General features: G+C 39.7%; 1 protein-coding gene across 5 annotated transcripts; it reads left to right on the top strand.

Annotated features, from left to right (window-relative positions):
• Positions 1 to 55,859: 55,859 nt before the first annotated feature.
• SLC16A9 (solute carrier family 16 member 9) lies at positions 55,860 to 112,487 on the top strand. Of its 5 annotated transcripts, none has more exons than XM_053207031.1 (6): positions 55,860 to 55,997; positions 83,233 to 83,465; positions 94,402 to 94,545; positions 106,390 to 106,485; positions 109,027 to 109,944; positions 110,346 to 112,487. In XM_053207031.1, the coding sequence occupies exons 2-6, from the start codon at positions 83,270 to 83,272 to the stop codon at positions 110,522 to 110,524; spliced, it is 1,533 nt and encodes a 510-aa protein (XP_053063006.1). In that variant the 5' UTR covers positions 55,860 to 55,997; positions 83,233 to 83,269; the 3' UTR covers positions 110,525 to 112,487. The 5 variants fall into 5 exon arrangements, with proteins under 5 accessions (XP_053063006.1, XP_053063005.1, XP_026917846.1 ...); XM_053207030.1 differs by lacking the exon at positions 55,860 to 55,997 and adding an exon at positions 56,001 to 56,021; XM_027062045.2 differs by lacking the exon at positions 55,860 to 55,997 and adding an exon at positions 56,586 to 56,725.
• The last annotated feature ends 10,842 nt before the right edge of the window (positions 112,488 to 123,329 follow it).

The following is a 123,329-nucleotide window of genomic DNA, read 5'->3' as shown; positions in this document are numbered from 1 at the left end:
GGGGGCCAGTACACTACAGGTGTCCTGTGAGTTCAAGTCTGGCCCAACTCTGGTTTTCTCAGCTTTGGATTCCTCACCTATAAAAGAGGAATGGGAATGGGGTCAGTAGGATCCAATGAACATGTTAAAACTTTAGAGAGTACAAGGTTCTTTGTATCGCAACTTCATGACAGTTTGCAAGTCTGGGAGTGTTGTGCTCTTGGGGAACAGCACAGCAGACTACCACAGCATTTGAAGAGATGAGGGTCAGAGAAGACTTCCAGAGGAACCGGTCTTTAGGCACATTCTTGAAGAACAGGTGGGAATGAAATGGAGTGTTTGGAATAGAGGAAACAACATGTGGGGAAACCTGGAGTAAGAGCATCCATCCACGTGGTGTTGGTTTGGGTTCCTTGAAAACAAAGTCAAGGACTTGGGTGTAGGAAGCTTGCTTGGGGATGATTCCAGGGCGTGGAATGAGAGTTCAGAGAAAGTTAAGACCAGCGAAGGGTGTGTTGATGAGCCTGTTGGCCTTATAGGAAACAAGTTCAACCCCAGGGGTCTGAGGCATAATTTAGAATGTGCCTCAGAGTTATCCCACCAGAGAGCAGGAATGTCGGGACTTGGAGTTACCAACTCCTTTTGCCTGTTGACTAAAGGCATCCTGGAGAGAATGACCCCCACATTGAACTTTCTAGGTTGTGCATGAGACTTTCTCAAAAGCCTGAGGCAGCAAAGCAAGAAAGACAAGGTGAATAACTTCTTGGTGAAATCAGGTGGGCTGAGAGGATATGAGGTCTTGCATTGGTGGCCTCAGTGCTCAATACCTCACACAAGCATTTGGTTTAGCCTGGAGTATTGATGAAAAAAAAATTTTTCCCCCAGGAGTTGAAAATGCAGTGTGTTTTATTTCCCACTTTTTCCCCTCCAGCTTTATTGAGAAATAATCAACATATAACATTGTGTAAGTTTAAGAAGTACTATGCAATGATTTGATATGTGTATATATTATAAAATGATTACCACAATAAGGCTAGTTAGCCTATCCATCACCTCACATAGTTAAAATTTATGAAAACTTGAAATACTTTTTAACTTAAAATGAGGGAACTTTTTGTTTAAAAAGTTTTATTTAAAAGTCCAGATTCCTAATTTCTCTTGAAAAAATAAGATCACAGCAGGGCCTCATCTCTCCATTGCACAATCAGATTGGGCTGAGCATTAGCTGTACCAGAAAGCAGGGAATGCCAGTCCCTCTTCAGAGCCTCTGGGGTCCCTCTGCCCATCATACAAGTTATTACTGTGGGGTCCCCACAGTCTTCTGAGTTTGTATACCCCTGGCATAAGGTATTTGAGGAATTCAAGTTTGATGTGGCTAAAGGCTATGTCTGTGCAGAAGAAAGAAGGGCAAGGAGTGGGTGAGTGGGAGGTGGACACGGAAGCCCAGTTTGGAAGGAGGCCGACACCGGAAGTTCCTGGCACAAGTCCAACGGATAATGATAAAGTGGTCTGAAGACACCCAGTGGGCTGTGGTGAATCAATCCTTCTTGTGAGGCCCATCGGGAAGTCTGGCCAAGATTGGAGCTAGGATTAAAGTGTTCCTGGATTCTCTTAGCTGTGATACTATCTGAATTGTCCCTTGCTCTCTCTAAATTCAGTACACAGCATGGTCTTAGCAGGCTGAGAAGAGGGTGTGCCCAGGGGTCTAGAATTCTAGCAATGAGTCAGACAGGGCTGTATTGATAAGTGTTTAACATTCTGCTGTCTCAAAACTAAGCCCTTCTTTATATTGCTTGCCAATTTTTGTGGTGTAAATACTCCCCACCAATGTGCTTTCATGCCACCAAGGGGAAAATCACTGAACTTGGAGAGAAGCATGCAGTAGCACACCATTTATGTGGTATTTTCAGCACAGAGATGTTAGTTGTAAATAACCTTAAAAGCATACTAATAGTGAAACGTAGCAAAACAATTAGGATATAAGATATTTTCGGTATTTATTAACTGCTTCAATACAGTCTTTTAAATTATAAATTTGTATACTTTAATTTTTAATAGTGTCTATGTTTAACAGCCAGCTGGCAGAATTCCTGGAAATGTGACAGTCGGCTCTTGTGAGCCTGTTGAGGCAGCTGTAGGGCACCTCTGGCTGGGAGCATGGAGGGATGGGGATAGGGGGCAATCAGAGGAGGCTCCAGCCTCTGCTGTGTGTGTGTCCTATTGCAAAGGCAGTGGTGACAGTGGGGAAAGTCATTTATTTGGGGGACCCCAAATGCCAAGCCCAGCTGCAGGCTTGAGAGCAGGCCGGGGTCTGGACTCAGAGGACAAAAGATGGGTGAGAGTCCCTCAGGAGTCTCAAGGCTGTGAGGCAGCTGCTCTTGTGGGAAGCATCCCACGTGTCAAGTACAAGACTGTTGCTTAGACCCAGCATACTCACCTCAGGAGCCTGAACACATGGGTTCTAAGGCACCACGGGTCTTTTCCACTCAACTCTGCCTTTACCTTCCCTCCCCACCACCCTATCCTGCAGCCAAGACAGGAGGCCAGGACTTTATTCCGCAGAAGCAGACGCATCATGAGGGGGGCTGAGGAGCCCTGCAGGGTGCTCATTTTCCCCTGACTTGTTGGAAGCCAGTCTAGACTAGACAGGCTGCCCTGTATAGTGTTCCCTTTTGTTGGACTATAAACTAAGACACATGTTTAATGAACTTGGGGTGAATCAAGCCGTTAAGTGGCAAGGCCAAGTCATCTGGCTTTAAGACATGTGATCTCTTGATGGAAAAGAAATGTGGGGACAAAGTGGACATATGATTGTGAGGCAGGCCTCACAGACAAGGGATTCTAGAGCCATGGTCATTGGCAGCTGCTACAAAATTTTTGGGAAGTTGTCTAGAGTATAGTAGCAAAACAGGTTGGGGGTGGTTCAGACTGGAAAGAAGGAAAACCTGTGAACTTTATTTACCAAGGCCTCTGACCTATGTGTATGCATATGTGCAAGAGACCAAGGTGCCTGAATCAAAGGGGAAATGAACACTCCCTGGTTAGTTGGTATGAAAGGTGTGCTGTTAATTTCTTTTCCAGCTATAATAATGGTATTTTGGCTATTGCCTTTTTTTTTCCTTCAGGTTTTTATCCTTGTCAGTGGCTATTTCCCTGAGAACTTGGGCCCCAGATCCCTGAGAAATGTCAGGACTCTGGAAGGAAGGTGCCAGGGAAGGCCACAGAAACAGAAATCCATCTGGGGAAGATTCTCCAGGGCTTTAGGCATATTATGCACCTGGCAGAGCTTTCCACTTAAATATGAGTCCAAACGCTGACTCGGCAGAGCCATCAGGGCAGTGACAGGGTTGCCAGCGGGGCCCCAGAGTATGGCTGGAAAAGGGAAGACCTTGAAGCAGCAGAAGATGTGGGTTTGAGGTGGGCTAACTCTTACCTGAGTCCTGAATTATGGGGTTTCTAAATCCCTCTACTTTTCCTTTGCTATTTTTTTCCTTCTTATTGATGTATATAATGTATTTGGCCTATTTCTTTTCTGTAAATAAAAGTAGCATTTCTAAAAGGTCTGCATCTTTTAGATGCATCTTTTAGAGCAGACCTTTTAGAAATACATAAATAAAATATTTACAAATGCAATGATAGGGTATTTGAGGTTTGCTTTAAAATAATTTATGGGGGAGGGTGAGGAAGTGGGTGTGAGTGTAGAGAAAACAAGATGGGCAGTATGTTGATTGCCTAAATTATGAGATAATTATTCCATTATCCACTTTTGTATGTTTAAGATCTTTACAGAAAAATTTTCAGAAATAGAGGCAAGGGGATCAAGAGATTTTAAGGATGGAAAGGAAAAAGGGAGTTTTGAGAAAGTGCTAGAGATGCTACCATAGGAAATTCTAATTTTTGCAATCAAGTGAAAGTATTTCATACACCACCCCCCCCAAAATAAGGAACATGGTGATCCTGGGTTCCTCAGGTGGCCTCCCCAGTGGGCACACACCCAGATGCCACTCCTGCCCTGCACTCCCTCCCTCTGCCTTTCACTTCCTAGCTGCCAAGATCTTAGAAGCTTTGAAGCTCAGCAGAGAAGGAAAATCCATTGAGAACAGTCTGTAAAGCTGCTGTATAAATGCAACTGATGTCTATTGTGTCATGGCTAAAAATGATAAGTGGAGGATGTGCACCTGAGAAGGAAACAGAGGGCTACTTCAATGAACAAATTGAAATACACCTGGTGGAGAGTCCAAAACAAACTATGAGTAGGGAGATAAAGCAACCAGAGTCACAAAAACAGAGAGCAAGTAACACACTCCAAAAAACACCTCCTGAAGGGCCAGGCCCTGGACAATGTATGACCACTCTTTAATATAGCAGAGCTCTCAGGTGCAGGACATATAACAAACTTTTAAAACACATAAGAGACAGAAAACTAGTGAAAATGACAAAACGGAAGAATTCTCCTCAAAAGAAATTCCAAGAAGTAATGACAGCTAGAGAATTGCTCAAAACAGATTTAAACAATATATCTGAGCAAGAATTTAGAATAATAGTCATAATATTAATCACTGGGCTTGAAAAAGCATAGAAGACAGCAAAGAATCTGTTGCTGCAGAGATCAAGGAACAAAAAATAGTCATGATGAATTAAAAAATGTTGTAAATGAGGTGCAAAATAAACTAGAGGTGGTGACAGTGAGGATTGACAGAGGATTGTCACTGGTGACAGTGAGGATTGAAGACGCAGAGGGGAGAATAAGTGAAAAAGAAGATAGAATTATGGAAAAAGATGAAGCTGAGAAAAAGAGAAAAAAAATCTGGACTATGAGGGGAGAATTAGAGAACTAAGTGATTCCATGAAACATAATAATATTTGTATCATGGGAGTTCCAGAAGAAGAAGAAGAAGAGAGAAAGGGGCAGAAGGTGTACTTAACAAATCATAGCTGAGAACTTCCCCAATCTGGGGAAGGAAACAGACATTGAAATCCAGGAGGCACAGAGAACTCCCTTCAGACGTAACAGGAATCAATCTTCTGCATGACACATCATAGTGAAACTGGAAAAATACAAAGATAAAGAGAACATTCTGAAAGCAGCTAGGGACAAATGGGTCTTAACCTACAAGGGTAGACACATAAGGGTAGTAGAAGACCTATCTACTGAAACTTGGCAGGCCAGAAGAGAGTAGCATGAAATATTCAATGTGCTGAATAGGAAAAATATGCAGCCAAGAATCCTTTATCCAACAAGCCTGTCATTCAGAATAGAAGGAGAGAGAAAGGTTTTCCCAGACAAAAACTGAAGGAGTTCATCACCACTAAAACAGCCCTACAAGAGATCCTAAGGGGAACTCTGTAAGTGGAATGATGCAAAGACCACAAATTACCAGAGACATAACTACAAACATGAAACCTACAGATAACACAATGACTCTAAATCCATATCTTTCAATAATAACACTGAATGTAAATGGACTAAAATGCTCCGATCAAAAGACAAAGGGTATCATAATGGATTAAAAAAAACAAGACCTATCTATTTTCTGTCTTCAAGAGACCCATTTTAGGAATGAGAATACCTTCAGATTGAAAGTGAGGGGATGGAGAACCATCTACCATGCTACTGGAAGTCAAAAGAAACCTGGAGTAGCCATACTTAGACAAACTAGATTTTAAACTAAAGGCTGTAACAAGAGATAAAGAAGGGCATTATATCATAATTACAGGGTGTATCCATCAAGAAGAGCTAACAATTATAAATGTCTATGCATCGAATTTGGAAGCACCCAAATATATAAAACAATAAACATAAGCAATCTTATTAGTAAGAATGTGGTAATTGCAGGGGACTTTAATACTCCACTTACAACAATGAACAGATCATCTAGACAGAAAATGACTAAAGAAACAATGGCCTTGAGGGGCGCCTGGGTGGCTCAGTCAGTTGAGCGTCTGACTTCAGCTCAGGTCATGATCTCACAGTTTGTGAGTTTGAGCTCCGCATTGGGCTCTGTGCTGATAGCTCAGGGCCTGGAGCCTGCTTCGGATTCTGTGTCTCCCTCTCTCTCTGCTCCTCCCCTGCTCACACTTTGTCTGTCTCTCAAAAATAAATGAAGATTAAAAAAAGAAAGAAAGAAAGAAACAATGACCCCAAATAATACACTCGACCAGATGGGCTTGATGGATATATTCAGAGCTTTTCATCCTAAAGCAGCAGAATTCTTCTTGAGTGAATGTGGAACATTCTCCAAGATAGATCATATTCTGGGTCACAAAACTGCCCTCAATAGATATAAAAGAATTGAGATCATATCATTCACACTTCCAGATCACCATGCTATGAAACTTGAAATCAACCACAGGAAAAAGTTTGGAAAACCTCCAAATGCATGGAGGTTAAAGAACATCCTACTAAAGAATGAATGGGTCAACAAGGCAATTAAGGAAGAATTTAAAAAATATGCAGAAGCAAATGAAAGCAAAACAGTCCAACAGTCCAAACCCTTTGGAATGCAGCAAAGGCAGTCCTAAGAGGAAAATGCATTGCAATCCAGGCCTATCTCAAGAAACAAGAAAAATCTCAAATACAAAATCTAACAGCACACCTAAAGGAACTCCAAGCAGAACAACAAAGAAACCGCAAGGCCACCAGAAGAAGAGAAACAATAAAGATCAGAGCAGAAATAAACAATATAGTATCCAAAAAAACAGTAGAACAGATCAATGAAACTCAGAGTTGGTTTTTGGAAAAAGTAAACAAAATTGATAACCCCCTAGCCAGATTTCTCAAAAAGAAAAGAGGACCCAAATAGATAAAAATCACAAATGAAAATGGACTTACTATAACCAATCCCTCAGAAATATAAGCAATTATCAGAGAATACTATGAAAACTTATATGCCAACAAACTGGACAACTTGGAAGAAATGGAAAAATTCCTAGACACCCACATACTACAAAAATTCAAATGGGAAGAAATAGAAAATTTGAACAGACCCATAACTAGTGAAGAAATTGAATCAGTTATCAAAAATCTCCCAACAAATAAGAGTCCTGGGTCATATGGCTTTCCAGAAGAATTCTACCATTTAAAACAGAGTTAATAACTATCCTTCTCAAGCTGTTCTAAAAAATAAAAACAGAAGGAAAACTTTCTGACTCATTCTATGAAGCCAGCATTACCTTGATTCCCAAACCAGACAGAGACCCCACAAAGAAGGAGACTTCAGCCCAATATCCCCGATGAACAATTCTCAAATAAGATACAAAAATTCTCAACAAGATACTAGCAAATCAAATTAAGCAGCATATAAAAATAATTATTCACCATGGTCAAGTGGAATTCATTCCTGGGCTGCAGGGCTGGTTCAATATTCACAAATCAATCAATGTGATACATCACATTAATAAAAGAAAAAATAAGAACCATATGCTCCTGTCAATAGATGCAGAAGAAGCATTTGACAAAATACAGCATAGTTTCTTAATAAAAACCCTCAAGAAAATCGGGATAGAAGAAATATACCTAAACGTCATAAAAGCCATATATACAAAGCTCAGTGCTAATATCATCCTTAATAGGGAAGAACTGAGAGCTTTCCCCCTGAGATTAGGAAAACGACAGGGGTGTCCTCTCTCACCACTATTGTTTAACATAGTGTTGGAAGTCCTAGCATCAGCAACCAGACAACAAAATAATAAAAGGCATAAAAATTGGCAAGAATGAAGTCAAACTTTCACTTTTCACAGACATGATATTCTACATGGAAAACCTGAAAGATGCCCCCCAAAGGCTGCTAGAACTGATGCATGAATTCAGCAAAGTTGCAGGATGCAAAATCAATGAACAGAAATTGGTTGCATTTCTATACACCAATAATGAAGCAACAGAAAGAGAAATCAAGAAATTGATCACATTTACAACTGCACCAAGAACCATAAAATACCTAGGAATACACCTAACCAAAGAGGTAACAGATCTGAATGCTGAAAATTATAGAAAGCTTGTGAAGAAAATTGAAGAAGACACAAAGAAATGGAAAAACATTCCATGTTCATGGATTGGAAGAATAAATATTGTTAAAATGTCAATACTACCCAAAGCAGTCTACACATTCAATGCAATCCCAATCAAAATTGCACTGGCATTCTTCTCAAAGCTAGAACAAATAATCCTAAAATGTGTATGGAACCACAAAAGACCCCAAATACCAAAGTAATATTGAAAAAGAAAACCAAAGCATGATGCATCACAATCCCAGACTTTAGCCTGTACTACAAACCTGTAATCAAGACAGCATGTGTCACAAAGCAGACACATAGACCAATGGAATAGAGAACCCAGAAATGGACCCACAAATGTATGGCCAACTAATCTGACAAAACAGGAAAGAGTATCCTATGGAAAAAAGTCTCTTTAGCAAGTGGTGCTGAGAGAACTGGACAGAACATACAGAGGAATGAAATTAGACCACTTTTTTACACCATACACAAAAAATAAACTCAAAATGAATGAGAGACCTAAATGTGAGACAGGAAACCATCAAAACCCTAGAGGAGAAAACAGGCAACAACCTCTTTGACCTCAGCCACAGCAATTTCTTGCTCAACACATCTTCAAAGGCAAGAGAATTAAAAGCAAAAATCAACTACTGGGACCCCATCATGATAAAAAGCTTTTGCACTACAAAGGAAACATCAAGAAAACTAAAAGGAAACCGATGGAATAGGAAAAGATACTTGCAAATGACATATCAGATAAAGGGTTAGTATCCAAAATCTATTAAAAACTTACCAAACTCAACATCCAAAGAACAAATAATCCAGTAAAGAAATGGGCGGAAGACATAAATAGATACTTTTCCAAAGAAGACATCCAGATGGCCAACAGACACATGAAAAGATGCTCAACGTCACTCATCATCAGGGAAATACAAATCAAAAGCCATCATGGTCAGAGAGGCTAAAAGTATTAGTCAGGAAACAACAGATGCTGGCGAGGATGTGGAGAAACAGGAATCCTCTTGCACTGTTGGTGGGAATGCAAACTGGTGCAGCCACTCTAGAGAACCATATGGAGGTTCCTCAAGAAATTAAAAATAGAACTACCCTACAATGAGCAATAGCACTATTAGGAATTTACTCAAGGGATACAGGAGTGCTGATTCATAGGGGCACATGTTTATAGCAGTGCTTTCAACAATAGCCAAATTATGGAAAGAGCCTAAACATCTATCAACTGATGAAAGGATAAAGACGTGGTTTATATATACAATGGAATATTACTTGGCAATGAGAAAGAATGAAATCATGACATTTGCAGCATTATTATGCTAAGTGAGATAAGTCAGGCAGAGAAAGACAGATATCGTATGTTTTCACTCATATGTGGAACTGGAGAAACTTAACAAAAGACCATGGAGAAAGGGAAGGGGAAAAAATAGTTACAAACAGAGAGGGAGGGAGGCAAACCATGAGAGATTCTTAAATACAGAGAGCAAACTGAAGGTTGATGAGGGGGTGAAGGAGAGGGAAAATGGGTGATGGGCATTGAGGAGGGCACTTGGTGACCACTGGGTGTTGTATGTAAGTGATGAACCACAGGAATCCACCCCAAAAACCAAGAGTACACTTTACACAGTGTACGTTAGCCAATTTGACAATAAATTATATTAAAAAAGAAAGAAAGAAAGAAACATGTTGAGAAGTTGCTCTGCACCGAAAACAAGTTTATGGGTTTGTGAATGTTGGACTCTGAGCAAATGAACTGATATCCTGGTAACGTTAAACACAAGGAAATGTTCTCCCCTTTATTCCTTTCTTGTCCCCATGTACACATTTCCACAGATAATAGGGCTCACATGGTGGGGGCTTCCCTTTTACTTGGGAAAGGCCACTCCTTGCATTTGTCCCAGGGTATTCTAATTTTGTACTAAAGATGTGCTGCTGTTGTCATGTTTCAGGATGACCTTATGTAACTTTTGGACTGTGAGAGGCCTGGGAGTCCTGAATAAGGGACGTCAGTAATGAGGCTTCTGAAGAATTAGTCTACTTAGCCAACTATCGAGTGAGACCCCCTTTGGTATGTCTGAGTTTAAGAATGAGATGAAAGAGAAGAAATCACTGGGCTTTATTTCACTTTGGCTTTTCAATCTCTTTGTGGAAATATGAGGCTCTACTTTTTGGTGCTTTAAAAATTCCTGGCCCTTTTCTGTGGTGGGTGTTTGTGACTTATTGGATAGCCTTTAACATTATGCAATGTATAACCCCAGTTTGAGTAGCATGACTGGGCACAAATCAAGGTGGCAAGCAGAATAAGGGGTCAGTCCTCTGAGGGTCTGACTTCATACCCAGTGGGTTTCATACCCAGTTTAACAATTTCAGACCTTTGCAGAAGCTTCTAAGGTGCTTGTCTCACTAGCCCTAGGTCAGGATTTAAAAGTAGCAATTTAAAAGAATTTTAAATGGCTACATGGATGTGGGCAGCACATTTCTGATACTTTGAGCTCCTTCTGTAAAGGGATCGTCACCTATTTAGCCTTGGTTGTTAAACCAAATGGTTTAATAAAACTAAATGTAAAGAGATGTGATGGGGTGCCTGGGTGGCTCAGTCAGTTAAGCATCTGATTTCAGCTCACATCATGATCTCACACTCTGAGTTCAAGCCCTGTGTTGGGCTCTGTGCTGACAGCTCAGAGCCTGGAGCCTGTTTCAGATTCTGTGTCTCCCTCTCTCTCTGCCCCTCCCCTGCTCATGCTCTGTCTCTCTCTGTCTCAAAAATAAAAATAAAAACATTTAAAAAAATTAAAAAAAAAAAGAAATGTTAAGTGAAGGAAAACTCTAATTTTCTCTCCTCTCCTAACTTCTCCAGAAAGGTAGACTTTATTAATTTGACTGGATTAGAGTCTAGGACAATGACAACTGAGACATAAACCAGCAAAAGTTGGATTAGACTCTACTGGTACCCAGATTTCCAGTCATTTTCCTAATCTGAGGAACCTTGTCTCCAAATTCCATCCCTTCATTTGAAGAGGTCCTAGATTTCCTTGGTCCTAAAGAAAATACTTGAGAGACCAGTTTGGCTCAGTTATCTAGAGTTGCTTTGCTGAGATGCGAACCATAGCAGCTTGGAGCACAAAAGGAGCTGTTGTATTTGTAAATCACTTAAAAGCCAAGTTCTTTTTTTATGTCACTTACTCTCCGTGTACTTTAGGAAAACAAGTACCTTAAATTGGCATCAAGACGTTCAATTGTTAAGTAAACTTTACCACCATTTAGAAGACAAAGTACAGGTTAGTCATGTTATTGGCCTTTTTTAGGCGTTGAGAATCCCTCCAAAGGGGGAAAAATCCTACATTTTAAACCTTGAGCCATGTTGACCTGAGGTATCTATGAGCCCCTACTGAGTTGCATTTTTGTTTGTTTTTGCATGATGCATGGAATTATGTATAAGCTTGGATGAGTCCTTTTAGGTTTCTGAAGGAAAGTTTAGACTACATCTAAAGAGGGTACTAGCAACTCATCCATTTTGACCTCTCCAGGTTAATCAGTTTCTGAGAATTTTCCTTCCCTAGGATTTACTGGCTTGTCAAATCTGGCAACAAGGAGCCCTAAGTAAACAATTCAGTTGATATGAGGTGTGGCTCCTTTTTTTTTTTTCATCAGAACATACTTTTGTTTTAGCTACTCATATACATCTTGAGAGCATAAGTGAGAGCATAGATGCGCACCGGGACCTGATTGCCTGAGGTCACACCCTGGCTCTGACACTTCGACCTTGGATGAATTGTGTAACCACTAGGCGTCCATTTCCTCACACTTCCCCACAGATTGTGTAGAACAGATGTGTTCCCATAGATGATGCTCTAAAAACAGTGACTCAGAACTTAGGAAAAGGCAAGCCCTCGACATCCGAGAACTGTTATAATATATTCCTCTGTTCCACGGCATTACCACACCAGGATGGCCAGGATACTGAATTCTGGCGATAGATGTCAATTTAGCTTGACATATGTCTAAGTTTTTCTTTTCTGAACCTGCAATTAAAAGAAGACAATTGCTTTCCTCCACATCCACTTATTTTCTGTTGGCAGTAGTGTTTTGTGAATGCTGTAAGATTCCTTTCAGGATTCTTCTGAGTAATTTATAAATTCTCTTAATGAATTGCTTAGATGCTTGATTCTTATTAAGTTCCCACCTTCAAAATGTGATGATGTATCAGTCCTGAAAACTGAGCAGAACTCTCCACCTCTTGCTGCTGTATCAGCCATGTAACTTTCCCCCAATGTGTCCAGAAAGTGAAACTGGGCCACATGGAGCTGGATGGGAATGAGACAACAGGCAAGGGCTTTTGATTACTGTTCTTTGTCACTTCCTCCCCACCGCCCGCCACCATGCCCAGGCCATTCGTATCTCTTTAAAAAAATACTGGGCAGATGAAGTTCAGGAAGTTAGCTTCCTGACAAATATTATCAAGGACCGAAGGGCAGTCCTTCAGTTGCATATTGCCAGTGACCTTCACTCTGGAGGAACCTTCCTGCAAGAAGCCAGTCCCTTCCCTGAACAAAGCTGCCCTCACGTGGGACCAATGTGGGTCCACAGACTCATGTGCGTTCTGCTGCGTAGGGACATGAACAGGCTCTATCTGACTCAAGCGGCATTGTCGAGGGGTGTTTGGAGCCCAGAGTTTGAAGAACACTTCCTTCTGCTGTTCTGTGGGTCCTTGGAGGGGCCATGGACTTGTGAGAATGGAACATTTTGGTTCTTAAATGTTACTGTTTAAGGATTTGCTTAGTTTTCTTACTAACTTCACTGACTCCTTCATTCAACACACATTTATAAAGCCAGGTTCTCCTTAATAAAAAAAATGCAAACCAACTTCTTGAGGTAAAATTGGGGAAAAATACTTGAAAAACATCTTGAATACATAATTCCAATAGGATTTTTCTTCATTATTTAACCTCAATGGCAGTTTTAAACTACTCTTTTTGAAATTTAGAAAATAAACAAGAGAGCTCTGTCTGCAAGGATATAAATAGATATTAGAGGTAAAGTTTCTGTAACATCTTTTGCATCAAAATGAATGGAATGAGGGAAATATGCCAGTAGGGGGTGGCTTGAGGTAAGACACTATTATTATTTTGGTGTGGACCGCCTGAGAAGTTCTATGCCTCCCCCACCCCGCACCTCCCTCAGTGCCCAAATTTCCCAGGGTTAAGAACTGTGATGTGTGGGTCAGAAATCTTATCCCTGGGAAGGACCCATTGTTGGATTGCATAGGGATGTGTTGGAAAGTGCATAAACTGGGAGACAGAGTTTCAAGTCTCCTTTGGCCACTGGCTGGCTCACTGTGTCCCAGGACCAATTCCTCAGCATCTCTTGCATCAAAGTCTAGCTCTGGATCTGACACATAGGAAGTGCTCATAGATTCCTTCAATTTCTGTGTCTCCATCGCTTCTCAGCCTTTTGGCTAAGATCAAGTGGAATTTCTGTGTCTCATTCACCTAGCTGCCTAAACCAGGAATCTGGGGGGTCCTGGACTTCTTGCAGTCTCTCCCTGCCCAGTCCTAGCCAGGCAGTACATCTTGCCAACTGCACCTGCTGAATGCTATGCAATCCTGTAGGTCCTTTCCACTCCCGCCCAGTCCAGTTCTGTCCTCATCACTGCTTTTCTGGCCTCCAGTCCTGATCCACCACCCCTTCCTCCTCTTTTGTCTTTCTGGACAAAAGTTGACCATGTCTTACCCCTGCTGAGAATAGAAGTGTTAACCTTCTCTTGCCTATGGGATGAAGTCTTTGACACACTATAAAACTGGCAGGCATGTTCATAGTTCTTCTAAGTGTTCCATGCATATTAACTCACTTACTCCTCACAACAACTTTACGTGAGGATGACTGTTATGACCTTCAGTTTATGAGGGGGAAAATTGAGGCATGGAGAGGGTAAATCACTTACTTGGAGTTAAACTGCTAGTATGTGATGAAGCAGAACATCAAAGTTTTTACAGACCCCTGACTCAGTCTCAATTTTTAAAAATTTGAGTATAATTTGCACATAATGTTGGTTTAATCTCAGGTGTACAACATTCAACATCTCTGTATGTTATGCTATACTCACTGCAAGTGTCACTACCATCTGTCAGCATACAATGCTATTACAACACCACAGACTATATTCCCTATGCTGTGCCTTTTATCCCCGTGAATTATTTGTTCCACAACTGGAAGCCTGTCCCTCCCCCTCCCCTTCACCCATTGTGCCAATCCAGCCCTTCAAGTCTCAGTTTTATGTCTGGCAGCCTCTGACTTGTTCTTTATCCTCCAGTGATGCAAGCTGCCAGCCATTCTCATCCTACCCATACACACTCCCTGTCCTCCCCAACCTTCGTCTCCTCTTGACAGCTCTGCCTGGAATGCCTTTCCCCATTGACTCCTTGGCAAGTTCCTATTTCTCCTTTTGGACTTGGTCCTACCCCCGCTCCTCCATCAGTCAAGTCTTTCCACCTCACACCCCTTCTGTGTTGCACAACTCCAAATGTCTGATGGGCTGCTTTGCATTAGGAAGGAGACAGACAACAGAAACTACATGTAGGGGTGGTCTTCAGGTTCTTATGATTATTTGGGGAAAAGAGGCAAAATACCCTGAAGCAGAGCAGCATGAGCAGTCCAGGAAAGGTAAGCACAGGGCACTTTGTGGGGACATATGTGGGTTGAGGAGTATGGGGTGTGCAGAATGTATTCCTAGAGGTAATGCTGTGACTAGGAACTAAGCAGTGAAAGCTAAGGAATTAGGGAAGGGCAAGGTTTTTAGACAGAAGGAACAGCATTTACAAGATCAGAGCTGAGACAGCGCATGGCAGGTCTGGGGACATGTTTAGTATGTTTATATACTCATCTCACCCACAGGCGGAGGTCCTTGGGGGTGTCCAGTCCCCTCACTTGTCTCAAGGAGGTTTGACTAGAACCCAAACACTGTAATCTCTGGACCTCTCTCTCTCTTTCTGTTAAATCTAAGGGCCATGCAAGGAGACTGATGAAGTCCTTTGGATTTTCTGAGCTTCTGTGAACCACATAAAGAAGAGAAACCAAGTAGGAGGACCTTAGTCTCTGAATTGTCTGAGAGCCCTGGAAATCCAGAGATGATGCTCAGGCCCTGATTTTCACCTTTTAGAAAAAAAAATGATTAGTGGAAGGTAGTTGAGGCAAACAGCCGCTACATACTTTCTCTCCTGCAGAAGGGAAAAACATCTTGCTGCCATCCCTGGTCTGAATGAGGGGTCATCTGTGGGGCTGGTCAGATGTCTGAAGGCCTCTTATAAATGAGATTCCTGACAGAATGAATATACAATGGCCAGACTATCTGTAAAAATAGGACTCAGACCTACAACCTGCTGTAGCCAGCAGCCTTGGAAGCCAGCCGGCTAACAACAGTAAGCAGTCCAAGAAGCCAAACCGTAAGCCCTGGGGGGTTCTGTAGAGCTGCCCCATGCCTGCATCTTCCAATCAGGTCAGACTTGAAGCCTTCTTTTTTTCCACTATAAGACTTTCCCAGTCTTCTGCTTGCCTCTGAGTCTCTGCCAAATGTAAGTGATGTTGCTAGAGCAACCTCTGAATAATAGTATGTTTATTGTTTTTATTTGACAGGGATTAGTGAGAAACTGCTGAGAGGTGTACCATTAGATGCGAACTTTGAGGACCATGGGTGTGGTCCCAGCATTTATGCAGACAACAATTTCTTAGTCCCATTTTACAGGTAAAGCAAGGGAGATATAAGAAGGCCAAAGGACATGCTGACAGTCACAGAACCAATGACAGAGTGGGAATCCAGTGCTATCTTTGATCTCATACAACATAGTGCTCTTTCCAGCACAAACATGCCCAATCCTGGTCAATGTTTGTAGATGAAGAAGACATTCTCCAATATTCTAAGAAAAGGAAAATGGATCAAAAGTGAAAAAAAATAAACAGAATACCCAGAGCTTAAAGGAACCTCTTTCAGTCTGTGGAAATGAGGTTAAGTCATGTTAGACAGTAATAATAGACATAATACTAATAATGTTAGACAGTATTTTGTCCAGATTGGTTTGTGGGGACAAACAATTCATATAATCATTTTATGACACAATGAAGGGGGACTTGGACAGTCTGTGTCTGGTCTGGTCTTAGGTAACCAAGGGGCATCCATGGGTCTTATCTAAGTCACATGAACTGTGGTTCTTTGCAGAAAGCCATTTTGAACCTCAAAGGGTAGGCGGATTTCTTGACTACTGTTTTCTAGGAGCATAGGGCTCAGTTAAATTTCAACATTATCATCCACTGATGGGTGAATGGATAAACAATATGTGGTATATGCATTTAATAGAATATTATTCAGCCTTAAAAAGGAAGGAGAAACTCTTGACGTGCTACAATACCCACCCATCAATCTTGAGGACATTGTGGTAAGTAAAATAAGCCAGTTGCAAAAAGACAAATACTTTATGATTCCACTTACATGAGATATCTAGAATAGTCAAAATCATAGGAACAGAAAGTAGCATGGTGGTTACCAGAGTTTGGGAGGAGAGGAGAGTGGGGAATTATTTTTGAATGGGTATGAAGTTTCAGTTTTTCAAGATGAAAAGAGTTCTGGAGATTGGTTGTACAACAATGTGAATGTACTTAGCATTAACTGTACACTTAACAATGATTAAGATGGTATATTTAATATTGTGTGTATTTTACTATAATACAAAAAAAAAACCTTAAAATTCAACATTGTCAGTTCCTTCTTTTGTTCAAGATAAACAAATATCATTCATCACTGAACAGCTCAGAGGTGATCTTAAATCTCCTGAGTGGAAAAATCATCTAAAAAATAATCTCCTGAGACCTCTTGTTGGTGTTGTTTCTGCAAAATCAGTTAAATCATCTATTGACAGGTAGTGGCTATGATCAGTTGATTTAGGATCCTACTGCTCAGACACCTTAAAAGAGGAATGACCAGAATTAAATAGAGAAATATTAATATGAATAGTTATTTTAGGCAGAGAGTCAGGAGTTGCACCCTGGAAGTGTCTAGTCCAGTGGATTCCAAGAGGCAGGTGGTAATACAGCATTGTTCATTGAATTTGTTGAGGCTAAGATGTCAGTGCTCTTGAAAATACTGTTTGTGGCCTTGGTTGTCCCATATATAGGGGCACACCTGACCTGAGCATTTTACCATACTTCTTTGGTAGTCCAGACAGTGCCTTTTCCAGGGGGAAATCTGGCCTCTGCTGCTGTGAGGATGAGTCCTTTGAGGTCTACAGAGGCTTTAGATTGCAATACTTTCTTAGATGCTGGGGGGCAGGAAGCCAACTACAGGGCAACCTAAAGTCCCCGGAAGGATCTGGTCAGTCATATTTTAGATCTTGGTGATGCCAAGGCAAGAGAGAAGGAGAAGAATTGGAAATGTTAGTTTGGATGGTTGTAGACAGATACTGAAGGAAGATAAAAGAATAAAAAATTTAATAAAGTTTGACAGTATGTGCAGGATGATAGGCTCTAGTCCAGTTTATAGGTGTTCATATCCATCAGTTACCTGAAGTTTGCAAAGAGGCTCAAACTAGCTCAGGAACAATGAACAGGGCCAGAGGCTGATAGCTCACAGGTTGTGCTACTGTTTTCCACCGTAACACAAAAATTGTCTCAACAGTTATCCCTTTTTTGATCAAAGATGATCACAAAAAAGATGATTCTTGATCATAAAATAAAACTAGTCTTATTAGATGACCTGATTATTTACACAGGAGCAATAAGAACGATGATTTAACGTATAGGCCTTTTTAAATTTGCTTGGCTGGAAGTTTTCATAAGAAATCTCAGAATGGACTTTTAAAAGCTTCTTAAGTTTAGGAAGTCTAGCCCAGAACTTATCATCAGATTTCACCTTCATTATTCATAGGTTTGGGTGAATTCCTCTCTTCTTGAGGTCCTTCAAATAGCGCGTATCCTGGGCCTGCCAGGAAAGGAACATTTTACTCCCTTGTAAGTCTGGGAACCCTGTAAGCTACATACCATGCTGGTTTTCTCAAGAAAGTATTGGCTCAAGAAACTCAACCTTATTTCCTTAAAAACTAACTGGCCACACCTAATTCATTCTCAAATAGAACATTCTGGAGAAAGCCTTTGTTGTATAATCCATATTTTCTATTATAGCCTATTAAAAAGGAGGTCATATTCTTGTTGAACTTATATTGCCATGAAAATACGAATATTCAATATGAATTTCCAAACTCTGGAGGAATCAGAGAAGGTAAAAAAGATAAGTGTTTTATTTCTATGTTTTCAAAAACATAGCTTTCAAAAATGGTTATAGATAGCTTAAGAGAAAAGGGAAAGGAGTTGCTTACATCCAGAGAACAGACTATTAAGGGATTAGTAAAATTCCCCCCAAAACCTCAAATCATCCCTCAACAGCTCACTCGGTTCTATGTAATTCCTATTCTGCTCCATCTTGGGATAGCAGTCCCGTGAACCCATTAGCTTCTTCATTAGTGCTGAAAATCCTGACTCAGTCCAGTGGTATTGTCTCAAAATTGTTTAAGGCATGACCTTAGAAGCCTGTGCTCAAGGGTACTTGGCTGAGCCTTTTCCTGTGTGGCTCTGAGACCATCTGTTGTCAGAGCCAAAGCACTCTAGGGGTGCTCAGTCATTTAAGTGTCAGACTCTTGATTCTGGCTGTGGTCATGATCTCATGGTTCATGAGATCAAAACTGTATGAGGCTCTGAGCAGACGGTGTGGACCCTGCTTGGGATTCTCTCTCTCCCTCTCTCTTTCTCTCTCTCTCTCTGCTCCTTCCCTACTCATGGGTATGCTACCTCTCTCTCTGTCTCAAAATAAAGAGATAAACTTAAAAAAAAAAAAAGAAAAAGAAAAGGCACTCTGGCCTGTAGATGATTTGCAACTTGCAAACATGTTCAGAGAAGCATCAGAGTAAAACAACGAACTATCTGTAGATCACAAAAGACTTAAAATGGTTGTGGTTAGCTTATTAATGATAACTTTCAAAAGCAGAACATCTGATAATAGTTCATTAAAAAAAGTAATGCAAATTGACAAGGAAATTTGGTAGTTCCAGTGACAGGCAAAACAAGACAAAATCAGTCTAAAATCAAAGTGATAAAAAAAGGATTAAAAAATAATAAAGGGAGGTAATATGATCATAAAGAAACTTGGCTATTCCTAAAGTAGGAAGACCTTGTTCATTTAACAGAGACAAAATAAAAGTTAAGTTTTGCATCAGTATAATATTTTTAAAAATGCTTATTTATTTACTTTGAGAAAGAGCATGCAGTGTGTGAGTTGGGAGGTGTGCAGAGAGAGAGAGGGAGAGACAGAACCTCAAGCAGGCTCCATGCTGTCAGCGCAGAGCCTGATGCAGGGCTCAATCTCACAAGCAGTGAGATCATGACCTGAGTCAAAATCAAGAGCCAGAGGCTTAACTGACTGAGACACCCAGGCACCCCATCAACAGTATAATAATTGATGCTAAATCTCTTTTAAAGAAAAACTTATAAATAAACCCATTAAACTTTAGCCAACATTTACCATGACAAATAAAATTCTCTTTCCGTGAAACTTCTACAACATTCTGTATTCATTCAGATTTTGTCCTACACATTCCTCTTCCTCATTCTTAAATGACCAGTCATTACTTTAGGACAAATCTCCTTTCCCTTAACAAATGCACATCCTGAATACCTTGCATATAAATTTATTTCTCTCTGCAATTGTTCCTCCCAGAGACTCACTCACATATATTGACCAAAACTCTCAACCACAGGTACTCCTATTTCACAGAGATAACTGTGAGGTAGATAATTGTGAACTGTCTGTCATTCACTAACATTTACATTTTTTTTTCTTTTTTAAATAATTTTATTGTGAAGTTAGCTAACATAAAGTGTATAGAGTGTAGTCTTGGCTTCAGGAATCGATCCCCAAGATTCATCATTTACATGTAAGACCTAGTGCTGATCCCAACAAGTGCCCTCCTCAATGCCCATCACCCATTTTCCCTGCCCCCCCACCCCCCACCCCCATCAACCCTCAGTTTGTTCTCTGTATTTAAGAGTCTCTTATGGTTTGCCTCCCTCCCTCTCTGTTTGTAACTATTTTTTTCCCCTTCCCTTTCCCCATGGTCTTCTGTTAAGTTTCTCAAGATCCACATATGATTGAAAACATATGATATCTGTCTTTCTCTGACTGACTTATTTCACTTACCATAATACCCTCCAGTTCTATCCATGTTGTTGCAAATGACAAGATTTTATTGTTTTTCATCACTGAATAGTATTCTATCATATATATATATATATATATATATATATATATATATGTATATACACACACACACACACATATATACACCACATATTCTGTATCCATTCATCAGTTGATGGACATTTGGGACCTTTCCATAATTTGGCTATTGTTGATAGTGCTGCTATTAACATTGGGTTACATGTGTCCCTATGAATCAGCATTCTATACACCAACATTTTGTAGCAAAGCTTATGAACATATACCTCATAACCTTTTATAGCCATATACATCCTTACAGTACAACTTCTCAATGTGGGCAAAAATTAACACATTCATTAACAGACCAAAATATAGAGAACCTTAAAATTATGCTTAATAATGAAGATCTTAGAGACTCTCTTCAAGCTAACCCATACTAGAAAACATAGTTACTGTTGAAATAAAGTTTGTCTGAATGATGTAATCTGGTTAAACACAAATCTATAGTTTTTATAATCCTGAACATCTAGTAGATATAATGCAATTTATTTGATCAGTAAACCTGTATATGTTCAGGAAGAATAAGCCCAAATAGAATAAGATGTGTGCTTGTATTATACTTAGCTCTAATAACTCAGAGGATGGCTCTTTTTTATTAAACCAACATTAAACTAGTCTTGTTTTCCAAATATTTACCTAAATTTTGTAAACTTGAATTCTTAAAACATGTTGTCTTGTTTTTATTAGAATCCTTTTTAAAGTATTAGAAATACAAGGGACAGGATCCTGGATGGCTCAGTCAGTTAAGCATCCAATTTTGGCTCAGGTCATGATCTCACAGTATGAGTTTGAGCTCCACATTGGGCTCTGTGCTGTCAGCATGGAGCCTGCTTCGCATTCTCTGTTCCCCTCTCTCTGCTCTTCCCCTACTGTCTCTCAAAAATAAATAAACATTAAAAAAACAAAGTATCATAAATACAATTTTCTTAATTTCTGGAAATTTTAGGAATATTTACTTTATGTAAGGGCTTATTTAGTTTTAAACCAATCAAAATAAAGCTCCTTTAAAGGATTTTAGAATCTAATTTGATAATATCATCTGGAAGTAGGAAAACATTACACCTACATAACATACATACATATACACAGATAGGTACAAAAATAGAAGGCTTAGAGCTTCAATTATAAAATTTCAACTCACTGGTTCACATAAGAGAGCTGGCTTTTATCTTTATCCCACTGTTACATTTTTACGGGGATTGAGTTTCTGGCAGATGGGGCAAGTTGAGATTATCTGCTCAACATGAAGGAGGAAGCGTACCCACCAATATTTGTGGAGGAGATCTTTTAAGATTTCCTTTACCCTGATAAGTGATCTTCTGTGCTGTGGACTAAATTTGGGCAAAGGGCATCCAAGTGGCCCTCTGGGTGTCTTCAAAGCCTATTAAAGTGGATTAAATATCTAATCGGTTTCCAATTAGTTTTTTTCAGACTCAGGTGTTGCTTTTGGGGTTGTTGAGTCCCTTGAGAACCCTGACAAGGGGAGACCCACCTAAGGCTCCAGTGACTACAGGGGTTAAGGGGCCAGAATGGGAAGGGGGAGGTGAGGCAGGGTAGACAGAGGGGTGGAGGAGGGAAAGGTTTTGAAGGGGAATGGGTCGAACAACTCAAGGGAGTTTAAGGGAAGGTCAGACTTAGTAAAAAGGTGAAAGAAGGAGCTGTGAGGGACAGGAAATGATAGGAAGGAAGAATCTAGGTGAGAGCCAGACTGAGGACTTGTCTCATTTCCCCAACAGGCTACTGAAGTTCCAAGTGGTCTTTAGGAGAATGTGGCCATTACTGAAGAAATTGAACTGAATTATTTCCATAGTGGCAAAGCATATAGAGAGAGGGAGAAGAGGGGGGGGGGAGTGCCAGATAGAGAATTGTTGTTCTGGATCAAATTGTGTCCCCTCTAAAGGTATGTTGATGCCCTGACCCCAGGACCTGTGAATGTGGCCTTATGTAGATTACAGGAGCAGGTGTAATCAAGTTAAGATGAGGTCATTGGGGTGGGCCCTAATCCAATGACTGGGGTCCTTATAAGAGGAGAAGATAGAGACACACAGGCAGAAGGTGACCATGTGGTGACAGAGGCAGAGATTGATGTGTTGCAGCTACAAGCCAGGAAATGCCAAGGATCACCAGCAATCACACCATGCCAGGATGAGACAAGGAGGAATCTTCTCTTAGAGCCACAGACAGCTTGATTTCAGACTTCCAGCCTCCATGTCTGAGACAAAGAAGGCAGAAAAGACACTACTCCTTGTGTTATTCCTCCAATTCTCCTTGTGCAATCCCAATCCTCCCTCATTCAATTTTCAGTGGAAGAACAGAGGGAACTGCCTTGCAAAATAAACCACCAGAGAAACAGGAAAAACAGAAGCCATGAAGAAAAGCCAGAAAGCTCTCTTTGCCTGAAATAATCAGTGTGATGCCTTAACGTGTTACAACAGACACGGATCTAGAGCACAGGATCCACTCACTATCGTGGATCCCACATCCCCAGCACACAAAGGGTCTGAGAAGTCAGCACAAGTAGTGGGGTGAAGACAGTTGGGTCCAAGAGGGATTGTCAGCACTCCATATGAGATATGGCACCAGAAAACTATCAAAGAAAAACAAATCCAGATTCAGGTAAGGAGAGACTGTATTTGAAAAGACTGTTGTAAGTGGTTGCCAGAGGCTGGGGCTGGGGGAAAGGAAGAGTGGAGAGTTGCTGTTTAAGGGGTATGGAGTTTCAGTTTTACAAGATGAAAACTTTCTGGATGTCTGTTGCCCAACAATGTAAATATACTTAACATTGCTGAGCTGCACACTTAAAATAATTAAGATGGTGAAGTTTATGATGTACAGATTTGACCACAATTTTAAAAATTCTGAAAATTGTTAAAAAGAAGAGGAAAGGCGTAAATGGGGAGGGGCCCTGTTGCAATTCAGAAAACACTCTGACCACAAGATCTACAAGCATCTCAAAGGTCAGGCGGAAAATGGCTTTCTTTTATAAAGAGGAGTAAACAAAGCTAAAAGGACTGCATGTCCACAATTGGGTGAGAGGGTGTGTCATTGGACAATTGATCAGAGAAAGTCTGTGGTCAGCTCATTTTCGGAAGAATTCGTGAAGGAAGGGCTTGTGTTCTCATTCAGATGGGTCAAAGTTCAGGGGCTTGTCTGGAGAGGAGAAGCCTGAATAGAGTTTGGTTAAGACACATTGGTATTTTCTCCAGATTAATCAGTGGTAACAAACAGTTCAGCTGACCATTTATGAGACACGGAATGGGAATTTAGATGGTCTGTGTCTGGCCCTGTTGTAGGTGAACAAGGGAGTTCTAAGTCTTGTTTGAACAAGGCTGGTTTTTTGCAGTAAACCTTTTCCTGGAGCACAGAATGGTGAGGAATTTCTGTTTTCCAGGAGCACAGGATTCAGGTGGAACTCAACATTATCACGCCCTGCACCTGCTCTCGCTCCTCCACCTGACACAAGTTTCTGAGTTGTGAGTGTTTAAAGGAGTGCTCCACCAAAGCTGGCTAGCCCCATCGTCATTCATAAAGCTTCGATAAGTGTGAGCTATTGTTTGCATGTTTCTGGCACCACGCTGAGGACACGATATGCCTTATGTCACTTATTTCTCAAAATAACCTGATTGCGTGAGCAGAGGTTTTAGTTACCATTTCAAAGATGAAGAAACTGAGGCACAAGAAGAGTAAATGACACTACTAATGTCACATTGCTAATAGCACATAATTAATATATTTGTTTCCTAGGGCTGCAGAGCAAATGACCATAAACTTGGGGGCTTAAAACAACAGAAATTTATGTCTCAGTTTTGTCCGAAATCCAGGTGTCTGCAAGGCTATCCTTTCTCTGAAGTCACTAGGGGAGGATCCTTCCTTGTTTTTTCATAGTTTCTAGTGGTCATCAGCCATTCCTGGTGTTCTGCTGCTTGCAAACAGATCATTCCAGTGCCTGCTTTTCCTTTGTCACACGGTGTTATCACTGTGTGTCTGTGTCTGAATTTCCCTTTCTGCCTAGGACACCAGTCATTGGGTTAGGGCCCAGTATTATCAACCTTAATCCAGTATGACCTCATCTTAAATTGATTATATGAGGGGCGCCTGGGTAGCTCAGTCGGTTAAGCGCCCGACTTCGGCTCAGTCATGATCTCATGGCTCATAAGTTCGAGCCCTACATCAGGCTCTGTGCTGACAGCTCAGAGCCTGGATCCTGCTTCAGATTCTGTGTCTCTGTCTCTCTTTGCACCTCCCCCACTCACTCTCTGTCTCTTTCTCAAAAATAAACATTAGAAAAAACTTAAAAAAATAAATCGATTATATGAGCAAGGTCCTATTTCTGAAAAAGGCCACATTCACAGATGCTGATAGTTAGGGCTTGAACGTATCTTTTTGAGGGACACAATTCAACCCACACCAGTTAATAAGCAGTGAAGCTGGGGCTCTGTACCACTCCCTAGTCATCTGCAGAGCGGGATCTTCATGCCCCAGGGATCAGTAAAAGTGACCCTTTAGGTGTGTTAAGGGAATATTAGAATGTCTATTTCAAAATTTCATTTTTTAAAAATTCCCACTTGTGTTTTAGGATGTGCATAACGTATTTACAATAGTACATGAATGTGTTCTATAAAGATACATATATTCAGTGGGCACTCCAGAATTGTAACTGATCAGTACAGGAAAAAAAATTAAGGCCCTGTACTTGCTGTACTCCCTTTACCCATATACTACTTCTTCTCTCAGTAGTTACCTCAGCAAAATAACACTCCACTAATTGTAGTGAGGTATTTTGATTTCCCATCCCCAGAATTTAGTTGAGAAAGGTTTAGTTTGAAAAAAGAACAGTTACCAGGCTTGAGCCAAGATGACAGGCCCCTAGAACACTTATAAGGCAATTTGACAAGATTTTTTCCCTTTAATTTGTATTCTTCAATATTTCAATAACTTTGTCCAATGATGAGTTTTCTTTTAAAACTTCAGACAGGCAGAGCCAGTGTTTAATATATTTTAGGTCTGAAGGCATGCTGTTAATGATCCCGAGAATTTAGCACCATTGCTAGGGGTGGGGGAGACATATCTTTTCTGGCCTTTTTTGAAATACAGTTTTTCAAGAGGAGAACCCCTACAAACCAGTGACCAGGTTGTGATTGTGCTTTCATTCTTCAGACTCTCAATCTATGAGTTCACTTTTATGATACTATTCCAAGATCCATTCCGCCCCTCCCCCACAAGGCACACACATACATACACTTTTCCAGGAATTGTTTTGAGTTCCTAAGGGGGAGAGACTGATATGCTTACAGATAAGCAAATCTCATAATGATAATGTGCACTTGAAAATCCATTTGTTTATGTATTTTCAAAACAAGGGGAAGTCAAAGTAAACAAGGCAAAACGTAGAAATTTGAAAGGGCATTCAGATATCCATGGAAAAGAATAGCTCAGAAGAACAAAGGACAGCGTAACATTAAATGAGTCATTGTGCTTTCCAAGAGAGTACGACGTTATTTTTGTTAGTTATTGTTTAATTCTTAGAACATTTGACATAAGGGTCTATTGATTGCTGGGGTCGGGGAGCTGCTCCCCTCTCATGGTTTGTTCCGGCTCTTATGTGGGCCTAAGTGTATTTTTGTTATAAGTTATCCACCTGTGCCTGTCAGTTCCTCCCCATTTGCCTCCTCCCGTGACAGTTTGGCTCATGTTTCTTCATAAAGCTCTAAGCCAGTTATTAATAACAGCCCAGTGAGCCTTCTGATCCACCTAAGAGCATATGGTGTTTTTCACAAAAGAGAGATCATCTCCTTGACTTTGGACTTCACCTATTGAGACCCTGTACAGTAAGTTTTACAGCATTGGAAAATGTTGATGTAGGAGGGAAGTTTAGTGTAACCCCTGTTTGCTTCTCATAGGGGGACAATACAGAAAGCTAAAACTGGGACTCCTAAAGACCATTTCCCCTCACTATGTTTCAACAGCTCTCCAATTTTTGGACAGCTTGTTGTAGATTAATGAATTAGAATTGTATTCCTCTCATTTCCTTCTGGCTAAAAAAAGGCAGGGCGAGAAGCAAGGGATTAATAATTCCTAAATTATTCGACCACACCTTGTGATATGTTTGGTATTCCTATAGCTCCAGTGGTTTCGAAGAGGAACCTCACATATGGGAAGTGTGTGCAAGGGAGAGCTGGACGGGAGACATGGGTCTTGTCATTTTCCCATGTTTCAGATTTGGTTCAGACACGGCACCTGTCTTGTTCCAGCGATTCATTGCCTTCTTGTTTTAGCCAAATGCTTTGTCTTTGCAGCCTCCTTTATAATGGTTGCTTCTGAGAGTCCTGAAAAGTAGGTCACGGTGTTTTCTGTCTGGAAAAGGAGGACCTTGAAGCTCAGAAAGGCCAATGCCCTTCTCAGTCCTTGTGTGCTGACCTGAAACCGGACAATCCAGTCATTCTTCAGGACCACGGACTAATATAGTTTCTTGTTTTGGTTACATATTTTCAGTGTCCTTGAACATGTGTATCAGGCTTCTAAATAAAATGTGTAAAGAAGACATAAGAGTGAATTGGAAGGAGGCAGATGATGGTCTGGTGTTGAACCCTGGCTTGGATCGCTGACAAATTGTGTGAGCTTAAGCAAGTACTCAACCTCTCTGAGCCTCAGTTTCCTCATTCATAAAATGAGAGTCATAACTTCTTTTATAAGGGAGTGGGGTTTACTCGTAATGTATATAAATGGCCAAGTATTATAACATTATTTATGAAATCCCTCATTTGAATTTGTCCTGAATCTTCTTTATATCTCTTGTTTGTTTCAAATTCAGGTCTAGGGCCCCCAGTGTGGTCTTTGGTGGGAAATACTAATCTAAATGGTAGAGACAATAATTTGTTTTTACTGCTTTTAAGGACTTCATCTTTAGGATGGGTAAGCCATGTGAATGTTGAAGATGGCATATGGTTAGCTGTTAGGGACATTAGGCTCTAGCTAAGATCAATGATGCAACAAACCTCCCCAAACAACCTCACAGTGTAGGCTATTATTTCCATAAACTTACCTGCTCTACGTTAACCAGCATTCTAAAATTTTTCCTTTGGTTATGTACTTCTGTGGTCTGAAGGGACCAGTTCTTCCCCATTGCTAGATCGATTCTGTGACTAGATGAGACAGAAAGAAAGGTTGTCTCAAAGAGTACCTGCTTCCCAAAGTGTTCCCCTGTAACTCAGGATGTGAGGTTTCTTTCCTCTACGGACTTTCATTATGCACAAGTTTATTTCATTCCTATTGTGTGCAAGACATGGAGCCAGGTTACAATGCTTCAATGACCTCTGATGGTACTAGAAGAAAGAAGTCATTTCACGAGTGATTCTGCTACCAGTCAGAATGGGCTTGTTTCATGGGACATGAAAAGTACAGGCAGAATACAGACAGGGCCCAGACTCCACAGGGCCTTCACATGCAAAACTGATTCACCAAAAACAGGCATTATTGGTTGTACATCCCCTTGGAAGGCTGTACATTCTTGGAAAGCGATTCAGAGGCTTTCAGGGCTCCTCCTTGGGTTCAACTTCTAAGTAATGAGCTGTAAAGGCATAGAAGAGTCGCACCTTAAAATTGCATTTCATCCTCACCCCTCTACCCCCCACCTCCCTGATCATTTCTTAACTCAGCACCTATTTTGCTCTCAGGTCTGTGCTAAATGCTGGAAATATAATTCTGCCTTAAAAAAGGCCACAGACTTTCATTTAACTTGAAATTCTGTTCTCCAACCTAGCCATCTACCTTCTCAGCTAAACTGGACTCCGAAAAGCACTTAGCTGGTTTCTGAAATCAAATCTGTACCTTAATGAATAAAAAATTGCCACCAGTGAATTTATGCAGAGTGTGTGTTGCAGGCCAAGAAAGTAGTTTGAAAGGTTTTGCCAGATGCTTTTTAGAACTCCCACAGGCGCAGACATTCTCCACTCTCCTCCACTTGCCAGCCCCCGACTCGGAGCGGCACTGCTTTGGCTCTATGAATTCTGCAGGTGAAAAACACAGACCTAACAAACAGACATCCCCGGTCTCACTCCTGCTTCCTCACATCATGGCAGGACACACATTGGATGCATTGCTGTGCTGGGGCTTCCTGCTGAAACGGTGCAGGGCTGACCCCCAGCCAGGCTCTGAGCAGTTCATCAGGCCTGGTAAGTGTGCTCTACAGCAGTGATTAATGCAGAGGGTTGGGGAACTTGGCAGGGAGAAGGTTGATAACATTTTGATTATTTTGGTTCCAGAAGATTTCTTCATATTAAATGCCTATAACTGGGCAATTTATGTCTTCTTAGGGGCCATGCACAATCTCCTATTTGGGGCAGGAATGTGGCAGTGGGAAATCTCAACCTTCAGAAGTCTTGTAATGGATGATTAGCAAGAGATGTTGGTTCGTGTGTAGAAAAATAGCTCATTTTAGGGCCAAGATACGTACTTAAAACATTTGAGGAATGGTCATGGATTGCCCAGGAAGGCTCAAACCTCACAGATCTGGGAATCCCACCTGCCCCCACCCCACTGGGGATCAGGTGGAGCATCGTGAGTGCTGCCAGGCAAGCCAGCACCCTGCTGCCCACATGTCTGCACACCTGCCTCAATTTCCTGGGCCTTTCCTGTCTAGGTCCTTTGGTTTCCTCTCATTCATCTGAGTCACTCTTCTCTGTTCCCTGTAGTTGGGCTGCGGGGAAGTGGCCATTTTCTGATTCTGCTGCTTCACTGTAATAACCTCTACTGTATCAAGTGTGAGGTGGCATGCTGGGCTCTTGGCTTACCTTTTTACCAGTCCTGAGATACTGCAGTGGCTAAAGCTTTGGAGCCAGACAGACCTTCATCCAAATATCTGGTTGTCCCTGGTGTGTGATCTTGAGTAGTTTATTTAACCTCTCTGCTCTTCAGTTTCCCTAAGGTAATAGGAGTGCTAATTACTCACGATATAAGGTTTTATGAGATTTAAATCAAAGCATTTGCAGGCCCTTCCTAACAATAGTTAGATAGTTACAAATAAAATCCTTTCAACTCCCTGCAAGACAGATGTTATCTCTGCTCTCCAGATAAGGTAGATGAGGTTAATGCCAGGTCCAAGGCTACAAGGTAATACTAGCCAGAACCAGGATCTAAAACCAGTTCCGTCTGGCTCTAAAACCCATGCTCTCTCTTCGCTCTCCTCTGTTGACTGACCATCTGTGACAAAATGTACTTTTTTTTTTTTTTTTCAATCGAAGTCCACTTTGTCAAGTTCTGGCCTCATGAGTCTGACCTGCCAAGTGTTCCAGTTTTCACTTGTGACTTACTTTGTTTTAGACTCTCTGGTCTTACCTTGGCCTGTATCAAAGAATTTCGGAGGTAATGAAGGTAGAACCTCTCTAAGTGGCCAAGTCTGGTGAAATGCAGAATCCAATTTATCTCAAATGTCAGAAAACTGCTGAGACAATTATGATAGTACTTCTTAACAAAAGTATCTGTGGAGCCTCAGGCAAGCTGCTGTACTTCCTGTACTTCTCTGGGCCTCGTTTGTCCAAGGGGAAGTTTACGAAATTTCAGAAATCTCTTCCAATGCCAACATTTCCACGCATATTTCAGGCCTTTATCTACTATTGTTTTTCTTAGCTGGAAAGAGAAAAATCTGTTGGAAATCCTGTCTTAATCAGGAAACAAGGAACAACAATCGTGCCTGCAAACATTTAAGTGTAAATCCATATGCCGCTTATTATGATTTTCATTCAACAAGCTTTGTCTCATACAAGACTCATCATTGCTGAATTAATTTCTCAGATTTGTGTTCAGTTTCCTTTCTTACATGATTCAGCTTTGGGCAGAATCTAATTGGGCCTTACCTAGTTCAGAAAATGCAACTTGAACACAAATTTTAGAAACTTACCTAACACACAAAATCCATTTGGCTAGGCCTGAGTTTTTAGTTAACTTCTGAATGACTCAAATTTAACGAGTTGCTTGCCACACCAGCATCCATTTCTGGAGTCTTAAAGGGGCAAATCTCCATTATGCTGTAGAAACGGTAGCCATCCCAACAAGTCATTCCTATCCTAAAATCCCATATTGTTGGTGCCACATTTTTGTTGCCTTCCAACAACTTGACTTGGTTCCCTAATTACAAGCAAAAAACAAATACAGAAGCAAAAACACTAGCAAGACATAGCTCCCATATGACTTATCAAGTTTCTAAAAGATAATTTTATTGAACATAAGTTTTATGAGGAAGATATTTTCCATTTAGAGACAAACAGAAGGCACCCAACTTTGAGATTTTATTTTGAAAATATTTTCGGGAAAGGTACACTTAATATATGTGTTTTTCTTATTGTAGTTGTCATTTAAACAAAGTGAATTTTCAGTCTTCTGAAAAAGCCTCTACTTTACGTGCAGTTATTAAATCGTTATTTGTTGAAAATGAATTGGTGTCATATACTACAAGGCACTGGGATCCAGGGTGGGTAATGTCATCTTCACTTGCTAGGAAGCCAGCAACAGCCTATGGAGTGGTCTATGCAAACAAATGAATATAATACGGGGTAGTGAAGTGCAATGTCATAGTCGACCTGTCTTAAATTCTGCCTGAGGAAGTCAGAATGGATCACAGAGGGGGTTATGCTGGGTTTCAAAGGATGAGTAAATGTGTCATGGTTTTGTGTGTTTAGGTGTTTAAGGAGAACCTGAGAAGAATGATTCATTCAAGGGATACCATCTAGGAGGTAATATGCTAGAATATAATTAATAATAGTTATCGCTGCTTGTTATGTGTACTTGCCAGGCATAAGTATCATCTCATTTCATTCTCATACTGCCCTAAGAAATAGGTACTATTATTTTCATCCCCTTTTTATAGAAGGGCTAACTAAGGCACAGAGTTCATATAATTTGTCCAAGGTCTCATGGTAAGTAGCAGATTTGAGTGAAACCCCATCAGTCTGATTTCAGACCCATCTCTCAACCACTATGGCCTGAAAACATTCTTGTTATTTCTTTGTATAGCTAATGTTAAGGAGGTCATGGGGAAACGCTTGTCAGTCACAAGTTGATCAGTGTGTAGATAGCAAAGTAATAATAAACAAGAATAAAATTGCAAATAAGAGAGCTAATAAAATAGGTTTAAAAACCTCTGCTTTCAGCAAACCTGGTTGCTAGACAGTAAGATCACATTGGTAGTCTGTGAGTGTCCCGCTTACAAAGACCAGATTATTTTGATGTGAATAAATGAACAACTGGCTGTTGTATAGATATCCTGGCAAGTTCAGGGTTCTCATTCTCAGAATTGCAAGACTGTCCAACCCATTATTCGACCAGCAGTTCACATACACAGAAAGGAGCCAGGACCAAAGAGGAAGAGTAGTCATTAATAATTACGTGTGGGTATTTCCGTTTCAGTATGGTCAATTTCCATTGTAATACATATCTTTTCGAAAGTAACTTTTCTTTCTTTTTTATTTTTTAATGTTTATTTATTTATTTTGAAAGAGAGAGACAAAGAGAGTATGAGCAGGAGAGGGGCAGATAGAGAGGGGGAGAGAGAGAATCCCAGGCAGGCTCCACGCTGTCAGCACAGAGCCTGGATGCAGGGCTCAAACCCACAAACTGTGAGATTGTGACCTGAGCTGAAATGAAAAGTTGGCTGCTCAACTGACTGAGCCACCTTGTGCCCCTCAAAAGTAACTTTTCATTTGAAAACACTAACAAATCTATGTAGTTGAAAGATGGTGCCATCTGGGGACTAGAGTCCTGGCTTAGTAGAATCTAGGATCCAGCACAGAATACTGCGTGGCCTTGGATAGTCGCTACATCTCCTAATAGCACATAATCACAGCATGGCACATGCTAGACCCTCAATAAATAGTAATTATTGTATTTTACTTAAGTGACCTATTAAATAAAAATGGACAGATTTCCATTATTTGTCATTTTTCAACATGTATCTCCAGGGAACTTTGGTCAATATTGACCATTAGATACTGATGGAAACATGAGTAGGATTAGCAAATTCTTGTCAAAAAAGGAAATATTTTTGAAACATGACTCAAGAGTTTAAGACTATAAACTTTAATCCAATGAAAAGTGTTTTTCTTTTGATTGAAAATGAGACTTTCCAAAGTATGTTCTGTTCTTTGTCTTGACCAAGAATCCATGCCTAATAAGGGGAAATAGTAGAGGTTGAAAGAAGTTGAAAAAATGGTGAGCCTTACTGGAGGGCCAAGCCATTTAGCAAATGCATTCTTCTTGTGGTCATAGAAGTCAGAGTTGATTTGAGAAGCCCCATTTTATTTAAAAACAAGACTATAAAGGTTTTAAAGGCAAGAGCGTACAAGCTGATGGCAGGGTGAAGAACAAGGAATACAGTGAAATTCAACTTCCAGAGACCAAAGTTTGTTGTTACTCTTCATTTGTCTAACTTACTTTGTGGGATACCACTTTTCAACCATTCAGTAAACAATGAACAGGTCAATTTGAATTAGATTATTTGAACTATTAGTGGGGTCAGAAGATAAAATAAATACAAGTTTAAAAAACTAGATAACAGAGTATTTTCAGTACAACATTCTATAAAATAATAAATTGATTCCCACTTCCTTCTGGAAATAGGGAAAAGAAAGGTAGGTAGAGGCATTCAAATGAGACGATAAATAATTTGGAGTCATCTGAAATTTCAACATGAAATATATTTGGCCCAGAATAATCTTGGATGTCTTACATCAGAAATTGGAGGTGATATTATTTTAATTATGATTTTTAAATATCACGTTCAAGATAAGACCATGGTCTTGAGATAGTCACATTCAATATGTTATAGCATACTTCTAGAAGTGTCCTAATTTGTTTGAAATTTGTATTTTGGGTGCATGTTATAGCCAATAAAAAACACTAGCAATCACTTTTTTCCTCCTGAAAGTTGCTGCTGTTAAATAGTCTTTCCCCCAAAAGGAATGTCCCTCCAATCCTGGAGAAAAAAAACATCTGATTATGAAGCTTCTAGGTAAGTAAGAACCAATTAGGCAAAATGTAAATCAAAGAGTAGTTACACTCATAGTTTTAATCCACAGTAAAATCTGAGTGCATCAGTAAACTTGCGATGTTACAAATCTGCATCCTTCCACTGATTTAGATCTTGAAACAGATCTATCATCAAGCAGAAGAACCAAACAGGAAATGCCCATATTCTGTTTTCATGAGCACTTTGAGACAAGAACATGTTCTTTAGCCACAGACTTAGAATGAACTCAAGGAACATTAAATTTGTCAGTGAAGCATTTTAATTAAAAATATGTTATTTGTACTTTTTCACGTAAGTTGCATATTGTCATTAAAATGTTTCACTGATCTAATTTTCCCAAGTTCATACTTGTTTAAGTGATTGTTTTGACAAAAAATCAGTACACATTACTTTTCATTATATGGACAAGAAAGAAGACTGGCAGTTTTGAAACTACTTTCCTTATTTTCTAAGGGAAGCAACATCCTTTTAAAGGAAAATGTGAGAAATGGAAAAAGCACGGATAAAAAATCACATAGAGTCCTTCCTTCCAAACTCAGGCTCTGTGATCATTTATAGATCTTTCTCGGTTTTCTTTTCTTTTTAAATATTTCACTTGTGAAGTCTAACATACATATAGAAAAGCACATAAAACTTACATGTACTGTTTGTCAAGTGGTTAAAAAGTGATTGCCAGTGTAACCGCCACACAGGGCAAGAAATGAAATGGTGCTGGATGTGTCTCATCCGGCCACAACTCCCCACCCCCCGTCACTGACCACTATCCTGATTTATGCTAGCCAATCCCTTGCTTTTCTTGATAAATTTACCTCCAACACTGTTGCCATCTGCATATGCACCCCTAAACTGTGCACTTTTAGCTGTTTCTTTGCTTTATGTAAGTATCTGTACACTGTGTATTTCTTTGGTGCCTTGCTTTTTAAAACTTCAATATTGTGATTGTAAAATTACCCCTGCTGTTGTATTAGTTGTAGCTTAATTTTCATTATTGAATAATATTCCATTATATGAATTTATCTATTTATGTACTAATGGGCGTTTGGGTTATTTCTAAGTGGAGAATATTATGAACAATATTTGGATCTGTGTCCTGGTGCAGGATATCCATGCCTAGGGTATATGTCTAGGAGTGTAATGGGTGGTCATAAGGTATGGCTTTTAATGTTATTTAAATATTTAAACATAATTTTCTAAGTAGCATTTTTATTATCTCATAGTTGCAATAACCATCATTTCATTGGATACATAATCTTTCATTTGTGCCTAAATTTTACAGCCTGGTCTTTTGTAATAAATGTACTCCTCCACTTTCTAACCTGCTCATAAAAGTAATACAAAGTCTGAAAACTTACAGAATTTATAGCAGACACACAAGTGCATGGGTTATGGTCTTACATAAACAGTTGTCATAGAAGATACTGAAACAAATATATTTAAAATAATTTTTAGGGAAGTTTTTAATCGAGTGGTGTTTGACTTATAACACTGCATAAGTTTGAGGTGTACAACATATTGATTTGATACATTTAAATTGCAGTATGATTGCCGTAGTAGTAATAGCTAACACCTTTATCACATCACATAATTATCATTTCTTCTAGTATTGAAAACAATTAAAACCTGGTCTCTTAGCAAGTTTAATGTTTATACTATAGTTTTATTGTCCATAATCACTGTACTGTGTTTTAGGTTTCCGAACTTACTTAGTACTTCCAAGTATATATCTTTAAACATCTCTCCCATTCTGCCACTCCCTGAGAATTGTTGTTTAAAAAGTATGGTGAATGTTTGCCCTTCCAGGAAAATCCTAGAATTCGCTTAACCTTTCTGTTAAAGGTTCAGTTTTTAGCTGTACAATTCTGTGATAAATTAGACTTTAACTGTCATATTTTCCAAAGTCCACTCTTTGAGCTCTCCTTCCTGACTTCTTTGAGAGTAATTTTAGAGTTTCTCCAAGTAGGCTCCCTGGTCCTCCACTTCATACACAACCTCACTATCCAATAAAACCTTTTAATGTGCTTTGACACAGGAACCAAGGTTGCTAAGAGACCACCTGTGCTGAATGCACTTTGTTCTAGCAAAAGCTTACGGAGAGAAAACCAAGGAGCTGTGTTATCTACCACTTCCCGGGATTAAGTCAGGTGAGAAAGGGTTTCTACTCACTCTTCAGTCCCCACCAGCTGTCTGGTCTTTCTCTCACTTCCTGTTTTGGTCTCTTGCTGTTGTTGAAGGAAATTCAAGGTGCCCCTAAGAACACAGATTAAAGAAATACAAGCTTGGGGCCATGGCTATAGGAGGGAAGGAAAGGCATTTTGTAAATCCATATATTACTCTCACCCTTTGTTTCTGAAACATAGGCAAAAGGAATTGTTGAATGTCGGGGAAATTCTAGGTGTTTACTTTGCTAGTGACTGCTGTGTAATTTGGAGCATGCCATTCCCTCCTCCAGGAATGGGGCTGGTTACTACAGAAATTAACCAAGGCTGCTACGATGGAAGAAGGTAACACTGCACAAACCTCATTTATCCACCGCCCCCCCTCATTCTCTCTTGCAACTCAACCTGCCTTTTGTTTTTTTAGTAAAAATAGCAAAAAATATTTTCCTACTCCAATATTGCCACTTTAAAAATTTTTTTTAAGTTTATTTATTTATTTTGAGAGAGACAGAGACAGCATGAATTAGGGAGGAGGGAAGAGAGAGGGAGAGAGAAGTCCCAAGCAGGCTCCATGCTGTCAGCATAGAGCCGGATGCAGGGCTTGAACTCACGAACAGTGAGAACATGACCTGAGCAGATACCAAGAGTGGGATGCTTAACCAACTGAACCACCCAGGCGCCTCCCCAATATTGCCACTTTTAAAAACTTTTAAGTTGAGTATATAAAAGGAACTTTGATGCAAGGCTTTGAAAATTACTTTATTTATTTGACCTTGCATTCCTGAAAAAGGAGTTCAGAATGGTTCTAAACTCCCTACCTGACAGGCATTTGGTAAGATGTTCCAACAGTGTGCTAAACAGAGAGCATGTTAATACCTTTTAAAATTCCATAATACTTTTTGGAAAGCATTTTAAAGTAAAATACTTTATTTTTAAAAATTATTTGGATAACACAGAAATGTAGAGGAAATTAAATGTTTGGTGTTTTATTAAGTGACCAAAATAATGAGAGAGAGGATCTTGAGGAAAGATCAAGAAAATTAAAAAGACCTTTTGCTGTTTAATTAAAAAAAAAATTTATCATCTACCTTTTTGCATGTGTCCAAATTCTCATTTCCCTTTAATACAGTCCATACAAGTTGGAAGAATGGCAATTTCACCAATGCCAATATAAATGATTGTAAATAACTTTGCAGAGAAGATTTCATGACTAGACTACTGATAACATGACAAGAGAGTGGTCATTCTGATAGCTCCTTGAGCTGTTTCTTTTTAGAAAGAAAGGCATGCTTTCCATGTAGAAAAATGTATGATTATGATATAAAATGGCCAAAATGAGTGGATGGAAAATATTTTAATTCATTAGGGAGCAAAGTATTTTAATTTATTAGTGGGTTACAGATGTGTATGGATGTTTCCTCATTACTATTTTTTTACAGTGCAAATATTCAATTGACTTTAAAGGATCAAGATTATAAATATATTTATTGGAGGATATTTTTCTCTTTCTTTCCCCTAGGGAGCAAGAGCAGCCTGGATATGACGTGTAAAAACTGGATATTAATGTCTACTACTCCTCCCACAAGTCTGGAGGATGAAATTGTTGGAAGACTCCTAAAAATTTTATTTGTTATCTTTGTTGACTTTATGTCTATTATATATGTTGTTATAACTTCCTGGAGAGCTACTTTCCTTACACTTAAATTTCACATTAATTTGGTGAATAAAAATTTGGAGTTTAATATGTTGAGTGATTTTGATCTCCAATTGTTTTAGAAGCCAATAGGACATTACAATAAAAATAATACTGTGTATTGTTTACTACCTTAAGGTTTATAAAACATCATAAAAATTACATGGAGGTATTTTTTTTCTAAAAACCTATATTACTGAGTCATCAAACTTCTTGATTTTTTTTTAAATATGCAATTTATTGCCAAATTGGTTTCCATACAGCACCCAGTGCTCATCCCAAAAGGTGCCCTCCTCAATACCCATCACCTACCCTTCTCTCCCTCCCACCCCCCATCAACCCTCAGATTGTCCTCAGTTTTTAATAGTCTCTTATGGTTTGGCTCCCTCCCTCTCTAACCCTTTTTTTTTTTTCCCTTCCCCTCCTGCATGGTCTTCTGTTAAGTTTCTCAGGATCCACATAAGAGTGAAAACATATGGTATCTGTCTTTCTCTGTATGGCTTATTTCACTTAGCATAACACCTTCCAGTTCCATCCATGTTGCTACAAAAGGCCATATTTCATTCTTTCTCATTGCCACGTAGTACTCCATTGTGTATATAAACCACAATTTCTTTATCCATTCATCAGTTGATGGACATGTAGGCTCTTTCCATCATTTGGCTATTGTTGAGAGTGCTGCTATAAACACTGGGGTACAAGTGCCCCTATGCATCAGCACTCCTGTATCCCTTGGGTAAATTCCTAGCAGTGCTATTGCTGGGTCATAGGGTAGGTCTATTTTTAATTTTTTGAGGAACCTCCATACTGTTTTCCAGAGCGGCTGCAACAGTTTGCATTCCCACCAACAGTGCAAGAGGTTTCCCGTTTCTCCACATCCTCTCCAGCATCTATAGTCTCCTGATTTGTTCATTTTAGCCACTCTGACTGGCGTGAGGTGTGGTATCTCAGTGTGGTTTTGATTTGTATTTCCCTGATGAGGAGCGACGTTGAGCATTTTTTCATGTGCCTGTTGGCCATCTGGATGTCTTCTTTAGAGAAGTGTCTATTCATGTCTTCTGCCATTTCTTTACTGGATTATTTGTTTTTAGGGTGTGCAGTTTGGTGAGCTCCTTATAGATTTTGAATACTAGCCCTTTGTCCAATATGTCATTTGCAAATATCTTTTCCCATTCCATTGGTTGCCTTTTAGTTTTGTTGATTGTTTCCTTTGCAGTGCAGATTTTATTTTGATGAGGTCCCAATAGTTCATTTTTGCTTTTAATTCCCTTGCCTTTGGAGATGTGTCAAGTAAGAAATTGCTGCAGCTGAGGTCAGAGAGGTTTTTTTCCTGCTTTCTCCTCTAGGGTTTTGATGGTTTCCTGTCTCACAGTCAGGTCCTTTATCCATTTTGAGTTTATTTTTGTGAATGGTGTAAGAAAGTGGTCTAGTTTCATCCTTCTGCATGTTGCTGTCCAGTTCTCCCAGCACCATTTGTTAAAAAGACTGTCTTTTTTCCATTGGATATTCTTCTCTGCTTTGTCAAAGATTAGTTGGCCATACTTTTGTGGGTCTAATTCTGGGGTTTCTATTCTATTCCATTGGTCTATGTGTCTGTTTTTGTGCCAATACCATGCTGTCTTGATGATTACAGCTTTGTAGTGGAGGCTAAAGTATGGGATTGTGATGCCTCCTGCTTTAGTCTTCTTCTTCAAAATTACTTTGGCTATTCGGGGTCTTTTGCGGTTCCATACAAGTTAAAACTTCTTGATTTTTTAACATGTATAATCATGTTAAAGATTGACCAAAATTTGTAGGTGTAATTACAAGTGATCTTTTTCAGGATGCATGCCTATGTGGAATTTTATATGGTTCTATTTTTAACACACCAAGCTTAACATATGATAAGCTTTCCATACGATATCCCAACACTTTATACTCATTTTCTTATACACATATTCCATCTGCGTGGAGGTGTAGATATGGTATTATTAACCCTGGACAATTTTATGTTTCTATAAACAAAAACTTAGGAATAAAAATATTTAAAGGAGATTGTTTTAAGAAAATAGAACTCATAAGGGAGGAGAGAAAACAGGTGCAATGTACATTGATTTTCTATTTGGGTCTAAACTCTCCCAGTGTGTCATTCAACATAAAGCTCACAACAATCCTAGGAGGCAGGTTTGTTGCCCTTATTTTACAGAAGAGAAAAGAGAATCTTGGGAGAAATATGCTGGCTTGAGGCCAAAACCAGGAAGCAGCAGAACCAGGTCTTGGACCTTGGCAATCCATGTCATGTTGCCATCCCAAGGTCAATAATAAGACAAGTGTGGTTAAAAAGCAATCTGTAAGGCTCCACTTTTTTTTCATGGTAATGTTTTATTCAAGACCCTAGGGCTGTATTTTAGCGTTGCCCCTGTTTGTTTTCTTATTCCACATTTAAAAATCTTTGATGAAAAAAGAGACAGCTCATTTACCCTGTTTGACAATGCATTCTCTTCACTTGTTTCTTTGATTTCCTCATTTTCTGACAGTGTTAAAATATAACTGTTGGATTTCTGCTTCTTAAGCTTCTGAAAAGCAAAGGTCACTCTGTCCTTTAGACTTTCTGACTTTTTACATTGGACACAGATGCTTCACAAAATTCTGATTTCTTTCATGTGATGACAATTTTCTCAGATTTGGCCCAATCATTAATGCAAGATTTCATAAGAGGCCTAATGAAGTGTGAAAGGAATCTGGGACCTTTGAGACTTATTACTTAACTGACTCTTACTTAACCTTTCAGTGGAGTTGTATATTTAACCATAAGCCAAATAGAGTCAAACTATTTGAACATTTGCTGTAACAGAAAATCCTGGGTTTTTTTTGTTTCTACATTATATTCACACCCTTCCTTTTGGATATAAGGGTCACGTCCTGTTGATGTGATGTGTTTCTCCCCAGTTCTACTTGGGGTTTGTTGGGGTCTATTATCAGGTTTCTGGCAAGAAAGTAAAGTCACTCCATCTTCTGAAAATTGGTCCCTGCCTCCCGCCGTTTGGTTCCAGCCAGTAGAGGACATGGTTGGAAGCACTGACTCTGAAGCCAGACTGACTTGGTCCAAATCTTGGCTTCACCTCTTACAGTTCAATAATCCTATGTGTCCCCTTCCTTACCTACAAAGTAAGTGCCTATGTCATAGGTTTGTAGAGAGGATGAAAGATGACTGCTACAAAGTGCTAAGCACAGTGCTTGCCATATGGAAAACCTGCAACCGTAAATTGGTGTTATCAGCATCCTTAGTTGGGATCACAGATGACATGGCTTCCTCAAGCTGAAGGCTAGCGGATCTCAGTCACCTGCCTGTACTACACTTCCCCCTCACCCTTGGAATGACCTCACATGGACCCATTCCCTTAGCCAGAAACTGTGATGGTTTTCCACTGGACTCTAGCATAGTTCTGCCCGAGGTGTAGGTCTAACTGGTAGACCCTGCAGGGCTCCTTCTGGTTATGTTATTTGGGACCTGGCAAATACAGTTAGATATAATACAACTGGAGACAACGAAGGAAATTGATAAATATCTTTTTGCAATAAGTAATCACAGCCTTAATATGCAAGTGTTGGGGCTTTTTAATTGGAAATACAACACATTCTTTTTCACTCTTCAAAAATATTCATTCATCTCCTTTTTGCCAGGCGTGGTCCTGAACAGTCATGTCAAAATAACGACCAAAACATAGTTTCTGCTCTGAGGGAGTTCATAGTCCAGTGGTGGTGGTGGAGGGGGGAATGAGTAGATACCCAGATGATGGGACTCCAAATTGGAGGAAGCAGGAGGACATGCCTGGGCTGTTATGAAAGGTGTGGCAGAGGATGTTCTGGGGGACTGCCAGGAACAGCAAGTCCTGGGGTCCTGTTAGACATGCAGAACCCTAGCTTCCCCCAGACCTACTGAATTCAGAAGCTGCATTGTAATCAGATCCCCAGTGATTCATATGCACACTACAGGTTGACAAGCACTTATGTGGAGGGAGGCCCACTGGACTAAGTGTTCCTACTGTTTGGCTACTGGAAAGACATGTGACCTCTGGGCAAGTTGCTTAAACTCTCTGGGTCTCATACTCCTCCTGCATTAAAATAGAACAGAATGAAGAAAACCCCAAAATGGCATTAACACTACGGCTTTGCATATCACATAGAAATTTTGTGAACTTTAAGCGAACTGAACTGAAACACATAGAAATGCATAACAGAAAATAGTTATATAAATCTAAGATGTTGTTATAAGCACCCAGAAGACAGGAGGCGCTCTGTGAGGTAAGGGATCTGTAACTCCCTTCAGGAGAACTGGAAAAGGATGGTTCTCATCAATGGCAACAGTATCCACAGCATGGATGTGTTCTGTAGCCTGGATTAGGTAACATGCTTTTTCCTGGACGCATTTCTGTGGAGTTTCATAGAACTTAAGGTCCACAAGCACTGTTATAATCAACCCTCCAGTTGAACTGGATTTTTTTTTTTAACTTGCCATTAACACATACGAATTTTCTGGCCATACGTGAACTCAGGTGCCTCCATGCTGTTAATTTTATAATCTCTCTTGATATCAATGCAAATGGCCTTGCATCCTTCCCAGTTCTGTGGCCCTTGAAGAATTTGAGTGGAGAGTTCAGAAGTTGCCTGCTGGGGTCCTCATAATTTATAAATGCCAATACCTGGAGTTGGAATGCACTGTGCCGAGTGTTTTGCATACATTACGTAATTTTGTCTGCACTAACAGATCAATGAGGTATTTCCATTTTGCAGATGAGGAGATACATACTCAGAGGAATTAAAGGCCCAAGTTCACATAGGATATCATGATTGTGGTGATAGAGCTAAAAGTGAAAGAAACACGACCCTCCACTGAAAACTATCTGCCTCTAGAACCCTGTTTTGACCATTTGGTTATATGCCTCAGGTCAAACAAAAGAATTTAATTACCTCACTGGCTCTTCATTTGGAAGGGCAAGAGGTGTGCACTAAATGAAACGTCCCAATCCCACAAATAAAATACGACCTGTTGCATATAAGCTATTGTGTTGCAATGGCTATCCATCTTACAGGTAACTCTCTTTCCTAAGGCTTCTGTAGTAAAATGGCACATGTGCTCACTCTCCAGTGGTTGAGCTCCACTGTTTGATGGTATCAAATATGAAGTCAGCCTTTATAAAAGGGAGTCTTGGATCATTGTTCTGCATTCAACATACAAAGAAATTTAAGTTGTGTCCATAAAATCACTTAATGTGAATTTTGTAATGACTGACAAGTCTCAAATACCATTTTGAGCAATTTGCTCCCAAAGAACTCACAAAAGTGACATCTTGATAAATGTGCCATTTTCTGGGCTTAATAATAGCATCTTTTGAGTAACAAGCAGTCTACAGTGTATGCAGCACTTAAATGTTCAGTTGAATGTTGGCTCACACACACACACAAAATAAGCCAGATGGCCATTCTGAATTTGAGTGGACAGTTGCTAACTCTGAGGTAGGATTGGGCTGATCTGCTTCTGTAGAGGCTGGGGTGAAGATTTGAGAAATGTGTGGTGTTTGTGGGGCGTCTGGGTTGCTCAGTCGATTAGTTGTCTGACTTTGGCTCAGGTCACAATCTCACGGTTTGTGGGTTCAGGCCCCATATCAGGCTCTATGCTGACAGCTTGTAGCCTGGAGCCTGCTTTAGATTCTGTGTATCCCTCTCTCTCTGCCCTCCCTCACTCATGCTCTGTCTCTTTCTCTCTGTCAAAAATAAATAAACATTAAAAAATTTTTTTCTAACTGTGTGGTGTTTGTGTGACCACATAGACCAGGTTTTTGTTCTGGGCTGCTCTCTGCATGACTGTTATTTGCTAAGCTTCCTGGGAGCAGTCCTACTAACTGAGCTGAGCAGGCGGAAGGCAAGTTGCCATGTAGGTCAGTCTAGGATCAGCAACGAGCCCAGACTTATTTATAAACCCACAGGAAAGGCCCTTTGAGTGTGCTCCTGACTTCTGACCTGGGACCATGGCGAGAGAAGATTAGTGAAAGAGCACGGGAAGTCCTTGATGGCCAACTGGGTTTCCAGCCTGAACCATTTGCTGTTTCAGCCAAGAGCTTGTTACAGACTGTTTTCTGGATGGTCAGTGTCCCTGGACTGGTATGACCTCAAGGTACAGGGACTGACCTTTTGGGTGTTGTTTACAAAGTTGGTTATGACTTGCACCATGGAGAGCATCTGCTCAATAAAAATTTAGCAAGCACTCATTGCCTATCTGGTGGTGGTGTAGGCACAGGGAAAGACTGTGGGCCGTGTCCTCATGGAGCATGCCTTCTGGTGGGTGGGGGAGGGAGACAACAATCTGATAAAGTCATGAGAATCTCAGGTAGTACTAAGTGTTGTGAAGAAAACAAAGCAATGATGGGCGCCTGGGTGGCTCAGTCGGTTAAGTGGCCGACTTTGGCTCAGGTCATGATCTCGCGGTCCGTGAGTTCGAGCCCCGTGTCGGGCTCTGTGCTGACAGCTCAGAGCCTGGAGCCTGTTTCAGATTCTGTGTCTCCCTCTCTCTGACCCTCCCCCATTCATGCTCTGTCTCTCTCTGTCTCAAAAATAAATAAACGTTAAAAAAAAATATTAAAAAAAAAAAAGAAAACAAAGCAATGAGAAAGAGGTTTATGTGGGGTAAAAGTACTTTAGCTACGAGGATCTAAGAAAAGTTTCCTGAGAAAGCAACTTTGGAGGGGCACCTGGGTGACTCAGTTAAGTAACCCACTCCTGATTTCAGCTCAGGTCATGATCTCACAGGTTCATGAGTTTGAGCCCTGCATCAGGCTCTGCACTGACAGTGTGGAGCCTGCTTCAGATTCTCTCTCTCCCTTTCTCTCTGCCCCTCCCTACTGGCTCTCTCTGTCTCTCTCAAAATTAATAAATAAAACTTAAAAAAAAAAAGCAACATTGGGGCAGAGTCTTGGTTAATGAGAAACAAGCTAGATGGAGAGCTGGGAGTAAAGACTTCAGGTATAGACAACAGTAGGTACAAAGGCCCTGAGGTAGGTAGAAGTCAGGAAGGCCAGTGTGACTACAGATTAGAGACCAAGTAGGGAGTTAGTTTTCCAGCATTGATAAAAATCAGCTTCTACCTAAATTCTCTGATATTTGTCGCACAACCTAGATGGTTAGTGAAACTTTCTCATGGCAAACTATAGAAAGAATGTGAGCATATGTCATATTCTGCATTCTTTGTACTGGTACACATCACAGTGTATGTTAAACAACAATCCTTCCTTCTGTGGGGATTGCCATTTTTCCATGGTTATTCTAGGCTGATTGTGTCTGCTCTTAACTTGTCACAACATTAAGCAGCTTCATCGCTCTACTCATTAATTTTAAAAGCTGTGCTTTTAGGACGGCTTTTTTTTTTTTTAAGTTTATTTATTTATTTTGAGAGAGAGAGAGAGAGAGAGAGCATGCACAAGCAGTGGGAGGAGGGGCAGAGACCGAATCCCAAGCAGGCTTCCTGCTATCAGTGCAGAGCCCTACAAGGTGCTTAAACTCACAAGATCACGACTTGAGCCAAAATCAAGAGTCAGACACTTAACCAACTGAGCCACCTAGGTGCCCCGGACAGCTTTTAAAAACTATAAGCAGGGGCATCTGTGTGGCTTAGTGGGTTGAGTGTCCAAGGTCACAATCTTGTGGTTCGTGGGTTCAAGCCCAGAACTGGGCTCTGTGCTGACAGTGCAGAGCCTGCTTCAGATGCTTTGTCCCCCTCTCTCGGACCCTCCCCCACTCACTCTCTCTCTCTCTCTGTCTCAAAAATAAAATAAACATTAAAAAAAAAAACATAAGCAGAGCAAAAATTGCATCTGCTGTAGTTTTTTTAATAACAGCTTAATTCTAATCGACTTTCTTTTTAAATTTTGTTTGACATTTATTTTTGAGAGCTAGATAGAGAGAGAGAGAGAGGGAGGGAGGGGCAGAGAGAGAAGGAGACACAGAATCTGAAGCAGGCTCCAGGCTCTGAGCTGTCAGCACAGAACCCGATGCGGGGCTGGAACCCATGAACCCTGAGATCATGACCTGAGCCAAAGTCAGGGGCTTAACCGACTGAGCCACCCAGGTGCCCCTCTAATAGACTTTCTATTTCTGTAGATCTCTTATTCTGGGCATTTAATATAAATAGAATCATAAAATATATAGTATTTTTGTATTTGGCTTCTTTATTGGCCAGATAATACTCCATAATATGGATACATCACAGTTTATTCATCAGTTGATGGATGTTTGGATTGTTTCCACTTTTTGGCAATTATAATTGTATACATTCATTGGGAGGGCATATGTTTTTAGTTATCTTGGGTATATATCAGTTAGTGGAATTATTGGGTTATATGATAACTCTACTTTTAATTTTTTCTTACTTTTAATTTTTCTCATTTTTTTTAATTTTCTTTACTTTTCTTACTTTCTTACTTTTTTTAAACTTTTGAGGAACTGCCAGACTATTTAACAAAGCAGCTGCCCCACATCTACCATTTTTGAAAAAGTTTCGTCTTGATATGTAGGGGGAAAAAGAACATTTTTGTCACCTTAATAATCCTCAGGATTTCAAATATGAACTAGGTAGATTACAAAATAAAGGCTAAAGATGAAACCATTTTCCCCTTCCTCTTAATTTGAGTTTCAAAACCCTCAAGTATTTTCTTTAAATCTCTATTTTATCTCTTTGGCAATTACAGCTTATTGTTTGGGTTCTTTATTACTCATTTCATCTCAAGAAGTTAATTATGTAAAAAATTCCTCACATTTCCTTTGAGTACGTTAGGTCTGATAAAAAATATCCAAGTTAACATGAGACACTTTTTCACTGATGGAGATTAAATTTATTTGACTACTATTCCTTGGACACTTACTTCAAGCCAGTCACGTTCAAGGTACTGGATATTTTCCTTGCTGTTTTCTATTTCAGAAGCCTCACTTTATTAGTTGTGTGGCTGGAGGAATACTGTGTAGTACAAATGATTCTTATCGTTCATTTTCCATAAGCAGACCTTTTGCAGACTGAATTCTTGGCTTTCAGTATTCATTAGCTGCACGCTTTTTATAAAATATACTATTTGGGCTGCACTTAGTGAGTCAAACTGACTGCAGATTATAGTTTCCAGCGTGACAAGAGTTCTAATAGGTGTTTCTTTATCCACCCCATGGCAATCTTCATTTCTTTTGGTGGTATATTGTAACACTATTGGCTAAAGAATCTGTTGAAAAACAATCTTGACCTTCCAAAGAAAAGTTGAGCTAACAGCTTTTCCAAGAATTACACCTAAGCCAGAATCCAACCCTTGAGTTCATTAAGACCACAGTTGACAGAGAATGGACCCATCTTGACACCTGAGGAATGATTCAAGTCTTCTTGGTTAAAAGGCTAATTTTCAGACTTAGTCACTGGACTTTGTTGATTCCCTGGAGTGGTTATCATACCTGACTGCCACTAGAGAAACTTCTTAAATGAATTTCAAGAGCTTAGATGCAGGTTTTTTGATGAGGCAGCTTAAAAGATATTATATATGACATCCATTCATAACCATTGTAAATTTGTTAATGGATGGAAGTTTCCTCTTCTAACTCTGTGCAGGAGATGTGGGATCTGAACTCTTGTTGGGTTTCTTTGGTGTACACATGAGAACAAGTACTCAAATAGCACTTACTATGTACTAGGCTTATTCTAAGCATTTAATTTGGTTTCATTCACTGAACCTTCACAACTACCATATGAAATTATTCTCTTCATTTTGTAGATGAGGAAACAAGCACGAAAGGATAAGGAGTGTCATCAAGGTTACAAAGTAACAGGGAGTCTTGGCTGGTGATCTTACCCTCTATTCCCTCTGCCTTCTATCATTCAACCCCTTGGAGATTCTGTTTCTTCATCTGAAAAATTAGTAGATTAAATGTTACATTGAGTGTGAGGTTGTACCTGCTAATCTCCAAGGTCCAGTCCAGTTCTAAGACTCTTGTTCAGATCCAGCAGTCCCAAAAGGAGCATTCATGACCATGGGTGGCTAAGAGAAATTATCAAGCCATGAAGTAGCCTGGTAATGCTAAAATACTCAAAAGCAGCCACTTCAAGCCTCCAAGGATGTTTGAAGGACCAGGTTCAGGGGAAGGAAATGCCCATCATTATCATTGTACATAGTGTTGAGAGGTAATTCAGCTTTTCCTTGGTGGGTGCCAGAGTCTATGTGATGAATCCAAGTATTTGTACTGTGGGTCATACCACTCTCAGGTTAGAGATGTAATGACTTTTCTCTAAGTACAGAATTCTGGATTTGTGGGTAATGGGGCTGTTGGCATGCCTCTGTCTGAGCCAGCTGTACAACTGGCGTTTGGTTGATGTTTGCATGTTATTGCCAAAGGATCTGGCTTGCCACTATGGTCTCTTTAGCCTAATAATCAACCCTGATTCTTCTTGCTCAAGTCCGTTCTATTTCTAGTGAAACTTTAGTATTTACTTTGCAGACACCACTACTCACGGTACTGGTACTGAGTAGACTCCTCAGTTTCTGTTTCTGTTGCATATGCTCACTCATTTGTTGCCATGTTATCCAGACCACGAATCTGAAAATTTGAATCTGACAAAAGAATTTTGTACCGTTTCAAATTGTGAAATAAATCTTGGAGATCTACTTTAGATTTGGAGGTTTTTTCTGGAATTTTGGGGGGTCTTATTGGAACAATGAATAAAGTATTTGAAATTTGGACTATTGTGGAGGATCCTAGTGTAGAGGCACACTTCCCTAATTTTCCCACCATTCCCTATAATGTCGTTATGGGAAACCTGGACGCCATCACAAACCTTTCTTTTTACCAATCCTTGTATGGTACTTTGTAATCTCTCAAATTGGTCCCCCTAATTTTTAAATAATTTTAAAGGTTTTACATTCTCATAAGTTTTTTCCTTGGCTATTTGATCAGCCTTCTAACTAGTTTTCCTCCCAGTGTACCCTCCAATGTGGTTTTGAAGAGTGATCATTGTGACAAATCCTACCATGTCATCCCGCTGTTTGGAATCCTTCAATGCTTCCTTCAACCTTTCAGTGCTTCATTGCTAAAGCCTTCATACAGAGATAAGAACTCACATGGTCTAACCCACTGGAGAAGACATTTTGTGTGTGTATGTTTTGGCTAGTTAGCATCCCAATTTGCTTTTGGAGAATTACCTCTCCTTCATTGAGTGGTCTCAAAGTGGCCCTTGTTCCCTTGGGAAATGGTTATAGTGCCCAAGCCAGATCACTAACTCTTTCCTTTGGGACTCTGAATCTTGAACAAAAGCCTGTAAGAATGGAGAAAATAGAGCCCATTCATTTGCTGATAAGACTATGAGTCCCTGCCAACTTGATCTCTAAGTGGACCCATGTCCTCTTGGGTTGTCCATTTATGCAATCCTGTCCAGAGATGGGAACCATTGCTTGCAATCAAAAGCCCTATTCTTGTTTACTTTCTATTTCTCACAAATACTCTTATCTTTAATCCTGTGTAGTTATCCATCGTAGTTCCCTAGCCTAACATAAGAAGCTTTCATGACATTAAAGCTTTGCAAATGCTCTTTACTCTGTCTTGGGATGCCTCCTTCTCAACCCAAGCTGTTTCTATTTCTGTGTTCTGTTAAAGTGGCATGAGTACCTTGACTAAGGTACTTGGCACATTCCAGTAACTATTTACCTGTCAGTATTCCTTCATAGATGGTGAGACCCTTTGTTTTCATATAATGTCTGGCTCAAAATAAATGACTAAGAAATATTAGATGAATTAGTAAATAAGAATAAATAACAATTGACAGTATATTTTGTAGTTCATGCATGGGGATTTATGTTATAGACAACAGATTTCAAGAAATGGGTTGCAAATTGTAGATCATAAAATCAACATAAATTGCTTGAGACTAACCATAAGATAAATTGCTGATGAGATTAAGGCAAATTTATGAGACTAAGGGTTGTGGTGATCACCAAGTTTTGTGACAAACACAGGACATTTGTTTAACTAGTGAATTTTTTTTTAACTAAGTAAGTAATTTTAAAACATCATTTTAAATACAGCTTGGTTAAATAGTGTGTACTTAAGAGCACAGACTCCAGAATCAGGCTGGATTTGAATTCCATATCTTTGTTTTTTTTCATCTGTAAAACGGTATCTACTTCTTAAGTGCTTAGCACAGTGCCTAGAGGTTCTGGTCATCTCCGTTTGCCACTCTCTCCAACCCAATTCAATTTCTGCCCATCTTTGTCCTGCTCTGTGCCTGGGAGGCTGACCACTTGTGGGCAACACCTCTTGGGCTCCCTCAGTGCCTGGATTCTGCTTGGCCTTGGCCAATGGTAAGCACCATCAAAAGACTGGAGAGCAGAAAGAGAGGCAGGGGACTTCTCTCCACACTCACTTTGGCACTTTGTGTCTGGCAATTAAACTGCATCTCTTCCCAATCCCATCTCCCCTCAGGGGGTCCCTCCTTTGCACGCTCTGCTGTCGTAGGTGCTGGTAATACTACGTCTTCCCTTATTAAAACCCAGAGGTAGTAATCACTTCCCACTGTCTAGTCTCTGGTTGCTTCTTGTTTATTCCTTTAATCCTGCCCACATTGCTATAATTATTTTTTTCCCTTAAGACTATCTTGGACCTATTCTGTTTCCTGCCTGGACCTTGACTAATACACTATATATATAAATTACTTAAAAATGAGAGCTATTGGGGTGCCTGAGTGGCTCAGTCAGTTAAGCATCTGACTCTTGACTTCGGCTCAGGTCATGATCTCATGGTTCATGAGTTTGAGCCCTGTATTGGGCTCTGTGCTGACAGTGAAGACCCTGTTTGGGATTCTCTCTCTGCCCCTTCCCTACTTGTGCACTCTCTCTCAAAATAAATAAATAAACTTAAAACAATCCAAAGAAATGTGAGCCATTGTTATAGTAAATTATAAATATTAAATGTTTAATTAGTATTATTTTTTAACTTTTTTAATGCTTATTTATTTTTGAGAGAGAGAGAGATGGGGGGCAGGGGCAGAAAGAGAGGGAGACACAGAATCTGAAGCAGGCTCCTGGCTCTGTTAAATGTTTAATTATTAAATTAAAAAAATAATATTAAATTTTATTAATGGAAATATTTAAATTAAATAAAATAGATAATTATTGCTACTGAATATTGTTATGATATGAAAACACTTATGGCTATTGAGTCAAAGCAGGGTTCACATACATCTTTAAAGGAAAGCAGAGGACCTCCAACACATTTCAATTCTATAGCTGGTTGTTTTGCTTGTGATTTGGAATTACTGTTGAGTACTTGGATGGAAAATTAAAGAAGCTGTACAGTGTGCAGGGGGGAGGGAGAGAGCTGAGCACCTTTTTATGTGAGCACAGCCTGGGGTTGGTCGATGGGGGAAAATATACTAGCACTGTTGGGCTTATTCTGTCTGCAGTGGCCCCAGTCCATGTCCAAACTGGATTTTTTTCTTTATAACTTCTAGTTTCATGGGTTAGGTATCATCTTCGAAATTGTGCTCAATAAGCCAAAGTTGCAGCATGCTGATTAGTTCTAAGGTGACCATGTTTTTTTTTTTTTTTTTAAAGAAAGAAAAACAAAAATGTTTACTCGCTGAAACCATGGGACAAACTATTTGGACTGTCCACAGATTTTGGACTGTATAGATCCTGTGCACAATGTAGAAGTCAGGCTTTTTTCACTTACATCATGTAACAGAGAAGAGAAGAAGGCTAAAACTTAACATTTGGAATTGAAATATTGTTTGGGGCTGTCTGAAATGTTGTTATATACTGCACATAAGTCAGACACTCAGGCAGAGGCACATTAAAAAAATTGGCACTGTCTCACAAAAAATATTCAATTCAATGGTCTTATGTTTATTTTAAAATAATAATCAATTCCACCTGTATTAAAAAAAAAGAAATTGAATTCACTGGTACCTTTGAACTTGATAGCCTGCCTTTGGGATTAAACCCTTCTCTGGTGATCTATTATCCAATTTGATTACATCCCAGATGATATGAGCTGAATTTGCAACATAAACAATTCCATGAGTGGATTAAAATGTGAGAAATGGTCTGAAACTGTCCTGGACACAGGAGGGGATTTTCTCTTCCCTCCTTCAATACACTATAGGCAGACGTATGGCCTAGTCTCATAAGCATGGCCCCTGCACTCATGCTGCCTGTTTGCTTCCATCTTTGCTGCTTTGTTGCCCTCCGGCTTTGGGCAGCTCACTGAACCCATGGGGCCTTAGTTTACCATCTATAAAATGGAAACTCTAATTTGAAAAGGTAGATATATACGCACCCCTGTGTTCATCACAGCATTATTTACAACGTATAGAAGTAAACTAAATGTCTATCAATAGATGAATGGGTCAAGATGTGGCATATATACATAATGGAATATTACCGAGCCATAAAAAGGAATGAGATCTTGTCATTTGTGACAACATGGATGAACCTAGAGGGTATTATGCTAAAGGAAATAGGTCAGACGGAAAAATACAAATACTAAATGATTTCGTTTATATGTGGAATCTAAAAAAACAGCAGACAGAAAAGCCAAAATAGCAACAGACTCATAGATTCAGAGAACAAACCAGTGGTTGGCAGAGGGGAAGAGGGTGGGAGATAGATGACATAGGTGAAGGGGATTAAGAGGTACAATCTTCCAGTTATAAAATAAATAAGACACGAGGGATGTTGTATACAGCACAGTTATTACAATATTGTAACAACTTTGTATAGTGACAGAGGGTAACTAGACTTATTGTGTGGCGTGGCAATTACATAATGTATATAAATATTGAATCACTATGTTGTACACCTGAAACTAATACAATATTATACGTCAATTGTCTCCAGTTAAAAAAATAGAATAAAATAAAGCTTGGCAGAGTAAGGCAATTGAAGAGTATTAATGGTCTGATGCAGCAAAAAAGTCACTTACTTTTCACAAAAAAACGTTTGAGCATGCATTCATGCATTCATTGCTCCTTTGGTGACTTATTCATTCAACAAAAGTTCATTAAACAAACTTCTACTCTATTGTTGCCACTGTACTCTAGGGAGTAGTGATGAACAGGATAGGCCAACCAAATACCTGCTATCAAGATTTTATAGTTTCTCTGTGCAAACAAATGAGTACATTATAGATGTTGGGAGTCCTACATGTGGATATATGCTGGGTGCTTTGGAAATTGGTACATATAAAAATGCAAGTTATTTTTGGTTATGGCCTTGGAACTGTACAATGCTAGCCAGAAGGATACAAGGTGGAAAGTATATATATGTGTGTACACACACACACACACACCACAGAAGGACACACACATTCCGTGTAGTTTTATGTTTCTTATTTCCACTTTCTTAAGAATATAAAATGCTAGTTCAGAGCATGGTTCTCTGTACCCTGGATGTCTGGATTTGAACTCTAGCCTACCTGTTGTGAACTGTGTGACTGGGGGCAAGTTATTTAATTTCTCTCTAGTTCATTTTCATCAGCAGCCAATGTGGATGATAATCATAGCACCTGCTTCTTAGGTTTATTTTGGGTCATAGTGAGCTTAGTGAGCTGGTAGTGTTAGCTCTTACCAGCCTTGAATCCTTTTTCTAAGGTAGAGTGGGAAGGGCACAGACTTAGCAATCAGTCAGACCAGAGCCTGAGCCCTACTCCATCACTTACCCACTAAGCAAGTAACTGAATTCCAGTTTTCTGATCTGTGAAATGTAGATAACAATACCAAACGCCAGGAGATAGCATAGTTCTTGGCAATTACCAGACACTCAGAGAACAGCATTTATCCCTCTTAACCCTAAGAGGGTTAAATAATCTCCTAAGATTAAAAACATCTCAGCCCAATAACATGACAAAAGTAAAGGGAAGAAAAAGATGAAACAACATTCTGGAGAATTACAAGCAAAAATATGACATAGTATGTCTTTAAGTTCATGTCTAACATTTGAAAATTTGTCTCTTTAAATATATCTCTGTAAGTATGAGAGAGAATGATTTATCCACTTCTAGTATTTTTTGGTCTTTTATCTGTTAGAGTATAAATGAATGAAATGGAATTAATGGCTTTAGATCTGAGCCAACTGCTATAAAAACTCTAACGTCTATTTTCTTTATTTTTATTTTAAAATGTAGTGTCCATGTAGCTATGCTGTCACTCATAAAGAGGGGAAGGACAGCATGTGGAAAGGAAAGAAATCTGTCCTGGTGTAGTAAGTCAGGGAGGAAAGTCTGCTCAGCTGGGCAGGCACTGGACTGGTGACTCAGGTGCTGTGGAAATGTCTCACCCTCCCCTGACCAACTGATGCCTTCACCTGCCCTCCGCATTTCTGGCCTCCTGGCTAGATGAGGTCCTCAGAGCAATTTTAGGTTAATTTCTCTGTCTTTTCTCTAAAGGATTGAGTCAGCAAATGGCCTAAGAAGGGGTGGACCTTAAGCTATTTCACAAATCACAAAGTTCTTAACAAATGCTCCATAACAATAATAATAATACAAGGCAAGGAATGAACTTCTTTGGCCAAGGCATCACTTCTGTATCAATTTTCCTTTAAATGCACATTCAGTTTTCTTTCTTCCCAAGGGAGTTTCATTAAATCCAGCTTAATTAAAAAAAAAAAAAATTAACGGTTGTTTGTTTATTTAGAGAGACAGAGACAGAGCACAAGCAGGGAAAGAGCAGAGAGTGAGGGAGACACAGAATCCTAAGCAGGCTCCAGGCTCTGACCCCCTATGTGGGGTTTGTACCCATGGATACAAGATCATGACCTGAGCTGAAGTCAGATGTTCAACTGACCGAGCCACCCAGGGACCCCTAAATCCAGCTTATTTAATGACTTTTTTCTTTCGCTCTTGAAAGTACATATACTTTTGGGCCCAAGAGAGACCCAAAGGGCACGGGTTGCTCAGAGCTATAAGGCCAGCAATATTGAACTATCTGATCCTCACCTTGCTAGCAAATCTTGCTTCTTCCTGTCATTGGGGATGAAAACTCTGGATGGTAGCAAGGTGGTTTTAATACTGTCTCTGTCAACCTGCTCTCTACCCCATTCTGTGCTGTGGGCTGGGTGGTGTGGGAGCCAGGTGATCAGAACATCCCTAGCTTCTCTAGGTCAAATTCCATTCATAGGTAAAGTGTCAGAGCTGGATTAGATTTCTGAGTTCTCTCGCATGTCTAATTTCTCTGCTGAGGTGTGACTGAAAAATGAAACTTCACAAGGGGGTAGGGGCAATTCTCACATTCTAGCAAGGAAGCAATTCCCTAAGCCAGGTGGCCACTGCTCCCAGAGTCACCTTACACACTCCTTAAGTTCTCCAGGCTGCCTTCTGCCCACTTCATTCATTACACTATGAGTCTGGACCCCTAGCCATTTGAGTTTTTGACCCCTGGGCTCTAGTCCTACACTAAAATTGGGACCATACCCTAGTGTTTAAGAATGAACTCATTTTGTTCTTAACTGATAGGCATGAACTGGCCTGAGCAGACACGGGAGTGTTGGTCATATACCGTCTGTAAAGGAAATCTGGCGAAACTTGGTGGAGACGAGAACAGGAACAAGGCACCTTCAGAAACCAGTTCGTGAACACAAGTAGTTTTCAAGCAGGGATTCCTTGTCCTCAGAATATAATTTTACATACATGGATTGGTTTGACCAAACTAACTGACAAGATGACACTTGCTTTGGTGGTTAGAGAGTATTTGAATCAAAGAAAAAACTTTCTAAAATATCTCTTATCAAACACAAGTTATCAGTGTACAGGTCAATGAATCATTATAAAGCGAATACACTCGAGTAACCACAAACTGGCTCAAAAATAGAACATAATGAGAACCTCCTTTTTTATCTTCTGTCCTTCTCAGAAGTAAATTTTTGATGGCGTGGACAGCACCACCTCTCCATTTTTCCTTCCAGAAACTGTTCCTGGGAACACCTCCCTCTCATTCTTACTGGACCTTCATCCCCACCCCGAAATCTTTCTTCCTCTTAACACAAAACAAAATATGTAATATCAACTAGCTCTGGCCATTCCCTTTCCCATAACCTGAAAGTCAGTAAATTGGGTAGAAGGGGATGAACCACAGTTTTCATATCTGTAAGAAAACTTGACATGCGTGATCAGGCTCCTTAAGATTTTTGGAACTCTCATTTCACATCGACTCTACCATGCAGGCAAGATGAGAAAACAGAGGTTCAGAAAGGTTAGACAGCTTAATTTGGACTTCAGAAAGCAACTTTATGCAAGGTGTAGAGTCTTTGTCTAGGTCAGCACCAGAGGCCTCAGTTTATAAACGGAATTCTCATTCCAGTGTTGGATGGCCTTATGCCTGTTTGAAAAGTTAGTACCAGCTACGGTGCCCCTTCCCAGAAACATGTACAGACATGGGAACACCAAAAGTGCATATCACTTTAAGGGTCCCCTCACCCAGTGAGCCTCTGGTACCTACAAACTGTCCCCAGTCTGATGCGGTGACCCTCTGTGGGGTTACAGCACACGTCCAGTTCAGCTCCCATGCCCGACAGTGTGAACTTGTGTTTAGATGCGCCCTCCCTCTCCGCCCGCTGTGTTGCACTGCGGAGCGCCCTCCTTTCCCATGGAGCTGTCACAAAGGACAGCACTTGGCATCCTCACTCCTGTAGCCCAGGAGCACCGGCTACACAAAGTTCTGGTGCCTGTTTCTCTGGGATCATTGCCAGCTGGGTATACAGCTCCGGCCAGGAGGGCGCCCGGCGGCCCCAGGAGCCTGGGAGACCGGGGGCGACTCGCACTCATCTCTACACCCCGGCTCCCAACCAAGTGCGCTGGGTCTTTGGCGAGCTGGTGCGGGCACGCGGTGGGCGGCAGGGGCGCGGCGGCGCCGGGGGACGCGCGCGTGTGCGCACCAACAGGGCGCCTGGCCGGCGGTGCCCAGCTCTCCTGAGGCCTCGGTGGCCCCGGGCCGGGCGGGGACCGCGGCCCCGGCAGTGCCCTCCCTCCGCCCCGCCGGCCGGAGCCCGGCCCGAGCCCCGAGAGCGGGAGCAGCGCCCCTACCGCTCGCTTTTCCGCCTCCATCTCCTCCGCCTCCTCCTCCTTCCCCCCAGCCACCCGCGCAGTCACAACCGGTTCAGACTGGCCAGGGTGCCCCGCAAAGGAGTGAGAGAGAGGGGCCAGACCGCGGGGAAGAACTTCCCGGGAAGGAGGAGGAGGGAGAGAAGGTGGAGCCCAGAGGAGGGGGCCGGATCCCCCTCTCCCTGCACGCGGCCGCCGCCGCCGCCGCCGCCGCCGCCGCCGCCGCCGCCGCCGCCGCGGGGCTTGGCGGGGGCAGAGGGCGGCGGCTCCCGGGGTCGCGCGTAGCGGGACCGATTGCCCAATACTCCGGCAGGGGCCGGGGCCAGGTCCGGGCCCCGGATAAATACAGCCCGGCGGGCCCCGAGGAGCAGGGGAGAACTGCGGCCGCGGTCCTCCCCGCACCACCCGCCCGGCTTTGCCCGGGGCACTGCGCCCGGTGCTGCGCCCCGGAGCCCCCAGCCGAGGCCGCTACCCAGGTAAAGGGCTGGAGCTCGCGGGAGGGCGCCGACGCTGGGCGGCCACCCGCGCTGCCTCGCCTCCCGGAGGCGAGAAGTGACTCCTCGGGCTCGGAGCAGCGGGAGGCGGCGGCGGCGACGACGCTGTCACTGGCGGCCAGCACTTTGGAACAGGTTTCTGGTTTGGGCTGTGTACCGGGAGCCGAGAGCGTCCTCAGTGCGCCCATCCCTGGACACCCCCTTCCCCTTTTGATGGGGTGCCTCTCCGCGGTGGGCAAGTTTCCCCAGGAATCCGAGGGAGGCATTTTGCACGGAGCGCAAAGACAGAGATGCAGAGAGAGAAAGGGGGTCCTGGAGGGCGGACGGTACCCACGGGCTGGGCTCGGGGCCGTGGTCTGTCCTGGAACTCCCAAGACAGCTTCTGGGGCTGCTGGTGGCAAAGCGGGGCTGTGGGGAGTGCGACCAGGTGGGCCCCTGTTCCTCAGAGGGCGGCGAGGCCTCCAGGTGCCCGGGTGGGGAGCCGGTGCGCGCAGCTGCCCTGGGAGAGTCGCGGCTGGGGCGCCCCGCTGCTGCAGGGCTGGGAGGAAGGCGGCGCGCGGAGCTGGAGGCCTCTGAGCCGTGGCGCCAGGTTCAGCACCACCGGGTCAGTCCGGGCGACTGCCGTTGGAGGCACGGGCACCTGGGCCGCCTGGACGCCGAGCGGGACCTCGGGAGAACTTAGTGCTTAATGCTGCAGCTGTGGCTCGTCCCAGGTAGCCGACTCTGGCTTCAGCAGCACCCAGAGGCTTTGGAAAGAGCTGACAACTATTTAAAAGCTCGGCCATCAAAAAAACAAAGCAATGCTTCTCCGGGTTCCATGTCTAATTCAGCACAGGTCAATCCATCCTGCAGGGTTAGCCAGGCTTTACACTAAATATATTACTTACACAGTAAGTTATTTGATATAACAGTTTTTTGGGCCAATTTCCTGGCTTACAATTTGTTTGGGTGTATTTTTTAACATCTTGGATTATCTGGATAGTAGTGTATTTTTTTTTTTTTTTCTGTTATCAGATAGATTACCCGGATAGTAGTTTATTTTGTTTAAATCTTGGATTATCTGGATAGTAGTTCAGACTGTAGATGGATTTTTACTCCCGGAGTAGGATATTTAGTTGTTCCATCACATTGTGTTCAGGTGGTAGTCCTAACAGTTTCTTCGATTCTGGTTGGCTTTAGCTCTGGGAAATTGTTCTGGCCAGAGAAGATTCTGAGGTGAGAGTACCCATAGTCATTGACCGATCACACCTTCTTTTAATTAACATGTGAATGCAGATAACAGGGTTAGTATCCATACCATCGCTAAAAAAAGTTTTTTTGTTTCAAGACCCTAGAAAATGGAAATTACATGATAAAATAGTTTAACCTGCCATTTTGCAACAACTCATAATTTTGGCACCACTGACTGAGAACATCCTTCTCTGTTGCTTCCCTTTTGTGTTTAAGGGGAACCAGGACCTTTCCTATGTATAGGAGGAATACAGGGAAGGACAGGTGACATGGGGAAGTGCATCAGGACACTAGAAAACCTCTTGCAGCTCCTGGCTGTGACTCTAAAGAGATGGAGGTGATGGTGTGTGTTGGGTGGTGCCTGAATCTGTGTCAGAGCAGACTGATACAGTGCTTTTGGGTTGGATCTGGTCATGAAACTGGAGCTAGAGGATGACAGAAACATGTGGTCAGATTTTCTTGTTGTTTTTTTTTTAATGTTTGTTTATTTTGAGAGAGAGAGGAAGAGAGAGCATGGGAGTGGCAGAGAGAGAGAGAGAGAGAGAGAGAGAATCACAAGCAGGTGTGCTGATGTCAGGGCAGAGCCCCAGGAGGAGCCTGATCTCCTGAATCATGACCTGAGCCAAAATCCAGAGTTGGAGGCTTAACAGACTGAATCCCCCCCCCTCCCCGGGTGCTCCCAGATTTTCAAGTTTTATTTCCTCACTCCAGTCTTTTGACCCCTAGTTTTTGTGGTCTTTTTCTCAAGTGAGATATCTCTTCAATTTAATTTATAGAAAGAAATTGAGTATAAAAAACCGTGGGAAGTGCAAAAAGCCACAATGACTTGCTTGTATAACTATAGTTTTTCAAGAAAGTTTGCCTAGTGACTTCACTTTTAATTAAAGATTGAAAGAATGCATATATTTTGAGCTAGTTGGCTTTTTCTTTGGGGGGTTCTTTGCAGATACTGAAGTATTCCTCGTAGATAATGAGATTGAACTAGAATTTACAAGTGAGTTCAAGCAAAGAACACATGGTCCCCACCTTTAAAGAGTTTAGTCTAGTTAGGAGCACCTGAGTAGCTCAGTTGGTTAAGCATCTGACTTCGGCTCAGGTCATGATCTTGCAGTCCGTGAGTTTGGGCCCCGCGTCAGGCTCTTGTGGACAGCTCAGAGACTGGAGCCTGTTACAGATTCTGTATCTCCCTCTGTCTCCCTGCCCCTCCCCTGCTCATGCTCTGTCTCTCTCTGTCTCTGAAAAATGAATAAACCTTAAACATTTTTTTAAAGAGTTTAGTCTGGTGGGAAAGATAGGTATGTTTACAAATATCTACAGTACAAGATAGTATATATAGATGGAGTCATATGGCAGTAACATCAATAGCGTGCTATTGAATGGCAGAGAAAAGGAGAGGTTCATTCAAGGTTAAGAACTAAAAAAAGTTATGTGGCAGGTGGAGCATTTGAGCTGGGATCTGAAGAAGGAAGAGATTTCCTCCGTGGAAAGGATCCTCACTGGAAGAAGCAAATAGCACAGAGTCCTGGAAGTCTGATGTGTCCAAAGGAAGCAAAATAGTTTGGAGTGGCTAGAGCCTGGAATTTAAGATAGATAAGGCTGGGAGGTAGGATGGGGCTAGATTGTGGAGAATATAACAAGCCACGTGAAGAAATTAAAAATGTGCTTGAACGTTATTATTGTATTTATACTACCAATGTTACAGCATCTTTAACTGTAGTTTATACCTTAAAGTTAAATTTTGTTTATACACTAAAATAAAAAAAAATAATATTTTTTTTGAGAGAGAGAGACAGAGTGTGAGTGGGGGAGGGGCAGGGAGAGAGGGAGACACAGAATCCAAAGCAGGCTCCAGGCTCTGAACTGTAAGCACAGAGCCTGACACGGGGCTCAAACTCACGGACAGTGAGATTATGACCTGAGCCGAAGTCAGATGCTTAACCACCTGAGCCACCCAGATGCCCCTGTTTATATCCTAGAATAAATAAATGGATAAAATCTCAATGGTATTTGCTTCCTGTAAACATTACTGTAAAAGAGTAATGTATTTCAAATAGCCTTTAATGCTTTAAGTCCAACAGTTTTTTTCCCCCCAAGTCTGCAGTGTTATGGACTTAAAGTATACTAGTCTTATGGTATACCAACTCTTAGTTTGACGAAAACTTTGTATAGGAAAACACCTCCACATTCCTGGGCAATATGCAGAGTAGAGCCACTGTCTTCTGTTTCAATTGCCAATAATAATAATGACTATTATTATTGTTTATTAAATGTGATATGTCATATAAGCCGCATGCCTTATTTCATCTAGGGGAGGCATCATTTTGATCTTAGGCTGATGATTTTAATGAGGTCACTCAGCTGAGTAAATGATGGGACCAGGATGTGAAGCCAAGAAGTGTCTCTCTAAAGCTTATTCTTTGAACTATTGTGCTATCATGTAACAAGGGCATAATACATGACAACTTATTAAAAGAACTTAGAGGGGCTGGGTGCCTGGGTGCCTCAGTTTAAGTGTCCAACCTTGGCTCAATTCATGATCTCATGGCTCCTGAGTTCCAGCCCTGCATCAGGCTCTGTGCTGAAGCTTGGAGCCTGGAGTCTGCTTAGGATTCTGTGTCTCCCTCTGTCTCTGCCCCTGCCCTGCTTGTGCTCTCTCTCTCTCTCTCAAAAATAAATAAACATTAAAAAAAATTAAAAGAAGTTATAGGGGCACCTGGCTCAGTTGGTTAAGCATCTGACTTCGACTCAGGTCATGATCTTACAGTTTGTGAGTTTGAGCCTTACATTGGGCTTGGGATTCTCTCTCTCTCCATCTCTCTCTGCCCCTCTCCCACTCCTGCTTTCTCTCTCTCTCAAAATAAATAAATAAACTTTAAAAAAGTAAAAGAAGTTAGAAATTGAGCCTGCTAACTGTAGAAGTGTTTCTCTGTTTTTAAATTTTCACCTTCATTCCCATTATTCTGATTCTGTTTGTTTGTTTATTTAGAGAGGGTGCAAGCAGGGGAGGGGCAGAGAGAGAGGGAGAGAGAGAATCCTAAGCAGGCTCCATGCCCAGCTAGGAGGCTGACATGGGGCTAGATCTTAAGACCATGAAATCATGACCTGAGCTGAAATCAAGAGTCTGATGTTTAACTCAGTGAGCCACCCAGGTGCCCCAGTTTTATTTTATTTTTTTTATTGAGTTAATATTGACATATAGCTTTGTATTACCTTTACATGTACAATGTAATGATTTGATATATGTATATATTGTGCAGTGATTACCACAATAAGTTTAGTTAATATCCATCACTACACAGGTTTTTGTTTGTTTGTTTGTTTGTTTGTTTGTTTTTTAGTGTTGAGAACTTTTAAGGTCTACTTTCTCAGCAACTTTCAAATATAAGATATGATATGTTAACTATAGTCCTCACATTGTACATTGCCCATCATTCTGATTAATTTCACACTACAAATCAACAATGAGACGTGTAAATGTTTTAACACATCTTTAAACTATTATTTGATCTTGTGCTTTTAGGATCCACTCAAAAGAAACTCTTCAGCTTTTTGAGAAGAGATGGGATATGGATGAGAAAAACTCTAGCGAGAGTGACAGCATCAAATACAAAGGGTAGATCTTCCAGATTCTCTGGAAGGGTGTCAATTTCAAATATTCTTGTCATTATTCCCAGTAACCCTCACCCCCAAATGCACTAGATCTTTTTGTATTCCAGCATCCTGGAAATGTTGCCTTGTGTCTCAAGTTTTTATTCTGAAAGTAATATAGCAATATACTAGCTTGGACACAATATACTCGTGTGTGTTCAGACAACAAACTAGACTCCACATAATCATGTACAAATTATGCAAAACATATACTAAGCAAAAGAACACACCAGTGTAGATGGCATCATCATAGATTTCTTTCAGAACACTACTACTTGGGCCAGGCTGTGAGTGATATGGTTTGTGTGGAAGAGAGAATAGCTGAAGCAAGAGCCCAGCAGCATAGGGAACATGGCAAGAGTATGGGATGGATGCAGGGAAATGATTATACCAACTTGTATTGAAGTGTCTGGCCCTCATTTTGCCTATATTTAATTGTTAAATCTAGATGTTTTCATCTTTTTTCAGGCTCTGAGTGGTTTACAAATTCTGCTATTTTTCTCTTCTGAGCCTGAGAACAGGACTAGAAATAAATGACCTTTCACTGGATTGGTCAGTGAGGGACCTTGGTACTGGTCTTTCCTCTAGAGTGACATCTCTAAACCTCAGTGTCTTCATATAGACGAAGCAACTGAGTCATTGATGAGATCAGTGGTGCAAGTTCACAGGGTTCACCTGGGGGAGACAGGCATCATAAATAAGTAAATAAGGGGTGGTGGGAAGGGAGAGCACAGGTGAAACTCTAAATGCAGGTCAACCTTGGTCCTGTGTCGGGGAGATCTTAGGGAGTGGAAGGAACTGGAGAGAACATGTCCATTCGATGAGGGTGAATGTTACTCAGTTCCAGCCAATTGTTGTGTAAGAACAAGAGCCCAGTGTCACCAGATCTTCTGATTTTTTTAAAAGAATCAAAAAATTAAGATTTTTATGTGAAATCTTCCAGTGTTAAATCAGTGGCAATTCATTCAAAATTGCCAAAAGTAAAATAAAATAAAATAAAATAAAATAAAATAAAATAAAATAATAAAATAAAAATTGTGCAGGCCAAACAGAATACTACTGATCTAAAGATCAGATCTGGCCTGAGAGCTGTCAATTTGCTGAATGATTTCCAAGCCTCCTTCTGGCTTCAGGTTTCTATGATCCTACACTGAATCCATTTTATCTCTAACCTATTTCTTCTACTTTGCTAAACCATAGCCTGGTACTCACCATATCTAAGTTATGCTTTGGGGATAACTTAGCTTTGGAGGAGTTCTTTGGCAAGTGCTGAACTATGATAGATCTGTAAGGCCTTAAAAGGTCAAAGGATGTCCTTTTTTGATGGCCATGCTGGTTTCATAATTCATAGGCTCTAGCAATTAAGTACTTGTGTTAATTATCCTTTTCAGGGACGATTAATGTGATTCAATTCCAGGGCCCAGAATTATTTCTCTAAATACTTTCCTTCCTGCTCTTCCTTCTCACCCCAGTAGGAGATAATAACCAGTTGGGAAATTGATCCTGGTTCCCAATGGGACAAGGTATATTTGTAGCCTGACTTATGGTGCTCAAAGAAATCTTCATCGTCTTTACCCTGCCAAGATTTCACCATGGAGTCTGTCTCTTTTTTTAAACTTGGAAGTGTCTGGGAAAAACATTCTTGAACTGCAAACTGAATTAAGGGGTTGGCTTTTGAGTTGTGTTAATACAGGACTTTAGGTTTCTTTTTAAGAAAGCATATTTATATGGGCCCCAAAGTAACAGATTTGCATATGATCCCAGCCCCAAATTGTTTTTAATAACACTGGTTCTTTCGCAGTGAAATTCTTTAGTATAATTTTTTTTAAAAGCTCCATTTATTGAATTTGACTTGCTAAGATATGTTCCTCACTTTACGTCAATGAGCTGTTTTACAAACAAGTGAAAAGTTCAGAGCAGATGTTGACAATGAGAAGGAAGTGTCTGAATAAATAAAACAAGAATGTCATGTTTAGAGAAACCACATATCTTCTTGAGACTGAGCTGATTTCAAGAGAATGAACAGAAGGCTCTGGATGACAATTCTCAGCCACAGTTTGTCCTTGTTCTGGCTCCAGTAGTGAGTCAACCTCCTGCCTCCCCCCACCTCACCGCATTTCAGAGAGTGTGTGAAGCATCTCTGGATGTTTAACATTTAGCCAGGTAACTGTCTGACCGTTAAAGACATACCATTTGATGTTATATTGGTAAAAAATTTCAATAAAAAAACTCTACTTCTGTATTTTTACCCATGTATTTGGCTAGTCCTTCCGATTCAATGATGAAAACAGGCTCTAAGCTCCGCGAATGCAGGGACCACATTGTCTTCTAAGTGCATTCCATTCATTTTCTTCTAAACAAATGCATGATGCCTTCTAAATGCACTTAATTCATTTTGTTGAATGAGAGATGTTTGATTAATCATTTTAATATACAGGAGAGTTAGGTAAGTAGCTTTTCCAATATTCATTAATTTCATAAAGATTTATTGAGCTTTTATTATGCACCAAACACAATTCTTAGTGTTAGGGATGTGAGATGGGCTTGGAGGTTAGATACCTTAACAAGGAGTAGCAATATATTGTGATGAATGTTATAATAGCAAGATTGCCCAAACTGATGTGAGATCTTAGAGGAGGAATGACTGACCATTGGAGAGTCAAGATGGCATCAAGTAAGAGGAGACATTTTAGGCTAAGTCTTTTTTTTTTTTTTTTTTTTTTCAACGTTTATTTATTTTTGGGACAGAGAGAGACAGAGCATGTACGGGGGAGGGGCAGAGAGAGAGGGAGACACAGAATCGGAAACAGGCTCCAGGCTCTGAGCCATCAGCCCAGAGCCTGACGCGGGGCTCGAACCCACGGACCGTGAGATCGTGACCTGGCTGAAGTTGGACGCTTAACCGACTGCGCCACCCAGGCGCCCCTAGGCTAAGTCTTAAAGGAAAAGCAGGAGTTTGTCGGTAGGCAAGTTGGAGACAGGAATTACAACCTCTCCCTAGGCTCACGTGTTGACTTGCAGCAGTGGCTTGGGGACCACAGGTTTGTGGGACATCCTACAGAGGTGTAGTTGCGGGCTGGATTGTTGCAGATCTTTAGAGAAAAAAACAGAATTCAATAACTTGCTGGGTATTTAAAGATCTAAATATTGAATATATAGACAAAACATGGTTGTGTAAAACCAATTTTTCATTTTCATTTATAATTTTTGAATAACATTATTTATTGATGGGGAACTATAAGCTCCATGAGGCAGGAAAAATTATCTTTGGTTTTCTTATATGCTTATAATAATGAATTAAACTTCCCCTCTGCTAGTGGATACACTGTGAGTGGTGAGGAACCACTGAGAGATTTGAAAAGTGGAGGTGGAATTGGAGAAGATGAGAAGCATGGTTTGGCAGCAGCCTGCCAGATGAATGGCAGCAGGAAGAGAGCATAAGCAGAGGGGTCCATGAGTAGGTGGCTGTGATAGTGCAAAGATTTGCAAAGAAGAGGTACAGGAAGAGTCAGACTGCAGAGCTCATTGTCAGGACCCTGGTCCTGGCTGACATGGGTGTTGGGAAGAAGGAACAGGGAGGGGATGGAGAGGGGGGCTTTCTGCTTGGGCAATTGCAGGTCTGGTTGTGTTTGTTCTCCAGATGAAATTTAGGAGGAGGAATTATGGATGTGTTAATTGTGAGGGTCTTGAGCACAGCCAGGTGGGATCTTGACATAAAAACTAGTAAGAAATTCGTTGGACATATGGGTCTGGAGTTCTGAGGGGAGGTCAGGCCTGCGGATGGAGACTTGGGACTCGTTCCTTTGCATGCATGCAATCACTTGGTGGGGCTAGAGACAGCTGGTGGGGTCCTGTGGAGGTGGGCTCAGGAATGCCATGGGGGGGCACTGGTTTGCAGAGAAGAGAGAGGTGAACAGTGTCAAGATGGCGGTTGAATGCAGGCCTGAACTGACTCAGTGATAAGGCAGTGGGGGCTCCACAATAAGAACATTTCTCTTGTTGGATGCATGGAAACCAGAGAACAGTTGAGGAATCGTCAGGATGTGAGAAAACAGAGGCAGGGAGAGTGTTCTTTCAAGTTTTTCTAAGACCTTTGAAAGATGCAACAGTAACAGCAGCTGCAAGCATTTACTCTAGGCTGAGCACCATGCCCAGTGTTTCATAGAGATGATTTCCTATATTCCTCCTAAAAATCCCAAGAGGAAGGAATTCTTACTATTTCCATCCTATAGATGAAGAAACTGAGAAGGTTGTTAACTCACTGAAAGGCACACGGCTGATGGCAGAGTTCGATCATGAACCCAGAAGAAATGACTCCAGGGTTCATGTTGTAGACCAGGGACTTTCAGTGTTTTAGAATATGACGTGCAGTAATATGTGTTTGTGAACCTGGCCCTGCACACACACACAGGCACACATACAAACACTGAAGCACAGATTCACACAATGGTACTGAAGCCTTATGACCATGCAGGAAGTATTCTTATATTTTTGGTGCTTATCTAATTTATTCTATTCTAAATTCCAATTTTAAAAAATGTTACTCATAATCCACAGTTGATTTCATGACTCATGATACATTGGAGTTTGAACAACACTGCTCTAGCCCACTGCTTTGCATTGCTTCCCAAACTAGAGCTTAATACTCTTTTCTATTACATTCAACAAAACATTTATCGAGTGCCCACTATATGCATAGATGTGGAAAGAACATAAAGAATATAAGATGTGCCTTGATCCCAGGAATTTTCTGTTAGTGAAGAGGATGGGAAGAAAGCAAGTAAATGCCTAATTATAATGCATACTAGAATGAAATAAGAAAAGAGAGGTATAAGCAACATATCATGGGTGCATAGAGTGATTAATGCTGGCTCTAAATGTATATTGATTTGACTAGTAGTGTTTAGTGTTTTTGTGCTTTGACAACATTAAAAAACTTTTATGAAATTAATAGAAGTGTATTTGGCAAAGACTTTTAAGAATAAAGGCCCCAAACTATAGAGAGAATGCAAATGTCCATCAACTGATGAATGGATATATATATACAATGTGGTGTGTGTTTATGTGTGTTGTGTCACACAGACACACACAATGGAGTATTACTCAGCCATAAAAAAGAATGAAATCTTGACATTTGCAACTGTGTGGATGAAGCTAGAATGTATTATGCTAAGTGAAATAAGTCAATCGGAGAAGGACAAACACCATATAATTTCACTCATATATGGCATTTATGAAACAAAGAGATGAACGTATGGGAAGAGGGGAAGAGGAGAGAGGGAAACACACCACAAGACACTCTTAATGATAGAGAACAAACCAAAGGTTGATGGAGGGAGGTGGGTGGAAGATGGGCTAGATGGGTGATGGATATTAAGGAGGGCACTTGTGATGAGCATTTGGTGTTGTATTTAAGTGATGAATCACTGAATTTTACTGCTGAAACCAATATTGCACTGGATGTTAATTAACTAAAATTTAAATAAATTAAAAAAAGAATAAAGGTCAAAGGAGATTTAAGACCATGATATTCTGTGTATTTTTCTCAAAGGTCCTGAGGTGGTCAAAATATTATTACTTAGATATCAGTTTGTTTAGTATAAGCCCTTGGGTGACGTCAGCAAGTTCAGTCATTTTAAAGTATATCCATTAAAAAGTTTTAAAATGGGGGTGCCTGGGTGGCTCAGTCGGTTGAGTGTCTGACTTCGGCTCAGGTCATGATCTCACAGTCCGTGAGTTCGAGCCCCATGTTGGGCTCTGTGCTGACAGCTTGGAGCCTGGAGCCTGGAGCCTGGTTTGGATTCTGTGTCTCCCTCTCTCTCTGCCCCTCCCCTGCTCATGCTCTGTCTCTCTCTGTCTCAAAAATAAATAAAAACATTTAAAACATTTAAAAAAAATTTTAAAATGAAAGGGTATCCATTAAAAAAATTTACCATCAACTTCCCAAAGTAAAGCAATGCAACTATACAGACCACTTAAGAAAGAACCTGCATTAGGTGGTCACTCCTTGGGTTACATGGAGAGAGTTTGAAGTAGAATCTAACAAAAAGCCTAGGGACACAAGGATAGAATGAGAATTATCAATACCTAGCTAGGTTTTATGTAGAGTTGTACATAGATTAAAAAGGTAACATTTGAAAGTCCTTGGCATTGTGTCTGATATACATAAAATGTTCATAAAAAATGGTAAGTAGAAGTTATTCATGATATGGCTAAATAACAGTACATTTAAACCTTAGAAAATTTTCTTAATTCTACTGTTTAGGGAATTCCTAAGAAAACATGACATCATTATTGGGGTTTAAGGACACTTGAAATATTTTTCTATAGCCATGATTGGAGTGGGTAAAAAAAAAAGAGATTTAATTTAAATAACTAAGGGCAGCCAAGTCTTTCAATTTATGACTGTATATTAGGACGTGAAGTTGTTTAAGATGACCTGTAGTGCTGTTGTCCCCTTCTGCTCAGTAACCACATGTTAAAATCATCTGGAGTGCTCTAACAGCCTGGCCTCCCCTCCAAATATCCTGCTTTCATTGCTGTAGGGTAGACCCAGACATCAGGGATTTTTAACCTCCCAAGGTGATTGATTCTACCGTGTAATCCACTTTGCAATCCCCTGCAAGTCTTAGTATAGAGTATGTGCTTAGGAAGCGTGCTTAATATGCTCTGATGATTAGAAACAAGCTCATGTGGAGATACAACCTTAAAACGGGGTTTTTCATTTGCCCTTCTGATGCACATTGAGTTACCACCTTTTCTTGAGAACTGGTTTAGAAAGGAAGATCTTCGGGGACTTTGGAATAAGAAAGGGGTTCTTTGAACTGGGAAGATTAGAAAACTGGCGTGTGAAAAATACAAAGAGAAAGAAGCTTGAGTTCATGTAGCACTTTAAGAGACAAAGTAGTTGATTTTTAAGGACACTTGTAGCCCTTGTTAACTCTGATGATCAATGCTCACCACCGTTCTACCCACGGGCACCCTATGAACCATCCGGTGGCTAGGAAGGTGCTGGAAAGCTGTGTGTTTCCTGAGTTGGGAAGAAAAGGAAGGATGGAAATTAAAGGGAGAAAGAGAACAAAAGGAGATGAAAGCAACCCTCGTTTGGATTTGTCTTCTCTTGACTGTTGGTGACCTAAGAGTAGACTGTCCTTGTCCTTATGTTCTTTCCTCACTGAGACTTCCCTCTTCCCATTTACTTTTTCTTACTATCAGGAAATTATCCGAGATTTGAAAAATGTCACTTCCATATCACCCCTTTTTTTTGGAGGGAGGAATTTCATAGCAGAGTATGTGTGTGTGTAGGTGTGTGTGCGTGTGCACACTGTTGTGGCAGGGAGGGAGGGGGGTCGTGGATGTTCTGGCCAGCTGTATTTGTAGGGAGGGTAGTTTGAGATTTTGAGAGGATCTCTGCCAAGATAAAAAGAGTATTTTTATGACAAACAATTATGTTTAAAAGGATAAGAAATAATTTACACTGAAATTACTGTGTGCCAGGCACTGTACTAATAGCACAATAGTCTGATGAGGTAAGTAATATAATTTCCCTCACTTTTTGGATGAAGAAAGTGAGGCCCAGAGATATTGCAGTAATTTGCTGAAGGTCACATGCTTGGCTAGTATCAGAAGTGGGACGTGTACTCAGGTTATCTAGGACCCAAGCTCATACTCTTATTCCTTATGCTCAGTTTTTTAGAACAGATATCTTCACATATTTATAGATATAAATATCTGTGTATGTACTTGTATGAAACTATAGCTTTTGACATAACAAAAAAGTGGAAACCCTATCAACCATTCTTTGGGACCACATAATACCATTACTAGAAGATCCTGACTTCTCTTTCACTACCTTTCCCAAACTCAGAGATTGTTTGGCTAATTTGAACAAATTAATAGGTGGCTCCATCATTATATTGACAGCTTTATTATAATTATCACCATCAGCAGCAGCATTATCATGATCATGAGAATCTTCTTAGAGTTTTACCTGCCAGCTGCATGCCTGCTCCACTGGGGACTATGGAGGCTGGCTGGGGCATGTGACCTAGATCTGGAGAGGTGAAGTGACCATTTTAGCATTGACTATCTGGAGATTTTTGGAGCTGCTTCTCCCCAGGTTTTTCCTGGGCTGCTGTACAGCAGAAGGATGACATTATGGGCGATTGGATGATTCTCTAGAAGTAGAGCGCCTAGGCTTGGCCATTTGGGACAATGGAAAAGAGACAGGGAAAGATTTTTCTCTCCTCTGGCTGGCAATGGTGTGTACTTGCTCTCTCTGGAGCCACAAGGGTGGAACTGGGCTCCTTCTCCAGCTGGAAACCAGCCAACAGATTCTGGGGGGTTGCCACATCAAAGTGTGGGGTTAATAGCATTGCCACCACCAGTGGGGATATAGCCAAATGTCACAAATGAAGAGGGAGCAGGCAACCGTCCATTCCTTTGTTTTCTGTCTGCGCTCCGGGGTGCTTAGAAAAATAAAAGTCATGCTCTCCTGAGAAGGTCCATTTATTCTGCCCTCTTGTTTTGTAAAGTTAGGATTCTTTGGAGAGAGATGCTTACTTTTCTATAGGCTTCCAGTTCACTAGAGCACATTACCATGTTGCAAGTTGTTTTTTGAGTTGATACACTTTCTGACACCATTTTCTCCTATTTGCATTAAAAACAACTTTTGCAAATCTTCAGATAAATTGATGTAATAATCATCTTTTAAATTTTGTATCACAGACAATGATCCCCTTTGCATTTTCTCATTTTATAGAAGATCAAGAAAATAGCTTTTGTCATGGTCATCACTCCTATAGGAATTTTTGCTTTGATCAGTGGAGATTTAGGGGTAATAAGCTTTGTCCTTGACCATATTATAGATGACAGGGTTGAGTTAAAAGAACAGCACAGTGCTGGCAGCTGCACTGGGGTGGGTGGGCTCAGGGCGATGAGTTCCCACATGCTCCAGTCCCCACTTCGTCCCCAACTCTTAGCCTCTTCCTTTCCTCACCTGTGTCCCTTCTCCACTAGGAAAGAGGATGTGACAGTTGGTCAGAGGTGGTCCTTCTCTCCTGTAGGACAGTGATTCTCAGCCTTGGCTGCACATTTGAGTGACAGGAAGGGTCAGGCTGTACCCCAGAGCAGTCTGGGGTGGGACCTCAATCAGAGATGTTTTAAGCTCCCCAGAGCGCATTCAGGCTAGAGAACCATTGTGGTTGGGCAACCATTTTGAGTGTATCTGTGGATGACCTTGGTCAGAATCACAGGGTGATTCTTAAAAAATCCAATTTCTGTGATTCCTAACACACTAAAAATACTTAAGCCTTGAACCCAAAATAAAAGGAAACCAAATCTAGCAGTAAACATGAGTTTTGAATTATTCCAAACTAGAATCTGGAAATATCCAGATCTTGGTTTACATTTTCTAAATATTAAGAAATAACTAAAGATTAAAAGGTTTTAGAAACCCTAGGTTTATATATAATTTAGTAACTAGTTGCTGTAGAACTCTGGTGTGAGTAGTAACTACTTCTTAAAGAGGCTATCAAGTTACCAGAAATCCTTTATGGTTTTTAAAGTAATAACTAACATTTATTTTTTTAAAACCAGTTTTTGTTTTAGAGAGAGAGTGTGTGCACACAGCATGGGAGGGACAGAGGGAAAGAGAGTCTTAAGCATGCTTCACGCCCAGCATGGAGCCAATCTCACAACTGTGAGATCATGACCTCAGCTGAAATCAAGAGTCCAACGCTTAACCAGCTGAGCCACCCAGGTGCCCCACTAACATTTATTAAAGCTTTTTACTGTGTGCTAGGCACTGAGCTTTGCACTTGAAATTCACTGTTATCCCATATTAAGACAAGAAAAGTGTGGTTTAGAGACATTAAGTAATTGGCTCAAAATCACATGGTAATTAGCATGGACTGGATTGGAACCCAAATATATGTATTTAATAACAAAGCTCACAATTGGGGCACCTGGGTGGCTCAGTTGGTTAAGTGTCTGACTCTTGATTTTGGCTCAGGTCATGATCTCATGGTTCATGAGTTTGAGCCCCACATCAGGCTCCATGCTGACAGCAGGAGCCTGCTTGGGATTCTCTCTCCCTCTCTCTCTGTCCCTCCCCTGTGTGTGTGCTCTCCCCTCTTTCTCTCTCAAAATAAATAAATAAACTTAAAAAAAAATAAATCTCATGGTCTTAACCATTACTGAATTCCTAAAATTCTGGAACCAGATACTAGAAAATTTCCTTCTCCTCCCTACCCCATCTTTATAATAAAATTCAGATGAATAAGAGAAGCTATCAAGCAGTTGAAAATGTTAACTTGCTTTATATCCTTTTCTTTACATTCTTCATGTGTGTTTGTGTGTGTGTGTGTGTGTGTGTGTGTGTGTGTGTATATATATATATATATATATATAATGCATCAAAACACCACTGATGTACTTCAGAAACCCTTAATTTATGTTTCATTTTCATTACTTAGATTCTTTTATGATGTGTGATCATTCCTGCACCTGAACAGAAAGAAGCTTTGCTTTCTGTTACTCCTTTGTTCAGAGAGCTACCATATACAAAGGAAGTAAGCAACACATCATCTCCTGATTTCATTGCCTTACTATAAACCTGTTTCTAGGTTAAAAATCTGGGCATATGCGTTGGGGGTGTGTGTGGACATGGGTGGGGAGAAGGAATATTGACCTGGGGGAAAGGCCTCACACGGATGAAAAACCTCATACAAATATTGTTGATTTTGTCTCCAAATCAGGCCATGTATCTGGTCATTGTAACTGTGTGTGTGTTTATAGAATTAATATTTTCCTTTGTAAAGTCAGCTTTGTTGATGTAAAATTTATATCCAGTAAAATTTAATAGTTTTAAGTGTATAATATGATGAATTTTGACAAATGTATACAGTTGGGGTTTACACTAGTTTTTTTTTTAAATTTTTTTTTTAACGTTTATTTATTTTTGAGACAGACAAAGAGAGACAGAGCATGAACAGGGGAGGGGCAGAGAGAGAGGGAGACACAGAATCTGAAACAGGCTCCAGGCTCTGAGCTGTCAGCACAGAGCCCGACGCGGGGCTCGAACTCACGAACCGTGAGATCATGACCTGAGCCGAAGTCGGACGCTAAACCCACCAAGCCACCCAGGCGCCCTACACTAGTTTTTTAATAAAGGTTTTATTAAAATGTAATTCACATACCCTATAATGCATCTATTTAAAGTTTGTTTTAAGTATACTCACAGACTTGTGCAATCATCATCATAATTCTAAAACATTTTCATCATCCCCAAAAGAAACCGAATACCTATTAGTAGTCACTTTCCATTTCCTCCCAAACCTCCTAGCCCTAGGCAACCACTGATCTACTTCCTGTCTCTATAGATGATCTGTTCTGGAAGTTTCATATAAATGAGAATCATATAATATGTAGTCTTTTGTGTTTGACGACTTTAATTTAGCATAATGTTTTTAAGGTTCATCATGTTGTAATATGTATTTGTATTTCTTTCCTTTTTTTAATGCTTATTTATTTTGAGAGAGACTGAGTGGGGGAGGGGGGAGAAAGAGAGGGAGAGAGAGAATCCCAAGAAGGCTCCACACTGTCAGCACAGAGCCTGACGTGGGACTCAGTCTCACAAAGTGGGAGACCATGACCTGAGCCAAAATCAAGAGTTGGACACTTAGCCAACTGAGCCACCCAGGCACCCCAGTACTTCATTCTTTTTATTGCTAATATTCCATTGTGTGGATAGACCACATCTTATTTATCCATTCATCACTCAGTTGATGGATATTTGGGTTGTTTCCACTTTTTTGGCTGATAGCCTTAATTTTTAAAAATATATTTATTTATTTTGGGGAGAGAGCAAGCAGGGGAGGGGCAGAAGAAAGGAGGACATAGGATCCAAAGTGGGCTCTGCACTGACAGGCTGACAGCAGTGAACCTGATACTGGGCTCGAACTCACCAACTGCAAGATCATGACCTGAGCTGAAGTCAGATGCTCAACCAACTGAGCCCCTGATAGCCTTAATTTTTAAACTTCAAACAGATATCTTTACTTATCTAATCTCATTTTGGCTTTCTTTTCCTCAATATTTAATATACCAGAAGTCTGAAGTGACTTCTGAGACAGTCTGATTAAGGTCAACACGCCTGGATTCACAGTCGTACTAAAATTATTATTTGGAGTTCACTTCCTGTTATAGCAATGTCATATTGTGGAAAATGCTTACAGAATTGTAGATATAGAGATATGCGTGCATATGTGTGTATATATATATATATATATATACACACACACACGTATATGTGTATATGTATATATATGTGTGTGTGTGTGTGTGTGTGTGTGTGTGTATATATATACATATAAAACAAGGATTTCTTTGTGTGATTTTATGAAGAGCTTTAATAGTTTATAAGGAGGAGAGGAGCTGGGTTCTTCTTTTCCTTTAAAAATGACATTGATCTATACCAAAATTTATTTTGCTTCAGAAGAGAAATCATAAACTCTACTCATTATGAAATAATATCACTGGAAAAGGACAAAATTAATCCAGTGTCTATAACTTTTAAAGGAGTAACACTGGTGTTCATGTGAGTGTGTTTTCCAATATCCGAAACAACAAATGGAGCAGATTCACTTGGAAGTTTGTATCTTTGATCCAGAGGGAACTGACACTGTTATAAAGCTTTAAGCTATCCGTAAATGGTCAACAAACAGCCATGGTGACTCTTTGGCAAGTGATGACCGCACGTGTTGCACTTTTTACTTGGCGCGCGCTGTGGAACGCAGCTCCTTGAGACATAGGAAAGTGAAAGTACCAGCTGAGTGGTAGCGTGGTAGAGGCGGACTCCAGCCCCCGCAACAGCTGTGGTTACTTGTACATCAGAACGGCCTCTATGCTGCTTGTCTCCCATTAAATGGAATCTAATTAACTTATATTTGAATCATGAGTCTCTGTGTGTATTAAAGGGTATTTTTTTACCTGTATTTTATTAGAATTCCAAAATAATTATTGGCTTATTTTTTATTTTCACAAAGAATGATTTGTTTACCTACATTTTTAAATGAGAATTCCTCCCAGTGTTTTCTCAATTCCTAGCATCCCTTGACCCAAACCGCACTCAGCGGTGGAGGATGCATGATACATGTTTGGGAGGGCAAGTGTCACAGGAGGGAAAGAGCAGTATCAGTGCTAGAACTGCTTCTGGCAGAATGGGTCTGCTCTGTAGTTTATAAAACTTGTTACCCATGTTAGAGTCAGAACCAAAACATAATTTCCAGTAGCTTTTGAATGCATTTTACTTTAACAACTTTGTGGAGATATAAATCAGATGTGGTGAAGTTCACCTATTTATTTTTATTAAAAAACTTTTTTTTAAGTCTATTTATTTTTGAGAGAGAGAGAGAGAGACAGAACACAAGCAGGGGGAGGCAGAGAGAGAGGGAGACACAGAATCCAAAGCAGGGTCCAGGTTCTGGGTTGTCAGCACAGAGCCTGACACGGGCCTTGAAACCACGAACTACGAGATCATGACCTGAGCTGAAGTCCAACGCTTGACCGACTGAACCACCCAGGTGCCCCTGGAGTTCACCTATTTAATCTGAACGGGTTAGTGGATTTTTTTTTCATGAGTTGTGCAAACCGTATCATAAAAAATAACTTAAAAACCTTTTTGTTACCTCAACAAAAACCTTGTGCGTATTCATGCCCACCTATCAAACTGTTTTCCAGAGTGGCTGCCACGTTTTCATCCCCACCAGCAGCACACAAGCATTCCAGCTTTATTCAGCTTGGCCTCTGGTTTGGAACCTTCCATTTAACAGGATAGCATAAATGTAACTGAAGGAAGTTCACAAAGCCCAGGATGATTTTGACTTTTGACACACCTGATGGATGACCAGGTCAAGACAAAATCAACATGGAATCAACCATTTCCTGCTCCCACCTCCCCAGGATGTAATCACATGATCCTAGGCCCTTAGTTAAAATAAAGTGCTTTGATGGGATATTGCTCAGAAGAAAAAAAAAAAATGGAATCTGGGGGCACCTGGGTGGTTCAGTCAGCTGAGCGTCCAACTTCAGCTCAGGTCATGATCTCACAGTTTGTGGGTCCAAGCCCCACATCGGGCTCTGTGCTGACAGCTTAGAGCCTGGAACCTGCTTTGAGTTCTGTGTCTCCCTCTCTCTCTGCCCCTTCCCTGCTCATACTCTGTCTCTATCTCTCAAAAATAAATAAACTTCAAAAAAAAATTAGGAAAAAAGAATGGAATCTTGCCATTTACAATGACATGGATGGAACTAGAGAGTATTATGCTAAGTGAAATAAGTCAATCAGAGAAAGACAAATACCAGATGATTTCACTTATATGTGAAATTTAAGAAACAAGTGAGCAAAGGTTAAAAAAAAAAGAGACAAACTTGGAAGCTGACTCTCCACTATAAAGAACAAACTGATGGTCACCAGAGGGGCAGTGGGTGGGGGGAGGGTTTAAATAGGTGATGGGGATGAAGGAAGGCACTTGTAATGAGCACGGGGTGGTGTATGGAATTGTTGAATCACTATATTATACACCGGAAACTAATATTACACTGTATGTTAACTAATTAGAGTTTCAATAAAAACACAAAAAAAGAGAAGACATAAAAATAAAGTGCTTAAGCACCAGGTAATTTGGCAGTGACTGAGATTCAAAAAAAAAAGTGTTCTGTTTTTACCTCCTATGATTCAAGTGAAAAATGCACCTAGGAATCTTTAGTGAGATATAGGTAACAGTCAAAAAGGGTTATTGGAGAATGGTTATTGTTGGGGGGGAATGGCAAGAGGGACCATCAACTGAAAGGAAGGTAAACTGTAAATCACTCCCAATTTGGCAAAAAATAGTGTAATATGTATGTATACACCTCAGAGACAGAAAACTTCTGTGTCAACACTGAATGTTCATAAACGTCAAATATGCAATTCTAGCATTCTATGTGTGGAGAATAGACATTTTTAGCCAGTGTAGATTTGAGAAAATAACAGAGAATTGGCATTATTTGAGCAGAAGTAAATGCATAGACTATTGGAGTCTAATCATTTTGTAAATCAACAGTAAAATGTAGACTTCTATCAACATTTCCAAAGAAAGTGTCTTGTAATTTGTGCTTTCACAAAACAAATGCTAGCTTTAAGAGATCTGCTATCCTTCATACTATGATAATCTCATTTGCTTGAGTAATGATATCTCTCCCCACTCCAAGGGAGGTTTATAATATGTAGAACATATTTAATGTTTAGGTTAAAAATAAGATATGCACTTAAATTATAAGCTAAAGTTAATTTTGTAATGTTCCATTAGATCCTGTACTGTGACAGAACTGCCCTTAAATTATAGGGCTCTTCAAATGGTCTCTCAAAATGGCTTGCAATTTTGAGTTTGATAACATGTCTCATCATGCAAAGTCTGGGTTTGTGAACACTCTGATTAAAAAAGATTCCAGGGGCGCCTGGGTGGCGCAGTCGGTTAAGCGTCCGACTTCAGCCAGGTCACGATCTCGCGGTCCGTGAGTTCGAGCCCCGCGTCAGGCTCTGGGCTGATGGCTCAGAGCCTGGAGCCTGTTTCCGATTCTGTGTCTCCCTCTCTCTCTGCCCCTCCCCCGTTCATGCTCTGTCTCTCTCTGTCCCAAAAATAAATAAACGTTGAAAAAAAAATTTAAAAAATAAAAAAATAAAAAAGATTCCAGGGTGCCTGGGTGGCTCAGTCGGTTGGGCAGCTAGCTTCAGCTCAGGTCACGATCTCGCAGTTCATGAGTTCAAGCCCTGCATCAGGCTCTGTGCTGACAGCTTAAAGCCTGACCTGCTTTAGGTTCTGTGACTCTCTCTCTGCCCCTTCCCTGCTCATGCTCTGTCTCTCTTTCTCTCTCAAAAATAAATAAACGTTAAAATTCTTTTTTTAAGTTTCCAAAATTTCAAAGAATGTACCAGAATATACCAGAATGTGTGTGTTTCCTAAAAGCATATTTTTATACAGTTATATGATTAAGAGCCCCCAATTTTGAGTATACTCATGGAACACTAGTCCAAACAAAACAACACTTTCTGATACTTACAGATTTTGTTATTTTTTTAGGACAAGAAAAATCTATCACTTAGATAATATGTCTTGACGTTGTAAGTATAGGCTTCTTGAGACATTTTCTTCTTAAATTTCAACTGAGAGTACCATCTTTCCAATCTTGTTTTCCTCTGTGATTCCTCTAAGACTTGCCTTCTTTACTTTCACCAAATCTAGCAGGCCTATCCTGATTCCACACCCATGTTCATGTTGTTTCTCTTACTAGAGCCATGCTTTCCTGAATCTCTCCATTGTTCATTAGGACCAACCTACTTCACAGGGCCTTCCACTCCTGCTTTCCTTTCCCTCTGACTCTCAAACGTTTCACATCCAGCCACCTCTTTGGCACTCACTCGCATGCTATCTTACATCTTAACTGGGTTATAAGCTCCTAGGGAGCAAAAGCCATGCTTTCTATTTTTTCTGCTATTTCTTCTTCTTCTTGGTATCTAGTCAATATATTTTAATTTGTAGGTGATCATAAAAGTTGAATAAAGATCACTTTTATAATGCTGTATTTCTCTAAATATTAGTATAAGTGGACTTACTGGAAATTTCAGTTAATTTGAAGTTTTTAGTTAAAAGAATGCCAGAGAAGAGATTTTATCATATTGAATCATAAGATGTGAAGAAGAAGGGATAACAAGAAATTTCAAGAAAAAGAGATATGGCATATTCTGTATTTCCCATATTGTGCAGTCATAGACTGTGCTCCTAAACCTACCCTTTGGCCCAAATGGGACCAAGTGGGGTATAGAAAGGTAAAATAATCAACTTGAAATTACTTCACACTCAAATTTTTTTCTGTTCCAAGTACAAGAAGCAAAAACAAATTAACAAAATAATTTCCTGGGTTTGTTCACAGGGTGAAATGAAAGGCTGGAGAAACCCATCTTGGGTATACCCCAAGGTAGTCAAGGTGGTCTCTTCAATGTAGTACCATTGAAATCAGTAAACTTCAAATATATATTTCCTTATAGCATTTCAGTCAAAATTCAGAGTCCTGGGAAAGAGGTCCTGCTGGCTTTGCTTGGATCACATACTACTCTATGGGTCAAGATCAAAGAACCTTGATCAACAGTCTTACCAACTATCCACTCATAGAGAAGACCCAAGTCCCCCAAAGGAAATTGGGTACCATTACAAAAGGGGGAAAATAAAGATTAGTCTATTTGTGAAATTACCTTGGAGAATATATAATGTCAGAGAAATAGCAGGTGAGAAACACTTAAGGAATAGAAGAAACTGTAGGGGAAAGGTATTAGTTACCCTGACAGAAAACAAGACATCACTAAATGGTATTTTCCACCATATTCTATGCATACTACATGTACATCAAACCGTGAGACAATTAAAAGTTAGAAGCTATTAGCCAACTCTTTATAAAAACTTGTCTTTCTAGTCAGAGTTGATATACATGAGAACTTTGTATTTCAAAGGTTTGTTCTCCCAAATATTTACTGTGAGAAGAATTTCTCTGGCTCCTGTCCTGTGTGTTGAAATGTCACCCAAGGCAAGGCAAGGCAAAGTGAAGCAAGGCCAAGGTATTTTGTGTATAAAAGCACTTCTGTCTACTTAAGTCTGCAAACTGGCAAGGAGATACTCCTCACCCTTTTCCTCCCCTGACCCTTCAGAAAATACTGGCTTTCCTCATGATTCTGGTGCTTTGCCTATGTAAATGTGTACTTTTCCTGAAGTGTGATAATTTGAAGATTTAATTGAAGGGCAATCTTATATGCATTTGTTCTTATACAGCCTTTTAGTCTCTTTAGATGTTTGGCTGTTGCTATCATATAGTAATCTAGTTTAGGGAATTAAGACTATATTTTCTTTAAAAGGGATTTTGAACAAGAAATTTGCAAAGGACTAAATTGTCATTCGAAGGACCAAAATGATATTGTTTACTTTTACATTAGAGTAGGTACTGGAGAGAGTTGACTTTTAAAGAAGAGACATAGCTGATTATTTCAAAGGATTTAGATATTTGGAAATTTGGAGTATTCTGTCTGCTAACACAATCATTTGGTCTGAAAGACTGGCTTTTAGATTCTACAGTTCTGTGTACAAATTGTAACCTCTTTCAATTGTCAGTTATGAAATACTGAAAGCTAATTTATACACTTTAAAGGCCTGTGGCAGGTCATGACGTGATTTTGCCTTAGCGTTCTGAATGTCAAAGTGAAGAAATTCAGTGAAGCCCATATAAATCGATGGGTGTAACTATGACTCTCTTAAGGTAGCCAAGTGCTCCGTCATCTAATTAGAGATGTGCATGAACGGATGAATGACATTTTCTACTGTCTTTACCTATTATTTGATAAAACCACAGCCAAGGGAATGGCTTGGAAAAATCTGAGGTCAAAGAAGACTCAGTTAAAACTGATTGTAAACCTGACATGGTGTAGTGACATAAAAAGCATACATTAAGTGGATGGCCCTGTTGGGGGCAGGAAGGTCAAGGCTTGGGCCTCTAAATCCATTGCCATGTAAACTGTTTCAGATCTTCAAAAAAAGTAATATTTTCAAATTCTTTTAAAATATTATTTTGATTCCAAAACCTAGTAAAAATTAAAAACAAAAAAGACAGATCTTACTTATCAATTTAAAAATCCTTCCTCTATGGGGCTTCTGGGTGGCTCAGTTGATTAAGCATCAGACTCTTGATTTCAGCTTAGATCATGATCTCACAGTTTGTGAGTTTAAGACCTGCATCAGGTTCCACACTGACAGTGCGGAACCTGCTTGGGATTCTGTCTCACCCTCTCTTTCTGCCCTTTTCCTGCATGCACATGTGCATACACACACTTTTTCTCTCTCAAAATAAATATATAAACTTAAAAAATCCTTCCTTTGTCCCCCAAATAAGCTGACATAATCAAAATAGTGCACGAACCCAGGAAAATTTAATCCAGTAATTCAAAGATAGTTCAATAGTAAAAAATACAGATTTTTTTACATTAAAAGTTATATGGAGAAAATCATAATCCTCTCCCTGTGCATCAGAAATGTGTTTGATAAAATGTAGTAAGCATTTTTTTTTTTTATGGTAACACTCAAGATAGAGTAATGTGAATGTTTTCTTTGTGAAAGAAATCTATCTAAGCTCCAGAGGCAGCATGTTGGCATTGAAGGTATTCTAAGTTAGGAACCAAAGACATATACTCTTATTATTTGACATTATTCTGTATGCCCTGTTAGATGCAAAGACAAAAGAAGGCATTTTGAAGTATAAAAACTCAAAATAAGAACGTAAAATTATCCTTGTTTGTAGATGATTGTGTAACTTTATTGTATTATATATTTTATATACTCAAGAGAATCACCCAAAAATCTACTGCAAACAAGAGAATGTAGTAGGGTAATTGGATACAAAATTAACTTATAGACATCAATAACTTTTACACATACAAACAAAACAAAGAAATAACCCTGATTTTAATATTAACAAAAAGGATAGAATACTTAAAATAAAAAGAAATGTTAGGGAAAACTTTAAACATAAAGAACACTTAATATCTTCTATTAAGAATAGTAGACTTGAACAAATGGAGAAGCACACCATGTTCTTCGATGGCAAGACTCAACATCACAAAAGGATCAATTTTCCTTAAGTCAACTTACAAATGTAATTCAGACTTAGTAATTAAGCTATTGTAATGTTGAGTGAAAGGCAGATCAATGGAACAGAATGGAAATTACAGAAATACACACATATATACCCAAGAATTAGATAGGAATTACAAATGGCTTTTTATCTATGTAATGACACACAACTTTCAGGGAAAGCTGAGAAATGCAAGTTAAATCTATAATGAAATACTGTTTTACCGTTACCAAATTGGCAAAAATGCAAAAGCTTTATGACACACCCCAAATTGCTGGGGATAATATGAATTGGTTTAATCCTTTGACGCCAATTTCGTAATACTAGTTACAGATACAATGTTCTTACCTTTTGACTCAGCAATTCCTGGTTTGGGTTTTATCTAACAGATATGCATATGTGCAAAAAGGTGTATGGATATGTAAGATTATTCATCGCAGCGTTGTTTTTCAGTGTAAGTCACAGGGAACTGGTTGAATTAAGAGAAAGCCCTATAATGAAACACAATGCAGCACAAACAAGAGAATGAGGAAGGTCGCTATGCATTCAGAATATTTTTCTGTGTAAAAAATAGAGGAAATCTATATTTGAGTGAACAATGTATACATAAACCAACTCTAGAAAGGTATAAAAGAAACAAGAAGTATTGGTTTCCTGTGGAGGGTATGGGAGTTAGGTGGGAAATAGGTATGGACTGTATACCTTTGGTCCTTCTTTTTCAGTTTTGAACCATATAAATATTTTGCCTATTTAATAAATGAATAAACGAACATGTGTGCAGCCATATGGTGAGCTACTTTGTGCTTATTGAGAAAAAAAAGACTAAGGAAGCTGTGTATTGACAGGGAAAAATCTTGGGGGTATTAAATGCATGAGACAAGGTTTGGAATAGATTGTACAATATGCTACTTTCTGTCTAAAAAGAGGGAAATCTAGGGGCGCCTGGGTGGCTCAGTCGGTTAAGTGACTGACTTCAGCTCAGGTCACGATCTCATGGTTCATGGGTTCGAGCCCCATGTTGGGCTCTGTTTTGAATGCTTGCCTGGAGCCTACTTCAGATTCTGTGTCTCCTTCTGTCTCTGCCCCTCCCCCACTTGTGCTCTGTCTCACTCTGTCAAAAATAAATAAATGTATTTTTCTTTTTTTTTTTTTTTAAGAAAGAGGGGAATCTAAGACTATTTGCTTGGTTTTGCTTGTACCTTCATGAACAAAGTCTGGGAGGATACTTAAGTTGGTGGACATGGTGATGTGCTGCCAATTCCCCCCCAGACCCCCTTTGGGAATGAGAGATTCCTTGCCCCAGCAGTTGAGAGTGCTGGCCAAGGCAGGCGGTGGGGTGGGGGGTGCTGGGGCTTCAGCTGACTGTCCTCCGGGAATGACAGCCTCACCTAAGGTTATGCACTCTTCTTGGATGGTCCAAATCCAGCGAAAGAGCAACTTGGGGGAAGACGGCAACTCTTCATGCCCAACTCAGGGCAACTCTGAAGGGCCATCCCAGCTTTAGAAGTCCCCTTCCTTAACACCATGTGGCAGCTTACTTTTTCTCTCCCCTATTACCTTCCATAGGAAGAGAACAGTCCTAATAAACCTCCTTCTTACTAATAGTCTGCCTCCCAGGGAACCCAACATGTGACAAGAAACCAGACCTGGTGAATGGGGACAAGGTTTTCACTCTGTGCCTTTTTATAATTAAAAAAAATTTTTTTGATCCATGTGGAAATATTACTTACTCAAATCATCAGCACAAAATTTAAAGTTAACTTGATATGTCAGTGATTTTTATGCTTCTCCATGTATATTTTTAGAGAAGATTTTTGATTTAATTTAGAAGATATTTTTAATCCAAAATAATGTGCCCCACCACACTCTAAATATGCTTTTCTTTTCCTTTTGTTTTTGCTTAGGCCCGACAGAGGAACACCTCCTTGATCTCACCTTGCGATGGAATTTAAAAAGTCACCTGATGGTGGATGGGGCTGGGTGATCGTGCTTGTCTCCTTTTTCACTCAGTTTTTGTGTTACGGATCACCGTTGGCTGTTGGAGTCTTGTACATAGAATGGCTGGATGCCTTTGGTGAAGGAAAAGGAAAAACAGCCTGGGTCGGATCCCTTGCAAGTGGAGTTGGCTTGCTTGCAAGTAAGTGGATAAATCTATGCTTCTCCTAATTCCTTTATCATGTAATTAGATTTGTTGCATTGCCAACACTGTGCAAGGCATAGGAGGCTATTGTTTTTTTTTTTTTTTTAACTAGCACATATTTTCCTGCCTTCCTTGAGATTATAATAAATCTATGTGAAAATACAGGGTTCCATAAGATACGCATTCATTTCTTGATGCATTTATTTGCCATTGTGTGCCAGGCAGTGTGCTAGATGCTAGATATAAAAAGATGAGCAGTAAACACGTTGTACCTGCCTTAAGAGACTCACAGTCTAGTGAGAGACACCCATGCTTCCATGAGTAAGATTGATACAGGGAGATGAAGGCATCCAACCAGGCATGTCCAGTGTATGCTGGTGAGCAAAGGACCACATGATGTTCACTGTCCTGTAAGCAGTTCCTATACGATTCGAAATTACTCCTCTTTGATTCAGGTCCACCGTGATCAAAATGCATGAACTACATTTGTGTCACCTTCATGAGGAAAATTTGACATGGCAAAGGTAGTTCCATCTCACAATGATGACACTATTCAGAATTTTAATGCAGTGTTATGTATGGTATAGATGTGATGAATTTTGTGTGGCCTTTGTATAATATCTCCATAAGTAATATTCTTGATAAATGTTTACATATGATGGAGTAGGGATTCTTTCTTTAGAAAGAATCTTTAGAATGAATCTAGAATGAAATCTTAAATTCATCTTTAGAAAGAAGAGTAGAGGGGTTTTCATTTACCTTTAAAGGATGAAAATCATTATGGTACTTCAATTTCTGGAGTAATAGTTTGAAATCTGCAGTAATATTTAGTGACCATCAATCTGATTTACTTGAAACTATTTAAGCACAGGTGTGCTAAGATGGTGACTTCTTAGGGTCAGTATCCCTGGGGTCTTTTCCTGTGTGCTATGAGGTTGGCCTGCTTCATTGAGAAAATCACAATCTCTATTCTGTGGGGATATACAGACATCGTAGGAACATAAGGAGAAAATAAGGACATTGAATGTGGTGATTTGAAAGGTAATTTTCAGCTCTGAAATGATTTCATGAACACAAAATGCATTAGCTGTTCCTTCTTTTAAGTATGCTGTCTTTTCTTGATATCTAAAGGGGACTTCTTAAGACAAAACAAAATCATTTGTTTCCAGTTGATGTATTATCTTGTTGAATTAAAAGCAAGACTTGAAAACACAATAGTGGATATTGTGGCCATGTCAGATAAGATAACTAAACATAACTAAACAAATGAAAATAATACTGTCATTAGGAACTCAGGAGAAACAGGGAAAGTTTGCTCAAGACTTATTTCAAAGAGTGTTTCAAAATGTGGATTGTTTCCAAAGCTGTCAAAGTACAAATGGATAATTGATATGTTAATATAGGAGTTTGCAAGCATTGATTTCTACAAAATGATGTGGTACAAAGAAGACAGAATCTTTTTAAATGTCCTCCAATTAGTCACCATTTCTATTAGCAAATACTTAAACAGAAAGGTAATTATCCTGTCTTCCAGCAAGGGTCAAAGGACAATTGAAATGATAGCACATATTCAGAGAACAAATTTTGTCAATAAGTCAGTCCAGGTGGGCATTGAGGGTTCAGAGAAGCTGAGAGCTCCTTCGGGATGGATGGGACATTGGTGGTCTGAACAGCAGCTTGCACTTTCTCCAAGTTCCCACTGCTTCAAGGACCAGGAGCTTCCCCCTTAACTTGTAGCAGGACCAGCTACATAATTTGCAGGTCCCAGTGCAAAATAAAAATGCAAGGACCCTTGTTAAAACTTAAGAATTTTAAGACAGAGACAGCAGAGCAGTAAATCAAGTGTGTGGCACTCAAGCCTTGAAACCAGCTCTGCTTGCAGGGGCTGGGGAAATAGAGCATCTCACCAAAGTTCAGGGGGGAAGAACATACTGGGAGGGAGGGAGAATTGGGTTGAAGTTAGAGGCTAATTTAAGTCCTGGCACCAAGATTAGTTAGCTGAGTTACCTTGTATAAGTCACTTAACTTCAGTTTCATCTGCTAGACGAGGAGGCACTTGCACCCAGCTAATGAAACCCTTTGTGAAGATGACGATAGAATAAAGAGACAGAGGGCTAAACAAGGAGGAAGTGATAGGAAAGAAATGATGGCTGAACAGCTACCACTTATAGGTGTGTGTGTGTGTGTGTGTGTGTGTGTGCGCGCGCGCGCATGTGTGTGCTGAACACATGTGATGTTGGCCTCCCATATGCTATGCTCTTCATAGCATAAATTAAAAGACAGATCCTGAAAACAATGGTAATGAAGTATTCGCAAGATGTGTCTAGCATGTGTGAGCCACATCAGCCCTTTGTTGACAACTTTGTTCTGCAGAGGAATAAACAGATTAATATTACCTTGGAAATGGGAAAAGTAGGTCTCATGTTGGTGACCCAAATGGTTATCAGCAATTCTTAACTGGGAAGATAGTTAGAATCATCTATAGAAACAGTTCAGCATCTAAAGGCCTCTATTTGACCCCAGACATTCTAATTCAGTTGGTCTATGAAGAGGCCCACATATGTAAATTTTTTTAAAGCCCAAAAAGTGATTTTCAGTTGGGAATCACCATTGGGTTACCTCTTGACTTAGATTTTAATCTTGCACTTGTCGATAATTCTCCAATGTGTGATTTGCTTTGACTCACTTGTAAAAGGGACTGCTGTAGGTTTTTTTGGCTTGGTTGTAGCACTGCTCATGCCATGTAAAACATGAAAAATAGTGTCCAGTGACTCTGATTCTGGTGAAAAAAAACACATAAGTGTACATCTTTGCATCTTTTTGATAAAATATAGTTTATACATATGTGTATATATATCTATATTCATACATCTTTTTGATAAAGATGAGCTTTATATGTATACATACATACATATATAAATATATACATATGTATATACCCATATACATACATATATACACATATAGATGTATATGTGCATGTGTGTGTGCATGTGTGTATTTGCTCTTACATTCAGGACTATCTACGAATTACTCAAGGTTGTCTAAAAAGACAATTTCCTACCTATCAGTGCAGTGGGGTGGGGATGGGGGAGTCTCCATTTTAACTGGCTGCCCAGATGACTATGATGCAGGTAGGCCATATTATATCTGAGAAACATGAGTTATTGTCTTTACCCAGTTTTGTTCACAGAAGACGTAGTAGGAGTCTCAGTTCTGTGATCCAAACTCTGGAGCTTTATAATTGAGCAAGGCATGGAAGAGTAAGTCTATTTGCCAAGTAGCATACAGATTGTATGGTCCTTACAACAGTGCGCTGAGGTAGGCATTACTGTCCTCAAGTTTAGTGCCCAGGATGTCCACATGAAGAAGCCCAAGATAAAGCACATTCTCTAAGAGGAGAAGTGGCACCCACGCTCCAGTTTCTCTAACCTGAGAAGCCTGTTTCTTCATCTTTAAATTGGAGACAATAAAAGTACTACCTTATATGATTGAGATGGTGTTTGCTATATGGTAGGTGCTCAACAAACCTTAGCTATTAAAGAACAAGAATCACCCACAAATAAAATTACTTTCCCAAGCAGTTGCAACCAAACTGTGGAATCCACAAAAAAATGAGACCTTTCAGAATGAAAGACAAAGATACTTCTAGGGGGATGGGCTGGAGGGAAAACTAGAACTTTACTGAGATTGTACCTAAGCATCTCGAATTTAAAGGCACACCCCTGGTCTCTGGCAAACTGAGATTTGAATGGTAGCTCACAGTAATGTGCAAACAATGCAAAACATGCATATGTTCACTTTATACTCTTCATAATCTTAATTCTTCATGCCTTCTCTTTGAAACTGGGATAATTGAAGAGAAAATACTTCTTCCTCTGTCTGAATTATTTGCTTATACAGCTGATCTTTGGGATGAATAAAGCTGGGAATTTGGGTTATACAAGTTCACTATCATTATATAAGTTAACATTACATACATCCATAGAGTGTCCTTTGTGCTTGGGATTCCAACACAGAAGACATCATCTGTGCTTACAAGGGATTTTAGTTTCAGGGAAGAGACAGAAAGAAGACTTACTGATAATTTGAGACTTCACAAAGGCAAGGGGAAAGCAATGTCTGGAGTTTTATAGAGATAGGTTGTGAGGTGGGCTAGATGGGAGGATGGGCTGTGCAAGGTAGACCATCAGGGAACAGGCACCATGCAAAGGCCTGGAGCCTGCACCACATGGTTGCATTCTGGAAGAGTATATCTGGCTGGAGAAGGAGGCATTGCTTTGGGAGATGTGATGGTCAGTGTCAACCTGGCTAGGCTATGTTCCCCAGTTAGTCAAACACTAGTGTAGGTGTTGCTGTAAAGATATTTTATAGATGTGTTCAAGGTCCATAATCAACTGACTTTAAATAAGGGAGATTATCCTAGACAATTTGGGTGAACTTAATTCAATCCTTTAAAATGCCTTAAGAGCGGAACTGAGCTTTCCCAGAAGAAATTCCATGTTTTGGCTGTATGGTCAGCCTGTGCCAGAGAGTTTCAACCTGCCCTTCCTGATAGGCTGCACTGTGGGTTTTATACTTGCCTAGCCAGGTCTCATAATCGCAGAAGCCAATTCCTTGCAATAAATCTTTTAACACAAAAACTTCTGGCTCTGTTTCTCTGGTTGAAATGTGACTGATACAGGAGGGATGGAACTTAAGTGAACTCACGGGCTGTCGTGGCCTTGCATTGTTTTCAGCTGAGCTAAAGCACAGTTAGATGTCATTCTTAAAATTCAAGAAAGGTGGGGCTGTTTTTTCAGATAACAGAGTTGCTGAAACAGGCAGACATTTTGTTCTATATTTTTGTACTATAAGCAGACTTAACAGTGCCCCCCTTCTCCTTAATTCCTCCAAAGTTCTTCAAATTGATAATGAGTCAATAAATTTATCCCCAGGCTGATGGAGTAGGTCACTATAGCCAGTTGGGCTTGCTGGGTGAGCTGTGAGTGCTGGCAGAATTGTATTTGAGGATATCTGTACAATTTTACTCTCAAGTCCTGTTAACTCCTGCAAGTAGGACTGAATTTCTGCCTCCTACAAGCATTCTGTTGCATATTGGCCAGTTCCCAGTGTGGTAGGCTTTTCCAGGATTGGTGAGAATAACTCTGGGTTTTGGTTAAGCTTTCCCTACTCTCTATATCTCACCAAACCAACCAACAAGCAAGCTAGTCAACATTCATGAGATCAAGGACTGAGTGGGTGTGGCCTTTCTCTTCCCGTAGGGAGATGAACTTAAAATTCTGGTCTCAGCAAGAGCAAGGAGTGAGGAATCTACAAGGGTTCGCTGGGCTCCATGCTTTGTGGGTAGAGAGTTAAGACTCTCATGGGCCCCATCATCTGCTCTATTAGGCAATTCTTGCTGTGCTGCAGGCATACAACCTGGTTACTGCTATATTTTATTTCTCACTGTACTGTCAGCCTATTTATGGCTTCAGTGCAGTAGGCCTGGCCATCCTACCACTCTTGGGATTCTGAAACTTTTTAGGGGAAATAAGTGCATGAAGGGGCATGCCCCTTCCATGATTTCTAACCCAAAGCTATCTTATAATAATTATAAATTGGGGAAAACCACATTATGTTTCTGTTTCCATTTAGAATGTATTTCTATTCCTTTCGCTGATATAACCACCCTTTATGGTCCATCAGGTCAAGGTGCAGTTTCTTGACCCATGGTGCTCTCCCTTTTCTGAAATCTCAAAACATATGATTTAAACCTTTCTTTTGGTGCCTACTGCCTGTGACCTTGGGTTTTAATTTAACTCTTGTGTGTTTATTTTGCCTTGCGATTTAGGTATTGAATTGTGTGCCCTCTGTCTTCTACCATGATATGAGTGCTGTCCCACCAGCAGCCACAGTCACATGTGGTTATTGAGCACTTGAAGTGTGGCTAGTTCAAGTTCAGGCATGCTAGAAGTGCAACAAATTCATACTGGATTCATTCACAAAAGAATGTAAAATATCTCATGAGTGATATTGAAATGATAATGTTTGGGCTTATTGAGTCAGATAAAATGTATCACTGAAATTAATTTTACCTGTTTTATTCTTCTAATGTGCCTACTAGAGAGTTTAGAATTCCACATGTGGATCACATGTGTAACTCCTTGTATTTCTATTGTGGAGTGTTGCTTTACTGGACACTTGGTCAATAGTGAAGGAATGACAGTGATCAAATATTTTGTTTTTTGTTTGATTAATGCAGACCTAAAGAGAACGTTACTAACATACTTCTAAATTTTAAGAAGTATATTCTTCCTCCATGCTAATTTTAAGAGCCAGCAACAATTTAGTTCTGTTGTTTCTTCCTACAGTACCCTGAGGGCTCAAGGAAACAATTTCATCACTTACTTGTGGATCATTCTGACTTCCTTGTAACAACTCATTCTTCTCATTTTTTAAATTTACCCATGATCATAACAAAACACTTTTTCAGTTAGAATGTTCATTTTCATTTCCCTTTTTATTCCTTTCATTGGATGAAAATTACCCCAATCAGTCTGATGTGCAGATGATTATTAAGAAATTATTTCATATTTTTGTTTCATTTTGTATTTAAGAGATTGCAGTTCTCAAAATCGTATTCTTATCTTCCTTTCTTTCTTTGCTCCTTCTTTTGGTTTGTAGGGTTATTCCCTAACACACAGGTTCTTACATTTTTTGAGTGAATGTGTCCCCATTGTGCCACAAATGTTGCCAGGGCCCCTGTGCAAGAGAACAGAATATCTCTTAAGAGCTCTGCATACCATAACCTGGAAAGGGTAGAGCTGTTCAGCAATTAGTGCCCCACATTGCCATCTAACCATCCTTACAGCTTTCTTCTGTGCTTATTGCAAGCTTTGCTACTTAACACTCAGCCGAGGACTTTCAGTTCAACCAACCAGTCAATATTAATCTCTCAACAGAATGTAGTAATAGTAATAATGGCTCCCAAACACCAATATACTTACAACTGTAATTTCAAGAAAAGTTTTCACTGAAGGCAAAATTAATATAAAGGCAATGATACTGTGTGTGTGTGTGTGTGTGTGTGTGTGTATAAAGTTCCCACTATCTTCTTACTATCTTACATTTTATTCTGAAATTATATCCTACTCATTACTTCCTTATTAAAATATTCCTTCTTGCTCTTTAATGAAATGGCAGCGATATTGTAGAGTTGTTACATTCAAAGAATGACCTTACTTGTTAAAACAAAAACCTGGCAACCAGATGGTGAAGCCTTCTCTCTGCTTTTTTTTTTTCTAAAATTTTACAGCTTTCAAGAAGTGGAATCACTGGCTTATTATGGGTTAACTAATGTTTGTTCCAAAAGCCCCTTCTGCAAAGCATAAGACCTGAAGCATTATATGAAGTCTCTTCTGAGAGCAGTCTTTTTATTGAATTTATCTCTTGAAACTAGTCCAGTACTCCATGGTTTATCATCTTGGAAAACTTGCCTGTTATTACAAAGAGCTAAACATGTGAATGTGTCATGTTTTACGGATGTGACTTAATGGTCAATTCCAGTTATACTTTGCCGTAATTGTTATTGATGAAATATGGGGCTAATGTGGTTTAAATCTATGTAAATAGAATCTGGAAATACTCTGGTCGCAAGGATGGGAAAAAAATTATTTGCCCTAAACTTTTAAACACCAAGATGAGCTTGAATGTTATACTTTCATTTGCTATCAATTCATAAAACTGCTTAAGTTGTAACATATTAACAAAAGTACATTGGTGTTCTTTACTAATATTTTGATTTTTAGGAAAAAATTAAGGCATCAATTGAAATAGTTCTTATTGGGAAGAATGCTAAGCTGACTTTGGCCTTAGCCCTGTCATTGATTGGCTATGAATGTTTGGTCAAATAACAGGATCTTTCTGACTTCCAGTTTTATCATTTTAAAATGAGGTGTTTGGACCCTCTCCAAGGCCTCTTTCCTCTAAAATTCTTTGTTTTCAATCTCTGACATCAAGATATTTTTCTCTAAGTAAGCAGCAGATGGCAGTATGAAAGTAGAGAATTTTTTAAAAAGAGTTTTCAATTTACTGTTTTTATTGGTCAAAGAATTTCTGCTCATTTCTTCTTTAAGCTTGATTGTTTTCTGTGAATTGTGTATTACACAAAATAATTTATGAACTTATCACGTAATTGATAATAATTATGTACTTTTTAGCATGTAATAGTTACAGTGTTATTGTACATGCTATGAAAATTATGACCCTCCATCCCTACCCCTAGCTTCCCAAACTCTGCGTCTCCTTGTGGAATTATTATACATTAAGGAGCATAAATTTAAAGTCCTACTTTGAGGGTGAAACTTGAAACTTTTCAGGTATGCCAGCAATAATCTCTGTTTTAATTCTATTGTGCCTGTTAAATTTGTTGACGCTGATTCTCTGTCAGTGCAGTTTGGTAAACAACACAGAAGGGTCATGCCTTTATGATGTCAGATATCCATTTATGAAATTTGGCCCTTAAAATCACTTCTATTTTTGAAGTATCTAAGTATTTTAATTGGGTATACAGGCAGCTCAACTCTTGGATGATAAGTTTGGTCTTTCAAATTTATTTTCCTTTTAAAACACTGGCACAGAATATTCCCCTCTGTTTATCATGTAAATATATCAGCCTGCTCTTCTGTATTGGCTCACATAGAAGGCCTGAAATGTCAGGGGCCAGTTCATGACCAGGGAGAAATGTGGGAGAGCTGTGCATGTTGAGAGCTATGTAGTATCTTAGTGGTCATAACCTGGTCTTAAGAATGCACTTGAGAGTTTCTCTGGTCCTGGCAGGAATGTTGGACTTGGGTGGTTAGATCCTGGTTCTATCACTTACTAATTTCTCAGTTTGAGGTTACTTAAAATGTTTTAAAATCTAAATAAAAGATATATACAGTAGTGCCTGGGTGGCTCAGTCAGTTGAGCTTCTGGTTTCAGCTCAGGACATGATCTCATGGTTCGTGAGTTTGAGCCCTACTTTGGGATCCTCTTCCCCCCCACACCGCCCCTGTCCACCCCCACTTACGCATGTGTGTGCTCATGCCCTCACTCTCAAAAATAAACATTAAAAAAGATATATACATAAAACTGTACATATCATGAGTATTACTTGATGAATTTTTCACAAACCAGATTATACCCATGTACTAAGCACACTCACATCAAGAAACAGAACATTGGCACTACCTAGGAAGTTGGGCTGGGCTTCCTCTGGTTACAACTCCCTACCCATTACTAAAGATAACCATTATTCTGACTTCTAATCATAGATTAATTTTGCCTGTTTTTTTTACTTTTTATAATTGCAATTATGTAACGTACACTTTCTCATGTTGTCTTTCACTCCACGTAGGTTTATGAGACACTTCTATATGTGTAGCAATAGATCCTTCATTCTCAATAGTCCACTGTGTGACTACACCAGAATTCACTTACATATTGTATTGCTGATGAACGTCTGGGGTTCTAGGCTACCATGAGTAGTTCTGCTGCGAACATTTATGTACTTTTGGTACAGGTATTTCTATTGAGTGTATACATGGAAGCAGAATTTCTGAACCATGTGCTGTGTTCAGCTTTAGGAGAAAACAGCAGCAGTTTAGGAGACTTCTGATTGCTCCATATCCTTGCTAACACTCACTGTTGGCTGCCTTTAGCCATCTTGGTGATTATACTTTTTAAAAATTGGGAATAATAATCTGTACCTTGAAAGGTTGTTGTCAATTTAAGGTTGTCAACTTAACTAGGGTTTCTCTTTGCTTTTGAAACCTGGGCTCTTCCTTCTACCATGGGCATGGACAACCTCTGTGAGCTTCAGTTTCCTTCGTGTAAATGAGACTAATGTGCTGAATAATCCCCAATGTCCTTTCATTTCTGATATGCATGCTTTGTAGTTACATGCTTTGTAGGTACACTGCGAGTGGAAGAGAATTTCACTGACTTAAATCCCGTTACATGGGCAGTTGCCCACGTATGCATAGAACAGATCCAGGTAGTGGTCACTGTAGCCTGCCACTCAACAGTGCACTTCACCCCCCAAATTCCAGATTACATGTAGAATGTAGGACAGTGGGACTGACAGACCCGTGCTGGAATGGGTAGGGTGCTTCTCCATTGGTCCCACCTCCATTGGTCCCACCCCACCCCCACATCATCACTCTACAGGGTGGCGACTGGTTGTGGTCAGTCAGTCATCAAGTTTATTTTCCTCATCAATTACCTGACTGGCTCCATGCTGAGAAGGAGCGCTGGGGAGGAAATATGCATGGAACATGCAGGAGGAAAAGTCCTCAGAATAGTATGGTGGTTAAGACGCTGGGGTCAGGAGTCAGACTGCCTGGGTTGTTACTTCTCTCTCTGTTACCACTCTGGTGGCTGCTGTTGCTGCTCTTGTCACTGAGGAGCTGGCCCCGATCAGAGACTCCTTGTCCCAGGCCTTGTGATCAGCTTGACACCTGTGCTCTCATTTGTCCTGCCTGTAGCACCACAAGGTAGTATGATTATTATTCCAATCTGCAGATGAGGAAACTGAAGCCCAGAGACATCAGATAAGCTGCCTAAGATCGAACTGCCAGCAAGTGGTAGAACTTGAATTTGAATAAGGCCTGACTCCAGAATGCCTGTTTCTTACCTACATGGCCTTACCATCCTGAAACCTTGATTTCCTTATCAAAAAGTGAGGTTAATAGCCCTTTCAGGGCTGCAGGGAGATTAAAATGAAATGAGATTGTTTCTATGAAGTATCTCGTAGAGTGTCCAGCACATAGTAAATACACAGTAGATGTTTACTGTTAGTGTTGTTATTGTATGATGGAAAGAATCATTTTAAATTTATGATGGGATGGATCCTAGGACTGTGGGAAGGAGGTTACTGTTAAATAAGTGAAGGTTTCATTTATTATTTTAGGTCCTGTCTGCAGCCTCTGTGTCTCCTCTTTTGGAGCAAGACCTGTGACAATCTTCAGTGGCTTCATGGTAGCTGGAGGCCTGATGTTGAGCAGTTTTGCCCCCAATATCTACTTTCTGTTTTTTTCCTATGGCATTGTTGTAGGTAAGAAATCTGGTCACTATAATTCTTCTAAGCTTCAAGAGTTAAACATCATTTTATCAATGTCAGGTTTATTATTCAGTTAATATAAGGTGTGAAAATGATAAAAAATAATTTACTTTCAATGACCACTTCACCAAGAATTATTGCCTTAGTAACATGTCTGCCCAGCGAATCAACATATTTGAAAGGATAAACATGTTTTATCAACACAAACTGAGTTCTTTGACAAGGCATAAGAAGGGTTTTCATTTCAGTGCTGGTCTCTAATGCACACAAAGGAAAAGAAAGAGGAGGGAGTCTGAGGCTGATGTCATTTCTCTCTGACTTAAGAAGTGGTCCTTTTCATTCTGGCTGGCTAAGCAAGGCTCTGTTGGGTTGTTTGTGTTCTAAACATCCTGTGCTTCTAGGGCCCACATCACAAAGTTACAGCAGAATTAAAAAGTAGATTTTAAAACACACGATCATTATTTTTTTTTTTTTTTTAAGATAAGGCACAGGTGAAGAAAACTGAGTGGTGGGGATAATTGATGGTGATCCTGGTTACATGAGAGGAAAAGTAGAGGGTGACTGACAGCACCGACGGCTCTGGGTAGATGCCTTTGTGGCCTTTGTAATGTGTTGTACTAATTGTGTTCGGTGTTCAACATGATCAGACTATTCCTAGGGGCGGTTGGTGGGGAATTTGAAACAGATGATTCCAGCTTTCCAAGTTTTTCTTAGTGTCTGGAAGAACCTAATTTTGTTGGCTATTAATATTCCTCTTTTTCGCTTGGGACTATTTCCAGAATAATACCTAATGGAAATAATAGTGGCTAATATGCACTGAATACTTAACCATGTGCTTGGTTCTATGCTAAATGCTTTATCTGACCTTATTTAATCTTCACAAGAACCCATATTACAGAGGGGGAAAGTGAAGCTCAGAGAATTGAAGCTACAAAGGAGATTTGGGGTTGAATGCAATCAGTCTGACACCAGATCCTGAGTCAGAGCAGTCTGAACTGACCTGAGTCAGATCCCGACTTGTTTCACATTTTTGTAGTTATTTTTGGTGCTTTTAGAACCCTTAAAGTGTATTGTTAAATGCAACTACATACCCTAATACTGCTGAGACCTGAATCTAAATAAGCAAGCCCCATGTTAGTTCTTTGAGAGCATGTAGTGTATGTTTGATATTTTATATTCCCTGTGGTGCTTAATACAGTTTTGGACCTGTGGGTACAAACACATTAATCTCTGGTGTAAACTTGAGAGTTTTCATTTGATAATCATTTTGCATTCTTGTCTAAAATCATAAAAATAAAAATGTAGGTATCTGTGTTTATGCATGAATATTGGATTATTCCCTTTAGGACAAATCCCTTTTTACATAGAAAATTGAATCATTATGCCATTGATATGATCTAGTTCAAACTCTGGACTACATGTTTAAAATTGCATAAGATTTTACTGCTTCACCTGGTTCCTTTTTTTTTTTAATTTTTTTTTTCCAACGTTTATTTATTTTTGGGACAGAGAGAGACAGAGCATGAACGGGGGAGGGGCAGAGAGAGAGGGAGACACAGAATCAGAAACAGGCTCCAGGCTCTGAGCTGTCAGCACAGAGCCCGATGCGGGGCTCGAACTCACGGACCGCAAGATCGTGACCTGGCTGAAGTCAGACCTAACCCACTGCGCCACCCAGGCGCCCCATGCTTCACCTGGTTTCAAGGTTAATCTAGGCATACAAAATTTTTACCGACTTAAAAATTGATGAGCAGTGAGTGATATATAGCATTTGCATTACCTATATATAAAAATGAATTTTTAGGAAGAAAAATTTGACTTGCAATGTCTAGGATTTATATACAATTGACTGTGTTGGAAGAATAAGGATGTATAGAAAAAAAAGACAATATTAACTAACTCCCAAAACTAAGTTTCAAAATTTCTGTATCAATGGAGGGAGCTTTATCAACTTGTGAAGTTAATTTTGATTTGATTTATGTTGTTGGAACCTTTTGATAACTAACCATGACTCCTGACCTCCTGAATCCATGATCTTTAATTAATCAGATAGGATTTGAGGTTGGTCTGACTTACCCTTTTGGCTCGTGGTGGTAGTGGTGACGGTGGTGGTGTTACAGGCCTTCCACTTGGCTTTTCCCCACTATGATAACTCTCACCCTGGCCAAGGAACAATGTAGGGAGTTATACCAACCACTATGTATGTGTGAGCCAATGAAATATCAGGAACTTGGATGCATCCATGGACTCAGTGGATCCATTGTAAGCCAGACCTGAGGCATGATCCTATATATTACCTGGCCCCCATATGACCACTCTAAGGGAAGGGCATGTAAATGCTTCAGGCCCCTAGTTAACAATGCCAGCTCATGTTCTGTGTCCAATAGTGCTCTAAAGGTATCCCACTTTCCCTAAATAAGTGGCCATAGTTGTCTTTGGGGAAATGTTTAGGGTACTGTTATCCATATACTTGTCATAGTGTTTGTTACAATGTCCTTCCTCCTGGTATCCCAGCCTCTCCTTCACTTAGTGGATTGTAGGTCAGAAAACAGGCTCAGCTCTTGAACACTCTGATTTGGTCATAGGTTCTGAATCCCTGCAGCTGAGAAGAAATTGTGAGCTCAAAGAGAGAGTGCTGGGCTTACGGTCAGAAGACATAGATTCTGTGAGCCTGAGTACACTTGATCACGAATGGCGTTCCTTCATCTATGAAAGCAGGCTGGGAAACCTACCTCACACAGGTTTTGTGAGGACAAAATTAAGTCAAGCAAAATAAAAAAAAATAAGTAAAAAGAGTTGAGTTGCATTTCAGTTAATAAAAAAATCACTCTCTCTGGTATCTATTGGGGCCCCATGAGCTACTCCTAGCCAGCAGACAATTAATACTTATTACCATGGTTGACGTCTTCTTTCTTTCTTTCTCTTTCTTTCTTTCTTTCTTTCTTTCTTTCTTTCTTTCTTTCTTCTTTCTTTCTTTCTTTCTTTCTTTCTTTCTTTCTTTCTTCTTTCATCTTTCTTTTGGCTTATAATACAGGGCTCACAATATCTGTGGGATCAATAAGTGAGATAATAGTGAACAATGATATTTCCATTCTGTCACCATTTAGAGTATCCAGTTGAAAAGGAAGTGACAGGAAATTATTACTGTCTAAACTCATTTTCCTTTTTAGTATTGAATTTCTTGAAATAGCAAGAGAGATTCAGTCTGATGATAACATTCACTGAGCACCACTTCTGTGCTGAATTGTATACTAAGCATTTTCATTTGTCTAGAATGAACTAGATGGTGTCTTAAGATAGACAATATGCAGAGGGACAAGTTATTTAACTTCTGTTTCCCTTTTTTTTAAAGTTTATTTATTTTGAGAGAGAGAGAAAAAGCGCGAGTGGGGGAGGGGGAGAGAGGGAGAGAGAGAATCCCAAGCAGGCTCCGCACTTTCATTGTGGAGCCCGATGCTGGGCTCAAACTCACAAACTCACAAATGAGATCATCACCTGAGCCGAAATCAAGAGCCCGTAGCTTACCTCACTGAGCCGCCCAGGTGCCCCTCTGCTTTCTCATTTTTAAAACTACATATAATAATGACATCCACCTTAGGATTTTGTGAATTGATTAAATAATGCAATAATATTAGCTAGCATTACCATTATTATTAGTTTTGTGACCTTGGAAATTATTTATTCTCTCTGAGCTTCTGTTTTTATTTTTTATCAAATGGGACTAATATGACTTCACAGAGCTATCATGCCCATTCATGAGCAAATGTATCTACAGAGGCACAAAGAGGTGTTTCACACGTTTTTCCCTTCCCTTAAATTCCTTGCTGACCACTTAGTTCAAGACCACAGCAGCAGTTTTTTGCTAATGAGGAAGCTTTATTGAATCAGCAATATTTGTATAACAGATTGGGAAGATAGAAAGAGAAATTAAAGCTTTTTAGTATGTTTAGTTATAATACACAATATCAAAAAGAATACTAAAGTTTATTAATTGGCTAATACTAAAGTTTATTAATTAATTCTGTTTTACCCCTTAATTGATATTTTAAAAAGTATCATCTTGAAAATACGATGTTATCTTGTTCAGTTTTTGTAGCTAACATAAAATGGAAGTTTCCCCTTTTTCAAGGGACTGTAAGCCACACTGCCAATCCTGGTAATTCAGGCTTCTATTTTCTCAACTACTTTACCAAATCAGGAAAAAGAAAGTATGATGTGGGAGGCTGGAGTGCAGGGGGGCCAGCAGGAAATCAGTGCTTAATGAGCTCAGGCTTCTCCCCAATAATTTCCTTTTGCTTTTCTGGAAAGTACAACTCAAGATCAATGTCTTATATTCTCTTTTCTTTAGACTTTATTGTTCTTTAGCTACCTGGTTAGTGTTTGCTTGCTATTCCCTTTTGGATTTTGGAAAAGTTCAATTTTCTCAAACTTTGTTTTCATGGTAATATCTGCCTATGGACTGAATCTGCACAGTGTATTGAGACTGGGAGGAAAAAAACCACATTTGCAGAGTCTGATTCTCCTACTGCAATTATGGCAAATGAGATAAAGGTCATTTCCTGGCATTCATTTTAGCAGTTAGAGTTTTATAAGCCTTTTTGTTTTGTTTTGTTTTTAATGGTTATATCATTAAAGAAAGTCTTTTTTCTCTCATAGATGTTCAATTGTAATAAGGAACTATGATTTTCTAATTAGTCTGAAGCTATTATTGACATAATGTCATAATACTCAGGTGAAAAGTGAAAACATATATCAATATAATGGTTATTTTTTATAGTACTTATTATATTCCAGGCACAGATACTAAATCTTTTACATTTTTTAGGTCTCTTAATCTTTTTTTTTTTTTTTTCCTGAGAGAGAGAGGGAGGGAGAGTGAGTGGGGGAGAGGGAGAAGGAGAGAATTCCAAGCAGACTCCACACTCAGCATGGAGCCTCTGCCAGGGCTTGATCCAACGACTTTGGGATCATGACCTGAGCCAAAATCAAGACTTGGACGTTTAGCCGACTGAGCCACCCAGGCACCCTTATGTCTCTTAATCTTTACAACTGTCTTGTGAGATTGTTTTAAAGATAAAGAAACTAAGAATTAGAGACTTTCAGTAAACTCTCTAATCCCCAAAGTCACCTAGCCAGTAACTGATAGAGCTGGGATTTGAATCCAAGTCTGATTTCCAAGCCTGTGCTCTTAACTAGTCAATGTCATGTTCAGAGTACTCATGAGTACTCATGCTAAGCATACAAAAGTCAGAGACAGTTTATTAAAAAAGCTAGCCAATTGCTTGCACTTCTTAACTCTCCATGCAGATGTTTGAAGCTAGAAACATAAAAGTAACTGCATTTGGATATGCTAAAGTTACTTATCTTTTTTTGGCATCCTAAGTTACCTTCCCACAATTTCATTTCTAGAAGTAGATATTTCTGGAATACTATATGTAATTGCTTATCCTAACCCAAGTTTAGGTTAGGTTTAAAGGTGATTTGCTTTAAAACATACATAAGGGGAATTCTCCCAAATGACTGACAGACAGGTCCCCACACTACAGTGACCACTGTCTTCGTTTTCCCAGGGCTAACAGGTTTCCGAGGATCTGATACTTTTAGTGGCCAAACCGGGAATGTCCTGGGCAGTACCCTATCCCCACCCCACACAGAATCTGGATTCTATAGCTTCACCCGTATTGCTTTTTAAGATTGCCATGCTAAAATGCACTGTTACTAAATGTTTCCTTTTCCTAAAAATAATATTCAGGGAGAAGTTTCATATACAGATGTAGGAGCTTGATAGATATCTATTCACTTACACACAAATATATGTATATAATAAAGGATATTTTAAAAGAATTCATAGACATCTAAAAATATGTATACGATTTCAAATGTTTTAATGCTTGTCTTCCTAAAATAAATCAAAGTTCCACTTTGCATGCTTTTATTCACATGCTAGTTCTTTAGAGATGCTTGCTTTATGTATTCTAAATTAGAAGCATTTTTTAATAGCAGAGTGTTTTACTTCAGTTACATTTTCTCCTTATAACTGTCTTACCAGTTTAATTGATCTACGCATTTTTGATTTATCGGTAAAGATTGAGAAAAATGAGAAAATGAGGAAGTTTAGTGTGATTTGCCCAAAGCATCCTCCTATAATGCATAGAATTTGTAAATTAGTTGTATCTTTTTTCAAACCATATAATTCTAATTCTGTCTTTCTAATGATGTTATCTTTGTAAATTAATTATTACAAAATTAAAAAATCTTTAATATTTTTAAAGCTAAGATTTAGTTTCTGGCTAAAGTAAAAAGTAAAAAAATTAGCATCATTTAAGTGGGGAGTAGGTATAAAGATATTATTAAAAATATATATACACACACGCATACATACATATAAGTGTGTTTGTGTTTGTTATATGAATAGAGACATAGACAGGAAGAGAAAAATGCAAGAACTCAAATGAGATTTATGGGGAATGGCAGTAGGATAACTTCTGTGGGGAGGTTCATTCAACAGACTTTTAAGAACACTCACTCTGTGCCAGGCTCAGACCTGGAACCAGGATACTTGGATGAATAAGACGCCACCTGCCCTCAGAGCTCGCTGTTTAGTTGGAGGAATTAAATTGTAAATTTATAACACATAACACAGCAAAATAAATGCGTTGATAAAATGAAACCAAAATCCTGTGCTGATATACCACATACCTGTGGGAAGAGGGGTGCTGAAGCAGGCTTCATGCAGGAACTCATGCTTGAGCTGAGTCTGGAAGGACAGGTAGGATGCGGTCAGATGGGCATGGGTTTTGAAGGGGAGTTGAATGGGTGGGAGGGGGACATTGCGGGAGCTCAAATGCTCTGAGGTGTGAGGTGTCATGGATAACAGTGCTGTCAGCACGGAGCCCGATGCAGGGCTCAAACTCATGAACTGTGAGATCATGACCTGAGCCAAAACCAAGAGTTGGACACTAACTCACTGAACACGCAGATGCCCTGATAACAGTGTTTTTATAGGTATTTGTTTAAGTACTGAGGAAGTCATGTGAGTAGGTGCAAATATATCAAAGATTGGCATGCAACAGAAGCCGGATGACAAAATGTTTTTATATGGACTTTACTGTAGGAGCATGATGTGATGAGAATTGTATGGCAGCAGCTTAGAAGATAGATTTCTGGAAAAAGTACTGGAAGCTGAGAAAGTGATCAGGAAGCCAGAGTTCAGCTCAGAAAACATGAGATGAACTGAGGCAGTGGTGGTGCAAAGACGGAGGGAGGTTGATAATTTAGGCAGTGGGTATGATAAAGAGCTTCTTGATGGGCAGAGATGAGGGAATAGTGGCCTCTGAAGTTGTGATCTTGCCCAGAGATGTGTGAAATGGAACATAAGATGTGGAAAGGAAATGTTAGAACATGTAAAAATATTTAGTTTTTACCTATTTAAGTAAAGGGAAACAATAATATTATACTAATGTTTATGCTTTGAATTGTTAGTAATGTAGGTATTTAGTTTAAAAATCATTACACTTATACTGCAGGCTGATGGTCAGAATTTTTTCACTGATAGGTGTTTGGTAAAAAGTGATTGGTCAAGAAAATGGTCAAAAATGATTGGTCAAATTCCTTGGTCAAGGGATGCTTTAAGATAGTGGTTTCCAACTTTACAGCCTTGGGACCCTTTACACTCTTTTGTTTAGGACCCCAAGGAGCTTTTGAATATATGGATTATACTTACTGATATGTGTTCTGTTAAGTTTAACTATTAAAAGCTAAGAAATTTGAAAATATTTGAGTAATTCATTTAAAGATAATAACAAACCTAATATATGTTAACATAAATAATGTACTTATTATGAAAAATAGCTCTACTTTCCAAAAGAAAAACAAACTTTTGTGAGAAGAGTTGCATTATTTTACAGTTTTGCTAATCTCTTTAATGTTTGGCTTCATAGAAGACATCGGGATTCTCATATCTGCTCTGTACACAATCTGTTGCAATCTGTTTTTTTTTTAATTGAAATGTATGAAGTAAATCTTGTCACACATAAAGATGTAGTTGGAAAAGAAAGGAGTTTTAATAGCCTTTTCAGGTAATTGTAGATACTCTTCTTCGATACTTTACAAAAACTTGATGAGTGATGATTTTCCAAAGTTAATTGTAATATGGAACTTGGTACTACATCAATATACTTTTCATACTCTTATATTTGTTTATTCTGCACTTTGAATGGATCTTCATTCAAACCTAATTTTGTAATATCATGAATTGGTTATTTGAAAAATACTGGTTCACTAAGTTATGAAAGAATTCTAAATGTTGACAAATTTCATTATACAACATCAAAACATCACTTTTGTTACTTTCACCAGCAGACTCATCAGAAAATCTTTATTTATTGGAAAGCTGTCAAAATCATGGTAATGGATATCAGTTTTCAAAAATTCTTTTTCTGGAAACTTTGGATTTTATTATTGTTAACAATTACTGCCAGTTTTCTCCCTTCTTAGTTTGTTTTCAAAAAAGTGTCTACCAAATACCCAAGTCTGGGTAACCCTAGTTTGTCAGATATTCTTTCAAATAAAAATAAGGTCACAAGATTAAAAGGGGACTCTTTTAGCTGGCTACTAAAATAATTGTGTAAAGGGTTTTCCTTGCAGCAATTGTTGTAATCCAAATGAAGAATTTTTAAAATATTTTTGTTTGTTTTTATTATGAGTGTATGATTATGTAGCATAATTTGATACCAAAGTTTGGTACCAATACCTTGATTTGTGCTAAGGCACTTCTGGTTTTATCACCATCTCTTTTGCTCCATCAGCATAATTGTAAACACAGTGAAAAAAGCAGAGAACATATTAGTATCCATGGGATACTTATCCACAGGAGATACTATTCAAGACCACTAATGAATGTCTGAAAGCATTCATAATAGTGAACCCTATGTATATGTACACCCCCTATGTATATGTACACACTTGTGATAAAGTTTAATTTATAAATTAGGCACAATAATAAATCAGCAACAATAATAAATAATCAAATAGAACAGTAATAACATACTATAATAAAAGTTATGTGAAAGTAGTCTCTCTCTTTCAAAATATCTTATTGTGCTGTACTCACCCTTCTTCTGTGATGATGTGAGATGGTAGAATGCCTGAGTGATAAGATGAAGCAAAATGGATGACATAGGCATGTGACATAGCATTAGGCTACTACTGACCTTCTGATGATATGTCAGGAGGAGGATCATCTGAGCATTCTGGACTGTGGTTGGTTGCAGGTAACTGAAACCATGGAAAGCAAAACTGCAGAAAAGTGGGGGACTAGTGTATTATGAAAATAGTTTTGAATTTACAGACTCTGTGAGAGATCGTGGGGATTCAAGGGAACCCTCTCTAATAACTTCCAGTTTAAGGTTGTCCTGATGCAGATGTAGGAAGGCATCATGGTACCTTTTTGAAAAGTTTAAGGAGAAAGCATTTCAAATTTCTGCTACATTAAAAAAAAAAAAAAGTGAAATAGCATTAACTATTAAACCCAGGGCCTTGAAATAATTTTTTAAAATGTCTTCTTTTTTTTTTTTTTTTTTTTGGTTTCAGGCTAAAAATTTAAAAGTTGGTGTTTCAACTTTTCTGACGTTGACATTTAGTAATCAGAAATGTCTTTTTCCCCTTTGTCTCTCATGCCTAACATTTTACAGAGTCCTGACAACCAAATCACAGAAAAGTAAATTCATTCTGCCTCCAAAGGCTTTCTGAGGTATATAGTCTTAGTCAAGGGTGACATTTTTTGGTTTCAAAATTGATTATTCAGAAATATTTAAAAATTTTTTTTAATGTTCATTTATTTTTGAGAGAGAGAAAGAGCATGAAGAGGGACAGAGAGGGAGACACAGAATCTGAAGCAGGCTCCAGGCTCTGCGCCGTCAGCACAGTCCCTCATGCTGGGCTTGAAACCATGAGATCGTGACCTGAGCTGAAATTGGACACTTAACCAACTGAGCCACCCAGGCGCCCCAGAAACAGTTTGGTTTCATATCTTGAAGAGTCCTATATATGAATAGTAATGACAACTGTATAAATCAGTGCAACTCATGTTTTAGTTCATGAGATAATATTTTTTCCCTTAAATCAAACAAGAAAGGCATTTTATTTAGGGGTGCCTGAGTGGCTCAGTAAGTTGAATATCCAAGTCTTGATTTTGGTTCAGGTCATGATCCCAGAGTTGTGGGATTGAGCCCTGGGTTGAGTTCCATGCTGAGCATGGAGCTTGCTTAGAATTCTCTCTCTTTCTCTTACTCTGCCCCTCTCCCCTGTTCATCCTCTCTCTCTCTAAAATTAAAAAAAATTTTTTTAAAGGAGAAAAAAATCTTTTTACTTAAAATATAATTGTTTTAGTCTATCTCATTTCTTTAAGAAGACTTTTTATGGAATCACACATAATCCTCAGAGTCTTAGGTTGTTTAAATTATTAATTTCCTAAAACACTTATGTAATATATTTGTTAAGCCCATGTATTCTTTCTAATCATAGTTTAGGTGCCAATGAAAGGCAATGACAATGATCTTAACTCATTTAATGGGCCGTGGTTTCAAATCCAGTTTTTAGACTATGGCTTATGTGTTGTTTATAGAATGATCCTCAAGAACAGATGATATTGCAGAAGAAAGGCAAAAAGTCATGAGTTAGAAGCTAGAGGAAAATTTTATGAAAAACCAACTGGCTTTAATAGGTGCTAAATAGGGAAGAAAAGATTAAGCTAACAAACAAAAGCCTTGGAGAAGATCTGGAGATAAATATAGTCCTTGGGTCTCAAGAAAGGTAAATTTAGGGGCGCCTGGGTGGGTCAGTCGGTTAAGCGTCCAACTTCGGCTCAGGTCATGATCTCTCAGTCCATGGGTTCTAGCCCCACGTCGGGCTCTGTGCTGACAGCTCAAAGCATGGAGCCTGCTTCAGATTCTGTGTCTCCCTCTCTCTGCTCCTCCCCTACTCATGGTCTATCTCTCTGTGTCTCTCAAAAATAAATAAATGTTAAAAAATTAAAAAAAAAGGAAATTTAGTAAGGTATTCTTTTAGGTTATAGAAGAATTTCAAATCTACAGAAAAGTAGAGGATAGTATAGCAAACAACTGTATGCTCACCACTTAAATTTAACAGTTGTTAATATTTTAGTGTATTTGCTTCCTTTTTTTTGCAAACATATTTCAAACTAAATCAAATACATTTTACTGTAAATAAGGTAGTTTGCATCTCTGAAGGAGGAAACTTACAAATATATATTTTACTGTGATGGATGACCTGAGAACCCCAGAGGCCTTTGTTTTGCAGACTGGGGGTGTGCAAGCTATAAGCTCTCACTAAATAGCATGGAATAATGAAGGGAACTTTCTAAAATTATTTAGAGCACTTTGAGGAGGAAGGACACTGAACTGAGGGCAAGAACTTGGAAGTGAGACTGAACGGGAAAGTTTGATTAAATTTTACTATTTGGTGTTATTTGGTGACTTAACCGTTATCTCTATCTCCCTGTAATGTCGCAATTTAAATTTGCATTATTCATTCATGATTCAGAAATTGGACTTTTTTTTTTCACTTGATTCCAACCCTATGGGTGTGGAGTGAAAACTGAGCCTGCACGGATATGTCCATTGGAGCTGTACGAGTGACATCAAAGAACCTACGAGTCCATACTCTGAAGAGTTATAGCCAATCAGTAACAGAACAACCTACTGGAGATGTTATTTTTTCTCTTTCTTTCTTTCTTTCTTTCTTTCTTTCTTTTTTTTTTTTTTTTGCATTGAAGTAGTATAATCTGTCTTGATTTATGTAATGTCTTCTTATGTTCAGGACTCGGATGTGGTTTATTATATACTGCAACAGTGACCATTACGTGCCAGTATTTTGACAGTCACCGAGGCCTTGCTCTTGGCCTAATTTCAACAGGTACATTTTCAAAATAAGTACAGCATTGTCACTATTCAGTTTTCTAATTAAAGTTAAAAGTTACTGAACACAGATATGTTTAAGCAACCATTTCCCAGCTACCACTTAGGTAGCATATTTTTTTACTCTAGCCTGAGAAGGAAATTTTATTTTCCACAGTAAATAAGAGTAGTGCTTCCAGAAAACCCTAGGATGCATACATAAAAAATCTGGGGCATTCAATGGCCAATATACTAAAGGAAAGAAAAGCTTATGGGACCCGTACATTGAGAGTCACAAGTTGGTGAGAGCTTCAGTAAAAGAAGAAGCCTGTACTTATGCAAGGCACCTTCTCCCTGAGAAAGGTAGGAGAAATGCCAGGAAAATGGAGACTCCAGGGCTCTGTCGAAAAGCCTGCTGTTGGCATCTTGCCATCTCCATTTACTGTGGAATGTACAATTTTTCTAAAGTACTTATTTATGAATGCATTCCCCTGGCCATGTGCATATCTAAACGACAGACTCTTCACTCTTGTTCTTCCTTTAATAATCAAGAGATGATCACTGAGGGAAATGTAAATATAAAAGCCTTCTGGACTTCCTCTGATGTTTTAAAGTGTCATTTCACTTTTCAGATGGATTTGTTTCCTAAGAGAACTTATCAAACTTATCAAACTTTTCATTAGAGAACTTATCAAAATTTTCTGTGGCCAATATTTTAGCAGTTTGCTTAGGAAATAGAGCTGCCAAGTTTAGTGAAAGTGGCACATTTACATATGCTACTTGTTAATGAGCGGGTGTTCCTGGGAGGTCAGACTTTGAGGTAAATGGAGTAAATACAATGATTTGTCTGGCAGCAGGAGCCAAACTAATGTTTATTCCTGAGATCAATCTAGTGGCAACAAAGTGATTCCAGACTGAATTAAGTTGAGCTGGATATTTCCCAAAGGTGGTTTAAGGAAGTATTGGCAGGGGGGGGAATAGGAATCATGATCTAAGAGGAGATGGGGCCAGAGTCTTGAGGACACAGCTGGGCTAAGGCAGAACTGAAGAAGAAATAGCAAAAACAGGAGATAGAGAATCCAAAGCAGTTGGAATGCAGTTCAAAGAACCTTACAGGATCTCCCACAGGTGTGTGAGTGTGATGGAGTGTGAAGGTAGGCATTAGTGTGAAGGTAGGCATGAGCTTGAAGGACAATAGGTCTTGCCTACACTACATTTTTGTAGAGGCATTGTAATGTGGCAACAAGCACAGACGCCAGAGCCAGACCACCTAGGTCTGAATCCTGCCTGTGTCACTCACTTGCTGTCTGGAAATAGACAGACTTTCTAACAGTCCTGTTAACTATTGAGTTAAGGCTCAGTTTTCTGAACTGTAAAATGGGGATAATAATAGTACTCATCACATCAAGTTATTGGGAATCTTAAAGAAGCATACATGTAAGGCACATAGCAGGGTACTAAAAGCATGAGATATTATCATTATGAACTAGGGTTTCCCTTAATGTCCAAATTTGTATGTGTGCCAAAGATACCAGAAGTTGTATGCTACATGCTTTCACTCTGCCTAGAAAGGAGGGCATAAGAGACTGGGTCATGGCACACTGAAATAAAAATGGATCGACTCTGGACAGTTAAGATTTGGCAGAATTAAGGAATTTTCAGTTTCAACTCACAGGAAGCTAGGTGAAGCAAAATTAAGGAGAATTGTGGATCTACTTAGTCCTTCTGGGTTGCTGTAACAAGATACCATAGACTAGGTGACTTCCACAAAACATAAATGTATTTCTCAGTTCTGGAGGCTGGAAGTCTGATATCAGGATGCCAGCATGCTTGGGTTCTGGTGACAGACTTCTTCCAAGCTGCAGACTGCCATTTTCTTGCTGTGTGGCATGTGTGCATGGTGGAAGGGGAAAGGAAGCTCTCAGGGGTCTCTTTGATATGGGTGCTAATCCCATTCACGAGTGCTCAGTGGGCTCATGACCTAATTGCCTCTCAAAGGCCCCACTTCCTCATGGCATCATATTGGGGGTTAGGATTTCAATCTGTGAATTTGGGAGGACATGAACATTCAGCCTATAGCATCCACCTTCAGTGAAAAAGATGACAAGCAAAAAAAAAAAAAAAAACCTCACAGTAGAATTTTTTAAAAATTGAAAAGAAACAACAAAAAAACCCACATGAAATATTCTGACATTGCTGGGAAAAAAAAGGAATGTGAGCATGAAACAAAGGTTTTTGGGGGAACAATTTTGTTCCATGGTTAACAGGGGTTGGTAAACTAATGTCCATGGGTCAGATCTGGTCTACTGCCTGTTTTTAGAGAGCTCATGAGCTAAGGATGATTTTTACATTTTTGTACAGTTAAAAAAAATCAAAAGGATATTTCAGGGCATCTGAAAATTATGTGAAATAAAAATTTCTATGCCCATAAATAAAAGTTAATTGGAATATAACCATGCTCCTTCCTTTACAATTCTTCTTTGGCTGATATCAATAATGGTTGTTCTGAGAACCCTGAATTATAAGAGATTAAGATTGAACATCTCCCATTTCTTTTTAGGTTCAAGTGTTGGACTTTTTATATATGCTGCTCTGCAGAGGTTGCTGATTGAGTTCTATGGGCTGGATGGATGCCTGCTGATTGTGGGCGCCTTAGCTTTAAATATATTAGCCTGTGGCAGCCTGATGAGACCCCTCCAGCCCTCTGATTGCCCTTTGCCTGAAAAAACAGCTCTGGAAAGTGCACCAGATAGATACTCCATTTACAGTGAAAAAGAGAAGGACCTGGAAGAAAACACAAACATTCTTGGAAAGAGCTACAGTGCTGAGGAAACATGCAAGAGCACCTTTGGCAGTGGTGGCCGGAAACAGGAGAGCCTACTTCATAAAAGCCCAACAACAATGGCACATTCAAAAGAGACAGAAACGTACAAAAAGAAAGTTGCAGAACAGACATATTTTTGCAAACAGCTTGCCAAGAGGAAGTGGCAATTATATAAAAACTACTGTGGAGAGACTGTGGCTCTTTTTAAAAACAAAGTATTTTTAGCACTTTTCATTGCTATTTTTCTTTTTGACATTGGAGGATTTCCACCTTCATTACTTATGGAAGATGTGGCAAGAAGTTCAAATGTGAAAGAAGAAGAACTCATTATGCCTCTTATTTCCATTATTGGCATTATGACAGCAGTTGGTAAACTCCTTCTAGGGATACTGGCTGACTTCAAGTGGATTAATACCTTATATCTTTACGTAGCAACCTTAATAATCATGGGCCTGGCCTTGTGTGCAATTCCATTTGCCAAAAGTTATGTCACATTGGCAATACTTTCTGGGATTCTAGGGTTTCTTACTGGTAACTGGTCCATCTTCCCATATGTGACCACAAAGACTGTGGGAATTGAAAAATTGGCCCATGCCTATGGGATATTAATGTTCTTTGCTGGACTTGGGAATAGCCTTGGACCACCAATTGTTGGTAAGATATTTCTTAAAGCAACCCATTTTTACTTTGTTCTTCTTTGTAACATCTCCAGGTATAGAAATCCAGATTACAATAGTAGCACAGATTAGCACAAAGTAAATCTGCATAGATGTCTGATGGTAATGATTTACTCATAATCAGTTTGATAAAAAGGCCAGTATACTTGCTCAGGGATTTGTGTTCATTTTGTGTTCAGGAGAAACTCAAAATGCCTGCTTATTCTTGTCCAGATTATTTGGGAGAGTCTCCTCTGCTAACTCCTAAGAGTCTGCTATAGAGTACATGGGGTTTTATCTATCCTAATCCTTACTGTATATAAAATTGGTAAAATTAGAGGATGGCTTCCAAGTCTTACTATTTCTATCAAATTCACTTTTTTCTTTCTCTCTTTTCAGGTTGGTTTTATGACTGGACCCAGACCTATGACATTGCGTTTTATTTCAGTGGCTTCTGTGTCCTGCTGGGAGGTTTTATCTTGCTTCTGGCCGCCTTACCCTCCTGGCATACATGCAGCAGGCTGCTGCCCAAGCCAGCTCCAACAACCTTTCTGTACAAAGTTACCTCTAATGTTTAGAGGATACTGGAAGGAACTACAGACTGTTTTCTCATAGCGAAATTTCACTGTGGCTGACTCTGAATGAATTTTTTGTTTGTTACAAATCCTATTCTCTTTGTACTGTATATGTAGCTTCTATCGCCTGTATTTACCACCCCTCCTTTTTTTCTTTTTCCAAGAAGTGGGACTATTCTGTTTTACCCTTATTCGTGAGTTCCTGACATTGTAAACATTTTGGCCAGCCTCGAAAGGCTTTCTCTGTGTAAAGAAATATAATTTCTCTGTAGGATCCATTAGTTCCACTGAAAGGCACCCAGAGGGAGCTCTTCTATTTTAAACCTGATGTAGGCAGCATGATGAGATATATGTGAAGGCCACCAGGGGCGAAATCACTCTCTTCTCTATGTTAGACTAGCTAGTATGTTGAAGACTTCAGGCCAGTCAGGAGATGAAAGTGGTTACTAAAATGGCGTTAAGAATTGCAGTGGAGCAAGCTGATCTTTTTTTTTTTTTCCTCAAAGATATTTTAAATTACAGTCACTGGTTTTCACTATTTGATTTTATTTACCTTGAGGCAGCACCCCATATTTGGTATCCACTGCGCTTAAATCGTTTCAATTCCTAAGGTGTTTGCCTAGAGGCAGGCAGTCTCCAAACTGGAGCACTCACCACAGACTTGCTTCATGGTTGGCTGCCAAAAGCACACTCACTCTTCTCTGTCAGCATCCACTCAGCTGATGTTTCCCAGGAAGTGCTGATTTTACCTGTTTCCAAATTGGAAATGCGTAAACCATTCCGTTCTGGCAAATGGGAAACATCCATTTGCATTGGGCACAGTGGGGATGAATTGCAAGTCCCTGCGTGTCTTCTTGATGAAGCATTTATTTGTTACTATGAGATTTTACCACTATCGGATTTTAATTCAAGGGCAGAACTAAAATGTATGTGTGTGTGTGCGCGTGCGTGCGTGCGTGCGTGTGTGTGTGATGAACTCTGAGTCTGTGTGGGACATGGGAAGACAAAAAAGCAATAAGAAATTGATACCCTGATCCAACTGTATTCAATCTTAAGAAAAATGTTTTGAAAGAAAATCACTGTTTAATAAATGGGCATCTTTCTGAAGAAATATTTTTTGAATTTTGCTGTGTGTCAGAATCCTCTAGATCCTTCTAAAAATATGGTTGCCTGAGTACTACTCTTAGAGATTTTAATTCTATGGGCCAAGCTATGGGCTATGGGCCAAGTATCTGTATTTTTAGCGAACTCTTCAAGGAATTCTGACGACACAGCCAGGTCGAAAATGAGGGTTACAAGACTGGCAACAGAAAACATTCATTCTCTTAAATAAAAAACAAAAAAAACAGTAAACCATTGAGGTGAGGGGTTTTTATAAATAGCCAACTGTGGTTCTTTAAATAGGACGCACTCTTCCTATTGTGCCAAAATTGTCTCTTCATTTCTTTTGAAATATATGATTTTATACTTGTATGTTGCCTTTCTTCAAAGGCGCCTGAAGCACTTTATAAGCATGAAGCCCCACAACACCTCAGTGAGGTCCATAAATAGATCTTTTGTATGCAATAAACCTGGAGTGTGGGGGAATTTCATAACTGAGTTAATCCTACTTAATAATGCAATAATGGGGCTTCAAAGTGCCTTGGACTTCTCCATACTCAGACTTCTGGAAAGTTTTCTGTACCTCATTCTTCAGTCACTGTCAAGGTTAATAAATATAAGAAGTGACATTTTAAAAAGTTAAACTAAGTGTTTTTATGTTGAAAGTTCCTTTTTGCCAACATTACATTCAGGAAGTCCAATAACCTGAAAAAGTAACCTTCCTGACATCCCCATGTTCATCAACGTTGATAATTGTCCAAATGCATCTTCACCATGTCTACTAATACCATCCAGCGTGTGCATTTTAAATTGTCTAGGGAATGAATTTTAAGTTGCAATAAAATATTTTTTTGTTTGTTTTGCATTGGTTTGGCTGCTTTTTCTCTTAACGAGTCCTCCTTCTCTGAATTACAGTGATATTTCACTTGAATGTAAAAAAAATGATCACATGTTCACTTCAGACCCCCGAATTGGTGATTGGACCTCAGCGTATTCAAAAGTCAAATTCGCTAAACTATTTTGACCATTGGCTCCCAAAAAGCTAACATGTCAATCCTACAGAATCCTTTTGAGGAAAAAGGGGACAGATTCCTCTTTGCAACTCTTAATGATGATCTTGTCAATCATTGGTGGAATTCTTACTATGCTCTTACGCACATTATATTATTTATCCTTCATAATAGCTCTGTGAGGTGAGGATGCTAATCTTCATTGTATGGTACAAAACATAATTGTCATGATATGGACAAAATATATAAGCAACTTCCAAAAGCAAAATGAAAAAGTGTCTAGTGAATGCTTTGGTTTCTAACATGGCTGGGAAATGGGGCTCAGGAGGATGTGTTGCTATAGAGTCAATCCTTTAGTGAATAGAGAAGTCATGTGTATGTGAATAATTATTCAAGGCTTGCCCATTTCCTAAGAATTAGCATTTTTTAAACTTTATTTATTTATTTATTTATTTATTTATTTATTTACTTACTTACAGAAGGGGCCGAACTCATGATCCCAGCATCAAGAGACACAGGTTCTTCCCACTGAGCCTGTCAGGTGCCCCAAGAATTAGCATTTTAAAAGCATCCTTAATAATGAAATTATACTGATTAAGACATAATCTTCTTTTGTGACTCAAAAGACATTTCTTGACCCTCCAAGCAGCTGGAGCTGAGTTGGGGAAAGAAACTTTGTTAGGGACCCTCTTTCTTCCTTTCAGCCCTCGTGCCTCACTCTCTCTCTCTCTCTCTGATGAGCCTCCTAGGAGCCAGTTGGTAAACTCATTTTCTCGAGGGTGACTATGTCATCAAGAGAGAAGTTTCAGCCACCAACTTTTAAAGGCCCCATGAGGAGCAATTTCCAAGAACCTGCAGCTGCAGCACTGGGAGGTCATGACCACATGGTAGGTCAGTTGTGTTGTGCTGGCTGGAAAGTCCTCTGATCTCAGATAGCCTCAACTTCCAGCAATCAATCTAAGATTATCTTAACTCAGGACGTTCTGGAAAATAAAGGAGAGCTCTGTTTTGAAGGAAAGAATGTCTCATTTTTTTCTTTTACTTAGGAGTATTATTTTAAACACATAAAATACACAGTTTACATTAGCAGTGCCACACAATTTCTCCTTCATTAATAACAATCCTGGGACCTTTTGCTCTGATGTCAGTTGTGGCTGAAGGATGCTGGTAAATAAAATGCCCCTTTGCACAATCAGTAAAGGTGATCGGAGATGTACGAATACATGGATAATATTCAGAGATGCAGTATATATACTTGTTAAGGTTATCGTTTCTGGGTTCAAATCCTAGCTCAGTTCCTGTGGCTAGGTGATTGTGAACATGTCATTTAGCCTCTCAAAGCCTTAGTTTCCTCATTTGTCAAACATGTCATAGGGCTGTTATGGGAATTAAATAAGATAACCCCATACACGTTACTGGCACCTGTTCAGTAAATATTAACTATTATGATTTTTGTTGTTATCATTATTCCTTAGTGTGTGACACCTTCCTCTCAGTATCCAAAGGACGTGTCAAGTGTTCCTGGGCACAGGTGTGGGGTAAATGTTTGTGTTGAAGGGCCTTATTTAGAAGAAGAATGAGCTTTCTGTTATCCCTAACTTGTACAGCTGTCACAGCTATTACCCTCCCCCAGGCATGTTCTTGTCAAAATCTTTTATCCTTAGGGATTCATGACTCAGCACATTTTTTCTGGAATTGCCATTCAGAGGCTCTGACACAAAACAAAACACAAGCTGTTCCTCCACAAATCAAATAGAACTCACTTTGTAAATTGAATTGCTATGGGAATTTGGACTTTTATTTATTTCCTTAAGAACTCATCACCCAAGCTGTTTGGAAGGCGGGCCTAAAATTAGGCAGAAAGCAAAGTGCTCTCATTTGTTTACTGAGCGCTAATTGGCCTCGGCTCAGGGCCCTTACATCCCTCTGCCTTCCCGGGACATCCTTCAGACTTACTCTTGGGAGAGTGTGATTCCAGTTCTTCTGGGATTCTGTTCCTAGTAGGTCTGTCACATTAGTTGCTTCTTACTGTATGGATTCCTTGTTTTAAGGAGTCATTTACTTTTATTCTCTCTCCTTGCAAAAATAAAAAAAATATATAATTTTTATAGTTTTTTTCTAAGTGATAGTTTACAAACATTGGTAAATGGCATATTCTCAATAAAGAATAATTAACTGTGGTCAAGGTGCTGTCCTGCTGTAGGTCACATTAAAACTACAAAGTCACAGGGACATGACTGTTTTTCCTTCCTGGAAAATGCCTAATGTGCTAAGGCAAGTTGTTTTTCCTCCAGCTTAGATCTGAAAACCCCTCACCACCTACAGCTTTAGTAGCTCAAGTGATTCTAGGACCGTAACAACAAAGAACAGATGCGACTGGCTGTTATCAACCTCTAAAAGATGACAGGCCAGGCTCAACAGTCCATTTTCATATAGTCTCTATGGCTGCTGGGAGGGTGCCATTTTGAGAACTCCTGGGCAGGATCCCCTCCTGAAGGAAATTTTCCCTGAAGGTCAAGTATGAACAAGGGCTGCACTGAGACTGAGCTGCACAGTTGAGACTGCCAGTGAGACACAGAGTCAGGATGAGCTCAGGTCCCTGGACGGAACTATAGACTGTCAGATAAAATGGGATAATATATGGGACTTTCCTCTGCTCAAGACTGGAAACAGTTCTAATTTCCAAGGGGCATTTTAGCAGTCACTAGCTGAGAGGCATTAGCAGGGACAAGAGCTGGGCCTGGGCTTTGTTCTCAAAGCCCTGGGAAGTGGTGTGAACCAAGGAAAGGTGACAGCAGAAGCATCAAGGAACCCCAGGAGGCAGCTCTGATGGAACTGGAAATGGATGCCCCAGAGAAACCTGAAAGAAACTGTGTGCATTTGTGTGTGTGTGTGTGAGAGAGACAGAGACAGAGACAGAGAGAGACACAGAGAGAGAGAGTTCTAAAACTGTGGGTGTTCCAGAGAGAGAGAGAGAGAGAGAGAGAGATTCTCCTATTACCTCAACCTACAACCCATTGACGCAACAGCTATGAAACATCTCAGGAAGACCTGTTTCAGGACGTGAAGCATCCGAGTCTTTCCAGAAAATTGAAAATCTTCAGGTTGGTTTTAGGCAAGAGGAATCCTCCTTTCAGCTGGGCTTCATCAGGAAGCTAGAGGTAAACTTCCTTTGTGGGTTCTTGACTTTGGCTTAGGGGAACTTGCCCAACTCCATCCTCCTTGAGAAATCTTCAGGAAGGGTTGGGACTCAGTGATGGAGGAGACAGCAGTTCAGTGCTTAGTCAGCTAGAACAGTTCTGGGAGAAGGAGCATACCCCCAGGAAATCTGTGGAGAACCAAGGGTTGTTGTAACTACCTGGGGCCTGGTAAGCTGAACATCAGGGATGGATGTTAACAAGAAAATAGCCCAACACAGAGGAGAAAGCATGGGATCTGGAGTCCAACAGAGCAGGCTTGGCTTCCTAGATTCTCTAGCTACTGTCTTACTAGGTGAGTAAACTTAGTTTTATTTGTTAAATTCTCTGAGCTTCAATTTTTTTATTGGTGAACTATATTGCTGGAAGGTTTAGAAATAATAGATGCAAAATGTCCAGTGTTTCTAAAAAAAATGGAAATTATTTTTAACCTCTGCTCCCACAAAGTGAATCCCATATGGTAAAATAGTAGATACACAACACATATGGTAGATTGGATTCTAATCTCACTGGTATATATTGTGGGCATGTTGTCAAACTATTCTGCAAATAATTTGTGTGCATGGTGGTGGTGTGGTAGGCAACAGTGTATTACTCCTAGGAGCTGTCCTAAATTCCAGAAATACAAGAATAAATAAGAAAGTCTCTTACCCTGAGAAGCTCACAGTTCAGTAGGACCAACTGATATTGAAGTAAGTATAAATGCAGAACTCACTTTTAAATATTTGCTTGTTAATTTATGTATTCATTCAACAAATTTTCATTTAGCACACACCATGTGGCAGATACACAGGTATTGAGGTAATGGTGATAAGCAAGACAAATGTGGTCCTTTTGTTCACAATGATTTCTTTTTTTTTAATTTCTTTTTTTATTTTACAGAGAGGGTATGAGCAGAGGAGAGGAGCAGAGAGAGAGAGAGAGAGAGAGAGAGAATCTCAAGCAGGCTCCATACTCAACACAGAGCCCAGTGTGGGGCTTGATCCCATAACCCTGGGATCATGACCTTAGCTGAAATCAAGAGTCAGATGATCAACCAAGTGAGCCACTCAGGTGTTCCCACAATGATTTCTTAAAGCAAAAAATAGATCCCATGGTACTCTAGTATTTGTGCTTTAAGGTCAGTTCTGTCTATGAGATTGTCCTAGGGGAGGAAAAGGTATACTTGTATGCTTGCTGTTATAGTAGATACTGTAGCGTGCCACCCAGATGCCCTTCAGGACCTGGGTACTCTGTCCTCCATGGGCTGGGATTGGCTGCTGAGGGCTCACAGCTGAGTCCTGCTCTGGGAACTGCCTTCAGGCGAAGGTATTATTCTACCCCCTCTAGGAAAGCTAGACTTCAGTGACTCTGGCCTCATTGGCTGATGAATGGCTTGACTCAATGGGGACAACTCCAGAGTGCCATCCCAGCTCTAGAACTTCCTGTAGGATCTCAATTTTTCCCTCTGTCCCATGCTACTTCCCCTACTTCCTTACAGGTGTTTTTCTGGAAAATACTCCCCAATAAACTTGCTGCATGCAAACTCCATTGCATAGTTTTTGTTTTTTTTTAATCGGGAAACTTGACTGAAAACACCTGTAATTTCAATACAGTGGGATAATGCCCTGCACATGGGGGCCTCAGAGACATGTTTCTTGAGGGCTTGTATATACCTGGTATTCTTTCAGGTACTTCGCAACTGTATATTGTCCTATTTAACTTCCAGACTCTGTCAAAGATTGGATGTCATCAGGTGAGGCTGGCTGCTTGACTATCAAAAAATGGCACAAAGCTGTATTTTATCTTGGGACATTTCAGGTATGGCTCTCCTGTGGGAAGTCCAGGTACTTCATTTCTTATTCATCCATCATACATTAACCAAGCACCTAGTATGTGTTGGGCACTCTCTCAGGCACCAAATATGTAACTGTGTATAAGATAGACAAGGTTCCTGTCCTCCTGGAGCTTGTTGGGGCCCGAAGCTAGTTGCAACAGAAGCCTCAGCTCCTATGGGAAGCTCTGGAGCTGGGATGGCCCTTCAGCGTTGTCACAATTGAGTTGTTACCTCTGACTCATGCTAAAATTCCCAAAAGAATGAATATAGAAGCCAAAATGCCAATTATTTTGATTTATATGAGCAATGCAATAGCCAGGAGGACCGGACTTTCCAGTTCACCTGGTCATATCCCTTTCCCAGTAGGTAAGGTCACAGGAAGCCAAATACCACTAATTGGAAGGTGTTTGAGGTTCCTGGGATGAGGCTGTGGTCGCTCACTCAGTGGTATGAGTTTTTAACAGCATCATGAGAAGACAGCTTCGTTCAAACTTTGCCATTCTAAGGAACTGCCTCTAGACAGTGCATAGTTGGGCACAGACAATATTTGCCTCCATGGCAATCCTCATACAAATGCACTGTGGCTGACTACAGTGACCCTGTTCTCTCCCCAATATGTTACTAAATTTAATCAGGCTACAGCTACATGCTACTGGTCAGAGCCACTGGCAAACGTCTGCTCAGAGGCTTGTTGCAAATGACATTGCTCAGAAGGCAGTCTACATGGGCAGGTTTTTGCTGAGGGAGTCACCATCACCATGAGACAGATGAGGAAACCAAGGAATCAAACACGCTAAGCAATATGCTCAAGGTGACCCAGCCAGTGTCTCAGGCCCAGGCCCAGATCCTGTCTATTTATGGAGATGGGGAAGTGACTGTGCATATGGAAATTATCCGATCCAACCCCATGACCTCACAGAAGAAAACACTGTGGGCCAGGGTCCAGAACAGAGCTCTTCTGCATCACTATTTATACCCAGAAATTCATGACACCACTCCTGTCCCTTTAGAACATTCATTTCATATGTAACCAGAACTTTATTATTAGCAAGAACCTTCTTTTTTTTCTACCAATGGGGTAGGCACTAGAAATGTATGGGGCTACTGAGTACTTGAACTGTGATTTGTCTGAATTGAGATGTGTTTTAAGTATAAAATACACAGTACACTGGATTTCAGCCTTAGTACAAAGAAAGTAAAATAACTGAAGAATTTTAAATATTGATTATATATTTAATGATTATTTTATGATTAGATGATAATAGGGATATATTAGGTTAAATATATTAATGAAATTAACTTTCTCTGTTTCTTTTACTTTTTTAATGTGGCTATAAGAAAATTTAAGATTATATATCATATTATATATTTATTGGTCAGTGCAATTGTAGATATTCCTATCCAAAAACACATTTAAACATTTTTACACACATTATACTTAGTTGATATAAATCTTGAGTCTCTTTTAAAGATTTTCTTTTGGTTTATTTGTTGAAAAAAAATCAGATTATTTGTCCTGCAGAGTTATTCTGGTTTATTACAACCACCTGGTATCATTTAATATATTTACCCTGTATTACCTGGAAAGTAGTAGTTATATCTAGAGCTTGATCACATTTAGGTTTTATTGTTTTGGAAAGAAAAAGTAATTGGTGGATGTGTAATTCCATCAAGACACACTAAATGTCTGGTTGTCTTTCTTTCTTTCTTTTTTTTTGGTGTTAAGATTGAGCAGGGTGATTATCTATTATAAATTTCCCCATGTTTTCTTCATTTAATGGCTTTTGTAGCTAGTTATTAGCATTACCTATGTCCATTATTACTTAGAGGTTGCAAATGGTGATATTCTAATTCCATCATTCCTTCACTCACTAACTGACTTACTTCTATAAAGACAAGGTTCCTCTTGTCAACTATCACTTTCCCCAAGGAGTAGTGGATACAAGAAAAGCAAGATACTTATTTTACTTATTTAATTCTTTCTCTTTATTAGTTTCAGAAAAATAAGTTGTTTTTTTTCTGGCATCCCCCAAATGTCACCAATGAGTCCCCTCCCTGCTTTGGGAAAATGTATCATTATGAACTTATGGATTTTAAATTTTGGGGTGTCGAGGGAGGTTTCAGCAATTACAGAGGTTTTTTGATGCCTAGATTTTCCCATCAAGTTGACAAGCACTAACAACACAAGCTCAGTAGTCTTTGCCAGTTTCTTTACCCTCTGATATGACAAAATGTTTTAGGCTCACTCATACATTTTCTACCCCAGATCTGGAATTAGCCATTCCTCCAAGGACAGCAAGGGGATGGTTTTTAGACCACAATTTGGGCACTTGGGATTCTCATCACTAGTGGGTTGGGGATTGTTTCTACAAAATAGATTTTTTTTTTTGTTTTTTCAACAGAAATGTATCATGTGTTAATACTGATAATTCTAATTTAAATTGAGGATCACTTTTTTTTTTTACCTAACTTCATTGATTTTATACTTAAACTCTTTTCTTTGATGTTGACAACCCTGATTTTCTAATGATAGTATTTGCTCTATCCTATCATGTGTATAACATTTTCAAAATAATGATGTTACTATTATTACTAGTGACATGCTTACTGAAACACTTTAAAATTGCTTTCAGTTCATTTCATCCTAAAGTAACCTATTCAAGATGTGTGCTCAGATTATTATATTTTAGTCCTTTGAAATAGTTCCTCGGGGTGCCTGGGTGGCTCAGTTGGTTAAGTGTCCGACTTTGGCTCAGGTCATGATCTCACAGTTTGTGAGTTCGAGCCCCATGAGGGGCTCTGTGCTGACAGTTCAGAGCCTGGAGCTTGCTTAAGATTCTGTGTCTCCCTTTCTCTCTCTGCCCCTCTCCAGCTTGTGCTCTCTCTCTCAAAAATAAATAAATGTAAAAAAAAAAAAGAAAGAAAGAAATAGTTCCTCTCTGTGTGAAGTCACCAACTTGCTACTCAGTTAGGTTTATTTCTGCCATTCTAATTTGCATCTTTCCTATTATGAGTGAGGTTAAACATCTTTTCATGTATTTAAGGGACATTTAAATTTCTTTTTTGTAAACTGTTTTTCTATAGGGTTATTGGTGTTTTTATTCTCTATTTTTTAGAAACTCTTTATATATTAGGGATATTTGCCCTTTGTACTATAAGTTTAAAGTGATTTTTCCCAGTTTGTCATTTGCCTTTGTACTTTATAATATCTTTTGCCCTGTTGAAAGTTTTTTATGTTTGTATTTGACAGATTTTTTTATCGAATGTTTTCAAATTGATTTTTAAAATTTTTTAGATGTTTATTTATTTTTGAAAGAGACAGAAAGACAAAGCACGAGCAGGGGAGGGGCAGAGAGAGAGAGGGAGACACAGAATTTGAAGAAGGCTCCAGGCTCCGAGCTGTCAGCACAGAACCCGACACAGGGCTCAAAGTCATAAACTGCCATCATGACCTTAACTGAAATTGGACACCTTACCAACTAAACCACCCAGATGCCCCAAACTTATTTTAAATACAAATTTGTACATTTTAGATATTAGCTATGTGCATGCTTTTAAACATGTATTAACTTCTTATAAAGTTTTATGTTATGGAGTGAACTTAATGAATACTTTGATTTGTGAGTTTTGTGTCATGCTTAGGAAGGCTTTCACAACTCCAAGAGGATAGAAAAATGCATCAGGATGTTTTTGGCTATAAGCTATCAAACTAAAAGTTGTGAGTATATTAAGAATATTTATTATTTTGCATAGCAAAAAATCTGGAGGTATGAAAATCCCAGCATTCATTAATTTTGTGGCTCAAGAATGTCATCAAAAACACAGAATCTTTTTACCATTTTTGTTTCACAATCATACAGTTGACCTTTCAGGCTGGCCTCAGAGGGTCGCCCCTGTTTCAGGTATCACATTCAAACAACTACAGATGTAGGCATTGGAGGCCCCTCCTCACACTTCAGGTTTTGAGAATATGGAATATCCTTCTCAGAAGTCCCAGGGTGAGTCTCAAGTCTGAACAGTCTCTTACGCTCATTTCCAATGCAATGACTGGCCCTGGAGATCGAATCTGCAGGAGTGACTAATGAAGATTTAACTCTGGGACTTGGGAAGGGCCTGAAGCAAATGATTACAACATATCTGAGCATCCTCTGGATTTTGTGAGCAAGAGAGAAAGAAGAAATCACTAGTGTGTAATTTTGCAGTTTCTTTTCTTTTTTTTTACACATAAATCTTTGATCTCCCTAAAATTTATGTTGATGTAAGCAGTGAGCTAGGGATCAAGCTTATTATTTTTTCCTAAATAACTAGCTACATGTCCTATTTATTAAATAATATATCTTTTTAATCAGCTCTCTTATGAGAGTTCCTAAAAGGAAACACTGAGGAAAAAAATCTGCTGATCTCATGGGAATTTTTGATCAAGTCTTTAAAGTTCATGATCTCATGTAAACTCCTGCGAGGTGGCACTTTGAAATTGGATTGCTCACACCTACCAAGCCCACATGTGAGGGCCTGAGATGTGATTTCTCTTTCCATCTGAAGCCTAGACAAACACTATGGAATACAACTTAAAAATCATGAATCTAATGCTGAGAAGTCGTGTGAAATGCTAGCAGTTTTTTTGTGTGTTGAAAATTGAATGCTTAAATATCTTATTTGTTATAAAAATAACCAAATGCCAACTATCTTCCAGGCACATAGTATCCTTTAGAAGCATAGATTTTAAGTAAGGATGAGAGACAAAAGCAAATATCTTGTGTGTATATATGTGTGTATATGTATATGTGTACATACGTGTAGGTACATACGTGTACACATGTGTAGGTACATGTGTGTACACATGCACACACATGTGCATGTCTACCTGCATATGTGTGTATGTGTGTGTGCACATGTACATATATGCATGCATACAATGGATGAAAGGCAGTTAAGAGGGATGCAAGTGCCAGGGTATGAGGAGTTTTTAAAATGATTGTTTGGGTTGCCTGGGTGGCTCAGTCAGTCAAGCATCTAGCTCTTGATCTTCGCTCAGGTCATGATCTTGCAAGTTTGTGAGTTTGAGCCCCACGTAGGCTCTGCACTGACAATGTGAGCCTGCTTGGGATTCTCTGTCTCCTCTCTCTCTGTCACTCCCCCACTTGTGCTTGCTCACTCTCTCTCAAAAATAAATAAACTTTAAAATATGATTGTTGGAAAGTATTCCCTGATTGGGTGACTTGTGAATAGAGTCATAGTGAGAACAAGAGAAAGAGCTATGTGACTAAGAGAAATCAGTCCAGGCAGGGAACAAAGTGCCAAGACCCTTAGGCAGGAGTGTGCTTGGCACCGGTGGATGGAGTGGAGTGTGTGAGGACATGAGACCAGAAAGCAGAGAGTGAAGGTGCTTATAGGCTTTCATATGGGACTTTATATGCCATTGCAAGGATGTTGGCTGTTCTCTAAATGAGGTTGACAGCACCTAGTGATGAGGCAGAGAGAAGGAGAGAGGATGAGGGAGGGAGGGAGGAAGGAAGGAAGGAAGGAACAAAGGAAAGAAGGAGGAAAGAAAGGAAGGAGTGAAGGAAAGAAGGAGTGTAGCAAGGAAGGAATATCTGATTAATGTTTTAAGAGGATTATTCTGGGTTTTGTGTTGAGCATGGACTATAGGAAGACTAGAGGAACAGCAGAGAGACAAGGCAGGA

This window comes from Acinonyx jubatus, chromosome D2, assembly GCF_027475565.1.
Source record: "Acinonyx jubatus isolate Ajub_Pintada_27869175 chromosome D2, VMU_Ajub_asm_v1.0, whole genome shotgun sequence".
In the NCBI taxonomy this organism is placed as follows: domain Eukaryota; kingdom Metazoa; phylum Chordata; class Mammalia; order Carnivora; family Felidae; genus Acinonyx; species Acinonyx jubatus.
This window is presented reverse-complemented; position numbering and strand designations above follow the sequence as displayed.

What these genes read in the sequence shown, in the direction of transcription:
- SLC16A9 (XM_053207031.1), top strand. Translation starts at nt 83,270, where the DNA reads ATGGAATTTAAAAAGTCACCTGATGGTGGATGGGGCTGGGTGATCGTG. An exon ending in TGGAGTTGGCTTGCTTGCAA is followed by an intron (nt 83,466 to 94,401) that starts GTAAGTGGATAA and finishes TTATTATTTTAG; the next exon opens with GTCCTGTCTGCAGCCTCTGT. An exon ending in CCTTGGACCACCAATTGTTG is followed by an intron (nt 109,945 to 110,345) that starts GTAAGATATTTC and finishes CTCTCTTTTCAG; the next exon opens with GTTGGTTTTATGACTGGACC.